This window comes from Leptodactylus fuscus, chromosome 7 (genome assembly GCF_031893055.1).
Source record: "Leptodactylus fuscus isolate aLepFus1 chromosome 7, aLepFus1.hap2, whole genome shotgun sequence".
NCBI lineage: Eukaryota > Metazoa > Chordata > Amphibia > Anura > Leptodactylidae > Leptodactylus > Leptodactylus fuscus.
In genome coordinates this window covers 126,241,780-126,385,958 of record NC_134271.1, presented here as the reverse complement: position 1 = coordinate 126,385,958, position 144,179 = coordinate 126,241,780, and the positions used below count along the sequence as shown (strand labels likewise).

The following is a 144,179-nucleotide window of genomic DNA, read 5'->3' as shown; positions in this document are numbered from 1 at the left end:
GATACCGTCTTAATGTCCTTTGAAAATCAGCAGAAGAAAATGTCCTATAAGACTGACTTTTTCGTCCAGCAGTTTCAGTTAATAAAACGCGCCCCATTATAGTCAATAGTGTCTTCGGGCTACATTCACGGCCCTGATTTCACTGAATCAATTGGGTCCATTTTTCCATTCTTTTATTCCTCCAACCGACCAGAAGAACAGAAACCACAATGCAGGTGTGAACCCGGATACTACAGTAAAGGAAATCACTTGTATTATGTATGGTTGCATTTTTCAGATCTACCACTAGATGTCAGCAGGACAAATGTAATCCAGGAAGTCCTCACCTGTTATGTAGCTATACTAAGACTGTGGGGGGCCTCAAAGAGTTCTGACAGTGAAGCCCTTAATTAACATACAGGGCGCCAGAATTAACGGGGCTCAGAGCTCCAAAACGAGGGGGGCTACAGAGATAATTCAAAGTGCACCAGAGTCTGTGCAGCTGCATCTATAACATGGGGCAGAAAACTGCACAGGCTTGGAGTGGTGAAAGGTTCTCTTTAAAATGGATCTGTTATCTTAAAGGCTCCAACCACTCGGACCCTTACTGATCATAAGAATCTGCATCCTGATGTAAAATGGAGCAATGGTTGGGATGACACACTGCCACTCCATTCATTTCTGTGGGGCTGCAGGAGAAAGCTGAGGTTGAGCACTTGACTACCTCTGGCCCATGGGAATGAGTTGAGTGGCAGAATGCCTGCCCAACCGCAGCTCCTTATGGACTGGAATGCAAGGAATCATAGGAGTGCCAATGGGCAGGCCCTCACCAATCTGTAACATACCCCCTATTCAGAGAATAGGGAATAAGCTGCACTGAACAGAGACACCAAACACATGGAGTCTGGGGTATTTATAAGCAGAACATTTCCTCCACCATCTCCGACCCCTCCGGGTGGTGGCAGACTGAAGTTACTGCAGAATATACACCATATTGTTATGTTATATATCTTTAAAATGTTTTATAGGTATAAGATACATGTGCATATGACCTAAAATTACATACCTCCCAACCGTCCCGATTTCACCCAAATCGTGACTGTCCCGCGGTCCCGGTTGGAGGGAGGTATGTCCCGATTTCAACTCAGATCTGCGTCCAGAGGACGCAGATCTGAGTTGAACACACATGTGGCTGAAGCAAGGAGCTGACACAGGTCAGCTCCTCGCTTCGCCGCTGCCCGCCTCTCTCCCTGACACATGCGGCTGAAGGAAGGCGTTGACACAGGTCAGCTCCTCGCTTCGCCGCTGCGTGTCTCTCTCGCTGACACATATGCGGCTGAAGCGAGGAGCTGACATGTGTCCTCGCTTCAGCCGCATATTGCAAGCCAGGAGCCGGCGGCAGCGGCGAAGCGAGGAGCTGACATGTCAGCTCCTCGCTTCAGCTGCATATATGTCAGCGAGAGAGACACGCAGCGGCGAAGCGAGGAGCTGACCTGTGTCATCTCCTTCCTTCAGCCGCATGTGTCAGCGAGAGAGGCGCGCAGAGAGCGGCGAGGGAGCGGAGGAGAAGGTAAGTTTAACGTGGAGGTGGAACGTGAATCTGGGGGCAGATGAAGGAGAGGACGGCATGACACTGGAGGAAGAGATGGAGAGGACGGCATGACACTGGGGGCAGAGATGGAGAGGACGGCATGACACTGGGGGCAGAGATGGGGGGACATGAATCTGGGGGCAGAGATGTGGGGACATGAATCTGGGGGCAGAGATGGGGGACATGAATCTGGGGGCAGAGATGGGGGAACATGAATGTGGGGGCAGAGATGGGGGACATGAATCTGGGGGCAGAGATGGGGGAACATGAATGTGGGGGCAGAGATGGGGGACATGAATCTGGGGGCAGAGATGGGGGACATGAATCTGGGGGCACAGATAGAGGGGGGACATGAATCTGGGGGCACAGATGGAGGGGGGACATGAATCTGGGGGCAGAGATGGGGGACATGAATCTAGGGGCAGAGATGGAGGGGGAACATGAATCTGGGGGGACATGAATCTGGGGGCAGAGATGTGGGGACATGAATCTGGGGGCAGAGATGGAGGGGACATGAAACTGGGGGCAGAGATGGAAGGGGGACATGAAACTGGGGGCAGATGAAGGGTGTATATGAAACTGGGGGAGAGATAGAGGGGGGACATATAATTTACGGGTGACTGTAGGAGGATTATACTGTGTGCAGGTGCATGAAAAATTAACGCGTGGGCGGAGTCAACACAAAAGTGGGCGGGGCTAAATGCTCGCGTCGCACGTTTTGTCCCTCTTTCAATTCTTCAAAAGTTGGGAGGTATGAAATTATAAGGTGTCTTTAAAAGGATTCTACCATTAAAACCTCTTTTTTTTTGTGGATAAGATGTCGGAATGGCGTCCCCACTGCAGCTTGAGAACACGATCCTGCGACGCCTCTATCTTCGGCTGGATCCTCCCCTTCTCTGTCGTCTTCCTCCTGCGTCACCTCCGACGCCTGCGCAGTTGGCTCCGCCAGTGAGACACTAGTAGAGCCGACTGCGCATGCCGGCCAGTGGCCATTTTTGGGAGTCCGGTCTTGCTCTTGTAGTTCAATGCAATGCACTCTGAAGACCCCTACTCCAGATATAATATATTGCATTGGGAGTCTTTGTTAGGTAGTGTTCATATATTAGGTGGGACCACAGCTGTCCAGATCTTGAATTCACTGACCCTTCCTTCTCGAACAGACCTTATCTCTCTCAAAAAAAATCAGGCTTCCACATAGGGATATGAGAACTGAAATAGGCTATCCTATATGTCTGGTCTACTGAATATACTGTATATGGCCACTGTATGTGCCAGGTCGCCTGTTCCATTGTAAGATCCAATATCTCTATGTGGACTACTAAGGGTCCGGTCACACGATGTAATGCAAAACAGAATCCCATTGATTTCAATGGGTTCCGTTTAACATGCGTGACACATTGAAATCAATGGGTTAAAAAGCCTCCAATTGGTTTCAATATGTTACGCGCACTAAACGGAACCCATTGCAATCAATGGGATTCTGTTTTGCAGCGCTGACTCTGACACAAGTTATCGTGTCAGAATCAACGCCGCGTTACATCATGTGAACGGACCCTAATGGGGTAAATGCAGTGGTCTACAGGCAGAGTCTAATTGCTATCCATTTGTCCCTACATACTCATTTTTCAGTAATGCCATCCAGATAGCCCATTTTGCTCTTAGATCACTTGCCCCCAGTTTGCCCAAACACATATCTCAAGCACCTAATGTGTTTCCTCTCCGGGGAATTATCAGAGGTGTTAATTTGACCCTCAATGGGTGAACTGGGTTAATGGAAAGGGTCCTGACGATCCATAGAATATTCCCTATTTTTCCACAGATCTCAAGTGTTACATGGCACTTTTTCTTTTTTTTTTTCTTCTTCCCCTATTAAATATATTGATTCCACAGCTAACACACATCACATATGTGATCCATATAGGGATCACAATGTACATATTTTCCCTATCAGTATGTCTTTGTAGAAAGGGAGGAAATCCACACAAACACGGGGAGAACATACAAACTCCTTGCAGATATTGTTCCTGGCGGGAATCGAACCCAGGATTTCAGTGCTGCAGTGCTAACTATAAATGAGCGAGTAGTATTCTATCGAATACAGTATTCGAAATATTCGTACTCGATAGAATTTTACTAGCTATTCGCAGTAAATATTCGATTCAGAACCAGCGTTGATTGGCCGAATGCTATACAGTGTATAGCATTCGGCAAATCAACGCTGGTTCTGCAGCAGGTTCATCCTTGCTAGTCAGGAGAGCTGGCAGCTTACAGCTATGAGTGAGCTTACTTTTTCTCATAGGAATGAATTGACCAGCGTTGATTGGCCAGTGTACAGCATTTGGCCAATCAACGCTGGTTCTGCTCGTCTTTGAGGAGGCGGAGTCTAAGATCGGATCACAGCAGTCTCCATTGTGGTCCAATCTTAGACTCCGCCTCCTCACAGACAAGCTTCCGGCAGAACCAGCGTTGATTGGCTGAATGCTGTACACTGGCCAATCAACGCTGGTCAATTCATTCCTATGAGAAAAAGTCAGCTCCCTCGTAACAGCAAGCTGCCTGCTCCTAACAAGGACGAGCCTGCTGCAGAACCAGCGTTGATTTTCCGCAGGCTCGTCCTTGCTAGTCGGGCGAGCTTTCAGCTTGCGGTTACGAGGGAGCTTACTTTGTGGACTTTCTGTGAATAGCACTGCGGGAAGAACCGCGACGTGTTCTTTCATGCAGTACTTTCTTGCTGAGGCCCACTATATGGGTCCATAGCCTAAAAAACAGTATTCCGGCTTTAGAATTTTCTTTCTGCATGACTCATGCGGACAGTGCGCGGAGAACACACGGACACCATTATAGTCTATGAGGTCTGTGTGCTTTCATAAGCTCACCGCTTGTCAATGCGATCAATATTCTGTTTGGGGGGTCCCCAAACAGAATACCGAACACAGATGTAAACCAGGCCTGAGACTTAAAAATGATTTCTGGCCAAGGTGTTCAGCCTTTAGTAACATTGTTTGGGTGACTGTCGATGAGTGTGCACCAACTCTGTCCAGTACAGCAGACGACTATCGTGAGTACAGATATTAGTTCATAATGTCCTAGACATGGACGCCAATTTGATGACACAACTTTACACCTGTTCTGGATCTGTGCCCAGCAAGAAATGTGTTTAGACTTCTCTGATGTTACGTGATTGAAAGCTTTTAATAATAAAGACAATTATGATCAAACAAAACAGCGAGTAGATGTATATAGAGTGTTCAGCTTTGGGACCTGATTATCTGAATTAGGCCGGGACCCCACTTGGCCTAAATGCCGCACCTTCGAATAAAACACTTTGTTTTATAGTCACTCTGTAATGGATGGGATTCTAGCAAATCCCATCGCCACAGTGTGACAAAATACCGGACACAGCGGACATGCTGTGATTTCCAAAATCGTTGTCGTTTTGGAAATGGCAGCATGTCAATTATACCTATGGAAACGCTGGCGGTTTCCCTATAAAAGTAATTGAAGCAGAAAGTCCGCAGAGGAAACCTCTATGAACTTTCTGTGAAAAGCACTACAGGAAAAAACGTGATGTGCCGCCACCGTGGTTTTTCCGGCAGTGCTTTTTTGCCGTGGGATGCTACGTGGGGCCTTAGCCTAAAGGAGATAAAAATGAGACCTTGTAATTTAATGTGGATATTTTGCTACAGTTAGTATTTTGTCATGTCACCCTTAAATATTCTCACCATCTGCAGTTGTTTGGGCATGGATTAAAGGGATTCTACCATTAAAAAACTTTTTTTTCTAGGTAACACGTCGGAATAGCCTTTAGAAAGGCTATTCGTCTCCTACCTTTGGAAGTGATCTCCGCCGCGCCGTTCGTTCAAAATACCGGTTTGTACCGGTATGCTAATTAGTCCTCTCGCAGCGATGGGGGCGTCCCCCAGCGCAGGAGATGCGATGGGGGCGTCCCCATTGCTGCTCAAAAACCGACTCCAGCACCGCCTCTGTCTTCTTCTGCATCTGCCCCTTCCTTCTTCGGCTTGACGTCAGACGCCTGCGCAGTACGCTCTGTTCGGCGAACTTCGCCGAGCATACTGCGCATGCCCACGGACATAGTGCCGACACCGCAATTTCGTGCATGCGCATTCGCGAACTACGCCGAACAGAGCGTACTGCGCAGGCGTCCGACGTCAAGCCGAAGATGGAAGGGGCGGATGCAGAAGAAGACAGAGGCGGCGCTGGAGTTGGTTTTCGAGCAGCAATGGGGACGCCCCCATCGCATCTCCTGCGCTGGGGGACGCCCCCATCGCTGCAAGAGAATTAATTAGCATACCGGTACAAACCGGTATTTTGAATGAACGGCGCAGCGGAGATCACTTCCAAAGGTAGGAGACGAATAGCCTTTCTAAAGGCTATTCCGACGTGTTACCTAGAAAAAAAAGTTTTTTAATGGTAGAATCCCTTTAAGAAAGGCTGGCGAAGTACATGGAGTCCATGGTTACCCACAATGTCTTAAGTGCCTCCTTTAGATCTTTGATGTTGATGGGTCATCTTTTGAACCTTGTTATACATTAAATTCCAGGCATTTCTATAGGGTTAAGGTCAGGGGAATTAGCTGGCTACTCTAAAATGTTAATGTTATGGTCATTGAGAATCTTTGACATGGCCTTGGCTTTGTGGGCAGGGGCTCCGTCATGCATAAAGTAATCTCATGAATAACCCAACAAGTAATTAAAAGTTCTTCCAAAAAATTAATATACAAATGTCCAAACCCTGCCCATGCTTCCACTGAATGCACCCCACACCATCACACTGCCAGGGTGTTTAACAGTCTTAACATATATTTTGGGTCATTCCATGACGTGGTACTTGGACGACGCACAGTCTTTGACATCACTTTCTTCCTCTTTTAAGATGTCCAATTTTGAAGTTTCTTACAAAAGGCAAGAAACTTCTTCTTCATTGGTGCTGTGAGCATGGGCTTCTTTGCAGCATGGCGACTACATAGGCCCAGGTCCTAGCTGGAGGAGCATAGGGTACTTGTTTTTGAGTTCATTGGTGGTTATAGAAGGATTTGACATCACTTCACACTTCAGAAGCTTATCAGTCCTTGGTGAAGCCTTCTTAGGTGCGCCAGAGCCTGACTTGGCAATGGCGCCACCGACCACTTAAGTTGATAAATTGCCTCTTTTGGCCAACCCAGATCTCAAGCTTCGACAATCACCGAATCCCCCTTCTCTAGCAGAGTCAAGGCACTGGATTTCTCTTCAATTTTAAGCTTCTTCCAACCCATTGGGGACGATAATCAAAAACTGGCTTATTTGCCGACACTGTAATGGGTGTTCCTCCTGAAAGTCTGGAAGGGAGAGGGTACCATCAAGTGCCTCTTCCCTCCGCACAACCCTGACCTCTGCAGATAGTCTGAGGGTAAGTTCAGAGTTTTTTGGTCAGGATTTTGAGGCCGTATCCATCTCAAAACCCTGACCAAAAAGATGGCTCCCATTTAAATCAATGGGAGCCGCTCAGGAGAAAGAAGCAAGATGTTCATTCTTCAGGCCATTCCGCCTCGCGATTTGGCCTGAAGACACACCCTCCTCCGGACTAGGCCCATTCATTAGGCCTAATCCGGAGCGGAGTGCGCGGCTGGATGCCGGTGCAGTGCACCGGCTTTCAGTCTTGGCTACCCGTTTTTTGGATCAGAATCAGTCCAATTGGTTTCGGTCCAAAAAAACCCATCTGAACTTACCCTGATAATGGTTTTGCATTCAAGGGGTTGTCCAGGATAACCGAGGAAGGTGGAAAAAAAGAAAAAAAATGATACTCACCTGCACTGGTGTCTCACAACGCGGTCCGGTCCTGCTGCTATAAGGTCTTGTTTTGGCGGAAGTCCCTGCCACACGTGACTGCTGAGGTCAATCAGTGACCGAAGGAAAAGACATGGGATGTCACAGGTGACCTATGTAACCGATTCTTTTACTTAGGCCACTGAGGTCATGTGCAGCAGAGACTTCCACTGAAACTAGCTACCGGAGCAGGAGGACTGGTGGGAGACTGGTGAGTATGGGGTTTTTTTTGTTTGTTTTTTTCTCCTCAGCCTCCTTACCAAAAACAGGTTACCCTGCACAACCCCTTTAAGGAAAGAATATCTGTTCAGTGACTAGGATCTGCTATATATCTTTCCACCATGAATGAATGAGGTTTGTTACTGGAAACGCCAAAGGCCTGGTTCACATGGGGACCCCGCGAACGCATTAAAAAGTGGTTAGCTAAGAACCCACAGGGACCCCATAGACTATAATGGGGTCTGTGTGTTTTCCACACAAATCATACGGAGAGAAAAGTGCTGCTTGCATGATTCGTGCGGACACTGCGCGGAGAACACACAGGCCACATTATAGTCTATGGCAGGGGTAGGGAACCTTTGGCTCTCCAGCTGCTGTGAAACTACAACTCCCAGCATGCTCCATTCACTTCCATGGGAGTTCCCAGAACAGCAGAGCCAGTATGCATGCTGGGAGTTGTAGTTTTGCAACAGCCGTACGTTCCCTACCCCTGGTCTATGGGGTCCGTGTGGTTTCTTAGCTAACCGCTTTTTAATGCATTCAGTATTCCTTTTGGGGTTGTCCTTAAGCGGACTCCCCGAACGGAATATGGTACGCAGATGAGAACCGGGCTTTAGTCCCATATGTTGCACTATTTCAGGGATTTCTATGTTTTAATGTAATTGGAGATGAGAACTGGAAGTCGAAGAAAGTATACCTCGCTCCTGGACTATATAAAAGAATATCCGTGACAGCAAAACGTACTGAACAGAAGTCCCAGTTTTGGGGACCAAAACCTCAGCAGCATGGCAAAGACGTACTTGGTAACAGGTTCACTTCAGAAACCATTTACTTACACTGTACAATAATATGTAGCATTAGAATCTATCCAGGGCTCACACCTACCATGTGCCATGTGTTATATTGGAATCTTCTTATGTAGAAGAGGACACCTATCTACAAATAAGTCACTATGCACACAAAGTGAAAAATACACAAACCAAATTGATAACACATAATACAAGAGTATTAAAAAGGAGTCCCACAATGTAACAATCAGGGGTGGTGTTACCCATCACGCAACTATAGCAATTGCATGGGGCACCAGAGCTTAATCTATTTTTATGGCCATTGCCTATTGGATTATTTTAATAATATTGGCCCATATTATAACTGGCCTCTCCTTGTTCCTCCTCTCTAGCCCAATGTGCGCACTCACATAACATCCTATAGTTGCCAGGGACGTAATGTGCAACAGCTCCTGCCCATAGTGACATTGCCAGGGCCTTACCGGCATCAAAGGGGCAGTATAATGTGTATGGTGGTGCTATATTATATTATACTATGTGAGGGCAGTAAGCGTCATTATTCTGAATGTGGGGACACTAAGGGGGCAGTATGCTGTGTCGTGGTGGTATTAAGAGGACCCCAAGACATCACCATTTTACTTGGAGCTCAGTCCATAAATTCAATAGTAGAGGCTTCATTACAAGTAAACATATGTTCAAGTATATTTCACCAAGACAACACCAGCCCCAAAGTGTGTTTTAATGGTGTCTTGAGGAGGTGACATTATCCTAGTAGGGGTCTCTATTGCAATGCACCCTAACAAAACAGAAGACAGGCATCATAGTGTGTTATGACATCATCAAACTTCACTGATTTTAGATGATGGAATTGGCGCAGGTAGGGGTTACTAAATGTCAGGTTAATATACACCTTTCATATTTTATCAGGTTTTTCTACACATTTTTGCATTTTGGCTTCTCTACAGCCATTTATACTGTTTCTACAAGCAATCTAGAAGGAAAAAAATATGGACATTTATTAGGAAACTACTTAAGATAATGAGTAGAGATGAGCGAACAGTGTTCTATCGAACTCATGTTCGATCGGATATTAGGCTGTTCGGCATGTTCGAATCGAATCGAACACCGCGTGGTAAAGTGCGCCATTACTCGATTCCCCTCCCACCTTCCCTGGCGCCTTTTTTGCTCCAATAACAGCGCAGGGTAGGTGGGACAGGAACTACGACACCGGTGACGTTGAAAAAAGTAGGCAAAACCCATTGGCTGCCGAAAACATGTGACCTCTAATTTAAAAGAACAGCGACGCCCAGCTTCGCGTCATTCTGAGCTTGCAATTCACCGAGGACGGAGGTTTCCGTCCAGCTAGCTAGGGCTTAGATTCTGGGTAGGCAGGGACAGGCTAGGATAGGAAGGAGAAGACAACCACAACAGCTCTTGTAAGAGCTAAATTCCAGGGAGAAGCTTGTCAGTGTAACGTGGCACTGACGGGCTCAATCGCCGCAACCCAGCTTTCCCAGGATCCTGAATGGAATACACTGTCAGTGTATTCCCGTATACCCGATATATACCCCGATACCCGTTCCAACGGTGTGCCCCCCCACCTTCACCCCAGAAATACCCTGCAAGTCCCCTAGCAATAGAATTGGGGCTATATACACCCACAATTTTTACTACTGGTATACAGTGCCATTGTCTGACTGGGAATTCAAAGAATATATTGGGAATACAAATACCCTCATTTCTTGCTACTGCCATATAGTGCCAGTGTCTGACTGGGAATTCAAAGAATATATTGGGGTTACGTGCACCCACAATTTTTACTACTGGTATACAGTGCCATTGTCTGACTGGGAATTCAAAGAATATATTGGGAATACAAATACCCTCATTTCTTGCTACTGCCATATAGTGCCAGTGTCTGACTGGGAATTCAAAGAATATATTGGGGTTACGTGCACCCACAATTTTTACTACTGGTATACAGTGCCATTGTCTGACTGGGAATTCAAAGAGTATATTGGGAATACAAATACCCTCATTTCTTGCTACTGCCATATAGTGCCAGTTTCTGACTGGTAATTCAAAGAATATATTGGGGTTACGTGCACCCACAATTTTTACTACTGGTATACAGTGCCATTGTCTGACTGGGAATTCAAAGAATATATTGGGGTTATAAATACCCTCATTTCTTGCTACTGCCATATAGTGCCAGTTTCTGACTGGTAATTCAAAGAATATATTGGGGTTACGTGCACCCACAATTTTTACTACTGGTATACAGTGCCATTGTCTGACTGGGAATTCAAAGAGTATATTGGGAATACAAATACCCTCATTTCTTGCTACTGCCATATAGTGCCAGTTTCTGACTGGGAATTCAAAGAATATATTGGGGTTACGTGCACCCACAATTTTTACTACTGGTATACAGTGCCATTGTCTGACTGGGAATTCAAAGAATATATTGGGGTTATAAATACCCTCATTTCTTGCTACTGCCATATAGTGCCAGTTTCTGACTGGTAATTCAAAGAATATATTGGGGTTACGTGCACCCACAATTTTTACTACTGGTATACAGTGCCATTGTCTAACTAGGAATTCAAAATGCGCAAGGCTCCCGGAAAGGGACGTGGACGAGGCCGTGGGCGAGGTCGGGGGAATGGTTCTGGGGAGCAAGGTAGCAGTGAAGCCACAGGGCGTCCCGTGCCTACTCCTGTGGGGCAGCAAGCATTGCGCCACTCCACAGTGCCAGGGTTGCTTGCCACATTAACTAAACTGCAGGGTACAAACCTTAGTAGGCCCGAGAACCAGGAACAGGTCTTGCAATGGCTGTCAGAGAACGCTTACAGCACATTGTCCAGCAGCCAGTCAGACTCTGCCTCCTCTCCTCCTATTACCCAACAGTCTTGTCTTCCTTCCTCCCAAAATTCCGAAGCTTTACAGAACGATAACCCAAACTGTCCCTGCTCCCCAGAGCTGTTCTCCGCTCCTTTCATTGTCCCTCAACCTGCCTCTCCACGTCACGATTCCACGAACCTAACAGAGGAGCATCTGTGTCCAGATGCTCAAACACTAGAGTCTCCTCCATCTCCGTTCGATTTGGTGGTGGATGACCAGCAACCCACCCTCATCGACGATGATGTGACGCAGTTGCCGTCAGGGCATCCAGTTGACCGGCGCATTGTGCGGGAGGAGGAGATGAGACAGGAGTTGGAAGAGGAAGTGGTGGATGATGAGGACACTGACCCGACCTGGACAGGGGGGATGTCAAGCGGGGAAAGTAGTGTGGATGTTGAGGCAGGTGCAGCACCAAAAAGGGTAGCTAGAGGCAGAGGCAGAGGTCAGCAGCTTAGGCGAAGCCAGGCCACACCCGGAATCTCCCAAGATGTTCCAGTTCGTACCCAGCCCCGAAAAACTCCCACCTCGAGGGCACGTTTCTCGAAGGTGTGGAGTTTTTTCAAGGAATGCGCCGAGGACAGATATAGTGTTGTCTGCACAATTTGCCTCTCGAAATTGATTAGGGGCTCTGAGAAGAGCAACCTGTCCACCACTTCAATGCGCCGTCATTTGGAATCCAAGCACTGGAATCAGTGGCAGGCAGCAACGGCAGGACAAAGGCCGCCTGCCGTTCACGCCACTGCCACTGCCTCTGCCACTGCCTCTGCCTCTGCCACTGCCACTGCTGACTGTGCTGGCGATGCACTCCAGAGGACGAGCCAGGACACCACTTCATCTGCCTCCGCCACTTTGTTGACTTCTACCTCATCCTCCCCTGGTCCTGTCTTATCTCCTTCTCCTGCACCATCAAAGGCACCATCAGGCGTTTCTTTACAACAACCCACCATCTCTCAGACATTGGAGCGGCGGCAGAAATACACTGCTAACCACCCACACGCGCAAGCCTTGAACGCCAACATCGCTAAACTGCTGGCCCAGGAGATGTTGGCGTTCCGGCTTGTTGAAACTCCCGCCTTCCTGGACCTGATGGCAACTGCGGCACCTCGCTATGCCGTCCCTAGCCGTCACTACTTCTCCCGGTGTGCCGTCCCCGCCTTGCACCAGCATGTGTCACTCAACATCAGGCGGGCCCTTAGTTCCGCGCTTTGCACAAAGGTCCACTTGACCACCGACGCGTGGACAAGTGCATGCGGACAGGGACGCTACATTTCACTGATGGCACACTGGGTGAATGTAGTTGAGGCTGGGACTGCTTCCCAAACTGGCCCGGTGTACCTCGTCTCCCCGCCTAACATTCCTGGCAGGGACACGAGAAGAACACCCCCCTCCTCCTCCTCCTCTACCGCCTCCTCCTCCGCCACCGCCTCCTCCTCCGCCACCGCCTCCTCCTCCGCTGTTAGATTGACCCCAGCTACGAGGTGGAAACGTTGCAGCACTGGCGTTGGTAGACGTCAGCAGGCTGTGCTGAAGCTGATCAGCTTGGGGGACAGACAGCACACTGCCTCCGAGGTGAGGGATGCCCTCCTCGATGAGACGGCAATATGGTTTGAGCCGCTGCACCTGGGCCCAGGCATGGTCGTTTGTGATAACGGCCGGAACCTGGTAGCAGCTCTGGAGCTTGCCGGACTCCAACATGTTCCATGCCTGGCCCACGTCTTCAACCTAGTGGTGCAACGTTTCCTAAAGAGCTACCCCAATGTTCCAGAGCTACTGGTGAAAGTGCGGCGCATGTGCGCCCACTTTCGCAAGTCGACAGTAGCCGCTGCTAGCTTAAAATCTCTCCAGCAACGCCTGCATGTGCCACAACACCGGCTTTTGTGCGACGTCCCCACACGCTGGAACTCAACGTTTCAGATGTTGAATAGAGTGGTTGAGCAGCAGAGACCTTTGATGGAATACCAGCTACAAAACCCTAGGGTGCCACAAAGTCAGCTGCCTCAGTTTCACATCCATGAGTGGCCATGGATGAGAGACCTTTGTGACATCCTACGGGTCTTTGAGGAGTCCACAAGGAGGGTGAGCTCTGAGGATGCGATGGTGAGCCTTACAATCCCGCTCTTGTGTGTTCTGAGAGAATCCCTGATTGACATCAGGGATAACTCAGATCACACAGAGGAGTTAGGGATAGCATCCGATCCGTCACAGCTGGAGAGTAGGTCCACACATCTGTCCGCTTCACTGCGTTTAATGGAGGAGGAGGAGGAGGAGGAGGAGGAAGAAGAGTTGTCCGATGATGTGATGGTGATACAGGAGGCTTCCGGGCAACTTCGAATCGTCCCATTGTTGCAGCGCGGATGGGTAGACATGGAGGATGAGGAGGAAATGGAGATTGAACTTTCCGGTGGGGCCAGAGGAGTCATGCCAACTAACACTGTGGCAGACATGGCTGAGTTCATGTTGGGGTGCTTTACAACCGACAAGCGTATTGTCAAAATCATGGAGGACAACCAGTACTGGATCTTTGCTATCCTTGACCCCCGGTATAAAAACAACATCTCGTCTTTTATTCCGGTAGAGGGGAGGGCCAATCGCATCAATGCTTGCCACAGGCAATTGGTGCAGAATATGATGGAGATGTTTCCAGCATGTGACGTTGGCGGCAGGGAGGGCAGTTCCTCCAGTAGGCAACCAAGTTCTCACCGGTCCACACAAACGAGGGGCACACTGTCTAAGGTCTGGGACACCTTGATGGCACCCCCTCGCCAAAGTGCCGCCACGGAGGGTCCTAGTGTCACCAGGCGTGAGAAGTATAGGCGCATGTTGCGGGAATACCTTTCCGACCACAGCCCTGTCCTCTCCGACCCCTCTGCGCCCTACACGTATTGGGTGTCGAAGTTGGACCTGTGGCTTGAACTTGCCCTATATGCCTTGGAGGTGCTGTCCTGTCCTGCCGCCAGCGTCCTATCTGAGAGGGTGTTCAGTGCAGCCGGTGGCATCATCACTGACAAGCGCACCCGTCTGTCAGCTGAGAGTGCCGACCGGCTCACTTTGATAAAAATGAACCACCACTGGATAGAGCCTTCATTTTTGTGCCCACCTGTGTAAAGCACCCCAACATGAAACTCCATGTCTGTACTCAACCTCTCCAATTCCTCCGCATCCTCATACTCATCCACCATAAGCGTTGCACAATTCTGCTAATACTAGGCTCCCTCCAACATGATTTCCCCCAACTCTGCTGGTTAGAGGCTCCCTCCACCCTGATTTCCACCAACTCTGCTGGTTAGAGGCTCCCTCCACCCTGCTTTCCCACAACTCTGCTGGTTAGAGGCTCCTTCCACCATGAATTTGCCCAAACTGGGCTGTTTAGAGGCTCCCTCCACCATGAATTGGTCCAAACTGGGCTGGTTAGAGGCTCCCTCCACCATTAATTGGTCCAAACTGGGCTGGTTAGAGGCTCCCTCCACCATGAATTTGCCCAAACTGGGCTGTTTAGAGGCTCCCTCCACCATGAATTTGCCCAAACTGGGCTGTTTAGAGGCTCCCTCCACCATGAATTGGTCCAAACTGGGTTTTTTAGAGGCTCCCTCCACCATGAATTGGTCCAAACTGGGCTGGTTAGAGGCTCCCTCCACCATGAATTTGCCCAAACTGGGCTGTTTAGAGGCTCCCTCCACCATGAATTTGCCCAAACTGGGCTGGTTAGAGGCTCCCTCCACCATGAATTGGTCCAAACGGGTTTTTAGAGGCTCCCTTCACCATGAATTGGTCCAAACTTGGCTGTTTAGAGGCTCCCTCCACCATGAATTGGTCCAAACTGGGGTGGTTAGAGGCTCCCTCCACCATTAATTGGTCCAAACTGGGCTGGTTAGAGGCTCCCTCCACCATTAATTGGTCCAAACTGGGCTGGTTAGAGGCTCCCTCCACCATTAATTGGTCCAAACTGGGCTGGTTAGAGGCTCCCTCCACCATGAATTTGCCCAAACTGGGCTGTTTAGAGGCTCCCTCCACCATGAATTTGCCCAAACTGGGCTGGTTAGAGGCTCCCTCCACCATGAATTGGTCCAAACTGGGGTTTTTAGAGGCTCCCTCCACCATGAATTGGTCCAAACTGGGGTGGTTAGAGGCTCCCTCCACCATTAATTGGTCCAAACTGGGCTGGTTAGAGGCTCCCTCCACCATTAATTGGTCCAAACTGGGCTGGTTAGAGGCTCCCTCCACCATGAATTTCCCAAAACTTGGCTGTTTAGAGGCTCCCTCCACCATTAATTGGTCCAAACTGGGCTGGTTAGAGGCTCCCTCCACCATTAATTGGTCCAAACTGGGCTGGTTAGAGGCTCCCTCCACCATGAATTTGCCCAAACTGGGCTGTTTAGAGGCTCCCTCCACCATGAATTTGCCCAAACTGGGCTGGTTAGAGGCTCCCTCCACCATGAATTGGTCCAAACTGGGGTTTTTAGAGGCTCCCTCCACCATGAATTGGTCCAAACTTGGCTGTTTAGAGGCTCCCTCCACCATGAATTGGTCCAAACTGGGGTGGTTAGAGGCTCCCTCCACCATTAATTGGTCCAAACTGGGCTGGTTAGAGGCTCCCTCCACCATTAATTGGTCCAAACTGGGCTGGTTAGAGGCTCCCTCCACCATTAATTGGTCCAAACTGGGCTGGTTAGAGGCTCCCTCCACCATTAATTGGTCCAAACTGGGCTGGTTAGAGGCTCCCTCCACCATTAATTGGTCCAAACTGGGCTGGTTAGAGGCTCCCTCCACCATGAATTTGCCCAAACTGGGCTGTTTAGAGGCTCCCTCCACCATGAATTTGCCCAAACTGGGCTGGTTAGAGGCTCCCTCCACCATGAATTGGTCCAAACTGGGGTTTTTAGAGGCTCCCTCCACCATGAATTGGTCCAAACTTGGCTGTTTAGAGGCTCCCTCCACCATTAATTGGTCCAAACTGGGCTGGTTAGAGGCTCCCTCCACCATGAATTGGTCCAAACTGGGTTTTTTAGAGGCTCCCTCCACCATGAATTTGCCCAAACTGGGCTGTTTAGAGGCTCCCTCCACCATGAATTTGCCCAAACTGGGCTGGTTAGAGGCTCCCTCCACCATGAATTGGTCCAAACTGGGGTTTTTAGAGGCTCCCTCCACCATGAATTGGTCCAAACTTGGCTGTTTAGAGGCTCCCTCCACCATGAATTGGTCCAAACTGGGGTGGTTAGAGGCTCCCTCCACCATTAATTGGTCCAAACTGGGCTGGTTAGAGGCTCCCTCCACCATTAATTGGTCCAAACTGGGCTGGTTAGAGGCTCCCTCCACCATGAATTGGTCCAAACTGGGGTTTTTAGAGGCTCCCTCCACCATGAATTGGTCCAAACTTGGCTGTTTAGAGGCTCCCTCCACCATTAATTGGTCCAAACTGGGCTGGTTAGAGGCTCCCTCCACCATGAATTGGTCCAAACTGGGTTTTTTAGAGGCTCCCTCCACCATGAATTTGCCCAAACTGGGCTGTTTAGAGGCTCCCTCCACCATGAATTGGTCCAAACTGGGTTTTTTAGAGGCTCCCTCCACCATGAATTGGTCCAAACTGGGCTGGTTAGAGGCTCCCTCCACCATGAATTGGTCCAAACTGGGGTGGTTAGAGGCTCCCTCCACCATTAATTGGTCCAAACTGGGCTGGTTAGAGGCTCCCTCCACCATTAATTGGTCCAAACTGGGCTGGTTAGAGGCTCCCTCCACCATTAATTGGTCCAAACTGGGCTGGTTAGAGGCTCCCTCCACCATGAATTTGCCCAAACTGGGCTGTTTAGAGGCTCCCTCCACCATGAATTTGCCCAAACTGGGCTGGTTAGAGGCTCCCTCCACCATGAATTGGTCCAAACTGGGGTTTTTAGAGGCTCCCTCCACCATGAATTGGTCCAAACTTGGCTGTTTAGAGGCTCCCTCCACCATTAATTGGTCCAAACTGGGCTGGTTAGAGGCTCCCTCCACCATGAATTGGTCCAAACTGGGTTTTTTAGAGGCTCCCTCCACCATGAATTTGCCCAAACTGGGCTGTTTAGAGGCTCCCTCCACCATGAATTGGTCCAAACTGGGGTGGTTAGAGGCTCCCTCCACCATTAATTGGTCCAAACTGGGCTGGTTAGAGGCTCCCTCCACCATTAATTGGTCCAAACTGGGCTGGTTAGAGGCTCCCTCCACCATGAATTTGCCCAAACTGGGCTGGTTAGAGGCTCCCTCCACCATGAATTGGTCCAAACTGGGTTTTTTAGAGGCTCCCTCCACCATGAATTTGCCCAAACTGGGCTGGTTAGAGGCTCCCTCCACCATGAATTGGTCCAAACTGGGGTTTTTAGAGGCTCCCTCCACCATGAATTTGCCCAAACTCTGCTGGTTAGAGGCTCAATCCACCCTGATTTTCAAAACAAATGTTGGTGCCAACCTCAACTTACTACAAGGGCCAAATTCACTGCTGGTGACAAGCTCTCCTCACTGCAAGTGCCAAATACACGTTTCAAGGTGTTTTCCTACTGTCAGAGAGGTGGTATTGAGTGTGTAAAGTGTGTAGTTGTTAGGCTGTGATGTTGGGGTAATAGAGGGTCTTTGGTGTGTTAGATGCCCCCAGACATGCTTCCCCTGCTGTCCCAGTGTCATTCCAGAGGTGTTGGCATCATTTCCTGGGGTGTCATAGTGGACTTGGTGACCCTCCAGACACGGATTTGGGTTTCCCCCTTAACGAGTATCTGTTCCCCATAGACTATAATGGGGTTCGAAACCCGTTCGAACACACGAACATTGAGCGGCTGTTCGAATCGAATTTCGAACCTCGAACATTTTAGTGTTCGCTCATCTCTAATAATGAGCCAAGATTATTTTTAGCACATATCTAGAAATAATATTAACTAATAGTAATATGCTGCCAGAACGGGGAAGGTGGGGAAGCCTGTTTGACTACTTTAATGCAATAACAAGAGGAGGCAGGGAGTTGAAAAACACTGCTCCTGGTCATAGGTAGTACTTTACGTGTCAGTGATGACTTACTTGGAAGAACCCTATGCAGGGTGATACCCAGTCTCACCTATGTGTAATGGGGTGGAATGATGAGTCTGATCTTATATACAGTATTACAGGGTGTGGCAGAAATCTGCAGTGCAATAATACTGCATACCGTAACTTTATGCCAAGAAATCAACACACAACTGAAAATCCAGAACTTGGGAAGGGTCGAACCTGATCTTAAATACATGTAGCTTACTAAAAAACATTAAATAATAAGCTCCATGATATATACTGAAGCAAATAAGGTGAAGAGCTACGGTACTGGCACGATAGCTCTTCACCGGGGGCACAGAAGGGGAAAGCCGATGAATTCAGCGCACTGTCCGCTTTCTTGCAGTGTATAACACCGCATGTGCCCCAAATGGTGAAAGGTCCTCTTTAAAAAGGATCTTTCATGTCCTCGGAGATGGGGGGGTTCACTGCAGTCAACTTTTACGATACACGCCCATGTGCCAGAGATATCAGTGCCCTTAGTTTCAGCATCAATATACGTCTACTGTCAGAACGGCAGGTTTATATTCTAGCATCATCGCTGGGCTGTGAGGAACGTCCCCCGAAAATATTATTGGTTATGGAAAAGTACTGTCAGGGAGGTGTTCCTTCAAACCCAGCGATGACACTACACAGTAAGGCCCACCCTTCTGACAGTAGAAGGATATCAGTGCCAAAACTAACAGCACTAATATCTCCAGCACCCGGGTGCATATCAGCAAAAATGACAGTGCCCTGTATTCAGCTTTTAATGGTATATTATCCCGACAATCTCTGGGGACATAAAAGGTCCCCTTTAACCACTTCCGGACTGCCCATAGACTATATACATGCGGCAAGTGGTTGCCTTGTTCTGACAGGACGTGCTGGTAACTTCAACCGGAGCTCCCAGAGAGAAGGTAGGGAAGGTTTATTACCTTCCCTGCCTTCTCGATTGCTGTGTATACAGCGCTCAATGAGTGCTGTATACACAGCTATGGGCACTGCTATGATGGGGCCGCCCTCTGACCGGGAGGTCACGTGATTCGTCGGTGTCAACATCTTACAAGAGCTGCTGGGCCCTACAGGACCCAGATCAGCTCTGTTAGGTTGCATTCACACGCAGTAACGCTCCGCTCATTCTGACACGTAAACACGTGTCAGAGTGAGCGCTGTAAAACAGAATCCCATTGACTTCAATGGGTGTTGTCTTATGCGCGCTACGCATTGAGGTCAATGGGATTCTGTTTTACAGAGCTCACTCTGACACGTGTTTACGTGTCAGAATGAGCGGAGCGTTACTCCGTGTGAAAGCAGCTTAAGTCTAGAGAACAGCGTGCAGGAGGCTAAATGTACCAGCCCCAGTTAAAGGGGAAATCAGTCTCCCCAACAAAGAAAAAAGTGATCAGATATCCCCAAAGGTCACTTATGAACTTATGGGGACGCAATCTGGAAAAAAAAAAAAATTAATAAAAAAAAGTTAAAAAAAATAATGGAAATAAAATAATAATAAAAAAAAATAATACATCAATAAAATGCCATTATTAAAGGTTATAGCCTCACCCCCAACAACACCATACAAAATAAAAATTACCATAACGGAGTGGAAAAACTATCTGGTAAAGTTTTTCAGTAGCACTTTGTGTTATTGAATTTTTTATTTTTTTTAAAAAAGTGAAAACCAGACACAATTTCCCTCCAATTTTGTTTTTATTTTCCCAGATACAAAAAAAATAAATGAAAACACATTCTAAAATAAAAACAACCTAAAAACAAAGCCCTATCTGTCCCCTAAAAAAATATGCAAAAATTAGTTTAATGAGATGTACGAGAAAAATGTTACAGCCCTCAAAACCGTACATACAAAAAAAAAACTAAAGCGTGTCTGGTCCTGGACCACAATTTGGCATGGTACTGAAGTGGTTAAAAAAAAAAAAAACACAGCAAAAAAAAACATGGATGTCTGGAAGATGGGTGAGAACTACTACTGAGCAGCTGACTAGAAGAGGGGGCCCTAAAAAAAAAACAAAAAAAAAAAAAACAGGTGGTGTCGGTAAAACAAGGTGAATTGACATGTCTGTATTTGTCAGGCTGAAAAATGCAGAGACTGTAACATTCCTAGAAAGACTGTAGAAGGAAGGCTCATCCAAGAACCTACATGATTCTCATCACTGCACCCTTAAAGATGGGTTCACTTCTGTTCATTGAACACTTAAGGGCACAACTATTTTTTTTAGTTTTTTCATTACCGGATTTCAAAAGCCATAAGCTTTTCTATTCATTTTCCTGAAAAGAAGTGTATGGGGGATTAATTTTGAGGAACATTTGAAAGCAATAGGTAAAAAAGCCTCCCATTGATTTCAATGGGGAGCGCGCATATGCCGGCACCCATAAAAATCAATGGGATCTGTTTTAACGCCGCTCATTCTGAACGAGTTTATGTTCAGAATGAGCGAGCGTAAACTCTGTGTGAAGGCTCCCTAGGTTTGCAGGACCACCATACATGGACATGAGTATCTTTTTCCTTCCCGCTGTTATGGAATTGCAACATATGAAATTCCCAGTACCAGAAATTACCTTAAAATTCCATAAGAACAGATTCTGCAAGTAAGCTTCTATATCTGACACTATCCTGGAATGCAGAGTCTAATGTTTTCACCAGAGCCCGCTGCAAAGCAAGATGGACTTGATCACTTGGGATCCAGGTTGCACAGCCAGGACAAGAATATGGGTGCATTTACACGGAGGAAAATGGCACTGAATTTGGTGCAGAATTTCAGCACTGAAAAAAAAGCCTCCCATTAACTTCAATGGGTTCCCTTTTCTGCTAGCAAAAGTCAATAGGAGGCTTTTTTTCATCGCTGCATCGGATGCGGATTCCACACCAAATTCAGCGCCATTTTCCTCCGTATGAAAGCACCCGAAGACAACTTGCAGATACAGAGAACGAAATTGGTTACCTTAGGAGGACTAAGAGAGTAGTCAACAAACTGAGGTCATACCAGGAGATGCCAAAACGAGAATCAGTGTAGAGTCAGTCCATGAAGTCACAAGCAAATCCAATGCATGACTGAGCTTCAGCAAGGCTTAAATACCCCACCTTAACCCTTCATAGAAAGATGAGGCAGATTTGGGTCTTTGTCTTAAAGTTCAGGTTGTGGCTTTACGATATACTTACATTTTTTTCAAACCTTTTTTATACTTCTACCTAATTTAGCATTTTTTCTTGAAATTTTTTTCTCATAAAATGTATTTAACATATGTATTATCTGTTTATTTGCCATGGCTAGACGTAGATCTCAATGTCAACATTGCAAATTCTAGGTGCAGTATTCATGGCGCAGCGACCATGAGAAGTTGATAAGCAGCACGCAATGTTTTACTTCATGGGTGTGTGTGTGCAATAGAAAAGTGGAGGAGTGAGTGACATCAGGAAGAACGATCACAGCCTGTTATTGTCGTCATTCCCCCGTGTAGTTTCCACAGAAGCCAGGGGAGAATACAGGGGCTTTTCTTCACGTCATCATGGTTAAAAAAGACCATGAACTTTTGCTTTAGGGTTGGTTCACACTTGCGCTTGTATTCCGTCTGTTAGGAGTCTGCATGGAGACCCGCCCGGACGGAATGCAATCGCAAGCGATGTGCTTGCAAAGCACATGGAGCCCATAGACTATAATGGGCTCTGTGTGCTTGCTGTGCACTGCCCGCACAAATGAATTGTGCGGGCAATGCGCGGCAAGCACACGGAGCCCATTATAGTCTATGGGCTCCGTTTGCTTAACTGCACAGCGTTTGCATAAGCGTTGGTATTCCGTTCGGGGGGGTCTCCATGCGGACAGAATACAAGCGCTAGTGTGAACTAGAGATGAGCGAGTACTGTTCGGATCAGCTGATCCGAACAGCACGCTTGCATAGAAATGAATGGACATAGCCGGCACGCGGGGGGGGGGGGGGGGGGGGTTAAGCGGTCGGCTGCCGTCAAAGCGGAAGTACCAGGTGCATCCATTCATTTCTATGGAGTGTGCTGTTCGGATCAGCTGATCCGAACAGTACTCGCTCATCTCTAGTGTGAGCCAACCCTTATACTTACAAGTCCAGGTTGATCCACTTTGTTAATACTAAAGACACAATTCAGCTCAGGTGGACAAGATTCCTCCTTGACTCTCGCTGGCAATCGAACAGGTCCCTGTAGTCCTGTATATTGGGGTAACTTTTTTCTTTAGCGCTTGCTACATTTTTTTGCCATCACCAAACCTGTTCCATAATTTTACAGTGATGATATAGCACTCACTCTCTGGTCATTGGGAGAGTAAATAATTTATTGCATTGAGTTTTATAAGGCCCATTTACCGGTAGCTATTTTTATATCTTATGGCCCCTCAGACTTCTGTTTTACAGTCTAAATACTATTGACCTATCTTCATATGGGAATTATTCAATATTGCAAATTAATTCAGTTGCCCTTTCTGACCTCTCTACATCTTAGGGCTCGTTCACATCTGCGTCCTGGTCTCCGTTTTGCAGGTTTCTGTTTCCTACCCAAAACTGGGCAGGAGACAGAAACCTGCAGGCATTTGTCAAACCCATTCAAATGAATGGGTTTGGAAAGTGTGCGGCTGTGAGCACTGGTGAGCGTTTTATGCTCTCTGCGGCGAAACCGTTTTTTTTTTAACTGGACACAAAGTCGGAGATGAAGGACTTTGCGTCTGGTTAAAAAAAAAAAAAACGTTTAGCTGCGGAGAGCACAAAACGTTCACTGGCGCTCACATCCGGACACGGTCTGCAGAAGACGGAAGCCTGAAAACAGAATTTGGGCGCTGGTTTGAACCCAGCGTTACTGATGTAACTGGTGCCGAAAATTGGACACATGTCTCGCACCAGTGCTTTATAAAGGGCTAAAATAAGATTCTCTCCTCTAGAAGCCATGTATTTCTATACACAGGGCAATATCCTGCTGGCTTTAGATGCAGCAGACTGGCATCGAATACTATCATTCAGTTTATCACCAACAAATGTTCCAAAATATTTCTCCATTGTTGACACCAACAGTGATCAGACAAAAAGTAAGCATCCATTCACACCCGCAATGGTGAAAATGGCCTTGAAAAAAAAGAAAATTTTTCACGTGTGTTTTACACTTGAGGGGCGCCCATATTCACGGATCCCTCATACATTGCAGTTTATGGAGGAATCATTGAAAACGCACAAAAATGGAGCAAGACCTATAGCCCTCATTGACAGACAATAGCATTAACGTGGCCGTCACATGGACGATTTTCATTTTCATGTGGATGAGCAATAACCACATGTGGGTGGTGGAAATTGCGCTGCGATTTTTTTCCACAAAGTGAGGATGGGATTCGCATGAATCCCATCCACTTTGCAAGTACTGTAAAACACCACAAGTACTGCAGATCGCGGCGTTTCTGGCCCATGGGGCCCCAGCCTAAAATAGTTTCATGTGAAACTAGCCATGCTGGTTACTGGGGCAACCTCTTAAGGCTAAGGCCCCACGCAGCTTTTTATGTTGCAGATTATGTTGCGGTTTTTTGACTCAAAGCCAAGAATGGCTACAAAAGGAATGGGAAATATATAGGAAGTTCTTATATTTCTCCCTTCTGCTCAATCCACTCCTGGCTTTTGGCTCAAAAAAGCTGCGTTTCCGCAACGTGGGGCCTCAGCCTAAATGACTTTCCAGTAATTTTGCCACTATAGAAATGAATCTCTCTCTTTATATCTGTTACCAGTATGAGTATAACATTAATCGTATATGATTCAGTATAAAATAAACAGTATATAATGCACCATCATGCCGCGGGGGTCCATGACCTGTGACCTTGGTATGGATGTTAACATACAACCGTACTTATTATTTCTGTGTAATAGGAATGCCATGCGAATGTACCATATGTATCCATATTGTCATCCTGTTTATTTTTTGACACATGATGGATTATAGTTTGTACTGACTTGTGCACACAAATATACACTTGAACACACATGTACTGTTTGCATTGCCCTAAAGACATTGGCTCCATATAATCTGTGCAGGTAAATACAACGCTCGTGGTTACATGTGATGTCTCGGCGGTTCTAAACCCACAAAACTGCTGACAATGCTAGTTTACTAAGTTACTAGTTTACTAAGTATCTCTCCTTCCTCCTCTGTGCCGTTTCATTATAGTTAATGGACACCCCACCTTCATATTCTGTGGACAGCACTCCCACCTATACAATGGTGGGAACTGGATGACCATGTCACCATTTCGTGACTCATCTCCATAGTACCACACCATTCTCCAGTAAGCAGGCTGAGTGACCTATCTTATACACCTCAGGTGCCAAGCACAAGGTCTGGGGCCAAATTTGTGTTTTGTGGCCCACGGCCTAGGGCCACAACGAAACTTTGTTTGTTCCTTCTATGGCCAGAATGTCCCCTTCACTCCCCAGCTATAGAGTGCTGGGACCTACCGGCCAAAGACGGACCAAAATTCTATAGGGCCACAATGGTCGGCATTGTGACCAGGCCCCTAAGCTAGGGGAGTCTCCATAAGCACCCTCGCAACACTAATCTCTCCAGATGTCCGGATTTCATACATTCCTCTTCTTTCTGCAAATTGTTTATGCGGTGCCCGAATGTGCACCTCTTTTATAGTGTCCTCCTAACCATGCTGTCACCTGCTCCATGCACCAATGTGGTACCATAGTGCACCAATGCACCAATTGTGGTACCATAGTGCAGGTGACAGGACAGCCGGGAGGATAATAGAAGAAGTGCACAGCGGGGAGGTAAATATGAATATAAATATGTAATTTGATGTGGGGTGGGGGAACTATTACCTGTGGGGTCACCAATATATAAGTGAGGGAAGTACTATTACATATGGGAGGAACTGTTAACAGTGGGGGGGGGGAGATAATTATGACTCTATTTCATATGTGGGGGGCACTATTACCTGTAGAAGGGAGATAATTAGGACATTATTACCTATAAAGGAGGACTATTATCTGAGGGGTCACCAATATATATATGTGAGGGGGGGGGGCATTTTTACCTATAGAGGACTGTTACCTGTAGGGGGGAGATAACTAGCTACATTTATGCAGTCGCAGAATTGCTAATGGCCCTAAGAAGACAACCATAGTTCTGTTAAGGGGCAACACGGTGGCTCAGTGGTTAGCTTTGCAGCGCTGGAGTCCTGGGTTCGAACCTGCCAGGAACAACATCTGCAAGGAGTTTGTATGTTCTCCCCATGTTTGCGTGGATTTCCTCCCATCCTCCAAAGACATACTGATAGGGGCAAACAAAAATTGTACATTATGAGCCCTATATGGGGCTATCAATCTACAAAAAAAAAACAAACATAATTCTGTGAAAATGAGTTTGACGCCCCTGTAAATATAGACGGTTATCAACATGGATCTTAGTGCAATATTCTCACAAAAATTGGGTGTAGTCTTCATTCCATTGCTTCATATGCCACAGGATTCTGCACCACACAGAAATAAAAAGGCCCTGTATAGTGGCTGAGCAGCTCCCACTGAAGTCAATGGTTGGCCCCCTACGATCAGATATTTAAGGCCTGTCCTAAGGATAGTCCTTAAATAAAAATGAATGACCAACCCCATTACAGCCCTATTAGACCATGAGAATATTCAGGGCTATTATCAGCAGTAAGCACTGCTAGAAATGCTCCTTCCCAAAATAGCCCTGCCTAATAGTGCTGCCGATCAATACTGTCATTATTTGCCAGCAGCACCGTCCTTATTACACAGAGTGATGCGCTACCGGCAAACAACAATTGTTTGTTCTACAGAAAGCGAATGCTAACCATTGTTTGCCAGCAGCATATCACCGGGTAATAAGGACGCCGCTGCCGGCAATGACAGTGCTTACCGGGGAAGGATCGCTTTGGCAATCATTTCTCCTGCAAGTGATCTGCATCAGCTTGTGTAATAGGCCAAAGCAGAACAAAAGCTGATCGGCGCAGTTTGTCACTGATAAGTTAAAAAAAAAATTTATTTATACGACCCTTAATTTCGGATTTCCGCTATAGATTTTTGTGTGAACATGCCCCAGCATCTTGGCTACCAATGATCTTCCCTGGCCTTTAGGTAAGAAGGGATAGTTCTGACCTGTGTATATAACTTATTGATCGGTATGTAGATGGGTTGTTGGGTTTTCAAAATAGGCCACGCCCCTTGTCACCCTTTAGCGGGCATCTCCAATTCTATTACTGCTTTATTTAAGCAAGTGATTTTGTGTATGTTGCCAAGTGCTGTGTTTTTTTTCCCGTACTCTTAAAAAAGGGGTATGAACCCCCGAAACGCGTAATGTTGTGGTCAATAAAGGTCTTTGTGAACCCCCGAAACGCGTAGTGTTGGTCAATAAAGGTCTTTTTTGGATATTGATCTTTGGTGAAGTGCGGTTTCTTGCTATTGGACCCAGGTTCTGGGTCTCCATCTGGTTCCTCCAGTGCATCTCCTGACACCCTAGGGACGTGATGGCAAACCTATGGCATAGGTGCCAGAGGTGGCACTCAGAGCCCCCTCTTTGAACACCTATCCGTGGAACAGATTGCACTGTGTGGAGGCCACCGTGGAGCAAATTATACTGTGTGGGGACCACTGTGCAGCAGATTATACTGTGTGAGGGCCACTGTGGAGGAGATTGTACTGTGTGGGGATCACTGTGGAGCAGATTGGACTGTGTGTGTGTGTGTGGGGGGTCACTGTGGAGCTGATTGTACTATGTGGGGGTCACTGTGAAGAAGATTATACTGTGTGGGGATCACTGTGGAGCTGATTGTACTATGTGGGGGTCACTGTGGAGCTGATTGGACTGTGTGGGGACCACTGTGGAGCTGATTGTACTATGTGGGGGTCACTGTGAAGCAGATTGGACTGTGTGGGGGTCACCGTGGAGCAGATTGGACTGTGTGTGGGTCACCGTGGATCAGAAAGCTCTATAAAGCCCCATTCGTATGACCATATTTTGCAGGTCTGTAATTGTGTGCAATTTTGGATCCCCACATTACTAAGGTTAAATTGCTATGTTGGCACTTTGTGATAACTTAGTGGGTTTTGGGTTGAAGTTTGGGCACTCGGTCTCTAAAAGGTTTGCCATCACTGCCCTAGGGGGTTCCCTTGATCTTGTTACTGTTTCCACCAAGAGAGGAACCCTCTGGAAAATTGGTTCCATTGTGATACTGTATATGGTGGTTGTGACTCGCCTACCTACTTCTGTTTTTTACGGCATTATACTATGTACCTCTCGGTGCTGTTTTATTTGAGCTAGAGAATGAGATTTTATTTACTCTGATCCCCACATTGCAGAAAAAAATGCTACTGAAAAAAACACTTAGATGAGGGTAGGCAAAAATTGCAAAATACAGCAAAAAGAGCTGCGAATAACGCATTTTTCTTTCTTTACTTGTAATTTGCTATGTGTAGCCTTAGCCTAAAGGTGCATTCACACTGTGTGCAGCTAAAATTGCATTCAGAAAACCTATATCAAGATATAAACTGTTTTTGGCAGTTTTTTATTTGTGTTCATGTGTTTCGCCTGCAAACTTAACAAATTGCACCATAAACAGCATGCATTTTTTTCCAGTGCACTTTTAACTGGACCATGTGAATGCACCCCAAGGGTAAGGCCACAAGTTGCAGAAAAAAAGCTGTGTTTTACAGCACCAGCAAAGTGAATGAGAGTTTGGTCAATGTCATCAACACATTGCAGAAAACAAACGCTGCAGGAAAGTTACACGTGCGGTTTTGTAAAACGCAGAATGTCAATTTTAGCATTTAATAAGGGAAGAAAACGGAAGTAAAAGCGCAATGGGAAATGCTGCGGAAAAAAATGCAATGTGTTTTCACTACATAGGGATTTAGCCTGCAAGAGAATGTCTGTTGTCCACAGCAACCAATCACAGCACAGTTTTCATTACATATGCTGCTGCCAGAGAATGAAAGCTGCGTTGTGATTGGTCGCCATAGGCACAGATATCAGTACCAGGCCTGTGCACACTTCTACTTTCCCGGCATTGAGGGGTTAAGCATGTAACATGGTACAGTACACAGTATGCCGCCTGGTCTGATGTAACCTCCATCCCTGTCCGTCACCCAGGCCGCGCCTCCTCCCGCCTGATGCAATCCTCCGCCCGCTTGCTCTATACACAGGCCGGCTCTGAAACAGTCCCAGATAGTTGCATCATTCTTACAGCAGCGAGAACGGGGCGGGGCTCACGAATGAGAAACACAAATCTGAACCAATCCCCTGACGGCAGAACAGATTTATAGGCGTGGTTTCTGCAACAAAGCCTTACCATTGGCTGTCAATATAGACGAGCCCGCTGGGTGGGTGTGGCTTATCCGGGTCAGCCGTGTATATAGAGCGGTCGGCTTGCATCAGCACCACTTGTCTACCGGCTTTACTTAGGTTCTAGGACCCCGACCCAATGCCCAATAACCCCAGCAGCGCCATGGAGGAGCCCCCACTCCATCAGAAATCCCTCTGGATATTTGGATATGGCTCCCTGGTCTGGAGACCTGATTTTGAGTTCACCTCCAGCAAAGTTGGTTTTATCCCTGGTTATAGCCGCAAGTTCTGGCAGGGGGATACCTTCCATAGAGGCAGCCCTGAAATGGTGAGCATCGCTGGCTATGGTTGATAGATTGTATACATTTATATATATATATATATATATATAGGTGTGTGTATATAGTACTAGATATTCTATGTGGGCGTGCATATACCTATATGTATATATAGTTCCATGTTGTAGTAATATATATATGTGTGTGTGTATATTATTAGATATAGTGTGTGTGTGTGTGTATATATATATATATATATATATATATATATATATATATATATATATATTTAGATAGATGCTATTATTATATACAATACTATATCTGAGGTCTCATCATCTTCCTCCTTTCTTCTTTCAGCCTGGGCGAGTGGTGACCCTACAAGAAGACTATGAGGTGAGCCGGTTTCTGTTATTGCATTTCCATAGAATATATAGTATTTGGGTTTATTGCTGTATTAGCCATAGCTGGTCCCTTACCTGGCATCCATGGTGCAGTAAATATTTGAGCACCCACGACCCAGATATGACTGCTACCCCTGCACCCCTACCCACAGTAACATGCAACATTCATTGCATTCTACTGTATATGCATAATATATTTGGTAGTGCTAACCCCAGTTAAGTATAGGTCAGCTACATTGAGTGGTAAAGCCTATGGATATTATTGCTCAGAAACCTAAATCACTCTACTTCTGCCCCCCAGGGTTCAGCTATAGGGATTACACAGGTAGCAGTTGCCTCACTATAACATAAGACACCAATATTATAGATAGTACATGATAAATAGGAATCATACATGTTGGGGGTATAGTCGAGTATATTCCATGTGTAGTGGCGTCAACAGAATTATAATCTTATATATCTTCTTCTTAAAGGAATGCACGTGGGGTGTCGCCTATGAAGTACGCGGTGATCAGGTTGAATCATCACTTCAGTATCTGAACATACGAGAGTCTGTTCTTGGCGGCTACATCACAAAGCTGGTCAAGTTTTACCCTCAAGATGAAGGAGAAGAGGGGGCGCTGCTAGCCCTAGTCTATATCGCCACGCCTCAGAATCCCGGCTATCTTGGACCAGCTTCTGAAGAAGACATCGCTGCTCAGATTGTAGTCTCCAGCGGGCGGGCTGGCCACAATATTGAGTATCTGCTACGCCTTGCGAACTTTATGCACAGTTATTGTCCGGATGCCGAGGACAAGCACTTGTTCTCCATAGAGGAGGCGTTGATTGCTATCCTCCCATGCCTTTACAGTACTGATGACCCCGTGACTGTGTTCTGCTAGAACTGACTGTGATATATGAAGACGCATTTTATCAAATTCATTTTTATTCGGTTAGCATTGCTTCAGACTGACAAGATTGATGGACTCCTCTGCCGATCAGATGATGGTGGTCACCTTCCTGACCAGCTCTGGACATTCTACATTAGGTCAACGATTTTGCAGTAGGCCACATTACCGATTGACCACTACAAAATACGTATACGTGTATACGTCTGGGACTAAAACCAAGTGCAATAATGGAACAATAGCTGTGTACGTTCAAAGTCTATAGGATTGACGAAGATATCCAAGTAGAACACTTGGCTACCTTCTTCATTCCTATAGGTTCTGACTAGAGAAGCAGCAAGCGTGTTCGACAACTACTTCATTTAAATGGGGGACATGGGACCCCCCATTTTTCATGATTGGTGGGCCTCCTGGTGTTGAGACACTTACGACATATCCTATGGTTGGATGATAAGTGTTTACTCCTTTAACCTACCTCTATATTGATTTAAGCCGCCCTAATAAAGAAGGAATACGGTTAAGCCAGTTACGGTTGAGTGTTATCCACCAGTACGAGATGTGACTAACCGTCCTCTGTATTACACGTTGTGCTGTTCACCACGAGGACGCTCGTAACTGTATATTTTGTTACCAGTATGTAATTTACATTCCTTTTTGCTTGCCCGATGACAATTGTATTATGTTTCATACTCTATAGTCTCGAAACTCCTCCTCCTCAATTTGTCAACCTGTAGTACTGTATATACAAGGTGTGATGGTACTGTACGTGTTACATGGTACTGTATGTGTCAGTGAGATTTCATCAGTGGACAGAACAAGTGTATAGTGCTGCCATTAATAGTCTCTACCGCTATTTGCCCCTGGACGGGATACTACTCGCTGCACTGATCCCCTAAGATGGTAACGTCCAGGATGAAACTGACAGAAGTTTTTGCTGCTAAGAGTCCATCAGTAGATGGACCTCATTGTTTGTAACGGCCTGAATGGTTACTTTGTATTATGTATGTTACCTGCCAAAATATTTATGCCCGAAAAGCCAACACTTTTTATTACATTTATTTTTTGATATAACTTTTGCTGTTGTGTCATTATTGTTGCACGCCTTTACTCCGCATTGCCATATACAAGACCCGGGCTTCTCTGTGACTTGTTAGGAAGGTTTTATTTGGTTTTAAGCATGTCCGATAGACAGCAAATGTATATGTTCATTAAAGGGGTTGTATGTCAGCAGCGTTCAAATAACAGGGCACAAGTTCTAGTACACCGTATATACATATACTAAGATTAGCAGTGTCCTATACAATATATACACTGGTAATCTGAATACACGTCTTTGCAATTCCAGGATCAAGTTTTGGAGACTGAATAGTAAGCAATGTGCATTGTATTACGTGAACCAAGATCATACAACTCCTTTATTGTATTCCCAATATATGTTCTGGATACTACGTTAATGGTTGTCCTTTTATACAATACAGTAATAAAATGTATACACTATGTATACAGTCCTGTGTCTGTGTTACATTTAAAGGCAGTGTCTCGCCAGGACAACCCCTCTCCTTTATTTAGGATATCTGGACATCAAAGTTGGGTTCTCCTAGTGGTGAAGGCCTGCTAACAAGCTCAGGTCAACTCCCCTCATCCATATGTAACACAGTCAGGGTAAGTTCACACAGGGTTTTTTTGGACCAGAACCTAAAGCGGGGGCCAGTTCAGGTTCTGTGCAAAAGATGGGTAGCCGCAACTGAAAGTCGGTGCCTTGCACTGGCATCCAGCTGCGCACTCCGCTCCGGATTAGGCCCAATGAATGGGCCTAGTCCGAAGGAAGGTGTGTCTGCAGGCTGAATCGCGAGGCGAAACAGCCTGAAGAATGAGCACCTCGCTGCTTTTTCCGGTAGCCAGAACAAACTAGAAAAAACACCTGACCGGCTCCCACTGATTTCAATGGGAGCCATCTTTTGGGTCAGGATTTTGAGGCGGATACGGCCTCAAAATCCTGACCAAAAAACTCTGTGTGAACTTACCCTCAGCCACTTATTTGGATTGTTGGCACGTCATGACATTTTAGCAAGGGGGACTGCCATAAAAGGGATTTCTGGGACTTTTTAATTGAAGACCTATCCCTAGGATTGATCATCAGTTGAAGATCTATGGGGTCCACCACCTCTGATGCCAGGGGTTCAGTTGTTTTGAGGCAGCAGCACCACTCCCTGACCACCGTTTGTTTTACAGGACAAGTAACGTCACATCGATTGCAGCTCAGACCCATTCAAGGGAATGCATGGCACTGTGTTTGGCAAGTAATGAAGAGGCTGCAGCCAAATGCCGTAGAGTCTTCAAACAGCTGACCGGCAGGATCAGCTGACTGTGATGTGTATATAACACTTATATATATACAGTATATATAATATAGACCTGACAGTCAGCTATATATATCACACGCAGGGCTTCTGAACTTTCCAGACAGATTGTGTTTCACCGCCGGAGGTGTCTGCAGCAGTTGTTCCCCACTCTTGACCATGCTGAGCATGCATATGTATAGAAGGTCAGGAGGAATAACTGTACAAGTGTCGGGCTAGCCTAATAATTATTAAAGGGCTTGTCCGAGATGTGGTTTTTTTTGGTTGTTTTTTTTTGTTTTTTTGAATGTGGATAGGTGCTGCAAATGGGGCCAATAAAATTAGAAACAAATGCTTCCCTTTCCCCGATCCTGCATTGCCAATAGAGCCTGTCATTTATAGGTCACGTGGCTGACATCAGAGCCTGTGATTGGCTGAGTGAACATTCTTAAGCATTTCCTGCCGTTTCGGATGAGAGCAGAAAGTGGAGCCCAATGTCTAACTGGGGAAGGTGAATATAGGTCCTTTTATTATTTTCTGACCTTTTCGGCCACCTGCCTGCTATTATATACTACTAGAAAACAGCTTTAAGGCATGCAGCTTTAGAAGAAAAAAACGCCACTCCCCTTGTAATTTCTTCTTAGAAATAAACACACAAACATTTCCTAGAAGTTTTTTAAGGTAATCATGTGCTCCTATCATTGTATATACAGCTGGAATCACATGGTTTGGCCCTGCTCCAGCATCCACACACCATGACTGACAGGGCCTAGCGTCTACCCCTTTAGCGTCTACGCGCCCCTCACATTGGGTTGCATATATCACTCTGACAAGTTCCTTTGGAGGCCTACTTCTAGGATTTCTTAGAATACTACAGGCAAACCTTGTATTCTTGTGGAATGTCTAAGGCAGGGGCTGAAGGGGCTGATTCATGTCTAAGTCCCATCTATTCATCTGTGCTAAATCCTGCCATCCCATCACCGTAGCCTTAGCCACATACCAGGGTTACCATTGGGGTTTGTTTTTTTATGTAGATTGTGAGCCCCATATAGGGATCACATGTACTTTTTTTTCCCTATCTGTATGTTTTTGTAGAATGGGAGGAAATCCGTGCAAACGGGGAGAACATACAAACTCCTTGCAGATTTTGTTCCTGGCGGGATTCAAACCCAGGACTCTAGCACTGCAAGGCTACAGTGCAAACCACTGAGCCACCATGTTGCCCCTTACCATTGGGTGTTTTGTGCACCATATGGCCAAGAGACAGAATCCCTTTGCAAAGCAATGAGCGAAATCTATGACAAATATATTACAAACTTGTACAAACTATCAGTTCCAGGTTTACAGAATGGCGCTTTACGGTATATTTCCCATGGAAGCTGTGAGAAACTAATCATGGCCCGCTCTATTGTGATGGTAATATACCCAAAAAGTAAGGGATATTCCACAATCATTTTTAAGGCTAAGTTCCACGAGCCGGAAACGCAGCGCTACGGGAAAAAACGTGGCATGAACGCATTGCGGTTCTTCCTGCAGCGCTTTGAAGAGAAAGTTCATGGAGTTTTCCTCCACGGACTTTCTCTTATCATTATATCTACGGGAAAGACGCCGGGCTTTTCCCTAGATATAATTGACATGCTGCGATTTTCAAAAACACAACAGTTTTGGAAATCGCAGCGTGTCCATGCTGCGATTTTTTTCCGCAAAGTGGGGATGGAATTCACATGAAACCCATCTACTTTACAAGTACTGTATAACGCTGTTTCCAGCCCGTGGTGCCCCGGCCTAAATGTTTAGATAATTAAAAGTTAATCATTTTTGCAAGTATAAGTAATGAAACACTTTGCAGAGTTTTAAAGATTTTCTCTAAATATCTTGTGGTCACAGTCTTGTTGTCTTGATCGGTTTGCCAGTGGATACGACCATGAATGCAGGACCTTTCTAAGGTTAGAAAATCAGCCATGATGTCCTTATTGTGGCCGGGATATCTTCGGATACATGTAGTGTCCCTGTCTGATAACCCAGGTACAATAAGAAAATCATGGCTGGGTTCTTGACAAGTCCTAGGCCATAGGAAGTGTCTACATTTGTGGTCGTATTCCTTGACAACAGTCTGTCACCAAAGAGGTAAGTGACAACACCTTTGTTGCTGGCCGGACCTCCCACAGCCTTCTTCTTGTTATATCTCTGGGACTCTAGGTAACATAGCGAATAGGTAGTGTCCTCCTCCATCCTTGCACTGAATGTTTGCAGTACACAGTTGGGCCTTAAAGGGATTGTCCAGACTTATATATTTTATGGCCTTTCCTCCAGTGTTGTCCACCTATCCAGCAAGTACAATATTCATAGGCCATAAAAAATATTATTTTAATTATTGTTATAATTTTAATTATTTTACATGGGTGAACCATCATCCTAGATAAGATTTTCATTTAAAAAAAATTAAGCCCAGACAACCCCTTTAGGTGACCATATACTTCAGCCATTAGCTAATTTACGCTAGGTTCACACCTGCGTTCGGGTCTCCGTTCTGTGGTTTCCGTCTTCTGCATGCAGAAGACAGAAACCTGTCAGAGCGGTCCAGCCGTGAGCGGTGGTGAGCGTTTTATGCTCTCCGCCGCAAAACTGTTTTTTTTAAATTGGACACAGAGTACTGAATGTCCGACTCTGTGTCCGATTTAAAAAAAACGGTTTTGCGGCGGAGAGCATAAAACGCTCACCGCCGCTCACGGCTGGACATCTTTCAAACCCATTCAAATGAATGGGTGAGAGAGTCCTGCAGGTTTCCGTCTCCTGCCTCTGTTTTGTGCAGGAAACGGAAACCTGCAGATCGGAGACCAGGCGCAGATGTGAACGAGCTCTTACCAATTTTGGCCAATAACTTTTGTTTGTCAGAAAAATATCCACCGTCTTGGATGTGAGTCAGCTATCAATAGGCTGAAAATAAAAGCATGTGCATGACTCGCTGATTTTGGCTGATCATTTGTCAATTTTTGCAGACTAAGGGGGCATTCACACGGAGTAACGCCGGGCGTTACAGCAGACTGCTGAACACTTCCCATTCACTTCAATGGGAGCACTCGTAACAGCGGCGTTTACGAGCGCTCCCATTGAAGTGAATGGGAAGTGTTCGGCAGTCTGCCGTAACGCTGGCGTGTACGGCTGTGATACACGCCCAGCGTTACTCCGTGTGAATGCCCCCTAAGGCTGAGTTCACATGGAGTTTTTTGGCGAGGAAAAAATCAGCTTCAGGAATTAGGAAATGTTTTTTCCTCCAGCACAGTGTATGGACCTTGAAAAAAACGCTAGCGTTTTTTCCACGTGGTTTTTGCCAATTCCACATGGATTTTTCGCCTCCCATGGACTGAGTTGGTTTTTGCAGGCAGAATCCGCCCAAAGGAAGCTTTTTTCCGCTAGCGGGGAAAAAAAAATCTAGCAGACCCCATAGAACTCTATAGGGAGGTGTTTTTTCCACGTGGAGCACCAAAATCTTCGCTATAAAACTCTGTGTGAATGGACCCTTAGGGAGCATTCACATACAGTATTTTGGTGCAGATTCTGATGCGGGAAAAAAAAGCCTCCCAATTACTTCAATGGAATCCGTTTTCCGCATGGAACCCATTGAAGTCAATGGGAGACTTTATTTCCGCGTGGATGCTGACTCGAATTCCGCATCGGAAACTCTGTGTGAATGACCCCTTAGAACAATTTTTTTTCTAACTGCCCACCCTCCACTGGACAGGGCAGTTTAGTTGTTAATATAATATATTTGACCCCACTGTCAAGTCTAGGATGCAAATCGGATAAAAGTAATGTATACAACAATTTACTTCTCCCTACTACTACTATACTCTATGAGAAAACAATGGTCATGTGACTTGAGTATAATGGGTCCATGTGATGTCCATTTTTACGTAGGCAGCGATGGACTTGAAAACTGTGTACGAGTTCTAAACTAATTTTGTTATAAACAACATTTCTGTTCTAAGAATATCCCGGAGTTGGTTGGGCAATGGCTTTGGGTTGTGCACTTCTGTGTATTCATCATTTTACAGACAATAATATTATGCATCATTGCAGTTTCGGTGATGTGAGCAAATACAGACATGTGTGGTATGTAGAAATGCCGAGCTCCTTGCACAGATTGTATAACCTCTTTCTAAGGACGCCGTCTATTTTAGGCTTCAGGACAAGTTGATAGGCATAAGGGTGAGTTCACACGGGGTTTTTTGGTCTGGATTTTGAGGTCGTATCTGCCTCAAAATTCTGACCAAAAAGATGGCTCCTATTGAAATCAATGGGAGCCGGTCAGTTCTCAGTTTGTTCCGGCTCCTGGAAAAAGAAGCAATATTCTCATTCTTTCAGGCGGATTCGCCTCGTGACATCCGCCTGAAGACACTTCCTCCCGACCAGGCCCATTCATTTGGCTCTAATCCGGAGTGGAGTGCCTTGACTGGATGCGGGTGCACTGTATTGGCAACCAGTCGCAGCTACCTGTATTTTGGACCGGAACCTACCCTTATAGTTTTTTAGTGCTATTATGGGACTGGTGAATAAAGAGGACTTGTTACCAGATCCGAACAATCTAATGACATACAATACTAACCACAGAAGACATTTTTAAGGCTGAGACCACATGTTGAGTTTTGGGGGACATTTTTGTTGGACAGACTTTGCTACTTTTTTTTTAATTGTGAGTGATTTTTTTTCTTTTCCATTTGCTTGTATTTTGACATGTATGGTCATATGGCAGATTTGCAAAATTTTGTGTGTCCGCGTAGAGATCCAAGGTTAATATTTGGATTCCTGCCACAATGTGCACTGAGTCTACTCAAGGCGTAGCTCCATTCTCATTCAAAAATCCTGAAGTCTCCATGGGAATTTACATGTGCATGTGAATAGAATTGCAAAAATTTGCATGCTTGTGATGCCGATTGCATGCAAAATTTGGCACATCATATGAACGTAACGATTGACGTTTGGTTTTTAGCAGGGGCGAAACTACTTCGGTAGCAGCAGTAGTGTCTGTCACAGGGCCTTGGAAATTAGGGGGCCTGGCGACAGCCACTACTGCTGCGGATTTTTAATTTTTTAAATTTTTTTAATAGGCCGTTACCTGCTGGAGTAACTCCCTCCCTATTTACTTACCAATCTTGGCTCCTGCTCACGGCAGCCGGTGGTTCCCCTTCTGTGATCAGGAGCCGGGATCAGTAAGTGAAGCCGCAGTCCACTATGGGGCATCATACTGTGTGCAGGGGCCACCATGGGGCATAATACTGTGTGTAGAGGTCACTATGGGGCATCATACTGTGTGTAGAGGTCACTATGGGGCATCATACTGTGTGCAGGGGCCACTAAGGGGAATAATACTGTGCAGGGGCCACTATGGGGGATAATACTGTGTGCAGGGGCCACTAAGGGGAATAATACTGTGTGCAGGGGCCACTAAGGGGAATAATACTGTGTGCAGGGGCCACTATGGGACATAGTAATGCGTGAAGGAATGTGGGGGGCTCGGTTAGTTGGGGTCTTTGAGGGGGAGAGCGGTTTTCGTGTGGGGGGACCATGTCAAAATTTTGCCACCATTCCTAGTTGCGCCACTGGTTTTTAGCACTACTGCCACCACCACTTTCATCAACTGCAAAGAGACACAAAGGATAACTTTCCAATTTACTATACTTTTATAATTAGATATTTCATAAATTTTTTCTGAAATTTTCTGTATGTAACAAAGTTGCACAAAGGTGACCTTAGTAAACAACATAGTAAAACTTTTAGTGTAGAGGATTATATAGCTATTAGGCCCCATGCACTTGACCGTTTCAGTTTTGGATTCAATCCAAGTTTTCTGCATTTGTTTCTGGCCAACGTGTCAGCTTGTAATGTTGCAATAGTTTTGTATCCGTGTTTCACTGACCCACTTTTTACTAATCACATTTTTTGTAAATATGTCTCTTGCCATCGCATCAATGAAAAATGTAGGGCACTCAGATGACATCCGAGTGGCGTCTGTTTTTTTCAGTGATTCACAGACTTCAATGGGTAGCTCATGTACTGTATTTTTCACATTATAAGATACACCTAATGATAAAATATGGCCTATGTTTTAGAAGCAATTCCTGGATAACCTATTTGTAAGGATAATATCCCACAATATAATGTCCCATAGTGGCCCTTTAACACAGTTTAATGTTGAAAAGTGGCCCCTCCACACCGTATAATGTCCCACAGTGGCCCCTCCACACAATATAATGTCCCATAGTGGCCCCTCCATACAGTGTAATGTGTCATAATGGCCCCTCTATACAGTATTATGTCCCATAGTGGCCTCTCCACACAATATAATGTCCCATAGAGGCACCTCCATATAGTATAATGTCCCATAGTGGTCCCTCCATGCAGTATAATGTCCCATAGTGGCCCCTCCACACAGTATAATGTCCCATAGTGGCCCCTCCACGCAATATAATGTCCCATAGTGGCTCCTGCACACAGTATAATGTCTCATAGTGGCCCCTCTATACAGTCTATTGTCCCATACTGGCCTCTCCACACAGTATAATGTCTCATAGTGGCCCCTCTATACAGTATATTGTCCCATACTGGCCTCTCCACACAGTATAATGTCCCATAGTGGCCCCTGCACACAGTATAATGTCCCATAATGGCCCCTCCATACAGTATAATGTCCCATAGTGGCCTCTCCACACAATATAATGTCCCATAATGGCCCCTCTACACAATATAGTGCCTATAGTGTCCTATATGGTTGTCTTATTAAGGGAATAGAGGACTGGAATTCACCCACACAGCGCCGCACCTCCCATGAGGCGACCTGAAGCGACCGCTTCAGGTGGCGCTATGTCAGGGCCCAGGGAGGGTGGCAATTTTGCTTACCTAAGCCAGTCCAGGACAAGCTGTCCTGGACTGGCTTAGCACGGAGCGGTGGTTTGGGAAGGCCACTGGAGCAGCGCTGCTCCAGCAGCCTCACCTCACGCTCAGGCAGAGAACAGGTCATCCATACCTCCCAACTTTCGAAGAACTGAAAGAGGGACAAAATGTGCTACACGCGCCGCGGCAAATTTAGCCCCACCCACTTTTGTGTTGACTCCGCCCACTCGTTAATTTTTCATGTGCCCGCACACAGTATAATCCTCCTACAGTCACCCGTAAATTATATGTCCCCCCTCTATCTCTCCCCCAGTTTCATATACACCCTTCATCTGCCCCCAGTTTCATGTCCCTCTTCCATCTCTGCCCCCAGATTCATGTCCCCTCCATCTCTGCCCCCAGATTCATGTCCCACATCTCTGCCCCCAGATTCATGTCCCTCCATCTCTGCCCCCAGATTCATGTCCCTCCATCTCTGCCCCCAGATTCATGTCCTCTCCAACTCTGCCCCCAGATTCATGTCCCCACATCTCTGCCCCCAGAATCATGTCCCACATCTCTGCCCCCAGATTCCTGTCCCTCCATCTCTGCCCCCAGATTCATGTCCCACATCTCTGCCCCCAGATTCCTGTCCCTCCATCTCTGCCCCCAGATTCATGTCCCCACATCTCTGCCCCCAGATTCATGTCCCACATCTCTGCCCCCAGATTCCTGTCCCTCCATCTCTGCCCCCAGATTCATGTCCCCCATCTCTGCCCCCAGATTCATGTCCCCACATCTCTTCCCCCAGATTCATGTCCCCCCCATCTCTGCCCCCAGATTCATGTCCTCTCCATCTCTGCCCCCAGATTCATGTCCCCACATCTCTGCCCCCAGATTCATGTCCCACATCTCTGCCCCCAGATTCATGTCCCACATCTCTGCCCCCAGATTCATGTCCCTCCATCTCTGCCCCCAGATTCATGTCCTCTCCATCTCTGCCCCCAGATTCATGTCCCCACATCTCTGCCCCCAGATTCATGTCCCACATCTCTGCCCCCAGATTCCTGTCCCTCCATCTCTGCCCCCAGATTCATGTCCCCACATCTCTGCCCCCAGATTCATGTCCCACATCTCTGCCCCCAGATTCCTGTCCCTCCATCTCTGCCCCCAGATTCATGTCCCACATCTCTGCCCCCAGATTCCTGTCCCTCCATCTCTGCCCCCAGATTCATGTCCCCCATCTCTGCCCCCAGATTCATGTCCCCACATCTCTTCCCCCAGATTCATGTCCCCCCCATCTCTGCCCCCAGATTCATGTCCTCTCCATCTCTGCCCCCAGACTCTGCCCCCTCTCCATCTCTGCCCCCAGATTCGCGTCTACAAGCCAGGAGCCGGCGGCAGCAGCGAAGCGAGGAGCTGACACAGGTCAGCTCCTCGCTTCAGCCGCATGTGTCAGCGAGAGAGAGAGACACAGCGGCGAAGCGAGCACGCGAGCAGCTTCAGCCGCATGTGTCAGGGAGAGAGGCGGGCAGCGGCGAAGCGAGGAGCTGACCTGTGTCAGCTCCTTCCTTCAGCCGCATGTGTGTTCAACTCAGATCTGCGTCCTCTGGACGCAGATCTGAGTTGAAATCGGGACATACCTCCCTCCAACCGGGACCGCGGGACATGTCACCCAAATCGGGACTGTCCCGCGGAAATCGGGACGGTTGGGAGGTATGGGTCATCTCCCTGCCTGCTCTCTGCCTGCGAACGCCGCTAAACCCACCCCCTTTACGTCACCCCACCCACTTCGCTCCGCCCCCTCCTCCGGGGAGGGGGGCGGCCCTCTGTCTTTCGCCTCGGGCGGCGAAAGGGGTAGGTTCACCCCTGCACCCACATTATGCTCTAATTAAAACCATTCTTGATCAGGTTCAGTAGTGTGATCAGGAATTTTGTGATAGTGAGCAAAATATCATCCGCTAAGAGGTTAGTTTTATAGTCGTGGTTCCCAATCCGTACACGACATGTATTGATATAATAATACAGCCATGTGACAGCCATTAAAAAACGTCCATCACATGGCCTTTAAAATCAGCTGTGTGAATAGGGCCTTAGTGTTTAGTACTTGTTTTATTCATGTTGTTCACAATTGGCAGTAAAATAATTTTAAAAAGTCAAGAAATTTTTGAAAGAAAAAGAGATGATCATAATATAAGGCATAGAGTTGTAAAGGTTGTAAGTAAGTGTAGTGTCTTAGTATTTAAAGAGGGCCGAATTATAGGAAGTACAAAAGGGAAAAATGTTCGGGGCCCTCCACCAGAAATGCAGCTGTAGAAACATTTCCTAGTATAGTTTCTTCACAAACGTAACGCACAGCAATATCATCTTACACAGCACTTGGGTTCCACTTCTTTGTTTTATTTATGAAAGATCTTTTTTTCTAACTTTTTTTTTACCTTTTATCATCAGTCATGTGTCCATGCTCATCATAGCGCTCTCATTCTAATTTTTAGGGGGTGCAGAGGGTTCAGATACACCAAGCCCAGGAGCCTAAAAGCGTCCATAAGAACTGGCATCACTATAGAGGTCACAGTGGTGGCAGGTACCACCTGGCCTGTATGCCAAGGGGATCCACAAGTTACCCTCGCCACACTAAGGCCGATTAAACTACTTTGATGTCTTTTCTGATTTCCAGGGGTATAGCTATAGACAGTGGCGTAACTACCGCCATAGCAGCAGAGGCAGCTGCCACAGAGCCCGGGACATTAGGGGCCCGGTGACAGCCGCTACCGCTGCTGTCATTATACTCGGGGGTCCTTTCGGACCCCCGAGTATAATGATCGGCGGCCCGGGAGAGGTAAGAAACATAAAAAACACTGTTACTTACCTCTCCACGATCCTGGCCAGGCCTCCTTCTCAGTTGTCTGACGTCTCTGACGTCACATGAACCCGGCCTGCGTCCCGGGTCATGTGACGTCCGACGTCATTGAAGAAGGATGGCAGCAGAGGCTGACAGCATAGGAGCTGGGGGACAGGTAAGGACAGGTAAGAAACAGTAGTTTTTTATGTTTTTATTCCCCCGGGTCTCCGATTATTATACTCTGGGGTCTGAAAAGACCCCAGAGTATAATAATTGTTTATGGGTGTCCACAATGGGGCATAATACTGTGTGCAGGGGCCACTATGGGGGATAGTACTGTGTGCAGGGGCCAGTAAGGGACAAAATACTGTGTGCAGGGGCCACTATGGGGGATAATACTGTGTGCAGGGGCCACTATGGGGGATAATACTGTGTGCAGGGGCCACTATGGGGGATAATACTGTGTACAGGGGCCACTATGGGGGATAATACTGTGTGCAGGGGCCACTGAGGGACATAATACTGTGTGCAGGGGCCACTATGGGGGATAATACTGTGTGCAGTGGCCACTATGGGGGATAATACTGTTTGCAGGGGCCACTATGGGAGATAATACTGTGTGCAGGGGCCACTGAGGGACATAATACTGTGTGCAGGGTTCCACTATGGGGGATAATACTGTGTGCAGGGGCCACTATGGGGGATAATACTGTTTGCAGGGGCCACTATGGGGGATAATACTGTGTGCAGGGGCCACTATGGGGGATAATACTGTGTACAGGGGCCACTATGGGGGATAGTACTGTGTGCAGGGGCCAGTAAGGGACAAAATACTGTGTGCAGGGGCCACTATGGGGGATAATACTGTGTGCAGGGGCCACTATGGGGGATAATACTGTGTGCAGGGGCCACTATGGGGGATAATACTGTGTACAGGGGCCACTATGGGGGATAATACTGTGTGCAGGGGCCACTGAGGGACATAATACTGTGTGCAGGGGCCACTATGGGGGATAATACTGTTTGCAGGGGCCACTATGGGAGATAATACTGTGTGCAGGGGCCACTGAGGGACATAATACTGTGTGCAGGGTTCCACTATGGGGGATAATACTGTGTGCAGGGGCCACTATGGGGGATAATACTGTTTGCAGGGGCCACTATGGGGGATAATACTGTGTGCAGGGGCCACTATGGGGGATAATACTATGTGCAGGGGCCACTATGGGGGATAATACTGTGTGCAGGAGCCACTATGGGGGATAATACTGTTTGCAGGGGCCACTATGGGGGATAATACTGTGTGCAGGGGTCACTATGGGGTATAATACTGTGTGCAGGGGCCACTATGGGGGATAATACTGTGTGCAGTGGCCACTATGGGGGATAATACTGTTTGCAGGGGCCACTATGGGGGATAATACTGTGTGCAGGGGCCACTATTGGGGATAATACTGTGTGCAGGGGCCACTATTGGGGATAATACTGTGTGCAGGGGCCACTATGGGGGATAATACTGTGTGCAGGGGCCACTATGGGGGATAATACTGTGTGCAGGGACCACTATGGGGCATAATACTGTGTGCAGGGACCACTATGGGGCATAATACTGTGTGCAGGGGCCACTATGGGGGATAATACTGTGTGCAGGGACCACTATGGGGCATAATACTGTGTGCAGGGGCCACTATGGGGGATAATACTGTGTGCAGGGGCCACTATGGGGGATAATACTGTGTGCAGGGGCCACTAAGGGACATAATACTGTGTGAAGGGGCCACTATTGGGGATAATACTATGTGCAGGGGCCACTATGGGGGATAATACTGTGTGCAGGGGCCACTATAGGGCATAATACTGTATGCAGGAGCCACTATGGGGTATAATACTGTGTGAAGGGGCCACTATGGGGCATAATAGAACGGGCAGGAATGTGTAGGAGGGGGTCGGTCGAGGTCTTCGATGTCGGTCGGGGGGGGGGGGGGGAGAGGGGCCCCATGTCAAAAGTTCGCCATGGGGCCCCGCCATTCCTAGTTATGCCACTGGCTATAGAGGATGCAGTGATAGCAGTTGCTACCAGTCCTGAACCCCTAAAAGGTCTTTCTACTGCATAAAGTATACTATTCTAATTGGCACAAGGTAGGGAATGGGACCCCAATGGAGAATTGACCTTGGGACTCAGAAGCTTCAAGTTACAAATCTGATCATCACTGGCTATGTTGATCTGTGCCTAACCACCGCACCTGTATCTGGGTCACCCTCGGTCAGTATTTTAGGTTTGACAGCTCTCCTTCTGTTGGAATCTGTTACATTTACATAGAAGCCTATAGCAATTTGGGGCATTTACCCTCCTGCAGAACAGAGATATTGGTTTAGATAGTGACATTATTGGTTCAGCATGTTCTGATCTGGGCATATTAGGTTACTATAGAACAGGAGTGGATGGATTATTCTGATATTTAAGTTACTTTTTATTGAGTCTAAGCCAAGTTAGCTAGCAAAGACTGAATTTGTCCCCCATAATAGCATGGAGCACTCACTCATGGCCCCATATCTGTGTATGCCAGCCACAGATGCCAATAGCCACCATGTAAATTGCCCCATATTCCGTAAATCCTTAACCAACTAAACTAGGACTGCCATCACGTCTCACTCTCAAAGTCTAGTGCCTACTCTATCTTAACTTAGCCGGGTTTAAGTATTTATTAAGGAATTCTATGTCATCTTATGCTGACCATACTGCCAGATTCAGCAGGATTCTGGGCCCTGTCCTGGTTAGTGGGAGGTATGTCCTGACTTCATCTCAGGACCACTATAGGTGCATTAAATTGTCAAGAGGCACAAAGAGACATTAATGGGAATGAGCGGAGCCAAAGTGGAAGTGGTTGGGATTGGGGGGTGGGTCTTACTATGCGGAAATCGCACAATTTGACCCTCTTTCAGTCTGGGAGAGGTATGATATCTACTAGTCAATACCCAGCAGTTGACCACTATATTGAGATTGACTATTTGACAGTCAACTTTTATGGCATTTGCAGTAGATATACTATATTGTGTGTGTCTCTCTATATATAGGTCCTCCAATTCTCTTATGGTTTTGTTTAATAAATGTTTACTGTGGAAAGGGTAACATAAGTAAGACCCAGTTCACATCTGCGTTCGGGTTTCCGTTTGGGGAGTCCACTTGGAGACCCCCCAAATGGAAATCTATCCACATAAAAAAGCGGTTTCCTAAGTAAACCCATGGACCCCATAGATTACAATGGGGTCCGTTTGGTTTCCACATGAAAAATGCGGAGAGGAAAGTGCTGCTTGCAGGACTTTTCTCTCTGACTATTTCATGCGGATAGGTGAACGGAATCCCTGAATGCAGATGTGAATTGGGTACAAAAGTCAACAAACAATAAAAGGCAGGCCGACGCCTGCTCAACACCTGAGATAAGCATACAGTATATCACAACCCCATCGTGTAAGGTCACCACATACATATTATGAGAGGAGGCAAAAAATGAAAAGAAAAGGAAGGAGAAAGCAAATATACAAAACAAGAGGGAGGGGGGGAGACAAGAAACAAGTGGAAAGAGGGAGAAGACTGCAGGTAAGAGTAGGATAAACAATATGGGTGTGATAGTCAAGAGAACATATTAGCAAACGCCATGGATTCCTAAAACGCCACCCACGGCCATGGCCGCTATAGGTTGTCAGATTTGGAGGAGTCAATGGAGCCATTCCATCAGTGTGGGAAGTCTCTTAAGTTTAATGTCCATATGAGACCCTACACCTGTACCGTTTATCAAGGGGACAGACTACAAGGCTGTTTTGTTAATCTGAGTTGAGGAGGGGGTCCCTTGATCCCAGTGGGCCCCGGTATCTTCCCAAGTTTGCTTGGGGTTGATACCAGCCCTGACTAAGAGCCACCTGTGCGGTCTTAGGAAGCGAACATATTAGGGTTGAGTCTATAAAAAGGCTGTCACATTGGGCAGTTGCTTTATTCATACTATAGAAGTCATAAGAAGATCTCATATAAGGAATATAGTGTATTGTACGGGGTACGTAGGGGTATACATGCCAGCAGCTGACAGGCCTATTTTAACAGCACTGCACACATCTCTCCCGGACTATGACCTTAGGAACTTTTTGTGCCCTCGCCGTCTATCATCGGCCCGATGTTTTTGTAAACAGGCCCGGTACCATCTGTTTCTTCACGTCATACCTACTCTCCAGGAAGTGCATTCTTGGCAGGGGACAGTATTTATCATCTGCACTTCAGACTCCCTGAACTTGTTCTTCTGCTATACTTGGAAGCCTACAGTAGAACTAGATTAAAGGTGAAAAGGATCATGATCAGAGCCGTAATTCAGCCCAATACACATTGATTCACGGCTATGGTGTTATTCATTTCTGTTACACAACTATTATTACTACAGTTGTTGCTTCTTAGTAAAGGCGTTGCTGAATCATCACTTCTAAAATGTTAGTTTTGGAAACAGGAACTAGATTAGAACCTATTACGTCCTAAGCAGATTTAGCAATGTAAAAGGTTCCATTACATCTTCCTTATATTACTCCATTATTATAGGACGGTCGTCTGTACTACATGTCTGACATGATAAAGTTCAATACCACATAGGATGACGGTTAAGGGGGCTTATCTGCAGGTACCGCACTCTCTCCCATTTTACAACATATTGAGGAAGATACATTAATACTAACTTTTAGACTTAAAGGGATCCTATCATTGGATAACCTTTTTTCTCGATAATGCGTAGTCATAGCCTTAAGAAAGGCTATTCTAGTCCTACCTTTAGATGTCTTCTCCGCACCGCGTTCGGTAGAAATCCAGGTTTTCTTTGGTATGCTAATGAGTTCTTTCGCAGCACTGGGGGTAGTCCTCAGTGCTCAAACAGCACTGGGGGCGTCCCCAATGCTGTGAGAGAAAAGTCCAGCGACGCCTCCATCTTCTTCTGGAACAGCCTCTCCCTATGTCTTCTAACGTCCTGGGTTTCAATAATAATAATAATCTTCAATAATTTCAATCTTCTAGGCAGAGCTGACTGCGCATGCCTGGGCCACAAGAAATTGGCCGTTTACACCACTTTAAAGTATAAGCAGCCATAAGAAAATGGCCGTTTACACCAGCTTACTGGGTAACCGGCCATTTTCTTGTGGCCCGGGCATGCACAGTTGGCTCTGCCCAAGGCCCAACGCCTAGAAGATTGAAACCCAGGACAGAAGAAGACACAGGGAGAGGGCATTCCAGAAGAAGATGGAGGCGTCGCTGGAGAGTTCCCTCGCAGCATTGGGGATGCCCCCAGTGCTGCGAGAGAACTCATTTGCATACCGAAGAAAATCTAGATTTCTACCTTTCTTAAGGCTATTCCTACGTGTTATCAAGAAAAAAAAGGTATCCAATGATAGGATCCCTTTAAGTCTCCAATGCTGTTTGTAAATCTGGGGGTGGAAAAAACAATATGTGCCTGAATTCTGGTGTAATATATGACAAAAAGTTGGTGTATATGCTTTACACCTTATTTTCTATGTGTTTTAGATGCTTTCTAACAGTTTTTGCGCCTCATCGGACAAGTGGATGGGGCTTGATAAAATGGAGTTGGAGCCTAATATGTAAAACTGTACACTAGAGATTGGTGAAACTCTCAAGATTTGTTTCGTGTTCCGATTCGGCAGTTTGGGTCCCCAGTTCGATTTGGGTTGAACAAGTTCAGTATGATCTACATATTAAACTGGCTTAAAGCATGGAGTAGTATTCCCAGCGTGGTCTGGTCCCCCTGCATATTCTCAAAGTGAATCTGTGACATCCCGGATCCGTTCCGCTGAAGTTGTTGATTGGCCTCAGCGGTTATGTGACCACTGAGGTCCATTAGCAGCCGTAGCGGCCTCAGGAAGGGATCCCGGGATGTCACAGGTAGTGGCATCATCACATGCACTTCGCTGAGGCAGCTGATTGATCACAGCAGTCACGTGCGGCAGGGACTTCCACTGGAAGACAACAATGGACCAGGAGTACTGGACCGCGCTGGGAGGCCCCGGGGCACCAAGGAAAGGTGAGTATGATTTTGTTTCATTTTTTTCACCGCCCTCAGCTGATTTAAAAAATGATTAGTGTGTCCATTTCTACCAGGACAATCCCTTTAAGCCCCACCCCTTTTCAACAAGATCCATCACCTGTGATAAGAGGCGCAGAAACTATTAGCAAATAAATTTAAATGGTCACTAGTAGAGTTGAGCGAGTACTGTTCGGATCAGCCGATCCGAACAGCACGCTCGCATAGAAATGAATGGACGTAGCCGGCACGCGGGGGGTTAAGCGGCCGACCGCCGTCAAAGTGGAAGTACCAGGTGCATCCATTCATTTTTATGAAGCGTGCTGTTCAGATTGGCTGATCCGAACAGTACTTGCTCATCTCTAGTCACTAGCTCAGACAACTTTGTCTTATTTCACAGACCATGTGATTGTGGACCAAAATATAATGCATTTTAATTAAAAATGTAACTGCTTTATGCCTGAAAAACCTCTCTAAAGTTCCTGCTATTAGATATCTCCCTTCTAGCTAGTTTGCAGGTAACTCTTTAGTTATCAAGAATATCCATCCATAGATACCAGATAAATGCAAGATGGAAGTGAGTGGAGGGCGGTGCTTTTCTCTCTTCATACAGTGTATGAAGAGGGAAGGGGTTGATTTTCCTCATAGCCTGCACATGCATGTCTGCAAACTGTCGCTGTGGTCTGAGGAATCTGCAAACTTCACAGCTTACAATATAAGAATAGGTTTCTATGTTCTCATATCTACATCTGGCTGCTTGTGTATGATGGAATATTATTCATATTATTCGCAGACAGCAGCAGCTTTACTGACTGTGCTCATAGATTGTTGTTTTTCTGGTGCATTTTATCTGCTTGGCTGCATGTATTAGCTCTGTATATACAGTCCACTATTATCGGATCTCCTATTTCATGGTCACTTGGGATCTTCTCAGCTATTTCTTTGCTGTTATATAGTTACTCCTGGCAGAATGGCAGAACATTATCAGCAATGGATAGTGGAGGGTCAGAATGCTGGTTTAGGCCGGGGCCCCACCGGCCAGAATTGCCAAGATTGCCCGTGGCGGAAACGCCGTGGGAAAAATTGTAGCGTTTTACAGTACTTGCAAAGTGGATGGGATTCATGCAAATCCCATGTCCACTTTGCGGAAAAAATCACAGCGTGGACACGTTGCTATTTTCAAAACCATTGGGGTTTTGAAAATCGCAGCATGTCAAATATATCTACGGAAATGCTGGCGGCTTTCCCATAGATATAACTGTAACAGAAAGTCCACGGAGGAAAACTCTGTGAACTTTCTGTTTAAAGCGCTGAGGGAAGAACCGCGATGTGTTCACACTGCGGTTGGTCGAACAGCGCTATAGCGCTGCGTTTCCAGCCTTAGCCTCAAGGTGGAATTTGGAGCTGATTTTTGAAGCAGAATTCAACTCAAATTCAGTGTCAAATTCCTCCATATTCCACAATTCCTCCCTTAGGCTCTGTTTACACTAGTGTCATGATTTGACTAGTGTCCGATTTCTAACGGATTGACTGCTTCGCACAGTTGTGTACACATTAGCAGTCAGTATTTGTGTTCCACTTCTTGTATTAAACATACAATACTTATAAGACAGGTTTTACCAGAGGAACATGATGTAAAGCTTACTAAGACTGGTTATAAACATACCGAAAGGACAGAAGTCTGGAACATTGTATGTGTTTGTAGTCACTGACTCCCTGTCTATCATTATTGTATAGTAATTAGCAGACATTCCTAGGTCTCCGTAGGTTGCGCTATAACATGAGCCACAGCATAAAAATGTTTACATAATGTAATACAACAAAGTAGAAAACTAGACTGGAAACATGTAACGTAACGTATTAGTCAGCTCTATTCTTATTGTACAAATCTAAGAATATATCAACATGGAGTACAATCATTATATAGATAGCAGTGGTTAGAAAGGGTATTATATAAGTATTTACTAGGAATATACAACGAGAGGCCTTAAAAGTCACATCAGATGGATTCATGATGACCTACATGTCTGTGTTATGGGAGACGCTTTATGTATTGCATTTACTAATATTCTTTTGCTTAACAGAGTTATGTCTGAGTATGAACTCCTTCGAGGACCTTTTTTAAGGATGAATTTGACTTTTTTACTCTCCTGCTATATATATATATATATATATATATATATATATATATATATATATATAATGTTTTTTTTAAAAATTTTTTATATTAATTAATTTATTTGCTCATTATCATTTTCATGTATTTATTGATTTTTCCCTCTTGTTGTGCTCTTGGTTAATATGTTTAAAGGGATTCTATCAGTAGAATCTATTTTTCAGGTAACACCACACCGGAGTAGCCTTAAGAAAAGCTATTCATCCCCCACCTTTATAATGCTCCTCCGCGCCGCTGTTCCGTTGTTGTACTGGTTATTCCCAGAATGCAAATGAGACTCCATACAGCACAGAGGGTGTGCCCTGTACTGCCTGAAGACTCTCCAGCGACGCCTCCATCTTCTACAACTGCGCCTCTCCGCCGCGTCCTTCATGTAGTCTTCTTCCAGAGAGCCTGCGTTCGGAATTTAAATTCCACACATGTGCAGTCAGGTCTGCCATCGGACTTTGGGTAGAGCCAACTGCGCATGTCTGTTCGGCCATTTTACTGTGGCTGCTTACACAAGCGTACTGTGCCTGTATACAGTAATAAAGTTATCCTGTCTCTTACAGCAGGTTTGTTTTTTCATGCATACTGCCATAATGAGAAAAAAAAGCTTATAAATTTTAAATTAAATAATAATAATAATAATAGTAATAATAATAGTAATAAAAAAAAAACAAATACAGGGCCTGGCTTTGGTAACAGGCTGTTACTAACACAGGCTTTGGGCCTATATGGTAACAGGCTGTTACTGCTAGCACAGGCTTCGGACCTCTGAATGGTAATATCCCAGACCATGTGACGTCTGGGACATTACCATACAGGCCTGAAGCCTGCTAGGATTAATATCGGATCCCGGAGAGGTGAGTAACACTGTTTATTATGTTCCCTCACCTCCCCTGAAAAGACCCCCGAGTATAATAGTTCATGAGTGTGCAATTGTGCGGCATAATAGTTGAGTGGGCAACTGTGGGGCATAATAGAGCTTGCAGGGTCCACTGTGGCCCCTGCAACCTCTATTATGCCCAACAGTGGCCCCCTTGCAACCTCTATTATGCCCCACAGTCTATTGTGCCACTGTGGAGCATAATATAGGCTACAGGGGCCACTGTGAGGAGTCAAAGATGTCTGTGTTGCAAACTTTACAGAGTCAAGTCACAGCTGGAAGAAGTGGTCATTGATGGGAAATGTGAGAAGACGTCTCCTGTAAGTATTACTGCACAATATATTACAGCATTGTATTCACTGTAATGTAACCCAAAACCCCCCTGCTAGAGGCGGACGATCAAAATACAAACTTTCCTCCCTGGTATTCAGTCGGGACGAGGGGGGGGTTTGTCTTTTGATCGTCCGCCTCCAGCAGCAGAGAGGCGAGGTTCACCACTGTCCCTGACCACTGTTTTCACATAGGTGGGGGTCCTGTTGACAGTTTCTCCTTAAATGGGGACATCTAATAAAGGATAACCTGGTAAATGCTAAGAGCTTATGACATGTGTAATATGACTGACATTCAGCAAGAACATTCAATGAGCACATAGTGACCGGCTGTCAGCTGCCTGAACCACACTAAATAGCTGAGAACACTGTCGGCGATGCCAAATGTCGTGTTCCCACGCACATGCCAGGTACAGTATTCTGCCCTCTGTCCAAACTGATTCCAGGAGCTGCACAGACAGGACAGGACAACATTAGCTTGACCCGTTTTAACCCTTCTCCAGTCTCATAACAAAATCTTCTTCCCTGAGTGTCACTAGAATCTAATCTGGTTACAACCTGTGACTAATATAATAAAAAGGAATAAGAGGAACAAAGGGGGAAATCTAAAAAATAACAATAATGGATCTGTGGATAACCAGTATACGCTGTAGTGGACTTTATTGGTAGGATCCATTATTTTATACAGTGGATATGATTCATTATATTCTTTGTCTGGGATTATATGAAGAGACTGGAGCAATCTGGATTGGAGCAAACCTACATCAACATAAAATCTATGCTTAAAGGGATCCTATCATTGGATACCCTTTTTTCTCCCTAACAAGTAGGAATAGCCTTAAGAAAGGCTATTCTTCTCCTATCTTTAGATGTCTTCTCTGCGTCGCCGTTTGGTAGAAATTCTGGTTTTCTTCAGTATGCAAATGAGTTCTCTCGCAGCATTGGGGGCGGTCCCCAGCACTCAAACAGCACTGGGGGCGTCCCCAATGCTGCGAGAGAAAGAAGAACGCCCAGAGAGGCTATTCCAGAAGAAGATGGAGGCGTCGCTGGAGAGTTCTCTCGCAGCATTGGGAACAAGGATTCATAGGAACACTCACTCCCGATACCCAGCCCTATTAAATGGCTCCCCATCAGCTAACTAAAATTTGTCAATGTATTGCAGGATTATGAGCAGCACAATGTCCAATATACACAGGGATGAAGGATCCAAGTAGTGGTACCCTCATCCACTTTTCATCGGCCTTTCCATTGTTCTCTTTTCTTTGAGCCGCCATGTTCTGACACCCATAACTTTTTACTTTACACCAGTAAATATCCATGTTTTTGGGTCAATAAGATGTATTGTTTTGTGGGGCCAGATGTACTTTTTATTTATATAATATTTGGGAATGTCTATTGCTTTGATTGCTTTTTATTTCAATTTTTATGAGAATCAGCGAAAAAATGGCGATTTTTTTTTTTTTTTTTGAGGCACAGGGATACCTAATGTGTATGTGTTTCATGGTATTATTTTTTATTTTAAATGTATTCTAGGGAAAAGGGGCCGATATGACTTTTTAATTTACTGTCATTTTTTTTTTTTTTTTTACTGTATTTGAACCCCAGGGGGTCTGATTGCTATTGCCTTGTAATGCATTGCAAAATACAGGGTTAGGGGGATATCATCACTCCTTGGGGAGAGACCACCATATAGGTGTGTGGAGACTTTGCAAGGGACCATGGGAAGAATATGCAAATCTGTTTTCCATGATGGTAATAATCCCAGCATCATTGCAAAACAAAGGCCTCTTGGAAGGTCGAGCATGATGCTAAAGGGAGCAGCCTTTATTGGGCTATTTCACTGAGATTCTGTCTTCCTAATTACATCAGGGATGACAGGCTTGCACATTCCAGTGAGCGCCCTCTATTGGTTTGCAACACTGAGGCACCTGACTTCCTAATTACATCATGGAAGACAGATTTGCAAAATACAGGCACTTGTATTACAGGCTGCATAGAACAGCCAGTTTTGAATGTGCATGGTGGCTCCTCCGATGCATGCTGTTTTGTAGCAGCCTCATACAACTGTAGCGGAGAAGTCAATAAGTCATGTCAAGTGTCAATACTCCCCAACCACTGTGACAATACACACAATGACATCACTCATGGTTCATTAGTTATGTCACAGCGCATGCCTAAGCCACACCATGGTATAGCACAGAGAAAATAAACATAGTGCTGACACGTACAGGAATATCAGACACCACAGTAAAGAAATAAACATAGTGATGACACTTGCAGGAATTTCAGTGATGTCACGGTACAAGGAAATACATACATATTTGTTTTTGTATGTTGTATTGTATTGTTTAGCAGATTCCCTTATGTTATATTATATTATGTTCCTCTCTTTTTGGGACCCTTCCATTGTGGCTTGGTTACTCTCTCATTTAGAGGACTTGGTATATCCCCGGCCAATCACTTGCCATTGAGTAAGGGGTGTAGACTGGAAGCCTCTAGCATCCCTTATACCAGGTTCACACCTGTGCTGGGGTTTCCATTCTTCAGGACCACTTGGAGCCACCTAAAATCGCAGGAATTTTCTCTCCGCATATTTCACGCGGAATCAGGGATGGAGTCCTGGAGTGGTCACCCAACACAGGTGTGACCGAAGCCTTAGCTATGTATTATAGGGTAATAAGGTATAGGATACCAATTCTGAAACACTTTATAGAGCACTGTACATTGACTTAGGTGCCTATAGACTATAAAGGGGTCTGCAGGGTTTCCACCTAAAAAATTTGGAGAGAAAAGGCCTGCTTCCACTTTTTTCAAGTGGAATGAGGGAAAGAATCCCCGAACAGTGATTGAATGCAAATGTGAACCTAGTCTTAGTTGAGCCTGAGCAGAGGTCCAGTCTAGACCACATGCTGAGTGCTTGTTGCAGCCCCTAAGGAAAGGGAAGCCATATTGAGCCCAGCATCCGGCTACAGCCCCGAGACAGGACAGAGGAGCTGTCTGTCCGCATAGAGAGAGAAAGTGTGCTAACCTTTGGAGCCAGGACCTGCTCATTTCCAGGTATTTAGGTCCCTGGGACGTCAGTTAATACATAGCCATAGACAAAGACTTGGACATGGAGAAAAGGCACCAAATTCCAAACATATAATGGGCATCGCTCATCCCAGGGATCATCCAACAGTGGAATTCCTAACAACTACTACTCCCTTTAGGAAGCTGCATGTATTACCAGATACCTCAGTAAAGTTTGGTTGGGTTGGTTCAGCTGCGTCGTTCCTGTGCTTGCCATCAGGGCCCTTCTGAATAGCACCACATGGCTCAGGGTAAAGAGGACCCCTCTCCAACCAGGAGTGCCCTGGGGGAAAACTATCACCACCATCAGGTACCTCGCAGCGACCAGCCTGGTAGGTGGGCTGAAGGGTAGGTTGAATGTCTTTGACCTAACCGTGATATCATTGCCACAACTTCATCTCCCATGCTCCGGTTCCCTCCATTGGGTTACTGCACAATGATCAAAGTGAAATAAAAGCATAGATATTAATAATAGTTATATTGACGTCATAGTATACAGCTGATGCACACAGTATGAACAGTCACAGCGTATAACCAGACAGGGGTAGTGCCATAATACATGGAAATGCTGTGACGTCATAGGTTTCTTGGTTAGAGACATGCCATATTATTGGAATGATGTGCAGGGTTCTGTCTCAGAAGTGGGATAAGAATAGAGATAATAATCACAGTGATGTCATTGATAATAGGTAATGACTACAGTGATGTCACTGATACTAGGTAATGACTAGAGTTGAGCCGATCCAGAGATTTCAGGATCGATTTTAAAATCCGATTTCCGATCATTTTCCATCCGATCCCGAAATTTGCTCGATCGCCGATCGGGATCCGATCTTTCCGGATTGCTCAACCCTAGTAATGACTACAGTGATTTCCGATAAACCATATCAGGATAGGACCATCAGATACCCCATCAGGCATGTGCATGGAGCCTAAATATTGGTCATTTCTTATATGGCAGACTGGTTGTGGAGTCCGCTAAAGCCTCAGAACTATGTAGACTCTATAACTTTGCCCCATCCAATACAAAGCTTGTCCACACACTGCTCTCTGGTTTTGCGATCCTCCCTAATCTTTCTTTGTCCCACCAGAATTACATTTTATGTGTTCAGCCAACTATGGGTGCCATCTTGTCAAACTAGATCCACCATAAATGTGCTACTACTGGGACCCCCAGCCTCAGAAACCCCCACATGGCTTGTGAAGGAACTGGACAGAGAGTGTAGAAAATACGTCACAATCCAGGAAACTATTGAAGGTATCAGACGGCTCCGTATATTGTATAGTGGCCGAGCTTATGGCTTAGCCCACATTCACTTTGATGGGAGCAGAGCTGTTATACAGTGTACAGAGCTCCATATACTGTATAGCACCAGGCCTGTACAGCTGATTTATATGGGGGTACGGTGTTGGCCCCCACCAATTAGGTATTGATGGCCTATGAATATCAGATATTGAGGCTCTTTTAGAAATGGAAGGCCATGTTCTTTTTGTACGGAAGCAATGCCAGCACTTTGTAATGCAACCAAGGAACTGCATCAGGTTTTCATGCTGATGTAACTCTACAAGGATATTATTTTCTTCATCTATTCTCTGGTTATTCCTTATCTTATCATCCTGCCCTAGAACAATTGCTGCACAGAGGGAACATATTCTGTAGCATCATGGATTCTGCAATCTTCAAGGCGTTTGGATTTGACTCATTCATTTTGACGTTATTATCCCCCTATAGAGACATGAGAGGATTCTCTGTGGTAGTGTAAGGTCTACATGTCATAACCTTGTATATATACGGTACTACTATAGTAATAATAGAGGTGAAAGGAACACTGTTAGCAAATGGATAATACTGAGTAATGGCTAGTGCTAGGCCTGAGGGGACAGAGCATGACAGCCACGTACTCTCTGGGGTGTTCTTCGAATCCACGGTGACCAATGCCCCGACATACCCCACACTAGGTCGAAAGACAAAGGGGCAAATTTATGAAAACTGTCTTGGGGCGGATTCACATGTGCGTCCGGTCTCCGGTTTAACCAATCCGGAAGGTTTATTTCTTCTGCCCCGCGAAACTGGACATGAGACGGAAACCCGGTGTTCAGCCTTCAACCCCTTCACTTGAATGGGTTTGCAGAGGTGACCGCCCGTGTGCGTCTTCTGCCTGTTCGCGGAGAAACCACTTTTTTTTTTAGCTGGACACCAAGCAGGACTTGGTGTCCGGTTAAAAAAAAATGGTTTCCCCACGGAGAGGCAGACGTCGCACACGGGCGGTCACCTCTGCAAACCCATTCAAGTGAATGGGTTGAAAGCTGACTGCCAAGTTTCCATCTCCTGTCCAGTTTTGAGGGGCAGAAGATGGAAACCCGCCGGATTGGCTAAACCGGAGACCAGGCGCAAATATGAACCCGCCTTTAGTTGCCCAGGGCATCCAATTGCAGCACGGCTTTTATCTTACAGTGCTTTAGGAAAATGAAAGCTGTGCTATGATTGGTTAATTTGGGCAAATAAGAGTATTTCTTTAAGGCTAAGGCCCCACATAGTGGGCCACAACAAAAAAGCGTTGTGGGAAAAACCACAGCAGCAACGAATTGCGTTTTTTTCCACAGTGCTTTGTACAGAAAGCCTACCATGGTTTTTGCCGCAGTGTCTTTTCCACGTGAGGCCCCACCCTAAAACAGTTTTCAGAAACTTACGTCAGAGTAGCAGTTCTTCACAGGTTATTCCTTTAAAGGCAGCCATTCCCATTAGACTTTAGTAGGATGAAATAGCTGATCATTTAAAGGGATTCTGTCCAGTTTTAAGCTAAACCCACAGTGGAATAGCCTTAAGAAAGCCTATTCTTCCCCTACCTTTAGAAGTCTGCTCCGCACCGCCGTTCCTTAGATATCCTGGTTTTCGTCCATATGCTAGTTTGTTTTCTCACAGCACTGGGGGCGGTCCCTAGCACTCAAACAGGCCAAGGGCGCAGTCAGACATTTTCCTGTGGCTGAACATCAAAGAAGAGGCGGAGGAGGCGAACAAAAAGAAGGCGGTGCTAGTTTCCTCGCAGCACAGGGGACGCCGTAAAAATGTGCAAATGCTTTTGAGGGTGTTTTTTTTTTTTGTATTTTTGAAAAATCACAAGTACAAAAAGTACCTAAAATTATCTTTGATTTATTCAGATTTTTTTTTTAATCTTCAGTTAGTAAAACAATTTTTTTACATATTTACAAATTTGGATATAAAAATAGACAACACGTTGTAAAGTAGAGAAGAAAAATAACTTTGCATCAGTTTCCTGCTATTCTATGTCTTATGTACACGCTAATGATTATGCTGCAAAACTGACCAAAATGTAAGAGTGCAAATCATCGCAGGGTTCATCTTATACCCCTCTGCAAGCCCTTCCTGCGGCAAGGTGACGATCGGCCTTCATTTACAGATTCATTTCCGCTTCCATAACACTTCTGACTAGGAGTGTATAGGTTACAAGGAGGTAGTAGGCATCACCAATGGCTCCACGCAGATTCCACGTTCCTTTATGTCCTCACCTTACTGTGAGATGACCGGCGTTCTTAGGAATCCTTCCAGAAGTTACTGGCACATAGATTTCATCCATTAGGTAGGTTAGTTCATCGAAAAGGAGCAAATAATACGAAGATGCAAAGCGTTTCCTTTATAGCCTTTGTTTCTTACAAAGTAGTAAAAAACTGGGATCGTGGACCAAAATAAGTTGCTAATATTTCCCATGGTGGGTTATTGCATTTCGATATAAATACGCAAACTTTCAGACAAAATGATTCCGGGGTATTCTGTATTATATTGGTAAGGATTAAGGGAGTATTCCCGTCACATGTATTTATGGCGTATCTACAGGATATCCCATAAATGTGCGATAGATGCAGGTAAGACCTCTGGGACCTGCACCGATCTCCAACCCTACAGCCTGACTGATGCTGCGGCCGCGTTGGCGGCACATGCTTGGCGGTCCTCGCAACGTAACATGTGCAATGTAATGAGGAATCTCTGTAAACTGTTTTACCATACGATTAACATAAGGAGTTTACATCACAGCAAGCTCGGAGACGCGGGAGAATCTTGCAGATGTGCCACGCGTTTCTATGGTGTGTTCATGATGTTCTTCTGTAAATCTTTGGCTGTATATGACCTTGCTAAGTAGAAGCTTCAGATTACAACCCCCCGGGGTTCCCAGTAGTTTTACTGTGTCTTCGCGATGAAGTATCGGGTGTCATGCTGACGGGGTTACTGAGTTTGGAAGTGCCGGGTACGTTGCTTCCTTTACTTAAGGGAGAGTTAATGGGGGAGGAAGAGTTTAAGTGGCTAAATTCTGAGACTCCGTAAGTTCTTAATAAAGGTGCTTGAAGGGTGCTGTTTGTCGGGAGCCCTAAAGAAAGTAAAAGATACCAATTAAAAAAACATAGATGTAAATAGAACGTTAAAAGTGAGTTATAAAGGTCATTGTAATAAATTCTCTATACACTGGATAGGGAATAACTGTTGGTCATGACAATATGAGAGTTCAATTTTATGTACTCCATTCACACAGTGCACACATGAACCCAATTTTGCAGGTACTGTTTTTTCACACAGCCAAAATGCTGTGGCGCCTTAGCCTCACAAGAGATGCCAGCAACGGAGAAGGAGTGGGCAATCTTAAAGGGGTATTCCCACGTCCCTTGCTCACAAGTCTTCGCTGCTGCAAAGACTTCTTTCTTCCTGGTTTTCGATGTCAATTGGTGGGCGGGGTTTCATATGCAAAGCCACACTGTCCTACTACCTCAAGTTTAGCTCCGCCCCCAAATTAGCATGTAGCTCCGCCCAACACATAGCGTCATCCTACGGGACGACTGAAGGGCCTGTGATGTCATCAAAGGTCCTATAACACTTGGATTTAGCTTGTTCTATATAGAGTCGGCTAAATCCTAGTGGGCTAAGGGACCAGGTCCTTCTGCCCACTAGCTTTTAGCCTGCTCTTTATAAGAAAGCTAAATCCTAGTGAGCAGAGGGACCAGGTCCTTTAGCCCACTAGGATTTAGACTGTTTTATATAAGAAAGCAGCACTCATTTCCCCCCTCCTTTATCTGAGAGCAGGAAGCTAGGTCACATGTGTGGTGCAGACACAGGGACAGCTACAGACACAGGCTCGCTCCCGTGTACTTAGCCCCTCCTCCCTCCCCCCTGAGAGCAGGCAGCTACGTCACTTGACATTTGAGCAGATAATCCCAAGGGCCATAGAAACCATTAAACTGCTCCCTTGTGTACGTCCCTGCCTTGCATAACAAGTTCTGAACACCCTTCCCATGATTTGAGTGTTGGCTGTCACTCCACATTACCACAGGATTCCCAGTCCCATGTGGTCACATGACTGCCAGTGCTCCGACACAATAGGCAAAGCAATGGGCTGGATTTAAGGAAGGGGTTGGCTTAGTTGCAGCAAGAAGTAATGGTGCCACTCCTGTTATCAAGGAATGAGGAGGATGCTGGACACCTATCATAACAGACAGTAACTGATGGCAGTCCGTTACCTGTCCGTTGCCCATAGACCTCAATGTTAAAAAAAAACAAAAAACAGACACTTGCTGTCCGGACAGAAAAGTCCTGCATGTAGGATTTTTTTGTCCGCTTGAAAAAACGGAACTGGTTGTAAACGGACACTAAAGGACACAAGATAAAATCCCATTGAAATAAATGAAATTGCAAACAGACCAGCGAGTGTCCGTTGCTAAAACCTTGTACGGACAATAGCCACGGACACTGCTGAACGGACACTGCTGAGCGGACACCAACGGTAGTGTGAGCGCCCCCTTACTATAATAGTTGAAGATTTTATTGGACATTTACCTTTTGATACATTGTATCCATATGCCGCAAATGCTGCAGCAGCTCCAGCCATTGCCCCCGCCATTGCCGCTGCACTGCCAGCTGTGGACTTCCGACTTCGCGATTTCCCCCCCTTAGTTCCATTTCCACCAGTTTTTGTTCGTGCTCGGTTGCGATTTGTGTTCGCTCGTCCACTGGTAGAGGATTCCTGACTGAATATTCCTGTAGAAGAAGAATACAAAATGGTTACCACCATAAAACCCAATTCGTACAAGTGACTCAGATCACATCGGCGACCACATGACTTACTTTTACAGCAATTTTTTAAAAAATTTTATTCAATATTTTAAAGAAACTGTACAGAGAAAACAACTATTTTCCATCTGTGCACCCCTTTCGCACTTTTATGTATATGGCACTCAGATTCAAGTAACTGGCTTCCCAACTCTCCCATATACATGCCTTCTGGGCTTGACTGAGCATGCATGTGTTTTTAATGGGGAGAGGGGAATAACTTTCTGCCAGATACCTCTGGAAGTGATTTAACCCCTTAAAAACTACAGGATCTGGCACTGAGATTAAACACGCCTTGTCCTCCTTCCTACTAAGCCATCATCATAGCCCCATACACATAAGGCACCAAGCTTTTTATGGTCAAATCTCTTATCGAGAGTGTCCAGCAAACTACTGCCAACCCCTATCATCAGCAGATATCAGGAGGGGAAGGGGGGCAACAAACCAAATGGAAGACTAAAGAGAAAATATGGCCTACACAAAGGGCTTGAAGAGGACAGAAAGCCAAATTACTCAATAAATCTATAAAAAAAAGTTACTGTGTCAACTACTGAATAACAATAATGGCTTCCTCAGTATCACTTGAGGATAACAGGCAGAACTAAAACAATTTATTCCAACTTCATAAGCTGAGTATTAGCCAGAATGCCAGTCACTTTGCAGTTACTATAAAACAGTGTTTTTAAGCAAAGTTTCCACAGAAGCAAAACGCTGTGTATTTTACAATGTGGGACTTCAGCCTTAGAATGAAGTCATTTTAGCTGCGGCCTCCTTCCAAGTCCCAGGGTGAGCAGTACCGTGGAGGCCAATGTCGCCCTACACCTGGAGACTACGGACGCCAGTCTCCTCTTTCGGGTCCAGGATGACACCACCGCAGTATGGTGCACCATAACAAACCACAGTACAGCTCGCCCTGAGACTCCGAGGGAGGCCAGAGCTGAGTGAGTCTCACTGGGCAGGGGGATGCAGAGTAGTCACGGAGCCATTTGTGATGCTCAGTAAGACTCTGCCATGTACCCATGCACTTTGGGCTCATTTGCAAAAATGTGTTTTTCTTGAAAATGAGCAGACCATTGTGAAAACAGGACAGTGATTATGATGCAGGACACTAGTTAGGTAATGGGGCTTGCTGCATGACCTTTTCTTTTGCTGACCTCCAGTTTCAAAAAACATTTGACTTATCAATATGGTGGGTGGTCCTGGTGCTCAGACCCCCACTGGTCACTGTGTGCGCTTGATACTGATCAGAGACACAAGCAGAGCCTTGAGCTGTGTATCCTCTTGATCAGCCTGTATAACGCTAAACCTGTGTCCAAGGGGCATAGCCTTCAGCTGATTCTGATGCTTTGCTTCACCACCTGGTCAGGATCCCAGTACCCAGAGTCCACCAATCAAAACCTCTGATGTGTCCAAAGTTTTCTGAGACATATGGGAGATATGAGTTATGTCTAGCATCAGCAACAATGTACGCTACAACACACTACCCGACTGGACATTGTCACTGAATGATACTATTGCTTTGTTTCTCTATATTATTACATTAGGTTTCATTTAGTCTTAACGTCATGTCTCATTACTCTGGAAGCTACACAGACGGCATATCTCTTATAACATGAACCTTTAGCCACTACTTATGTAAAAGTTGTGTCTCAATCCTATGGATGTGGTAATAGTCACGGACCAGAATAACACAGCGCCCTGTCCCAGTGATAGGAAGTCTCCATTTGGGAAGTCCGCTTGGGGATCCCCCAAACGGAAACCTATACGCATTAAAAAGTGGTTACCTGGGAAGCCCACGGACTCCATAGACTATATTGGGGTCTGTGTGGTTTCTGCTCAGTTTCCACTTGAAACATGCGGAGAGAAAAGTCCTGCAAGTGAATGGAGGCATGGCCACATAGATGGACTACAGTTCCATTTAAGAAGGGAACTCAAGGACCCCTGACCTTGTGGGGGTGTTAAATGAATTTCTCCAGGGTGAGACTATTAAAGGATTATTTTATCTTATCAGACCCCCAGCAATCAAGTTTATTCACTGAAATCAGATCAATTAACAGATCTGTATGGTATGTGTAAGTGTATACAGACCATTCAGCGTGTCTGATGCAGAGCCGGTGATAGATGCCGGGGAGTTTGTTCCTCTGGACTGCTGAGCTGAAGAGGAGGGATCATCCACTATCACCAACATATCATTGCTGCTCTCATCGAGTGCGATTGACCCAGTATGGAGTTCACTGCTGATGGAGATCTAGTGAAAGACAACAATATAATGACATGTTTACATTGCTTCTAGAAATGATCTTGCTGTACAATACAATTTACCATTTATAGAGTAACATGTAGGATTATTCTAGAATCACTTTAGTATTTGCGAATAATAATCACTGGACATTGCTTAACTGTGGATATATAGCTGAAGACTCTATTGGTACACCAAATCAGGGAGAACATGAAAGGGGTTTTTATCACATGGTCCATGGGCATAGCTATAAGGGGTGCAGAGGTAGGAGTCACTACCAGGCCCCGGAGGCTTAGGGAGCCCTATGTCCTCTATAGAGCATAATAGGATAACAGTATTCTAAATATCACATGGTAAGTGGGGGCCATGTTATAGAAGCCTACTTTTCATTGAGCGCCCTGATCAGTTGTTTGAAGGGCTGCAGCACTTGGTCCAGCATTGCAGTCTTTTGCCTGTCTAAATTTAAGTGGAGGGATGGTAAAAAGACCACATATGTCATGACTAGGGTTGAGCGATTGTGTTCGGAAAAGATCGGATTCCGATCAGCAATTGAGAAAATTTCTCTATCGTGATCGGAATTCCGAACACAATCTTTTTAGGTGGGATCGAGATCGGTGATTTTTTTTTTTTTTTTTTTAAATGTAGATTGTGAGCCCCACATAGAGCTCACAATGTACATTTTTTCCTATCAGTATGTCTTTTTTTTTTTGGAATATGGGATGGAAATCCATGCAAACACGGGGAGAACATACAAACTCCTTGCAGATGGTTTTATGCCCTTGGCGGGATTTGAACACCAGGACTCCAGCGCTGCAAGGCTGCAGTGCTAACCACTGAGCCACCGTGTGGCCCCTTGAGATCGGTGATCTTTTCCCACAATGCTTTGCTTAGCCTTCACACTGAGTATACGCTGTATACTCAGTGTGAAGGCTCCGCTGCAGGTCCATAGGAATGAATGGAAGCAGTCGACACACAGCCTTAACCCCCTGCGCGCCGGCTGCCTCCATTCATTCTAATGGGAGACTAAACTAAATATCTGTAGTAGCTACTTACCTCCAGAGATGGCTGGTCCGGTGCCCGGTGTGTTCTCCTTCTGCCTCTTGCTGCCGCTCCACGCTGGTCTTCTCGCTGCCCCGCCTCCTTAGTGTTTAAAGAGCTAGGAAGGCGGGGCTTGTGGCTTAGGAGAGTGTAGGCGGGTACGGGGCGGGGAGACGTGACGTCTCCCCTCCCAGTACCCGCCCACACTCTCCTAACCCGCCCACACTCTCCTAACCTGGCAGGGAGGGGGCAGCGAAGCGAGAACAGTGTGGAGCGGCAGCGAGAGGAAGAAGGAGAACACACCGGGCACCGGACCAGCCATCTCTGGAGGTAAGTGGACACCATGGGGGACTAAGTAGCCAGAGGATTAAAAAAAAATCCTCTGGCTACTTTAGTGATTCACTACACAGCGTGGATTCTAACAATTGTTAGATTCCATGCTGTATAGTGAATAGGATTGCTTTTAAAATCCGATCTCCGATTAATAAAAAAAATCCCACTGACTTGCATTGGGATCGGAATTGGGATCGAGATCGGGTTCGAATGAAAAATGATCAGAAATCGGATTTTAAAATCGATCCTGAAAAGTCAAGATCGGCTCAACCCTAGTCATGACTGTAAGAGGTAATGAGGGTACCCGGACTTACCTAGTGGTTAGAATAATAGACCACAGAGGACTGAGTAATACTTACAATGCTCAGTACAAGACACTCCATAAAAATACCTGGCTCCGCACAATCTAATGGAGCTACATGTTTCGGTCAATGAGTTACTGACAAAACATGGAGGCGACACTCACTTCACTGAAAGGACTGGGCATTGCAGAGTCCACACTGATAAAGGAGTCATCTCCATCCGCAGACAGGTTGGAGTTATCAGCTGACGGCACAAATGGGATGACCAGGTTAATGCCATCTTTTTTCTTTCTCCCATCAATCTCATCTTCTTTCTTCTTCTGCGATGGAAATAAATGAGTAAAGCTGGTCAGTAACGTACAAAAAGACAAATCATAACATCGATCGGTAGACGGATGTAGAATGAGATGTAATTCACACTCATGATATTTTCTAGACCAGGAGGACACAACACCTCTGGGTAAGGAAAAATGGTGTGTGAGGCACAAATGCACTAAAAGACGCAAATGGAGGCCAAAAAAAACGCCATGCGCCAAAATTTGCAATTTCTACCGAACATTTTATGGCATATTTTTCTTTTAAAATATATGTAAAAGGTTTCTATAACAACAATACTTCAGGCATTTTATTGGGTTAGTAAGACAAAGTAGAGCAAGTTGTGCATAAAACAAAAGTTAGGGAGGAAATAACCTTTTCTGCATATTTCTCCCTTTTCCTCTTCCGTTCTTTGACTTTGTTGGTCTCTTCTTGCTGTCTCTTCTCCTCTTGTCTCTGGCGTACTACAGAAATATAACATAACATGAAACATTACAATGTTATAGATAGGTGGGATTTTGGAGAGTGTTATTCTTAGGACCTGTGCTCTCTTACATTTGGGGGCAGATTGCATGTCACAAGTACGGAGGAGAGCAGTGGCATAACTAGGAATGGCGGGGCCCCGTGGCGAACTTTTGACATGGGCCCCCCTCCCTGACCGACACCGATGCTGCAGACCTCGACCGAACCCCCTCCTACGCATTCCTGCGCATTCTATTATGCCCCATAGTGGCCCCTTCACACAGTATTATGTCCCATAGTGGCCCCTTCACACAGTATTATGCCCCATAGTGGCCCCTTCACACAGTATTATGTCCCATAGTGGCCCCTTCACACACTATTATGCCCCATAGTGGCCCCTGCACACGATATTATACCCCATAGTGGCCCCTGCACGCAGTATTATCCCCCATAGTGGCCCCTGCACATAGTATTATGCTCCATAGTGGCCCCTGCACACAGTATTATCCCCCATAGTGACCCCTGCACACAGTATTATGTCGCATAGTGGCCCCTGCACACAGTATTATGTCCCATAGTGTCCCCTGCACACAGTATTATCCCCCATAGTGGCCCCTGCACACAGTATTATGTCCCATAGTGACCCCTGCACACAGTATTATCCCCCATAGTGGCCCCTGCACACAGTATTATGTCGCATAGTGGCCCCTTCACACACTATTATGCCCCATAGTGGCCCCTGCACACGGTATTATACCCCATAGTGGCCCCTGCACACGGTATTATCCCCCATAGTGGCGCCTGCACACAGTATTATGTCCCATAGTGACCCCTGCACACAGTATTATCCCCCATAGCGGCCCCTGCACACAGTATTATGTCCCATAGTGACCCCTGCACACAGTATTATCCCCCATAGTGGCCCCTGCACACAGTATTATCCCCAATAGTCGCCCCTGCACACAGTATTATCCCCAATAGTGGCCCCTGCACACAGTATTATCCCCCCATAGTGGCCCCTGTAAAAAGTATTATCCCCAACAGTGGCCCCTGCACACAGTATTATGTCCCTCTGTGGACACCCATAAACAATTATTATACTCTGGGGTCTTTTCAGACCCCAGAGTATAATAATCGGAGACCCGGGGGAATAAAAACATAAAAAAACTACTGTTGCTTACTAGAGATGAGCGAACACCCAAACGTTCGAAGTTCGAAATCCGATTCGAACAGCCGCTCACTGTTCGAACGGGTTTCGAACCCCATTATAGTCTATGGGGAACATATATTCGTTAAGGGGGAAACCCAAATCCGTGTCTGGAGGGTCACCAAGTCCACTATGACACCCCAGGAAATGATACCAACACCCTGGAATGACACTGGGACAGTAGGGGGAGCATGTCTGGGGGCATATAAGTCACTTTATTACATGGAAATCCCTGTCAGCTTGCGATTTTCGCAAGCTAACTTTTTCCCATAGGAATGCATTGGCCAGCGTTGATTGGCCAGTCTTCAGAATTCGGCCAATCATCGCTGGCTCTGCCGGAGGAGGCGGAGTCTAAGATCACTCCACACCAGTCTCCATTCAGGTCCGACCTTAGACTCCGCCTCCTCTGGCAGAGCCAGCGCTGATTGGCCGAATTCTGAAGACTGGCCAATCAACGCTGGCCAATGCATTCCTATGGGTATGCGGTGATGCAGCTGAAATGAGCGAGTGCACACACTCACCTCTGCTGTGCAGAGACTCAGCAGTGTCGAGCCAGTTCTGCTCAACTACACCGTGTGCCGGTCGGCTCTGCTGTGCGAGCTCGGCACACACTCAGCTCTGCTGATTCTGTATACTGATTCTGTATACTGGCCAATCAACGCTGGCCAATGCCAGCGGTGATGCAGAGCTGAGTGTGTGCCGAGCTCGCACAGCAGAGCCGACCGGCACACGGTGTAGTTGAGCAGAACTGGCTCGACACTGCTGAGTCTCTGCACATCTTTTGTATCTCATTCGGCCAATCAACGCTGCTCAATGCATTCGTATGGGAAAAAAGTTTATCTCACAAAAAACACAATTACACACCCGATAGATCCCCAAAAAGTTATTTTTAATAACATTCCCCCATAAATAAAGGTTATCCCTAGCTATCCCTGCCTGTACAGCTATCCCTGTCTCATAGTCACAAAGTTCACAGTCTCCTATGACCCGGATTTGAAATCCACTATTCGTTTAAAATGGAGGTCACCTGATTTCGGCAGCCAATGACTTTTTCCGATTTTTTTCAATGCCCCCGTTGTCGTAGTTCCTGTCCCACCTCCCCTGCGCCGTTATTGGTGCAAAAAAAGCGCCAGGGAAGGTGGGAGGGGAATCGAATTTTTTTGGAGTTTGCCACGTGGTGTCCGTATGGAATCGAACATCTCGAACAGCCTGATATCCGATCGAACATGTGTTCGATAGAACACTGTTCGCTCATCTCTATTGCTTACCTGTCCCCGGCTCCTATGCTGTCTTCTCCGCTGCCGTCCCTCTTCAATGACGCCGGACGTCACATGACCCGGGACGCAGGCCGGGTTCATGTGACGTCAAAAACGTCAGTCAACTAGGAAGGAAGCCTGGCAGGATCGTGGAGAGGTAAGTAACAGTGTTTTTTATGTTTGTTACCTCTCCCGGGCCTCTATTCATTATACTCGGGGGTCCGAAAAGACCTCCAAGTATAATGATAGCAGCAGTAGCGGCTGTCACCGGGCCCCTAATGTCCCGGGCCTTGTGGCAGCTTCCTCCGCTGCTATGATGGTAGTTACGCCACTGGACGAGAGTCAAATGCACCAAACTACTGTGCTTCATTTAATGCAGGAATTTACTTTATGCACTGCCACTTATATACACTGCCTCCAGGGGGCGTGGTGTAGTCTGAGACACAACCCTGCCTCATTATTAAATCAGGCTGTTGTTCTCTCCCTCTTCCTGAAGCTCTGCCTTCTCAGACTGGCTGCCGTGTCTATCACAAGCTCATGTTAAAGTCGGGGCACAGAGAGCTCATTCTTTTTACAGCAGGGTCAGAATGATCACTAAACCGCCAATGAGAAAAAGATGAATGTGATATTGCCGCATAATGGGGAGAGGTCTTCAGTAAGGGGAGTCTGGAGGGTCACAACCCCCTTTGACAATAGCTTTCCAAATGATTCAGTAACTTACATTTCTTCTCCAGTTCCTCATCATCCAAAAGCAGACTGACCACTTCTTTTGGCTTGAGAGTATCTGGTTTGAAGTTTCCTCCAGAGATCACTACTCGCTGGATCTGTAAGAAAAGACCAGACGTGAATATGAAAAATGCAACAAACCAAAACCGGTAACAAAAGATGTGGAAAAATATTGTATGATATACTGTACATTGACTTGAATGCCATATGACTAGGAACGGTATCTCCAAATAGACTCTCCAACTTTATGCAGAACCTCTAATCTACCATGGAAAGAACCGCCAAAATATCAACTATAAGAATCAGGAAAGGGAACAGACAGTGGTGTATAAAATCCTTTCCCCTTCCCTGATTCTTATACCTATTACTAGATACTATACTAAAATAGTATAATAAAAGGTTTGTGCCTTGTCAATGGATTCTCCAGCGTAAGTACATGATAAGAAACAGTGACGGATTGCGCCTCACCTCGCTCTTCTCTTTTGCCCTCTGAAGTATCCGTTCTTCTATGGTGCCCTTACAAATCAATCTGTAAACGGTGACTTGTTTGGTCTGACCCAGGCGGTGAGCTCGGTCCATGGCCTGTTGATCCACTGTAGGATTCCAGTCGCTATCATAGAAAATCACCTAAATAAAAAAGAGAAAAAAAATGTCCAGGTTTAGTCTGTCAGGGTTAGGTATAAATGGCAGCTTTAACATGGTCTCCTGATACTCCCAGCACACTCAACAAGAAATTTTGGTCAACCTATTGCTGGATATACAGTATCTGAACAATCCAATAAATTACATTAAATGTATTAATTCAGAGTTTTTCTGTGTCTTAACATTATGATCTATCAGTAGATCTCAAATGCCTTACCGTATCAGCAGCCGTGAGATTAATACCCAGGCCGCCAGCTCTGGTACTCAACAGGAACACAAATATGTCAGTCCTAAGGAAAAAATAGATATACACTTAGTGGAAAGTTTATCATCTCATCACATAATGTAAAGGGTAGCAATAAAGGGAAATATACTTCCAAGTTACATGTATGCTAAATATTCCCCATATAACCCATGTGCGTTATCCAATCACTTTACCTGCTCTGAAAGTCAGCCACCATGTCTCGTCTCTCAGAAATCTTGGAAGAGCCATCTAATCGCATGTAAGTGTGCTTTCTGTATACCATATATTCCTATCGAGAAAAATAGCAATGACACAAATTAAACCAATGCCAATGTAATCTCCTACTTGTACCCACTAGTGTGAAGTGGAGCTCTGTGATATATAGGGTTATATGATAGAGGAGAGAAGCTGAGCTCTGTGATATATAGGGTTATATGATAGAGAAGAGAAGCTGAGCTCTGTGATATATAGGATTATATGATAGAGGAGAGAAGCTGAGCTATGTGATATATAGGGCTATATGATAGATGGAGAGAAGCTGAGCTCTGTGATATATAGGGCTATATGATAGATGGAGAGAAGCTGAGCTCTGTGATATATAGGGTTATATGATAGAGGAGGGAAGCTGAGCTCTGTGATATATAGGGTTATATGATAGAGGAGAGCAGCTGAGCTCTGTGATATATAGGATTATATGATAGAGGAGAGAAGCTGAGCTCGGTGATATATAGGGTTATATGATAGAGGAGAGAAGCTGAGCTCTGTGATATATAGGGCTATATGATAGATGGAGAGAAGCTGAGCTCTGTGATATATAGGATTATATGATAGAGAGAGAAGCTGAGCTCTGTGATATATAGGGTTATATGATAGAGGAGAGAAGCTGAGCTCTGTGATATATAGGGCTATATGATAGATGGAGAGAAGCTGAGCTCTGTGATATATAGGATTATATGATAGAGGAGAGAAGCTGAGCTCGGTGATATATAGGGTTATAGTATAGAAGGAGAGAAGCTGAGCTCTGTGATATATAGGGTTATATGATAGAGGAGAGAAGCTGAGCTCTGTGATATATAGGGTTATATGATAGAGGAGAGAAGCTGAGCTCTGTGATATATAGGGCTATATGATAGATGGAGAGAAGCTGAGCTCTGTGATATATAGGATTATATGATAGAGGAGAGAAGCTGAGCTCGGTGATATATAGGGTTATAGTATAGAAGGAGAGAAGCTGAGCTCTGTGATATATAGGGTTATATGATAGAGGAGGGAAGCTGAGCTCTGTGATATATAGGGTTATATGATAGAGGAGAGCAGCTGAGCTCTGTGATATATAGGATTATATGATAGAGGAGAGAAGCTGAGCTCGGTGATATATAGGGTTATATGATAGAGGAGAGAAGCTGAGCTCTGTGATATATAGGGCTATATGATAGATGGAGAGAAGCTGAGCTCTGTGATATATAGGGTTATATGATAGAGGAGAGAAGCTGAGCTCTGTGATATATAGGGCTATATGATAGATGGAGAGAAGCTGAGCTCTGTGATATATAGGATTATATGATAGAGGAGAGAAGCTGAGCTCGGTGATATATAGGATTATATGATAGAGGAGAGAAGCTGAGCTATGTGATATATAGGGCTATATGATAGATGGAGAGAAGCTGAGCTCTGTGATATATAGGGTTATATGATAGAGGAGAGAAGCTGAGCTCTGTGATATATAGTGTTATATGATAGAGAAGAGAAGCTGAGCTCTGTGATATATAGGATTATATGATAGAGGAGAGAAGCTGAGCTATGTGATATATAGGGCTATATGTAGATGGAGAGAAGCTGAGCTCTGTGATATATAGGGATATATGATAGGGAGAGAAGCTGAGCTCTGTGATATATATGGTTATATGATAGAGGAGAGAAGCTGAGCTCTGTGATATATAGGGTTATATGATAGAGGAGAGAAGCTGAGCTATGTGATATATAGGGCTATATGTAGATGGAGAGAAGCTGAGCTCTGTGATATATAGGGTTATATGATAGAGGAGAGAAGCTGGGAGAGAAGCTGAGCCCTGTGATATACAGGGTTATATGACAGAGGAGAGATGGCACCATTTTTGGTTCAAATATATATATATATATATATATATATATATATATATATATATATAAATGCATATCTACTATAATGTTTATTAAAATATTATGATAAAGCAGATCTCGCCACATTTAGCCATATGAAATAAATTATAGATCTGCATAGCACACTAGATGTAAAGAGATCTGCCATCTAATAGGCTCCGCCATAACATTTGACCTCTGATGAAGAGGACTAATGGATAGAGGTCACTACGATGTATGCAAGAGATCATATAGGATTTCTCCAGACAGTCCATTACCTCCAGCAAGTCTATCATGCGAGTCATCTGAGAGTAAATAAGAACTCGATGTCCTTGTGACTTGAGACGTGTGAGCAGCAGGTCCAGTGCATACAGCTTCCCACTGTCAGTGATGAGACTCTCCTTGTCTGTAGAATCAGATAGTAGAATATTAGAGAAAGCAATGAAGGCTTTACCCATCAGCAGCATCAAAATGTCACAGGAATACAGAACTTATAGAAGTATATGACAAAATCTCAAGGCAAAAACATGAGGCGGGGAAAAAAAAAGTTTCTAACTAAGTATCTGGTCTGTCTAATATCCCTGGTCATGTTTCACGGAGACACAGGGGAGGATACAAACATAAAAAACAGTGTTAATTACCTCTCCTGGGCTCCAGCGCACTCCCTGCTGATGTTGGCCATCCTCAACGACGTAAGGGACGTCACGTGAGCCAGGGCTTGTGTCGCGACACATAAGGACACAAGCCCGGCCCACGTGATGTCAGGGACATCGTATAAGTAGGCCTGAAGCCTGCCAGAGCCTAGGAGAGGTAAGTAACAGTGGGTTTTTTTTTTTTGTTAACCTCACCTCCCCTGGTTCTCTGATCATTATACTCAGGGGCATGAAAAGAACCCCCTCCCTGAGTATAATGAAAGTGTTTGTGGGGTTCGGGGGCCCGCGGCCTCACTTACTGATCCAGTCTCCTGCTCATAGAGGCCACCGCAGAAGGGGAAGCACCGGCAGCCGTTAGCAGGAGCCAGGATCGGTAAGGAAATAGGGCCTGTTACCTACTGGAGTTACTCTAGCAAGTAACAGGCTTTTTAAAACCAAAATCTGCAGTGGAAGCAGCTGCCGCTGGGCCCCCGGATATCCCAGGCCCTGGTAGTTACTCCCCTGCCTCCACTACAACAGGGCTTCAGTGTTCAGCAAATGAGAACCCTGCTGCTGACCTAAGGACCAGGTATTTGAGGGCAGCAGAAGAAGCGGACCATGTAAACCCTCAATTCTGCTACCCTCACATATTTACAAAGAAACCTCAGATGCATATATAATACAATCCACTTTTGCGTGTATCAAAAAAGTTTATTAATTAAATAATCACCCTATAGATAGAGCGGCAGACACCGTTCTGGTAGACGTGGTAAGAATACTACAAAGGTAGAAAGTAGAAGCGATAATAGTATATCAACTAACAAAATGAAGTAAATGAAGAAAAGAGAAATCTAAATCCATCCATATTTGTTGTTACCCCCCTCCCCACCCCTTTGCCTTCCATCAATTGTTCTAGGCACACAGACAGACAGTTTTTGAAGGAACTCGGCAGGGAGGTTGTTCCCGCCATCTTGGAGAACTAAGCCCAGATGTGGATGTAGGCTTGCTCCAATCCATCTGTCACTTCATGTAATCCCAGACAGACTGGATGATGATGAGATCAGGGCTCTGTGGGGGCTGGATCATCACTTCCAGGACTCCTCCTCCAAAGGGCAAAGGTCACACCAAATATTGATGAGATTTGGATTTCTCTTTTCTTCATTCACTCCATTTTATGAATAGACAAAAATAAACTATTAACACTTCTATTTCCAAAAGCTTTTTTACTTTGCGGCATTTTATTTTCACACCTGCTTTAAACTTTTGCACAGTAATATATGTAAAATATTACATATATATATATATATATATATATATATATATATATATATATATATATATATATTCCACTTTTATCACACAGAGCCATGTTAAGGTGCAAACAACAACACTGACAGCGAGATGAATGGTTTCCTGATGTACGGTATGCATGCTGGTTGCAGTGAATCTTACTGAGAAGAACCCAGTGTGATAAAGGTGACATCACCGATACCTATAGCAGTGATGTCACTGGGCTGGCTCAGCATCTTCTCTGGACAGAAGACAAGTGGCCAGCGTGCTGAGTAGAGTAGCGATCCCTCTAGATCACCAAAGAGACCAGACTATAGATCATTATGGGGGGGCATCACCCTCCTTAGCATTCAGAGATACGCTTTACATCAGCCACATGGATGGAGTGTAGAAATCTGGAAACTTAGAGATTTAGCCTATGAATCTGTCGAAAAGAAAAGCTGTGTTTGTTGCCTATATCAACCAATCACCACACCTCTTTCATTTCTTATAGTGTTCTTAAAAAATGAAAGCTGCCCTTTATAGAGAGAAACGTGGGCATGCTCTGTGACCTGTGCAGAGAGAAACGTGGGCATGCTTTGTGACCTGCGCAGAGGTTACTGTGCAGGGAGGGGGCGGTAATGAGCGGTGACTAATGTGTATGTCATATATAGATGTAACCCTGCCTGCACAGATAATGAGGTGACTGCTCAGAAGTGATCTCTACAGAACAGGAAATGTCAGCCCATTATGAGGCTCACTGATGGATTTCTAAATATTTTATAGAAAAACTGGCCTAGAATAATAGAAGAAAGAAAAAAAAAAAAGAAACCCCAGACACTCTTAAACTGTATGTTTAACATAGACTTGATATAAACAATAGGCCATTTCCTGATTAGGGTGATTTGAGAGATTTACTAAACTAAAATGGGCCATATATATATATATATATATATATATATATATATATATATATATATATATATATATATATATATTATCTTGTACGTTATTGATTGAAATCTCTGCCTTCTTGGGGCATGTGTCTGTGGCACGTCATTTCATACGATATCATGGAGGTGATGTCACAAAACTCAGATTCAAAGCAATTGAGGTAGTCCGGCCACCCAGAAGAGGTGGGGACTGGGACAACTTCATTTTGCAAAAGGAAACAGAATGGATATACAGGCTGGATACTTTGTATCCTAATGGTCTAAATGAACAGATGGACTTTACTTGTTTTATTTCGCAAAAATGATTGGATCATAGATTATAGTGTGAACATGCACGATGCACACCTATATTGTACAATTATATCGTGTATCTTCTGGATTCAATACCTCTCTTAATTTTCTACACGGGTTATCTGTTACCTTGATCTGAGATATGTTTATGCCGAAGTGAATGCTGGTGCTTTGAAGTGACATCCAAATGATGTCTCACATACAGTAGTTGGTATGTCTCTAGGAGGGGACACACTAGCCTAGATACTTACCTGGGTGAATAGTTTTTGATAAAGCGATGACGTCTGTATTTTGTTATATTCCCTGATGATATCGGGACTATGGGCTCCAGCTGAATATTTCTTTGCTGCAATAGGACACCTTGTTACTAAATTTAGTTCTATTGAACAATATCCTCCTCCAAACAATTATTATCCGGTTCTGGCACAGGGAAAGTGGGTATGCCAGAGATTCTGGAAGGGATATAGCTCGGTTAAGTACTTACCACATGCTCCGTAGTATTTAATGGTACGGGGTTAAAATAACCCGTAACAGGACTGCTTAGCATCAGAGGTTAACTGCAGCCTGTCAGCATGATTGTATGCGGTGGTAGCTATAGAGTGGCAAGAAGTACTATAGCAGTGAGGCTATGAGCTTCGGATGTAGTGGAGGTAGCGGAGCTTTTAGTATGCGCATGCGCGATTGTTTCCATGTTCCACAATGTTGGTATACGCAATCTATTGTGTATTGAGCGTATCACGCATGCGTGGAGGAGTGTCCACAGCAGTGCCTTGATTGGAGGCTTGAGAAGAATTGGGAGGAGCCTGGTCCTTAAATAGTGGAGGTCTTTCAGTGCGCGGCACCGCCGGTATCAGAGCGGTCATACTGCGGCCACGCTGCATGTTTGTTTGAAAATGAGAATAGCCCCTGATGATTCTCTAACGGAGTTGAAACGCGTAGGGCAGAAACAATTGAAAGACAGGGCTATTTAGCTTCATGTCTGTGTTAGCACCACCATAAGGAGTATTTTATATAGTATGTATATATATATATATATATATATATATATATATATATACTATATCTTGTACGTTATTGATTGAAATCTCTGCCTTCTTGAGCTTAGGAGTCCAGTGGGCGGGTTCTAACCAATGATTGACAGTCTTTTCTCCGCCCACTGGACTCCAGGGCCCAGACTGAGCAGAGATATACATGAATAACATATACGTGATACTGAATAACATGCCGCCTGCATTTTCAGTGTGACACGTTCCCTTTAAAACTGTGCACAAGACGCCGCCATTTTGGTACTAAGTGTACGTTACCACAGCAGCAGTTTACAGGCAGTTGCTAGGGAGCGGGTTAAACTGCTTTAAATGTCAGTGAAAGGAAAGTTTTCCTTTAAGTAATTCTGCTTTGCTGAAGCGGCCAACAGACGGGGCGCTGATCACAGCCTTGTAACGTTATTTCAGGAAAGCCGAACATCCTGTTTGTAGTTTTTGTAATAAACACACTTTGAAAACAATACGCTCGGCTTCGGACATTTCTTTAACCCTTTTGATAACAAGCTTCAAAGTACAATGGCGACATGTGAACTATATCTGAGGCAAGGCACTGTGTGTTTAATTATATATATATATAATTATATATATATATATATATATATATATATATATATATATATATATATATATATATATATTCTGAAATTTCCCCACTGTGGGACTATTAAAGGATTATCTTATCTTATATATACACACACAACGCACCCAAGATAGAGATTTGGGATTGCCGCAATACTCAGCATGTAGTTATGTCTTACACAGATATGTAAATGATTGTGGGTGTGGTCTAATTAGACATTGGGTCTTGCCACAAGAGGGTGGAAAAGTGTTAAACTACAGGCTCACAGAAGCCACTTTTGGGTAGTGTATCTGTAGGCAAGAGATCATTGACTACTAGACAGTCCTCTGCCCTCAAAGGAATATAGTATACCTGATACGGACTTAGAGAGGGGTGTATAACTGGTCTGAGAGAAGCAGAATGGTCAGTTTGACAAAATGTCCGCCATCTAGGCCGCACTAACCTAGCCGCTAGGTTCTAGTAGCAGTGACTAGGAGTGGGCACTCACACACAGAGAACAGCCCAGACAGATACCCATCTTGTAGACTACTAGTTGTGAAGGGTACAGGTGCATAGTGGTTTGGCTTCATCCAATCTGTACCTGATGAAGGCATCGAAGTCTGACCATTAATGAAGTGTCACATAAGGCAGACTCTTCTTACTTCGTCTTTGATTGATTTCCTACACCAATCTAAATAAATTCCCCCATCAGGGAAATGAGGCTTCTTAAAGGGGATGTCTAGGATAGGAAGATTTTCAATACAGATGACCTATCTACAATAACAGATCTGTCAGGGTCCGACAACCGAACCAATCAGTTGACGGAAACCATATACTATGTATATGGCCGGAAACAGCCATGTTCCTATTGAAGTGAATGGGAGCGGGGCTGTAGCGATCAGATGCCCCGCTCCCATTTACATTCATATACCTAGCATATGGCTTTTTGTGGCGGGGTCAGTTGATCCGATTTGATACCACGTGCCATGGCTTCCATCTACGTCAGTTTTCTGGTGTAACTGGATTAGTAAATCCCCAAAATGTCTGTAAAAGTGATTCAAAATAAATTATAATAATAAAATTCTTTGGCAACCACCAGTGAAGTAATTTGGTCATACTGGGAACATATCGGTGACATCATCGCACATTGAGGCGAGGAAATATGGTCGTGGTCTGTAGATAACTACAGAAGTGATCATGGGAGTGGGCTGGGAAGCGAATCTTTATAACCATAGAATATTGTAATATGGAATATTGTAATAAACATAGTATATAGGATATACATACAATGTAATGTTAGGGAGCGGGCTCTGCCACCTGTTATCTCAAGCATAACACCATTTCATGGATAAGAGCGCCACCTAGTGTCTGAAGATCGCCGTGCGCCGTAACCGCGTCTTAGGAATTTATGGTGGGAATGTACGACACATGCTCTCACAACAGGAAATCAGACCACCTTGTTTAAAAACATTTTGCCGGAAACATTTCCTCTGGGTCTTCCTACTTGAGGGTTTGTTTTTCCCTGAACAAATTTCAGAGAGGATTCAGGGCAGCCCCCCCCCCCCCCTCCCCCTTTCAGTGCACATCCTCAAAAAAACGTGTCATGGAGATAAAAAAAGGGATTAGCTGACCTTATCTGAGGATTACGGCTGGCGCTGGAACATAATAAGCCTTCTATGATACGTCCAGAGGGCGCTTTACGGTTATTAATACAGTGACAAATGAAGCGGCCATTTAACTTCTCTTAAAGGGATTTTCTGAGACACTAGAAAATCTGGAAAAAAAATTAAAAAATGCACCACTCACCTGATCTTCCCAACATTATTCCAGCACCATGGCTCCGGTTTTCTCGCTGGTCTTTGTTTCCAGCCCTAATTTAGGGGAGGGGGGGGGGGGGGGGGGAGTGTTGTTCAATGCCAGAAACAAAGACTTGTGTGGCACGCAACGGTGAGTGGAAAAGAACAGCAAGTTGTATCTCTCTTCTTATTTTCAGACATCCCTTTAAATGCTGTTCATACACTACTTAAAGGGAATGCATCACCAGAAAATAGTCTATTATCTAAAGCAAGTTTTAGGTTAAACATATTTTTCAGACTTTATTATTATTATGCTGTTCTCTATATTTAAAAAAAAAATCCTAAATATTCTGCAGTTTTAACTCTAGCCACTAAGCCAAACAATATACTGCCACTTCCTGTTTTTTTGTAGATTTTTTTTTCTACAGCAGCCAGCTCACTTAACGCAATCTGATGGCAGCCACCGTATATATATATATATATATATATATATATATATATATATATATATATATATATACACACACACACATATACACACAGATATAAATGTAGTAGTATAAATGCTGCTTAAAGTAAAGGAGTTAAAAGTAAAATTCATAAGTTTTTTTTTGTTGTTGTTTTTTTTTGTATGAACAGCGCCTTATAGTTACATGCATCAAGCTCAAATTTTTACTAATAACCATAATAAATTTTAGCTTATATATTACAATTATTTCCTAAGAAGGGGTTGACTGTCTGCTAAAAAGGTTTTAAAAACTCCCTCAGAAGGGTGTAAAATGAAAAAATAAACATCACCGACCTTAGGCTAAGTTCACATCTGCACCAGAGTCTACACTGGAGACTCCGTTACAGAGACCAGCAGGGATAAAAGTCCTGTATGGAGAACTTTTCTCTCCCCTGTTTTCATACTGACACCTGGCAGATCCCTTTATAGTCAATGGGGTCCGCCGGTCACCGCTGAGGACCCAAACGATGGGAAGCCTGGTGCAAATATGAACCTATAGTCTTACCGAGGATGTTGCCCAGGTTCCCAGCTGGTCTCTACTTCACGGTCACTCTCAACACTCAGCCAATCGCAGGGTGAGGCAGGTCAGGACTGTGGGCTGTGATTGGCTGAGTGGTTTCTCCTGTGATCTGAGGTGACTTGGGGACTCAAGAAGCATCAGACTTGCTTCAGTGGGGAATCAGTAAGGTATGGCTGTATTTTATTATTTGAGATTTTTTTCTTTTTCTTAAATGGCTCCTAATGGGTCGGACAACCCCTTTAAGGCTACGTCATGTTTTTTTTTTCTTTTCTTGAGCGACTGGTTTTACATCACCTAAGAACCTAGTGAAAGCCGCCCTAGTGCCCTTTAGTTTCTATTAGGAACACAAGTTAAGAAAGATAAGTAGCATCACGTCCTGTAAATAGGGAGAAAGCAGCGAACATCTGAGCGGCGGCGCAGTGCGGGACAGATAACCTTGACTCTCCAGAGAGTATCCCATCATTCTCCATTAGAAGAAGAAAAACAATAGGGTCATAAGAAGTGCCTTGTCTCGCTTTCACAAACAGAATGAACCTTTGAGACTGCTTACAACGCTGCCACTTCCTTCCATTTAACTCGGAGCCATTTTTTATCAATAGAACAGGAAGGTATTGGAGATTCCCACAGTCCGGGTAGGAACTAGAGCTCTCCATCAGACACTAGGAGAGCGGATTACTCGTGGTAGCATGAGAAGTTACTGACATTACCATAAATTATAGTCATCTTGTACGAGAAGGAGGAAGTGCTCCGGCATGGAAACACTCCATGAAAGTCATGTCGCGGCTTTAGTGACCGTGTGGGAGATGGCGGCTCTTATAATACGCTGAATATACCAAATAAGTATTTAAAGAATATACTTACTTTTACACAGTATGGACCTTTTTTTATTCCTGTACAACCCTTTTCTCAGATTACATAAACACTAATAATGTGTCAGCATTTTGTCGATGCTGCTAATGTGTGATCAGAATCAGTCTCCTTCCCCCTCTGGGAGCTGACAATATAGTCCCTTCTTACCATCCCTGCCATCTTCTCACTATACTGACAAATTCTGCAGAGCTGTGCTCCTATACTTTTATATTTTATATTATACTATAGACTTTAAAGTAACATCAGGCTGCTGGTAAAAGGATTATACAAAAATGATAAACTTTCCATTACATTGTCTACACTGTTTAAAGGGATTCTACCATTAAAATCAAATTTTTTGTTGGTCACACGTAGAATAGCCTTAAAAAAGGCTATTCTTCTCCTACCTTTAGATGTCTTCTCCGCACCGCCGTTCGGTAGAAATCCTGGTTTTCATCAGTATGCAAATGAGTTCTCTCACAGCACTGGGGGCGGTCCCCAGCGCTCAAACAGCACTGGCGGCGTTCCCAATGATGCGAGAGAACTCTACAGCGTCGCCTCCATTCTTCAGGAACGGCCTCTTCAAGCGTCTTTTTCCGGCGCTGGGGGTCAAACTTCTAGGCCTCGGGCAGAGCCGACTGTGCATGCTCACAGGCCACAAGAAAATGGCCGCTTACTTTCTGTGGCCGTGGGCATGCGCAGTTGGCTCTGCCCGAGGCCTAGAAGTTTGACCCCCAGCGCCTGAAGAAGACATGTGAAGAGGTCATTCCTGAAGAAGATTGAGCGGCACTGGAGAGTTCTCTCACAGCTTTGAGGACGCCCCCAGTGATGTTTGAGTGTTGGGGACGCCCCCAGTGCTACGAGAAAGCTCATTTGCATGCCAACGAAAAACAGGATTTCTATGGAATGGCGGCGCGGAGAAGACAACTAAAGGTAGGAGAAGAATAACCTTTCTAAAGGCTATTCCTACGTGTGACCGACAAAAAATTTGATTTTAATGGTAGAATCCCTTTTAAAGGGATTTTCCAGGATAGGTTATCAGAATCAGATCATTCAAGGTTTGACAACTGGACCCCATATGATCACCTGATGTGACTGCTAGAAGCCGTATATATGGTATACAACTGAAAGCATACACCAGTACAGTGTACGAAGCTCCATATACTGTATACAGCTCCTTGTGCTTAGACCGTATCGGTGGTGCAGCCCCACATCCATTCACCTGAATAGGAAATGGGTTGCTACTGGTTGTATACCTCAATATACAGCGTCCGCGTCAGCTGATTAGTGTGGCGTTTGGGTGTCAATTATCTTCAGATCCTGGACAACCCCTTTAAGCTTTATTACTAGTATATGGTACACTCGGAAGCAACATGGGGAGGGCAGAAATCTCATTCTTCCGCCTCCTGTACTGACATTCTGTCACATGACCAATTCCATAGGACTTAATGGAGCTGTGACCTGAACAGAATGGAGTCGGTGTGGCAGAAGCGGAGACAGAGGACCGAGACCTAAAGCCTCCCTCCGGAAAGGTAAAAAATAGAGCTCCGGGGTGTCTATTAGTAATAAAACTTATGCAATGCAGGGAATGATCTGGTAAGATTTATTACTCCTTAGACCACCCCTTTAAAATGTCAAGGAAAACAAGAAAAAAAAAAAAAATGCTGCAAATATTATGTGGGTCCAGTCTGGAGGTAACAGCACACATGTCGCTTATGTACCGGTATAGGTTTTCTTAATCAAAGGCTTTGCTCGCTAGTATTACTAGAAGATTCACCTCGGGCCTATACAGAGTTGTATAGCTCCCTCTATAGGCTGGACTAAGCCGAATTAAACCGCTCACAGACCTCTATGCGCTCCAGGCTATACACTTAATAATGTATATACATTTGGAAAATAAGGCAAACCTATACGGAACTAAATTCCCCTAAATAAGACATAAAGGAACACTAAAGATAAGACTGACTATAAGGAAATATATTACGAGTGAACGCATACCGCAAAAACCAATGACAGCAATGGAATGGAAGTTAAGAAGAAGAGAGATTATTTTACCGGGATCTTATATCACTCTGTAATACCAATATTTCTCAATAACAAATGCGGTCACACTTCTCCTCTTTGCTCTGGACTAGCAGCTTCTAGACCAGACAAGGTTATCCCTGTCGCCTTAATAAAGTCTGGGGTTGTATTTGCAAACAGCTTAGGCTCTGTTCACATGCGCCCTGTTATTTCTGCTTTATCATAATGATGTGCTTCACATATCACATATACTGTATATATATCAGTGTAGTTTATTCACCTACCTGGGATCCTAATAAACGACCAACCATGACATGGACGAATTGCTAAAAGACCACACGGACTCTCAGGGAAAAACTGGGAATCCCTCAGGAGCCAGTCAGCATGCCGTTCAGGTGCTCCAAACACAAGCCACTTCGACACCTCGGGGTTTCCATTTCTCAACATCTGCCTTTCATATTCTGCGCTGCGGTCACTGCAGTAAGTGTCTATAGGTGGCGCTGTTACCTGAGGGGGCAAATACAACATTATTGGACACAATATCACACACATAACTGAAAGACTTGGATTCATTTTGAGACTTCCAAAGTACATGACAGTATAGTGATATTATACCAGTCTCTTTAATCATTTCGGACACTTGGTGTTTAAAGGTCTAAGAATATATATATATATATATATATATATATATATATATATATACACACACACACATACTGGTATATATATATATATACACATCTATCTATCTATCTATCTATCTATCTATCTATCTATCTATCTATCTATCATTACCCTATCTATCTTTCCATCTATGTATCCTATGCTATCCTCCTACTTACTTAATATTATAAATGTGAAAGTTTGTGTGTTTGTTCCTCAATCTTGCAAAAACGGCTTCACAACTGTTATGAATTTATGTTCATATACTATATTACACTGCTCTTGCAGCAGCTTATCTCAGTGAGGTCTGTTAGGGAGCCTTCACACGGAGTAACGTCGGGCTCAATGTGTGCTTCTTTTTACTGCCATAGAAATGCGAGGGTAGCATTTACGCGGCATTTTTTACTATGAGCGTATACGCGGCGTTTGCGGCCGCGTTTTTTGCTTGCGTATACGCTCATAGTAAAAAACGCCACGTAAATGCGACATAAACGCTACCCTCGCATTTCTATGGCAGTAAAAAGAAGCACACATTGAGCCCGGCGTTACTCCGTGTGAAGGCTCCCTTATATCTCCATGTAAACACTCAGCTAACCCTCAGTGGAATGTGTACATGCCTTTGCGTATTAACTGATCTGCTCCAGGCAGTGTTGACACACTGGATGGGAAAACACCTTTAATCCAAATTGGCAGTTTGCTACTTTTAAACATGCCTGGAAAAGAAAATCTAATTTGTTGCAAAATTCTAAAACAACAAGAGCTATGAAGGAAGCCAGAAGTCACAGAGTTCTCCTCAAGCGGAGCTGAGGGGGATCATCGACGCCAACAACACACTCATTATATGGCGTCCCAGTGAGCTGCTGAGATGCAAGAGCAATCACGGGCACAGCGCAAGGAATAAGTACAGTGGCAGGACAGCTTAAGAGCTGCTGAAACGCTGGAGCAGGTGGATCATCGATGCCAACAACACGCTCATTATATGGCGTCCCAGTGAACTGCTGACATACCAGAACAATCACAGGCACAGCGCAAGGAACTATAGCCACTACAGCTTAAGAGCTGCCGAAACGCCGGAGCAGGCAAACCACAGATGGCAGCAATTTGCTGAATATAGGCAGATCATAGACACCAACAACCCGCAGACGAAGTCGCGGGCAGAGGTTAGTCTATCTATATATCCATCTATGTATAAATGTATGCATGTATCTCTCTCTTTTATTACCCGTTTTTTAGTTTTATGGGTAATGTGTACAAAATGTTACTCATAGGAAATTCACACATCCTGTTCACTGACTTCGTTTACAGCAAAAAAAAAAAAAAAACACGCCACAATTTCAGACATTATGTCGCAACTTAAGCTGCACCTACTTCCAGTGAAGTGACTATAAAGTGTCTAAACACTTGATAAATGTGGCACACGGCATGCTAGGCAGGTTTTTTTTGCCAATTCAGACTTCTGGCTCATTTCATGCAGTAAGTCTTCCTTAATATGACCACTCGGATGTCACCTCTTGGGGGACATTCAGATCATCTGTTTTTTTGTCAATTTGTGGTTTTCAATTGCAACTCTGGTTTTATTGGCAGTTTTTGAAACTGCTTAATATTAAGGCCATTTGGAACAGATACACTGCGGGATTTTGATGACGGACATCCGACATTTAACCTGCCCCTGGAAGAAATCAGCCAAAACTGGATGCTTTACACTGCAGCTGTTATATGGGCTTTTCCATGTGACTGGCCAACTTTACATTGCAATAATTGAAATGTTGTGGATTTTTTTCAAATATACTGACCAAATGATAAAAAAAAAAGCAAATAAAATGTGCTTACCAATGGGGAGGCGATGCACAGGAATGACGGAAGATTGGTAACTTGGCAATGCCGCACAAGTTCCTGCCCAGCATTTGGTTGAATTATCACATGGTCTGCAAACCCATAGACTGGCTGACAATGGCGAGTGAAAACCATGTTCTAAGAAAACAAGATTCACATGTATTATTACCTTACACAAACATGTATTAGAGTTAGATTTAGAATGATATCTTTTAATCTTAGTTATATTCATTGTAGCCCTGCACACCTTATAAAAGTACTGACTGAACAGGACGCCTACAATGTCACCCAAGGGCTGCTCGAAACCTGGAGCTTGTTTGATTCGGCTGAAAATGGGTGCACATGCAGGGTGTTTGTCCTGTGTGGGCAGAGTAGCCGGTTTTGGTCTGTACGTGTGTTTGTCCCGATGATCCAGAGTATGAACTCAGGACTGGTGCATGCAGATCAGAATTTATTTTTCTACCTACATAAGTGCTACATCTCTACTAAGGATCCATTGGTTGTAAAGTGATTGGAGGCAGGCTTGGTCAAGACACTTACTCTGGATACACCCAGCTGACACTTGATCATTGCATATGGCACAGAAGTTTTATTAAAATCCTTTTTATAAGGTATACAGTGCAACATATGACTATTGAATATTGTGTCAAGTCATAAATAGAGATGAGCGAATAGTATTCGAAACTCTAGTTTCGAATGCCTCGCTCCATAGGAATGAATGGACGCGGCCGACAATGATGGAGCAGTTCATGGGGTATATCCTGGTGATAAGTTCTTCTTAAAGGGAACCTTTCATGTTCTCACAGGTCAGTGGTATTACAGTATATACCACTAGAATGCTAACAGTGTGCTGAATTCCAGTATGCGTCTGGGTGCAGAAGATATCAGTGCCGTTAGTTTCAGCACTGATATCCTGCCATTGCCATAAAGGCTACAGCCTAGCATCATCGCAGGGATATAAGGAACCTTTTTCACCACCCATGACAGTACAAGGCTATGGAAGAGTAGTCAGGGGGTGTTCTTCACAGCGTTGACGCCAGGCTGTAAGGCCCGCCCTTCTGACAGTGAAGGGATATCGGTGCTGAAGCGAATGGCACCAAGGAGCGTACCAGTTAATCGGACAATGCGCTGAATTCAGCTTTCTGGCAGTATATAATATCATTGATCTGCGAGGAAATGAAAGGTCCTCTTTAATCTACCTCCTGTATAGTTACAAAGACTCTTTAGAACATACAGCAACCTGCAGGTTTAAGGAGGTTTTCAAGAGTTGAATATTGATGATCTTCCTATAGGACAGGTCATAAACGTTGGATAGGTGGTGGGCAAACACTGGGGACCCCCACAGACCAGCTGATTGAAGAGACTGAATTATCTGAGAGAGCACTGAGGCCTGTTCACTGAATATCAAGCATAGTGCTCTACATTGCGAATAGACTATGCGTGGTATTACAGCTCAGCCCCACTGACTTGAATGGGACTTAGCTGCAAACAGGTCATGTAACATCACTGGTGTTTGGGTAGGAAGCACCACTGACCAGTGCCCCACCGCTCAGGTATTTGTGGCCTATCTGAAGAATATCCAACTCCAAAAGAATTATTTAACAATATATTGTCTAGAAGTTACTGACAAATAGCCCAAAATTTATTCACTAGTAGAGATGAGTGAGTACTATTCGAAACAGCAGTAGGAATGAATTAGAGCGGCCGGCGTGCAGGGGGTTAAGCGGCTGGACGCCGGCCCTGGCTGCGTCCATTCATTCCTATGGGAGCGTGCAATTCGAAACTGCCGTTTCAAATAGTACTCACTCATCTCTATTCACTAGTAATCTGCATTATTGTCACGTTACCTGCAGTAGAGGAGAAGTATGGATCCTGGGAAAGGCAAGTGGGAAATCTACCCAGAGGATAAAGCTCTTGTTTGTCAGGGTTGCAGGTGTTGTCACAGACATCTTCTTCTGTAGCCAAAAACGGGAATGGTGGAGCCTGTAGGCTTCTTTCAGACACATGAAAAGTGCTAACCACCTGCAACACATCATTGTCAATTTTAAACATGCCTGGAAAAAGAAAATCTAATTTGTCACAAACAACGAGAGCTATGAAGGAGCCAGAAGTCTACAGAGTTCTCCTCAAGTGGAGCTGAGGGGGATCATCAATGCCAACAGCATGCTCAATATATAGCATCCCAGTGAGCTGCTGAGATGCAGGAACAATTACAGGCACGGTGCAAGGAACAAGTTCAGCAGCAGGACAGCTTGAGAGCTGCTGAAATGCCGTATCAGGCAAACCATCGATGGCAGCAATTTGCTGAATATAGGCGGATCATCGACGCCAACAACCCACAGACGAAGTCGCGGGCAGAGGCTAGTAGATCATAAAACAGAATTCCCGATTAATCTTTCGAGCTTACCTGGCTTGGTGTCCATGATGCATCAGATTGCCCATCTCTGCAGGAGAGATATTAATGAAACGCAGAAAAGAAAAGCAACTTTCTTCATCTGATCCTGTGTGTAAGAGCAAAAAAGAGGAAGAGTCAATATTAAAACAGTAATAATAAAGTCTATATACAATATACCATTGTTTATGGTAGAAATGGAGGAGGATTTATGGGTTTTTATGACTGGTGACCTATCCTTGGAATAAATCATCAATGATCCAACACCTGGACCCCCAATGCTCCTTGAGCCCCGCTTCCACTTCACAGACCATGTGACATCATACTCATTCATCACATGGACTGTGAGCAGCTCATTGTTATTCAAGTGAATGGGGCTGAGCAGCAAAACTAAGTCCAGCTGCTATACAATGTACAGTGTTGTGCTTGGTTTTCGGTGAAGAGGCCGCAGCGCTGACCCAAACCCGTAGGTTTCTTTGAACAGCTGATGGTTGTTGGAAGATTGGCTGGGGTCCTATGTGTCAGACCAGCACAATCTTTGATTGAATATGCGAAGGGGATAATTATGCAAAAAAAAAAGATGAGGCAATAGAAAACTAAAAACTGGTTACTTACTTTTTCGATGGAATAGTGATTGCTGAATGTGATCTGGTGCAAATGGAGAAAGGACAGTGCGTAACCACCTAGACAAAGAGAAAATCAGGATAAGTGCTAAGGAGGTTTTTTTTTGTCTTTTTTTAAATTTATTTCCTTAAATCAATAAAATAATAAATACAAAAACAATTCTTGCGGTAACTCAAGTATAATATATATATATATATATATATATATATATATATAACATATATATATATATATAACATATATATATATATATATATATATATATGTGTGTATACATATATATGTATATACACACACACACACTATATATATATATATATATATATATATATATATATATATATATATATATAAAAAAAAAAATGTGCAATCCCAAATGAATGGAATATATGTGCAAATATATTCTCCCCTTCCTCCAAAAACACAGAAGGGAGGGGGATAAGTTGGAATGGACCATCACATATTATATTCTCCCATATTAACCATTTATCAATATATTTTTTTAATGTTTTATGAATAATTCCATACACAATAACAGCAAAAATGGAACCACTATAAAGATTAAAACAGGACATTTATTACATAACAATTCTATAAAGGGGTTGCTCAGACTGTAGCTGTAGTACATATTTCATGACTCTAGCAACCAGCGACAGGCAGCCATAGACATGGAACTATGTCGAGGGAAAAAAGGGTTCACCATGATCACAGATGTGGATTCAGTGAGATGATGGAACGCATTGATGTGCTGTTTGATTGTAAGAGCTAAAAAGGATGAGGGGTGCAACTATATAAGGTGCAGCGGTGGCAGTCGATACTAGGCCCTGGGCCTTCAGGGACCCAGAGTTAATTAATTAAGTCTTGTCACGTTACCTACAACCTGATAGAGGCGCTGTGAATCTATTTGTACATCTATCAGCAGGTTTTAATATAGAGTCTCTTGACGGACGTCAGGTTGGCCTAAATGAATGTCTGCAGCGTAAAAATAGAATTGTCTGGACAACCCTTTTAACTGTTTCTATCAGGTTTGCCAACATTGATGACCATTGCAGTGTAATTGACCAGAAGAAGGAAAGGGCTTGGTCATGTCTTTGCTGAGGTTACTATTTTATGGAAAAGAAAACCTACAGAAGGCACTGGAACCACATCCTGCAGTGTGTGAATGATATTGTCTAAAGTCCCATTCACTCCAGAGACCTGTATTACTTCAGTGGTAAACGTGACGGAAAACTATCCAACCCTGAAATAGCGAGCAGGTGTCTGTCAGTAAAGCCATGAATAATATACGTCCCAGAGAAGAGAGGTCTCTATCAGGTATCTCTGCTCCATGCTATTGACTTGATGCTGAGGAGAAAATGAAATCCCAGTGTGGATTTATGATATCAGGATGTAACCTTTAAGGAATCTTCCATGTTTTTTGTTTTTTTTTCTAAAAAAAATTTTTTGACCCTTATCTGTGCTGGACCACTACACCAATGAGAGATGAGCAGCACCCATGAGCCCACACTAAACATATGTTTATAGCCTATCCTACAGAGAGTCCATGAATAAAAATTCCTGAACAAACCCTTTAAGCCTAAAGATCCTATTACACAGACTGATGCTTGGACAAGACGAGCAGTGAACGGCAATCGTTCCTTGCCCAGTTTTATTGAGCTGGCAGCAAGTCCCTGTCTATACATTACATGTGGTTTGGCTGAGCAGTCATTTCCTGCATGTCACAATGGACCAAGAAAGAAAGTGTGACCCGGGAAGAATTGGACCAGGAGAGGCAGAAGACCCTAAAGTTGAGGTTTTTTTTTTCAATGCCTACCATGTTTCCCCAAAAATAAGACAGTGTCTTATATTAAATTGCTGTCCTAAATATAGGACCTGTCTTATTTTCAGGGGATGTCTTATGACAACCGGCAGTCATGCTGGCACTTCCTTAGTGGAGCGGCGGCATGACTGCCGGTTGTAGGTAGTGTGCGGGAGGGGGGGGGGGGGGGAGGTATCCTACTTACCTTTCCCATCTTCGTAGCAGCGCTGGTGCTGCTGTTCGTCCCGGCAGTGGTGGGCGGGGCTTAGCAAGGCTTCCGGTGGTTGCGCTGGAGAACGTCGCTTCATGGGCATTGCAGCCGGCTGAACGCTGTGCACAGTGCTCCGTGTGCACAGGTAAGCCGGTTGCTGCCTCTGCCTCTTGGATGAGCTAGGAGAGTGAACTCCCCGCAGCATATGCACAGCAGCATCTCCCAGCTCCTCCTACAGCAGCAGGGACAGTGGATACAACAGCAGAGGCAGCAGCCGGCTTACCTGTGCACACCAAGCACATCGCACAGTGCTCAGCCAGCTGTAAAGATTTTTGGGAATGCCTTATTTTTGGGGGGTGCCTTATATTAGGCAATTCAACAAAAAACAAAACATGTCTTACTTTCGGGGGGTGACCTACTTTTGGGGAAACACAGTATGACTGATCAGACAACCCTTTTGAATTCTTAAGGGTGTATATTGAGGAAAAGTTTCCCTACAAAGCCCAATAGGATCCTCTCTAAACGTGGGTCACTCATTGCACACAAGGCTGTAATACATTCATAGCTATAACTTCTAAAATGAAGATGCTTCGATGAGGAGATCAAAACAGCAATGTGAAGGTTAAACGCAGCGGAAGACCTGGGACAAATCCTACAGATGTGTCACCACAAAAAATCCCGATTCTAATGAGTTTTCAGAGAGAAATGCTGCTGAATTTCCATGGTAGAAATTCAGTAACATGCTGACCTCATGTGAACCCAGCCCAAGCCCTTCCTTTATATTTCTCATTCATTTTGAATCCACTTCTAACTTTGGCTTAAAATCTGCAAGAAAATGTGTTGCCTGTAGATATAACCTAGTACCAAACAGAACGGTTAGCTGAGATTTTCTTCAACTCATTTTCCAGTTACATGCCATTTACATTTCAGACTTACCTGTTTCGGGAGTAATTGAAAAATTCTATGTTTCCCTGCCGATAAAGAAACTTTGATATCTGGTACGGCCGCAGTGCTAAGTAGAAGGGAGACCAAGTTTCTTGACGTTCAAAGAGTTCTGAGTGATTGCAGACCTGGAGGGAGGTGGGAGGGGTAAGGTCACAAAGAGTTAATGATGCTGATATAATAAGTATGGGTCACAACAATGTTAAAGATTACCTATTTAAAATAAGATTTTATTGACAACCTGCCCTCAATAAGAGATCAATGGGGTCCAACACCAAGGACCTTTGCTGATCAGCTGTTTGCAGTGACTGCGGTGCTCATGCCAGGACTGTGACCTTTTCGCTGTTTACATTGCGCAGTGATTCTTAGTGGCTGTGTGACGTAATGACTAGAGATCAGCAAACACTATTCGAAACAGCCGAATCAAATAGCATGCTCCCATAGAAATGAATGGCTACGTCCATTCATTTCTATGGGAGCGTGCTATTCGTAACGGCTGTTTCGAATAGTGTTCGCTCATCTCTAGTAATGACAGCTTTGTACCATAGATGGAAAGTGGTATGGCTGTAATTACATTGTACGGCCACTATGAAATAGACATTGTGCTATGTAAATAGTGGTTATGTCACTGCTGATCTAAAGGGGGTCTGGGGTTTGGGACCGCCACTGATCTTTTATTGATGATCTATCTTGAGGACAGGTCATTAATAAAAAATAAGCAGACAACCCATTTAAATAGAAGACAGGAAGCCTTTACAGAATTTGTGGAGCCTCATGGGATGGGGTCCCGAGACGTGTTCTTTCATTACCTTCAATTGCGACAGGTCTTTATGGCTCAAATTGGCTGTCTCGCTCCCGAGTTGGGATTTTCTAAGACAGAGGACCTCTTTGGGTCCCCTGATATCCCCAAGCTCTTAACTTACGTCTTACAACTTATTACAGTCCGCTGGTCCTTGTGCCTATGATAGGGCCGGGTGGCAATGAGACATTCTTGAGCTGACAGATGAAGATGGGAGGGAAGCTGAACTATCATTTTCTGACAGTGTGGTGAAGACTAAGGATTTCCTAATTCAATCCCACTTTCCTTATCGTATTTGTTACAAACCAGCGTAATGCTGAGTGTCTGTCAGGCTGTTTTATATGCTGCAGTGGCTGACTCTGGTCTTTCTATGCCATATCCCTATGTATGAATATAGCACTCATACTCTTATGCTCACCTAATTTGCTCGACATACGACATAGTAGAAATACAATATATGTGACCAAATGCATGGTGTTGGTAGGTCAATTGGACACAGGCGATGCTAAATTTGGTGAAGATTTTTGTAGGTTCAGGTTGGAGGAAACTGGAGTAACCAGAGGACACAGTGGGAACTTATAAGATGTTGTCCTTGGCTGGACTTAAACCTAGGACTCCAACGCTGCAAGGCTACCCTGCTAACCACTGAGCCACTTGTATTGAATGAAACATCGCCATTTTATATTCTCACCTTCCTGAATTGCATAACAAGGTTCATGAGACTACTGGTGGTGTTCTGTGCTTGCTGGGTTGTGCCCATGGAGGACTGAAGGAGGTCATCAATGGATATTTTATTCTTCAAGGCTTGATACAGCAACTTCTGCCGACTAGTCAGATTGCAGTACATAAGGATTTCAATCTGCATTCCAAAAAAAAATAAATATATATATTATTGCTTAATAATACTTCCATTCGTAGCATTTTACCATTATCCCTAAATGTTAAAATGTTCACCTTATCAGACAACTCATTTTCCACATCCTTCTTGATTCTCCTGAGCATAAAAGGTTTGAGGATCATGTGCAGCCGAGACAGTTGATCTGAAATTGTCAAAATGTATTGGTCAGGGAACTAAAGGCATCATCTATATATTCAATGTTATGTGCAATTCACATATCTTTCAGCACCAATCTTGTTAATATACCTCATTGTCGTACTCCGTTGCTGATCAAAGGGGTGCTTGGTGATGGACCTCAACTAATGTGATAATGAACGCCTATCCTAAGGATAGGTCAGTAATAGAGATGAGCGAACACTATTCGAAACTCCCATTTCGAATAGCTCGCACCCATAGGAATAAATGGACAAAGTCTGCATGCCGGCCGCTTCCATTCATTCCTATGGGTGCGTGCTACTCGAAACGGCCGTTTCGAATAGTGTTCACTCATCTCTAGTTATTAATATTTTCAACATGTTGAAATCCAATAGCCTGATCCTGATCTACCCTCTGACACCTGTCATCGAGCAAAGCAGGGACAATCACATTAAAAATGCCATATTTTCACACACCTTGCAGATTTGCCTGATCGGGTTGACCAAGATCATACCTTGATGGCTTGCCCTTAGACTAGGCCATCAACTCACTGTATGATCCTGAACAATGAAGGGATCACAGTGATACAACAGCTCCTTTGTGCTTATCAGCAGGGTCCCTTTGGTCAGACCTCCACCGATCATAAGCTAAAGGTTGGCAATTCACTGAAAGAACTTCAGAAAAAATTTGTAATTTAGTTTTGCATCTTTGGCATTCATAGAAACCATGTGAAAAGCAAAAAGATGTGCACATAATAGTATAGTGACTTACTCTCATCAATGGCAGACTTGTTCTCTGCATGGCTTTCTATGTCTTTTGAAAACCATTCATTGAATTCATCGTGAGAATCGAACAAAGTAGGCATAATGAAATGCAGAAGGGCCCACAGCTACAAAGAAAAAACATACATCAGTTACTATGTTGTTCCCAAGAGAAAGAAGAAGTTAAAGGGTCCTTCTGGGCCTTTAATATTGATGACATATCCTACTATCAAAGCTGGAGGGGTCTCACTTTGGACACCCTCACAGATCAGCTGTAATACATGCTGCAGCCTCTTCATTACTTACCAGGAACTGCTCTGTACATTAGATAACAGTTGCCCCTTGTACCACAGCTTGCTGCAGCACAACACCTTTTAAGTCCTACTGCACACGAGGGAATCCAGACCAGAAAATCCAAACCCATTTATGAAATCCAGACTCTTTGCATCATCGTAATCTATCATGCTAGGAGTTCCTGCCTCCATGGGGCATTGTCCCATGCTCTATACAGTAGAAGACAGTAAACACACAGTGAGGCAAGGACTCCTAGTATCTTAGATCAGTATGACTTGAGGAGTCGGACTCTCAAACTGAGCTCATACAGACCAGATATTGCCTTATGCATGGAGACTAAGTGAATGGGACTGGAGTATCAAGCAGAACCACTCTAAATGTGCACATCTGTACCTGTTAAAAGGACGACTTGGGACACCAAACCACCCACAGATCCTCATACATGGGAGGTTTAGCGTCCGTAATCGCCTTGTTGTAAATTCATCTGTGTCTGCAATAAAACAAAAACAAACAAAAAAAACCCAGACCTTTTTACTTACCTAGAAAAAAGTCGAAGGAGCGTCATCGGACTCATCTCTGGCGCTCCCGGCACCTGCACAGTTCTTCATGGAAGCTGGAGATGTACACCCCCGCTTTTACTGTTCATACACCTGAGGTCCGGCACATGAGCATTAAAGCTGAAGCGTACTCCTTTGGCTTCACTGAAGAACTGCATTGGCTCGGGAATACAACCATGGGGAGAGTATAAAAGTATTTCGTTCTAAGTGACGGCAGGGACGGCTTGTGATTTTGGATACTAAATTCCTGGTCCATAAATCCATTTAGTGTTCCCAAGGGTCCTGACAGGTTTCCTTTAAACAAAAAAGAATCCAAAATGCTTGCCAAAGCACCACGGTCCTTTCAATAAGCTGACTGCTATGCCTGGTGTTGGATAGGTCAATAATACTGATGTGACAGAAAAATGTATAAGAAAATAATACCCCATACATATAAACTACAGGATGAAATATTTACCTCAGCCATTGTATTCTGGATGGGGGTTCCGGTTAACAACAGCCTATTGCGACACTGAAACTGCAGCAGGATTTTCCACCGAACACTAAAGATCAGAAGGAAATATTGAATATTATCTTCATAACCAACAATAATTTTACAGCAGCAAGAAGAAAACTATACTTCTAAGGGCTCATTCACATGGGGCAAGAGGGGCGGATTTTGACAACAAATCCTTCTCAGAATCCACTCCCACAATAGAGGTCTATGTAGACCGCTAGCTTCCTTTTTTCCGTGAGCGGTATGTTTTGGCTCACGGAAAAAAGAAGCGAGCTGGCCTTTCTTTAGGCGGATTCCATGGCCATTTCAGTCCGCCTCGCGACAGCAACCTCCAGACTAGGCCCATTCATTTGGGCCTACTCCGGAACAGAAGCCGCGACTGTCGGAAGTCGCGACAGGCGCATTTTGGTCCTATTCTGACGCGGCTTCCCATATCAAAATCAGGACCAAAATACACAGTCCGGTGCCCCATGTGAACGAGGCCTAAGGCTAGGTTCACATTATAGTTATGACGTGTGTTTACCTGTACACCAGATAAGTCCTCAACATAACTTTATTAATGCACTCATTAGCACACTAGAAGCCAAATAATGGCCTTTCTTCTCTGGCTGGCTGCTCTATGTCAGTATAAAACTTTAAAAAAGATGGAATATGATAGCAAATGACATTATGTCTATTAAAGAAGCATATAGGTTTTGGTAATGGGACTCGATGGATGACAGATACCAATGCATGGATTTCTTCACAGCCCCCATATACAGCTGGACATCCAAGGGGACAGAAACTGGATAGCCATGGGAAAAATAACTGAAAAGGAAACATGTGAAGTATTTCAAGTACCTAGAACTGCTCTTCAAGGCTTGGGCCTCATCTAGAACCATATACTGCCATTTCACCCTCTGGAAGTATTTCACATCTTGCACTACAAGCTGGTAGCTAGTGATCACGACATGGAACGGAGCTTCTTGTGTGTACAGCGTTTTCTGAAAATGCAAAAGAGAAGTAGAGTCAGATGGAAACTGTATATAAAAGAAAAGACTTAGAAACACAACTAAGGCCAGGCCCCACGGAGTGGAAACAGCGTTGTACATTCTGGCTAATCCCATCCACACATTGCGGAAAAATATCTGCAGCGGACATGCTGCGATTTCAAAAACCGCTGCATTTTTGTAAATCGCAACGTGTAATTTATACCTATGGAAACTCTGGCGTTTTCTGTATAGGTATAATAGGGACAAAAAGTCTGTAGTGTTCTCCTTTCTGATAAAACTGCAGTAGGAAAAATCGTGACACATTTCCACAACTTTTTTTTACTGCAGTGTGCTATGTGGGGCCTTTGTCCAAGTCCCTATACAGATCACGTTTTCTACATCTGGTTTTTACATCTGTTTAACCAATGTCAAGAACAGATGCAAAGAAATTATGCAAACAGATTGTGATCCATTTACATAGATATCCATATTAATAAAGAAGAAAAAACGGATCAGTGGATATTTTTTTTCTTTTTTCTTAATGTAAAATTGATGTCTCTGTAAACATGACCATCCATCTGCGTCGTATAGAACAGACTAAACAATAAAGTTAGATCTGTGCAATGAATGACAACAGATTCCCAGGAGCCCGGCTGACTAGTAAGACATTCTAAGAATAAGGGTGTCCATATATGTAGGGGGAACCATTGCACTTGCTTTTAACTTTCACTTTTGTAGTACACTTAACAAAATGTATGTATTGGCGTTTCTCATTGATTCTCACCTGACCCCAAAATTTTCTTATTACTTTCCTTTCATGGGGATTGCCCCAGTAAGGCAGTACCTGAAAAACAAAATCAATTAACACAAGTTATGAAGAGATGGCTGTCAGAAGGTTAAAGTGATTTTTATCTATCTACTACTTTTCGACCTGACACAGAATGTGCACGTTATGCAAGAGTTCCCAAAAGCCGGAGAGGGGCACTTCCACTTTATAAAGTGATGGCATATGTCTAGGACAGGACCTGTGGGACCCCATAAAGGATGCCCACTAGCACTACGTTCCATTAACTTATTCTCTCTGCAGGCCTTGGCCAACATCACAGAGAGAATGTCAACACAGCTACATTCAAGGGAATAGGGCCAGTTGCAGTTCCTTGCATATTCAGGAAGTCAGGATGTTCCAATGCATGAAAACTTTGCTAAGCCAACACTATAGACCCTTTATTATCAGGACCAGTGATGGTTCCAGAGGTCAATTTCCCACTGATTATAAAGAGATAAATCCTGGTGATATTACTTTATTAGATGGAAACACACCATCAACAGGGATGGAAAATTGCACCAAAACTTTGGCACAAACTGTTGGCATGGAAGAAGCCAACTAATAGGCTATTCTTCTCCTACCTTTCGATGTCTTCTCCGGGCCACCGTTCAGTATATAATCGGGTTTTCGTCAGTATGCAAATGAGTTCTCTTGCAGCACTGGGGGCGACCCCAATGCTGCGAGAGAACTTTCCAGTACCCGCCTCCACCTTCTTCAGGAACGGGTCTTCTTCGCGTCTTCTTCCAGGCATTGGCTTCAAACTAGGGCAAAGCCGACTGCGCATGCCCGCCAGCCACAAGAAAATGGCCGCTTACACAGTATTGTAAGCGGCCGTTTTCTTGTGGCTGGCAGGAATGCGCAGTCGGCTGCCCGAGGACTAGAAGTTTAAAGCCACTGCCGGAAGAAGACCCGTTCCTGAAGAAGATGGAGGCATCGCTGGAGAGTTCTCTTGCAGCATTGGGGTCGCCCCCAGTGCTGCGAAATAACTCATTTGCATACCGACAAAAACCGGATTATATACCGAACGGCGGCGCGGAGAAGACATCTAAAAGGTAGGAGAAGAATAGCCTTTCTTAAGACTATTCCTACGTGGTACCCACAAAAAAAATAGTTTTAATGATAGGATCCCTTTAAATTATCAAGAGCACCCATGACTGCAGAAGAGGAAAGTTCTAAAGTCAGAGGGCACAGAAATTTCTACCATAGTCCTAGTTGCATGCAACATTTCACTGTCTGGCAGTGGACAGGGGCGACTGATTTCAATAATGCCACATGATCTGAGACTACTGTTCCTATCTAACCCAACCCTTTCTCTCCTAGGAGGAATTCATACGTAAAAAAGCAAATAAAGTCTTATAAGGACAAATTTATTGCTACCGCACATCTCGGTTCATGGCTTGTAGTAAAAGTTTATAAAAGTAGTAAAAGTTTATCTTCTTTACCTTGAACCTTGGCACAAATCTTGAAAACTCCTGATGCCAGTTATTCAGTGTTGAGGCAGGTGAAATAATCAGAAATGGACCCCAGATATTCTCTCGCTGGAAAAAGAAAGACAAGAAGCAACAAGAATGGTCAAAATGTCATTTTACATTGAGTTCAGTTCATATATCGTTTGATATATTCTTTTTTACAAGGTTTCCAGGTTATCTCACAACACTACAACATTACTATGGAGTAAATGATAAATTCCTATTTAGTTTTTTTTTTTTTTTTTTTATAAAGGTCTGGGGGTACTGCATCTCCTTGTGGAGACCACTAGATGGTGTAAGAAGTCTTATAGGCCAGGAGTAAGCTCCCTCTCTAGTGCCACCTATTGAATAGCATCAATGTTCAACTCTTTAACAGGCCTTGCAACACAATTTAGTATTATCATTCCCCATAAGCAAACGGAATCTATAAAAAAAAATCCACAACATGGGGCCTTTACCTAAAGGGGTTTTCCTCAGAATAGATCATCAATATTAGATTTGATGCCGATTAGCTGTACAAAGAGACTGCAAGCCACATCTACGGGATTACATGGCCTTTGTGCAGTTCAGTCCCATTCAAATGAATGGACTGGATTGAGATGCAATACCACAAACAGCTGATATACAATATCCAGCACTATGCCTTGCACGTAACGAAGAAGCTGCACAATACACAGCCTCATCAAACATGGGACTGCTGGGGGTGTTGGACTGTGTTTGATCAATCTGATATTGATGACCTATCCTAAAGACAGGTCCTCAATACTGGAGTCCAAGAAAACCTCTGTAAGCACCATGTAAGAAAAATAGGCACTTACCTCTGCAAGATGTGCGAGTAGAGCGATGCTCTGCACAGTTTTTCCCAAGCCCATTTCATCAGCCAAGATGCCATTAATACCCTGAAATGGAATAATAAAAACTAGTTACTGTGGACACGTCTGACAATGCACTGCAGTGTAAACTATGCTCTATCAGCAAGCTACCTGAATGTGTCTCTCCACATAGACAACGACTAGTCTTGAGGATACACAATGGAGGGGGGTGGGATTTACGAATATTGTCCATGCACAGTTTAAGACTAAATTAGCAGCTGGCAGATTCTTTCACAGAATTCCTAGATTATTCATGGAGACATCCCCTACACAGGTAAAATGCTTGGAGACAGGATGAGATACAATTATTGGAAGCTAGCCCTAGCCAGAACATGTGAGGACGGGTTCACACCTGCGCCCGGCCTCGCTTTGCATGTTTCCATCTTTTGCCCGAGAAACTGGATGGGAGACGGAAACCGGCAGTCAGTTTTCAAACCCATTCATTTGCAAAGTGTCTGCCTGTGTGCATCTTCTGCCTCTTTGCGGCAAAATCGTTTTTTTTTTGTTTTTTTTTTAACTGGACACAAAGTCGGACATGCAGGACTTTGTGTTCGGTTAAAAAAAAAAAAAAAACTGTTTCGCCGTAGGGACCAGAAGACGCTCACGGGCGGACACGGACTGCCGGCAGAAGATGGAAACCCACAAAGCGGAAACCGGGCGCAGGTGTGAACCCGCCCTGAGAGGTATGCTAAGTGCAAGCCATAACTCTGAACTGGCACATATTGCTAAACCTTATGCCAACTCTTACTTTAAGACAATATTCTGCATGTAAATTATGGCACATACCAGTAATATAACCTCATCAGAATATGCTAACAAAATACATTTATTCTATAAGCCAAATTTCTTAGCCTAAAATGAGCATTACCTGTTCATAAAGGTTGGCCAGCCAGTTCATGCCCTTAAGCTGGTAGCCTTTGAGTTTTCCACTGAATATGGTGGGCTGTGGTATATCTTCTCCCGCTCTTATAGAGGGATTAGCCAGGCTGTAACTCTCTCCAAAGCCAGTTTCAGATTTGTTGGCCGCCCGTAACGCGGCTAACCTGCTTTCTCTGGCATCTTCATCAAAGGACCTTTTCTGGAGGAGACAGAAATAGAAATAGAAGACGGTTAATAGCTTAAAAGTAAAAGAAAAGGTCTCTGCATTCCAAATCTGCACTTGGGACTGCATTGGACAACATCATATGGACCCCTCAATGTAATATGACATATTGTGCATCAACTACAAGGTGCTGAGCAGCCACCATTGACCCTGGCACCTTGTGAAGGATACCAGGCCTACTATGGTAAGACTTCTATTAAGCTCTCCCTAAAAATACAAAGGAAATGCCAAGATGAAGTTGAAGCTATAAGTGGCCCAGGCTATATGAATTTGATTATCCCTTTTTGTATATGAATTTGAGTCAAAAACATAAAATCCCCCCATAGGAGGCAATGCCTGTATACTTCTGGAAAGCTTAGATAAGGCTACATTCACATCTGTGTCAGAGTCTGTATGAAGTCAGATGGAGAAGTCCACAACACAGATATTATCCATCTGGCGATGTTGGGGTTAAAATAATGGATACCCATTTGCCCGCATTGCAGTCAATGGGATCCCTTGGGATCTGCTCTTATGTCATAAAAAAGATCCATTTTATTGATTAATCCATTCTTCTGGTCCTAGGACAAACCAGAAGACTGGGTTAAACAATGCAGATGTGAATGCACTAACATGAGATCTGAGGGACCAAATTCTCTGCAATGGAAAATCTGCCCCTCGACATTGCAAAGCAATGAAAATCTGCAGCATATATTGATAAAATGTAAAATCTGTGCAATGTCTGCTGTAGATTCTTTTCTGCAGCTTGAGAATCCACATTTTTTGTACTGCATACGCTGCATGCAATTCCACATCAGAAAAACCACAGTGCATCTGTCACGTGTGAACTCGCCTTAAGACTAAAAGCCAGCTATATACTTCAGAGATGGCTAGTTTAGCCGACAGCTATTTCTTCTGATTCTCCCATACACATGCACACTCAGCATGGAGTGTAAGTGACAGTCAGGAACCTCTTATACAAAAGGACCGCGCATTTCACAATAGCTTGTCATCAATCTTACCTGTGCCTGGTGAATCCTAAAAGCCTCTTCTGCATTTTTTAGAGCCTGGGACTTGAAATAGTCACTGTCTGAAATTACAGTTATACACACACATATGTATTAGTATTGAGATATGATTATGTTTAGGCCTGAAGATGGCTACACTACCAGTACTGGACTGCACATGGTGGATTTTATGCAAGTAAGATCATCAACAAGGTGCAAGACAGAAAGACAGGTCATGTCTGCCTCCTACGGACACGACTAGATCACGGTCTGTGAGAGGGCAAAGCCCAGAGGCGGAGGACAGCTTTTGATACTCCTAGTGTCCGCTTCCTAGTGGCCAGGTCTATTCCCATAATGCTGTGTCCCCAGTGAAATAAGCAAGAAAAGATCTTACTGTTTTCCAAAGTGGGCTCTTACCATATTCTTCTTGAGGCAAACTTGAGGAAGAACCTCCTGTTTGTTGCTGCGTGGAACTGTCTTCAAGCTTGCGCAAAATTTCCTCTTGCACACTATCTGGTCCAGATTCCCGTTTGCGACTAACAAAGTGTGCATAAAGCTCGGTTTGTGTGATCAAAAAGTTTAACTTTCGCTGTTGTCTCTTGGCCTGTGTGTAAATAAAAAAATTGTTAGTATACTCTAGTAATTAGAGTAATGGTATTGGGCTGGAATACTATCTTTCATTCTTTATGTAAATGAGGTGCCAAAACAATGGGGGCATTTTCTTGTGGCCTGTGGGCATGCACAGACAACTCTGCCCGAGGCCTAGAAGTTTGAACCCAGCTCCGGAAGAAGACGCGCAGAGAGGCCGTTCCTGAAGAAGATGGAGGCGGTGCAGGAGATTTCTCTCGCTGCATTGGGGGCGCACCCACTGCTGTTTGAGCACTGGGGCCCGCCCCCAGTGCTGCGATAGAACTCATTTGCATACAGACGAAAACGGGGATTTCTACCGAACGGCGGCACGGAAAAGACATCTAAAGGTAGGAGAAGAATACACTTTCTTAAGGCTATTCCTACGTGTGATTGAGAAAAAAATGTGATTTTAATGATAGAATTCTTTTAATGCTAGGGGCAACATGGTGGCTCAGTGGTTAGCACTGTAGTCTTGCAGCGCTGGAGTCCTAATCTCGAATCCCGCCAGAAACAACATCTGCAAGGAGTGTGTATGTTCTTCCCGTGTTTGTGTGGATTTCCTTCCATTCTACAAAGACATACTGATAGGAAAAAAAATGTACATTGTGATCCCTATATGGGGCCCACAATCTACATTAAAAAAAATCCCTTTAATGCTCTGTTTTACCTCTCTCATTTCTTCATCCAGTTTCCGCTGTTCTAGAGCCTCTTTTTCCGCCCGTTTCCGATGTTCTTTCTCCACTTTATCATATTTCTTCCAATACAAGGACATTTCCTTGGTTAGCTTGCGTGCTCGTGGAAGGGTTTCCTTGCAATTTTTCTGTGCTTGGATAGCAGCTCTGCGCACCTCCCGCATACACTGGTGAGCCAGCTTATTGGAATAATAGAAGTACAGGTAAAATTAGGAAAAACAGAACTTTGTAATGTAAAATTATTGTACAGGAATGTTTATGCATTTGTTATTTCTGAGAAGACGCTATTGGAAAGTAAGTTACCTTTTTGCTGTTTGTTAATAGCAAGTTGCGGGCTGAAACTTTTTGCTTGTAGGCCTGGAATATACGAAGAATAGGTTATCTCTTCAACTAGTGGTTATCACACAGCTTTCTAAGATTCTTAAAGGGGATGTCACATGAACAAGACAGGAGAGGGAATAAATGTCTGATTACTGATATCCCCACCAATGAAGAAAGTGGTGAATCTTGTGCAATGCCATTCCAATCACCTCCATGGGACTGCTGAAGACAGACAAGTACAGCATCCTGCATTGCCACAGAGCTGTATGAAGTGCCAGCAGAAACGCATGACCATGCCTTCATTCAAATATGGATGTATAACCCTCTTTGTCGTGACCAGTGGGGCACCCAGTAATCTGACCCTTATCCTCTGTGTAGTGAGTAGCTCAGATGAGCAGGTTTTCTGTTACTGTTTTCCCTGAAGTTAAGGCTTATTATGTTTTACCTACAGCAGAGATGGCGAATCTTTTTGAGACTGAGTGCCCAAACTGTAACCCAAAACCCAATAAATTATCGCGGAGTGTCAACACAGAAATTTAACCTTAAAACTCTGTGAATCCACAATTGCAGACAATTATAGACCCACAAATTACAGTCGTGTGACTGGGGCTTTACACAGCTTGTACTGAAGGTAGGGGTCTCTGCTTTTGGTACTTTTGAACAATTAATGTTCACTATTTACATTGCACAGGATCTGTTTTATAGAGACCGGCAATGTAATTACAGCCTGGACTAATATCACGTCTGCTATAAAACTGATACTGTGTGATATAAATAGTGAAGGGGACCCCACACAGTACAATCTGGCCCGCAGTGGCCCCCACAAACAATACAATCTGGCCCACAGTGGCCCCCACTCACAGTACAATTTGGCCCGCAGTGGCCCCCACACACAATACAATCTACCCTGCAGTGGCCCCCACACACAATACAATCTACCCTGCAGTGGCCCCCACACAGTACAATCTGGCCTGCAGTGGCCCCCACACACACAATACAATCTGGCCCACAATGGCCCCCACTCACAGTACAATTTGGCCCGCAGTGGCCCCCACACAGTACAATCTGGCCCACAGTGGCCCCCACACAGTACAATCTGGCCCGCAGTGGCCCCCAAACACAGTACAATCTGCCCCGCAGTGGCCCCCACACACAGTACAATCTGCCCTGCAGTGGCCCCCACACACAGTACAATCTGCCCCGCAGTGGCCCCCACAAAAGATTATACCTGTATATTCCACAGTAGCCCCCTCCCACACAGCATGAAATGGTCCACAGTAGCCTCCTCCCCACACAGCATGAAATGGTCCACAGTAGCCCCCTCCCCAGACAGTACACACACATACACAAATATACTTACCTGAAGAGTTGCCGTGCATCCTCTCTTCTGGTCATCAGCGCCGCGCAGGTGCAGAGGTCAAACTCTGTAGTCAGTGTAGGCTGCGCAGTACGAGTGGCCTACACTGAGCTACACTGACAGCTTTCAGCTGGATGTGCATTTGCACAACCAGCTGAAGGCAGCAATTGCTCACTAACGGGGAACCCTGTACCCTCTCTGGCACACATGCCATAGGTTCGCCATTGCTGACCTACAGGATAAAACCTGTTTGTACCCGATTTTTTGTATCAGTCCCTAACTGTCTGGTTCTGCTGCTGCTACCACCGAGCCTGTCCTCCCACATACCTTTGGCAATTCTTTTTTTACAATGGTTAGCCACACTTTCCTGCGGCGTGCGTTTAGCTGCTCGATTGTCATATGCTTCTTTTTTGCAATTGGAGTTGGAGCATCTTGGGAGAATTTTGCAAACACTTTAGCATGGTGATGCCGATGTGGCAACTCATCGTCCGACAAATCCTCTTCATGTCTCCTTTTCTTCTTGACTTTTTTTAATTTGGCTATAGAAAGGAAATATTGTTTAAGTATTGCTCTTTTGCAATAGTACAGTCATATCTATACATGGCGTGTCAAGAGGATGTCTCCTAACCTAGTCAAGAATTGTGTCATTGCGATAAATAACTGCGACAATCTCTGATCAATATTACCGGATTTTAGTGCTCGCAATCGTCACACTTACTTTTGAGAAATACGGTGCATGCTACACTTTCGTTTCATACTACTTATATAACTACTGTCTTCCAACACTGGACCATATCTCACCTTTCAATGGTTACATGGTTGTGGTGACAACTCATGAGCAGACATCACATAGAATGTAACTGAGGATGTGTTATTTATTAGGGGAATGGGTTATGGTTACTTAGTGGGGTCTCAAGCTGTTTTCAGGCTCCTTACTGGAGCAAGTTTGGATTCCAAAAACATATAGGATCTTCCAATCTATTGGTGTTGAAGAACGAAAGTGATGTCTCCTTTGAGAGTTGTGATTGGCCACTGTGGCCAGATGATGTGCCATCACATACAGTAGGAAATGGTAGGTGAAAATACATATCCACTGACAGGCAGTGTTGGAAACAAGTAGCAGTAATAGTTGCATAATAAATACTCATTAACTATTCACAGGAAGGATGATTAGTGGGGATTCAATCACTAGGATTAACACCAATCTCAAGAAGGGACCCAAGTTCTCGGTTTGAATGGAGTGGTGGTCACACGTGCAAACTACTACTGAGGGCGGGTTCACATCCGGTCTCCGCTTTCAGGTTTCCATCTTCTGCAGTGTCCGCACGTGAGTACCTGTGAGCGTTTTGTGCTCTCCGCAGTGAAACTGTTTGTTTGTTTTTTTAACCGGAGACAAAGTCCTGCATGCCCAACTTTGTGTCTGGTTAAAAAAAAAAAAAAAAAAAAGGTTTCACCGTGGAGACCACAAGACATTCACGGGCGCTCATGGGCGGATACTGAAAAGCGACTGCCGGTTTCCGTCTCCTGTCCGGTTTCTCGGAACTAAAACCTAAAAGCAAAGACCGGGCGCAGATGTGAACCCGCCCCCTATGGAATTGTACTCATCTGTCTATGACAGCTCCATAGGCATAGAATGGAGTGGTAGTATACATGTGTGACCACAGATACAATTAAACAAGAAACATAAGGACCCCTGTTTCTGTGATTAATGGGGATCCTAGTGGCTGGACCTCCAGCAATTAAATATTCATCATACATCCTGTGGACAGGTGATCAATGTTTGCATGGGCCACAACTTGCACGATACAAGGACTTTAGACAGCTCAGGACCTCAGTGGCTGAGGCAGGCTTGTGGTTAAGCAGAAGTCATCTCCATGTGTCCTGTTTTATTTAGGGGCATTCACACGGAGTAACACGGCGCTTATTCTGGCACGATAACTTGCGTACGAATCAGCGCTGCAAAACAGAATCCCCTTGACTTCAATGGGTTGCGTTTAATGCTCGTAACACATTGAAATCAATGGGAGGCTTTTTAACCCATTGATTTGAAGGTGTCACGCGCGAACGGAACCCATTGAAGTCAAGGGGATTCTGTTTTGCAGCGCTGATTCTTACGCGAGTTATCGTGCCAGAATAAGCGCCGTGTTACTCCGTGTGAATGCCCCCTTAGCGGCTCAACAGAGAGCAAGTGACCCTGGGCAACTGCAATGCATATTGCTACTGCTTGCCTCTCATTGTCTGGTTACAGCATGAATGGCTAGTATATATGTACTAGCTTCAATGCTGCCAATCTCAAGAACACATACCCCACATTTGTTTGTTACAAGTTTTAATTACCTCTAAATTTCTTTTCATCTTTAATTTTTCTCTTTTTTGGTCCATTAAGATGACGCTGCTCGTGAAACTGATCATGAGTGGAGAGAAGGCCTGCACTGTAAAACTGATACTGCTGCAACTGCAATAAAAAAAAGTGAAGAATCAGCCATGAATATCAATTTATGTGGGGTTTTTTTTTTTTTTTTTTAATCTTGCCATGTTCAAAATTCTATCCTTATTAAATTCTTAGTGTATCTGTAGTGGCTGGAGCTTGAGTTTTGTCATACAGCATTGTAAATGCCCCACCCAGGCATAGATTTAAAATATAGCATGTTGTTTGCCACTAGGGGGCGCATGGAAGTTTACTATATACAGCGAGGTTATCTTCACCCGGAAGAGCGTTTCACACAATCCACAGCAGAAATCTGAGGCTGACCCCGAATTTCTGCTGTAGATTACCCGTTGTGGATCCGCATTTATACCAGCCAATGGGGCCATTCTTAATTTAGTAACCCATTGTGGTTTCACCAGGATACAGACACGGGCAGGGCATCGGGGAAGTAGCGGCACAGGAGCAGATGGGGAATCAGAAGCTGAATATGGAACTAGTTTGTTATTTTACACCGCTATAAATTTTTGGCAAAAAATATCAAGGAGGCTGGACAACCCTATAAAGCTCTTGGAATAAAGTAGAGACAGATCAGGTGTCCATCGGTCAGTGACAGACAGGGAACCTGAAGAGAAGACAGAAGTGGTCTGTCACCATTTTTCTCTTCTCTTTTGGAGTCTACAAAGTGGTCAAGTGAGCATCGGGCGCAAAGGGGCTGAGATCAAGATCAACTCTGCCAGTGACCAATGCACTGATATTATATATATACAAATTGCAGTTCCATACAGGCAGAATGTATTGTTCTCCACTTTCCCTTAAAGGGTTCTCCGGGACTTAAATATTGATGATATGTCCATTAGAATAGGTCATTAATATATCATCTTCGGGGGGTCCGATACCCAGGAAACCCACAGATCAATTGCTCAAAGTGGCAATGCACCTGGGTGAGTGCATATGGCTTGTGTGCAGCTCAGCCGTATTCAAGTGAATGGGACTGAGCAGCAACAGCAAGTATCAAAGTGCAGCACTGTGCTTAGAATTCATTGAAGAGGCCACAGCACTCACCCCAATGCTGTAGTCTATTCAAGCAGCTGATCCGTGAGGGTGACGGGATTTGGACCCTTCGGTCAAACACTGATGATACAAAGTCTCTGCTGTAAATCCTCGGAGAAAAAAAAAATAAAAATCTTTGCACGGTCTTGCTTTCAAAATGACGGACATTCGGTGGACCCCATTACAGACAATGGGTTCCGCTGAGCTCCGTGTGTAACCGCTGTTTTAGCGATCCAGTTTTCCATCATTCAAGTTCCTCGAAATACCTGAACGATGGAGAGCCGGCACCAGTCTGAACCTAGCACACGTCATCAAAATCTGACTCCTAGAAAACCCCTTTAATTCAGAGAATAATGTAGCCATTAGTAATGTAAAGGAAAGCAGATGATTTTGTTATAATATTGGTAGCACGCTACAGAATATCTATATCTAACAGTGCAGTACTGAAAGGTTATTTAGGTTGCATGTGACAGGACATAAAATACCTCTTTATCCTTGTGATATTTGTTCTGGTGAAGCTTTTTGTACTTGTGCATCCTGAGCATGTCATAAAGCTCGTCTTTAGACAGAGAACACTCATCATCCTCATCGCTTAGAGAATCGGAGTCACTGGTGTCCTCGTTCAGGAGTATGTTCTATAAGCAGAAACACCAGCAAGTTAGTGACTATCAAACATGCCATTCCAAAGTGGTTATATATATCATTGAAGGTTAGATATCATTTTATTTTACATATGATGACAAGGCCTTTCACATAGTCAAGTAGGTTCTGAGTACCGTATATACTCGAGTATAAGCCGACTTTTTCAGCACAGTTTTAATGCAGCAAAATCCCCCCGGCTTATACTCGAGTCACAGAGAACAGCAAGGAGCGGCATGAATTAAACAAAGGGGGAGGTCCTTTAGTGCTACTGCTCTGTGATTGGCTTGTTATGTAGGTCACGTAAGGGCTCGTTCACACGTGTGGCGGGTTTTGACACCGAGAGAGACGCGGCGAGCCGCGTCACTCTCAGGTCAAAACCCGCCTGCCACAACCATCGCGGTCGCGGCTTTCCCCTCCGCAGCCGGCTCAAATGAATGAACCGACACCGGAGGGTGCCGCCGCTAGGCGGAAGCCGCGGCTCAGCGCGCCGCGGCTTCCACCAGAAGAAAGGGCAGCTCGCTTTTTTTTTTCCGCTATTGGCAGCTGCCGATAGCAGGAAAAAAAAGCTAGTGGTCTCCATAGACCACCATTGAAAGGGGCGGATTATGACGTGGATTCTGCTGTCAAAATCCGCCCCTTTAGCCCCGTGTGAACTAGCCCTAACTGTGATGTCATCAAAGGTCCTGTAGCCACTGATATGTAACATCTGCAGATAAGTCAGTGGCCATTATGTGCAGGATTCATTGTGTATTATAGAAGATGTCTGCTGTATAGAGGAGAGGAAGCTACAGTAAAGTGAAAGTAAAACACACAGGTACCTGCTGGAATACTATTCCTAGTAATGTCAGGCATTTGGAGTTATTAATTTAGTTTCAGTAACTCCATGTGCCTCACATTAATAGCAGCTAACCCCATCATGTCCCTCATATTAACCCCTGTGTGCCCCATATAAGGGTAACTAATATGTGAGACACATGAGGGTACTAATGAAGGACCTTAATTATGATGATACCTAATTATTACCTCCATATGTCCCACATATCAGTAACTCTTATGTGAGGCACACAGGGGGTTAATGTGAGGGACATGATGGGGTTAACTGCTATTGCTATGAGGCACATGGAGTTACTAAGCTGCAGTGCACATGACCAGACTTTATCTGCAATGGTGGATTTCCCCCCCTTGGCTTATACTTTTGTGGTAAAATTAGGGGCCTCGGCTTATTTTCGGGTCGGCTTATACTCGAGTATATACGGTAATAATAAAATCTGAGCTATCAGACACTTCTTTCAACCTACTTTCAGCCATTTTCGGTTTTTCTTCAGTTTGGAGAAATTGTACAGACTCCCTCGCTCCGATTTGAGCTCTGAAGATACAAAAAAAGAAAGAATAAAAAAGTTGAAATTATGACTTTAGTACAGAACAAAGATGACTTTTTAGGTGCTGGTAAAGCACAAACCTGGCTGCAGGACTCCATTGTGAGAGCTAACAGGAAACCCCGCAGATATTCCTTCTCTTGATATATCTCCAAGCAGGGGTGACACAGGTTCTTCTTTCACCTGCAGGGAAGGATCCTCAGATTCTGTAAGATGTGGGGTGTCATCCAAGCCATCTTCACTGTCGTCGCTGCAAAATTTTTCAACGGTTCAATGACATACATAGTATTATAAAAAAGCCTGTAAAAGTAATACATAATAGAATTCCATGTGATGTTGCTTTGTTGGAAGTGAAGGTCTTCCTAAAATTGTTACATAGTGACATACCCCGGTGATCAACGCCATCGTGAACATGTTATAAAATTTCTTCATAAGCTATAGTTAGTCACCATGTAACCGTACCTGGAAACGTTCCTGTTGAATATGGCCGATGTCTGTCGAAGAAACTGGTCCAGCCGCAGAGCTCGTTCCAAATACTGAAGGTAAAGAGGCTTTGCAAGGTCGGTCGAATAGCCATCTTCTGTGGCTTCTAGGTCTGAGGCCATAGACTCAACCTTTCTTCATACAGAGAGAATACCTCACAGAGCTCAAAGCTGAAAAAAACACCAAAATTTAATATAGAAATTTTAAAAACCTCTCTCTAACCATCTTAGTCTTTTGTTTTTGTTTATATCAATAGATACGACCGTGAATATGGTCTGGCACTTGTCAGAAACCCAGCCATGATTTCTTTACTGTGGACAGGTTAGGCTGGTCTGACACGGTCTGCAATTGAGGGTTTTCAGTTGCGGACACATCATATTCAATGCGGCCTCTTACACCACCGGATATTCTATCCGTGATGTGGCCGGGCCGCAACCGTGGTCCGCAATTTATAGAACATGTCTGTAATGGCCGTGATTTGCGGCACTGCACGGACTCGCCCATAGAACTCTATGGGCGAGTGCAGCAGTTTAAGGGCATCTGCGGTGTCTATGTTGCTGATCAGCAACTTGCGGACCGTAAAATCATTATGGCCGTGTAAGACCAGCCTTATCAGGCAGGGACACTACATGTATGAGAAGATAACCGGACACAAGGAGGAGATCATGGCTGGATTTCGGACAACTGTCAGACCAACAGTTCCTGCACTCATGATCATATCCATTGGCAACTGATCAAGACAAAAGCAAAAATTTTATCATATGTGCAAAAATGTTTACATTTTTTTTATGTAGATTGTGAGCCCCATATAGGGATCACAATGTACATTTTTTTCCCTATCAGTATATCTTTGTAGAAAGGGAGGAAATCCACGCAAACACAGGGAGAACATACAAACTCCTTGCAGATGTTGTTCCTGGTGGGATTCGAACCCAGGACTCCAGCGCTGCAATGCTAACCACTGAGCTACCGTGTTGCCCCAAAAATGTTTAACTTTTAGATGTCTATAAATTTATATAAATTTATGTTCATGAGAAACCCCTTTAAAGTAAGTCAAGAAAAAATAAAGAAAATTTTCAATAATTTTTGCTTTATTATGTCCGTCGTGAAAACAACCTTGTGTGCGCAAGGCAACGCATGCACGTGATCAGTTTGGGTTTCCTATTACGGGCGACATCCTGCTGGAGCACGTGAATGTCCTGTTTCTATTCCTCATTGACAGATGGCGTTCATAGGCGGGTTTAAGTACCCCCAATTAGGGATCATGGCAGTTATTGGGTATTTTTCTGATGGATTAATTGGATAGTTGTGTTTGATAGGCCCTGTTCACATCTGCGTTTGGGGATTCCGTTCCAGAGAAGAGTCCTACAAGCAGCACTTTTCTTTATGTATTTTTCATGTGGAAACCAAGCGGAAATAATCTGGACGCCATTATAGTCTATGGGGTCCACGGGTTTCCTAAGGTAACTGCTTTTTTTTTTACTGCCAATGGTTGATGCCACAATGGATCTGGCTAGGTGGCCCAGCAATGATATCCTCTAAATAGCAATTGATTTTGCCTTCGCTGGTTGATAAGATCCTATGAGACCGGCTGATATGGAGGGATATTATCGGCAATGTTCGCCCTTTGCTGCTGATCAGCCGACCCACAAGCCAACATCTGCTTTGTCGGTTGGGCCCCTGGTGATCAGGAGAATAGAAGACCAAACGTTCCCCTAAAGCCTCCTTGTGAATGTCTGATCAGCGCTCCATTCACTTCTATGGGGCTGCTGGAAACGTAATCTCTGGCAACGCCCCCAGCCCCATAGAAGTGAATGGGACTTCATTAACCTCATCTACACATTGTGGGAAAAAAGATCTACAGAAAAGCTGTGATTTGTACAAGGCAGCATGGTGAATTGTAAACCAACTCCCTGTAACGGAGGAAAAACACAGCAACGACTTAATGAAAAACAACGCAATGCGATTCCAAGCTGCATTTCGCTACGCAGGATAGCTCTTCAATTGTTATCTCCATTTGGGAGAAAAATATTCTACCCCCTTTAGTTTTCTCCCTATTCAGTTCTAGCTGGGAACACTTATTAACATATATACCTGTAGTATCATCAGTGTGCTGGTGACAACCACCCATATATATCCTCCAATGACACTTCTCCCCCTCCACAGACCCAATCACATCCTTGAAGGGCTTTTACTTCAAGGGACACTTATTCTGTCCAATTGCCGGGGGTCTGGGAAATCACCCCTGTAGACTAAGACCCCACGCTGTGAAAAGGCAGCGAAAAACGTTATGGAAAATAGAAAAAAAAAAACACTTGTACGTGTGGATTTCCACTCTGTTTTGCTATTTTTTTTTCCAACATTTTCACAAAGAAATGAAACTGTGTTTTTGATGCAATTTATCCTCACTCAATTTAACATGCTGTTTACTTTTCTGCAAAGTGTGAATAAGATTGAATAAAATCCCATTGATTTTGATGACACTATAAAACACAATATTTTTTCTGTTGTGTTCCCACAAAGTGTGGCCTTAGCCTTTAAGGGGTTACCCAGGATATCGGATTATATGGCCTATCCTTAGGATAAACCATAAATATCTGATTGGTGGGGCCTTACCTGTCAGCCGTACAAGGCAACTGTGCCTGTAATGTGGGTGGGAAGCAGAAAGCTGACCCCTTGTTGTGTATAGTATGGGTGCTGTCCCTATACAGACGTCCCATATGGGGGCCACCTATCAGCCCTCCCCCCCAGAGATCACATTCCTTATATTCTTAGGATCACAGCCATACCAAATTTATATAGTTTTTATCTTTTCATACCTTTACAAAAATCCAAAATTTTAATAATGAAAAAATTATTTTAGTCGTCATATTCTGCCTCCTGTAACTTTTCTATGTTTCTGTGTACAGAGCTGTGTAAGGCCACGTTCACACGTGGCCTCAGGTCTGGAACCTGAGGCGGAGGCCCAAAATACGGGTAGCTGCGACTGAATGCTGATACAGTGCTCCGGCATCCAGTCGCACACTCTGCTCCATATTAGGCCCAAATGAGTAGGCCTAGTCGGGAGGAGGGAGTGTCTTCAGGTGGATGTCGTGAGGTGAATCTCCCTGAAGAATGAGCATCTCGCTTCTTTTACTGGGAGCCGGAACAAACCGCGCCCGGGAAAAAGAACTGACCGGCTCCCATTAATTTCAATGGGAGACGTCTTTTTGGTCAGGATTTTGAGGGGAATACGGCCTCAAAGTCCTGACCAAAAAAACCCCTGTGTGAACTTAGCCTGAGGCGTCTTTATTTACGCCATAAGTCGTTTTTACTTATACCATTCTGGGAAAAAGGTCCAACATTTTGATCACTGTTTATTGAGAGAAAAAATAGCCTTTTGGCCATTTTGATCTTTTTTTAATATATATATATATATATATATATATATATATATATATATATATATATATATTTTTATAGTTCAGGCATTTTCAGACACAGGTGCCTAATTTGTTTGTTTCTTTATTTTTATTTGTGATCTAGAGAATGTAAGAGATTTCAATTTTTAGATTTTCCGTCCAGACGGTCTCATAGACTGCAGTCCATGGTAGACTGATTGTATAACTATTGAGGCCAGACACAGACAAGCCTCAGCAGTTATTTTCCTATGACAGGCCTGGGAGCCTTCAGAAGACTCCGAGCAGTCTCCACCCCTCAGATACTTAGGCTAAGTTCACACAGAGTTTTGGTCAGGGTTTTGGCAGAAATCCTGCCTCCAATCCCTAAACCAAAAAAACGCCTCACCATTCAAAGTATACAAAACGCTTCTGAGTCTTTTCCGCTAGCGGCAAAAAAGTAGCCAGATGTTCATTCTTTTTTTTTTTAAGCCTGAGCGTTTCCGGCTAACGGCTTCAATGCAAGTCAATGTGAGCCGGTTTTTCCTGCTCACGTTTTTGGGAACCTGAAGCGTTTTTGGCAAAAATCTGATCAGGAAACGCTTCAAATGGCAAAAAACGCCTCAGGAAACTCCTCACGCGTTTTCCGACAATGCCAAAACCCTGACCAAAAAACTCTGTGTGAACTCAGCCTTAGGGATAGGCCATAAAATCTGATATCCCAATGGGACAATCCATTTAAAGGGAAACGGAAATGTATGGTGCCATATGAGGATCACTTCTGGTTCTTGTTTGTTGTGTAACACCACAAAGGATAAGGTTGTAATAGAAACTATAACACAGTGCCATACTAGTCACAGGGTTGGACACTGGCAGCAACCAACAAACCCCACTGACTTATAATGTGACTCGGCTACAGTGTTCGCCATTTAGACGAGATAAACCGAGTACTATTGTAAATACAGTGCTATTACTTCCATTACGTAGCCTAAGACTACAGTTCCTACCACCATTTGTCTCCTGCACTCCAGTGGTCTCACATTTGGAGCAATATTACACCACACAAATCACATATACGTCACATACACTGCTACAGGTGAAGTCTGAAGCCAGTTCACATCAAGAAACTCATGCAATACGGATTCTGTGCCAGATGTGGCCATAGGTAATAATCGTGGTACGTGTATATCCTCCCTAGGGCTGGAGTCACTTACGCAACAGCAAAATAGCCGATGGCACCGGGTCATGGTCTACAGTGGCTTATATCTCATGAGTACAAATGATTGGGGGTGGTAACATTCTGAATTCCCAGTTATTTTTACCCATCATCTTTAAGACACAGCTTTGTACAGGATTTTGTGAGAGGTATAAACGTGTCCTATTTTCTCAGACCACAGCCTGTTCTTACATGTCCTGGGATTACCTTAGCACCACACAGGAAACTTTAGACCGGGGCGCCATGGGCCGGAAACGCCACAGGGAAATGGCGGTTTTTTACAGTACTTGCAAAGTGGATGGGATTCATGCGTGGACACGCTGCGATTTCCAAAACCGTTGCGCAGCATATCAATTATATCTATGGAAACACTGGTGGCTTCCCCATAAATTTAATTTGTTTTTTTTTAATATAGATTGTGAGCCCCATATAGGGATCACAATGTACATATTTTCCTATCAGTATGTCTTTTTAGAATGGGAGGAAATCCACACAAACACGGGAAAAACATACAAACTCCTTGCAGATGTTGTTACTGGTGGGGGATTCGAACCCAGGACTCCAGAGCTGCAAGGCTGCAGTGCTAACCACTGAGTCACCGTGTTGCCCCTCCCCGTAGATATAATTGTAACAGAAAGTCCGTGGAGGAAAACTCTGTGAACTTTCTGTTCAAAGTGCTGCGGGAAGAACTGCAATGCGTTCCCGTTGCGATTGTTCCCGCAGCACTTTAGCGCTGTTTCCAGCCCGTGGGGCCTTAGCCTTAAAGGCAGTCTGTCACCAGAACCCAGCCACGCAGTCAGAATCAAACAATGGTTTCCCCTTGTGAATTGCTGCTTTTGTTTTTGTCAATATGCAAAATATGCTCTATGGAGCAAAGAGGGTGTCGCCGCTTACCTCTATGGAGCAATGGCCACACCCTTATTCCTCCAAAAAAGTTCATTTGCATATTGACAAAAACCCAGTAATACCTCAGTAACAGAGGCTGTGATCCACAAGGGGAAAACACTATTTGCAGTCAAACGTAAAAATTAAGTTTCATTTTCTGAAGCTGAATTTTTAAGATTGTTCAAATTTCACTATGTGAAAATACCTGTAAAGTTTCTCATGTGTGGTGCTGAGATGTGAGCCGTTATTATGTAAAGGGGAAGGGGCCTGGCTCAGGTGATGGTCTTATGTGTATGGGCAGTGACATGAGGTATTAGTGGATGTGGTCGCCAAAGGTTTCACGTCTGTGTAATGCTCTGTTCACATCTGCGTTGGTATTCTGTTCAGTGAGTCGCATGGGGACCCCCCGAAGGGAATACCAAATGCAATTGCAAGCACTGTGCTGTAAAAGCACATGGACCCCATAGACTATAATGGAGTTAGTGTGCTTGCCGCCCGCACAAATCACGCGGACAGGAAAGTAGATTGTGAACTACTTTCCTGTCCGCAAGATCCCTGCAGAGATCTGGCGGCAAGCACACGGACCCCATTATAGTCTACAGTAAGGGTGAGTTCACACATCGAAAACATTTTACGCCATGTGGTTTTTTTGCACAGCTAGCCGCAATGAAAGGATGGGCCTAAGCAGGAGGGTTTCTCAAGCCCCAGCTGCGGAATCCACGTGAAGAAAGGGCAGCTTGCTTCTTTTTCCCACTAGCTGAAAAAATTACTAGCAGTAAAAAAAACTGAAATGAATGCGGGGCTGTTTTACAGGCAGATTTTGAGGCGGTTTCCACCTCAAAATTTGCCTGCAAAAAACTCGGTGTAAACATACCCTTAGGCCGAGTTCATACTGAGTTTTTTGGTCAGGAATTTGGTCACAAATACGCCTCAAAATTAGCCTCCCAATAGAGTTTTATTGGGAGGGTTTTTTTTGGAGGCTGATTCCTGACCAAAAAACTCTGTGTCAACTCAGCCTAAGGGCCCCGTCACACGGCGTAAGCACGCCGCTCATTTAGACACATATACACGTGTCCAAACACAGTGCTTCAAAACAGAGCCCATTGATTTCTGATATACGCGCGCGCTTCCCATTAAAATCAATGGGCTCTGTTTTGAAGCGCCGCGCTCGGACACGTGTATACGTGTCTAAATGAGCGGCGCGTTTACGCCGTGTCAAGAGGCCCTTAGGCTGAGCTCACACAGAGTTTTTTGGTCAGGAATCAGCCTCCAAAAAAAGGCTTTTTTTGTTGGTGGATTTGTGACCAAATTCCTAAGGGAGCTTTCACACGGGACAAAATGGCTCGGAATCTGGCGCGACTCCACGTTAATTCTGCGCCAGATTACGAGCCATTTTCCCCCACGTGAAAGCTCCCTAATAGCACAACCTGTAATGATATCCAGCTGAAATTCATCTGTCCCGCTTACACAGAAATGAAACCACTGGCGGTCACATCCAGGTACACTGTGACACTTCCCCTATTCTAGATCCACAGAACAGTGAATATCAGCCATATGACGGTCGAATTCATTACACTATATGCGAATGGGGCCTATTCACACTACTGATATTGTCTGTAGTAATGAACTGTCGAAATATAGATCCCGTTCTAGTTTTACCCTGCCATGTATGAGGGATCCATGAAAATGGGCGTCTTCTCAGGAGCAAAACAGTCATGAAAAATGTCAATATTTCACACCCATTTTGGCCGGGTCCTTTCCTGTGGCCACCTTAGTCATGCACAGGGAGGACTTCCGCCCAGGAGCCAACACGCCCTGGAACAGACAACGGAGTGTGACGCTGGGTTCACACTAGCGTCCGGACTCCGTTCTGGGCTTTCCGTCTTCTGCATGCAGAAGACGGAAAACTGTCAGACCGGGTTCGGCCGTGAGCATTTTATGCTCTCCGCCACGAAACCGTTTTTTTTAAACCAGACACAGAGTACTGCATGTCCGACTCTGTGTCCGATTTTAAAAAAACGGTTTCGCAGCAGAGAGCATAAAACGCTCACGGCCGACATCTTTCATACCCATTCAAATGAATGGGTGAGAAAGTGTCCTGCAGGTTTCCGTCTCCTGCTCTGTTTTGTGCAGGAAACGGAAACCTGCAAAACGGAGACCGGGCGCAGATGTGAACGAGCCCTTATAGGGACAAATGAGTATCAGTTTTTATATTATGAGGTTTCCCTTTCCACGGCCTGCTTCATCATTCCCGAAATTCGGGGACAACCCCTTTAAGCTATATTCACACGACAGTGAATAACAGCCATGTGCCGTCATTTTTTTTTAACAGACGTTACACGGCAGCATTACATTCAATGTCAGTCAATGGGGGCTATTCACATGACTTATTTTGACATGAACCATCATAATATAGGTCCTGTTTTATTTTTTAGAGATGAGCGAACACTATTCGGAACAGCCATTCCGAATAGCACGCTCCCTTTGAAATAAATAGAAGCGGCCGGCATGCAGACTTTGCCGGCAGCCGGTCACTTAACCTCCTGCGTGCCGGCTATGTTCATTAATTTCTATGGGAGCGTGCTGTTCGAAACGCCTGTTTCGAATAGTGTTCGTTCATCTGTACTACTTTTGTCCATTTTCACGGACCCTTTCATACACGGATCCATGAAAACAGGTGCCACTTAAGTGCAAGCCGTTCACATATTGAGGATTTGAGGCTAAGGCCCCATTCACAAGGGCTAGGGACTGCATATTTTGGTCCGGATTTTGATGCAGGAGCCGTGTCAGAATAGGACCAAAATGTGCCTGCTGCAGCTTCCCGCTCCGGAGTAGGCCTAGTCTAGAGGGTACTGTTGCGAGGCGGACGCCGGGGCTGACTCAGCTGCGGAATCCGCCTGAAAAAAGGGCAGCTCACTTCTTTTTTGGCTTGTCCCCACTAGCGGAAAAAAGAACGCATAGACCTCTATTGTGAGGGGGGCGGATTCTGAGGAGGATTCGGCGCCCAAATCCACCCCCTCTTGCCCCGTGTGAACAAGCCCTAAATCTACACTCTCGTGGAAATAAGATTCTCCTGATCCCTTTCACACTTCCTGTCGACAACCACAAAAACGAGGACGTTCATTATTTTGGCATTTTCAATGTGAAAAAGCAGCAAAATTAACGCAACTGAATCCCGATCCTCGCACAGATCCGCCGCAGAAATCCTCGTTTCCCCACCTCTCGCAAAACGACACGGATCCGCTCTACGCAAATCTTTGACGTGTGAACTGGACCTAAACAACACGTCACATAAATGAACCTGCGGGACTATGTTTAATCTATTGAATGCACCAAGGTGACCGTGTCCTTAGACTGTAGCGTAGGCCCGGGCGCTGGATTCAGGCGAATATTCCGATCTATCCTAAAAACTTTCACTTTTCAGGGCCTCAGTATAGAACTCGAGTGATATTCATTATTTTTTAATCTCTGTGAATACATTTTGGTTTGTATAAGTGATTTATATTGTAAATCTGGCCGAGTCCGATATTAGTCACCACAAGTGAGTGGGGTGATCGGGCCAGGCACCATTACAATACTAAGAACTTCATACTGCCACCAGGTCTCAGAATTTGCCCTGCTCCTGCCCTCAGCTTAGTCCCCGGCCTCCACCGCGCAGTGTGAGGCCATAGATTACATCAGACCGGGGTAGACTCCGCTCCTCACCTGTGCTCTTCGTCTCCGGAGCCGGTTCGGGCAACTGGGTAGCAGAATCTGCTGCGAACGGCCCTGAACACGTTAGCTCCTGCAGGTAGCAACAACTCTCCCAGTCTAAGAGAGAAGGGAGACAAGGAGCCATGGTGGGGGGAGCGGCGCCATTACTCAGGCCAAAACAATCGAGCAAAATCTCTCCTTCTAAGCCAAGAACACGATTGGAGGGCTCTAAAGAGACGAAGTGAGCGCAGCCGGGTGCAACAGTAACGGAACCGCGCCCGGCTGTGTGGAGGAGACCGCGCAAACTGTTCATTTCACCGCACTTTATTGAAGGTCCACATCGACCTGATAGTCGCCTCGATTGATCAAGTCTGTCCTGTTCAACTGGCGACATGGCTGAGGTGACGTCACTTCAGTGAACAAGCAAATTTACGGAAAGCTCGTGAGATTTCAGAAGGATGTGACGTCGCGCTTTCACCTTGGCAACCGGTACCATAGAGTGAAGGGCGCGCGGTGCTGATTGGTCAGGTCTTCTCTATATAAAAGTCGTCCGTGCTCTACTGCTCCCGGCGGTGGGCGTTAACCTCTTCTGCGCCAGCCATGTAGTTTTGGGAGTTTTAGGTGTTCTGTTCTCTTATCATTTTCATTGTTCTTGGTGGCAAAATGAGAATTTACCACCATTATGTGCCATGTAATAAACTTATTCTGTATGGTGGTATTTCACTTTGCTCCTTTATGGTCAGTGGCGTAACTAGGAATGGCGGGGCCCCGTGGCGAACTTTTGACATTGGGCCAACCCCCCGACCGACACTGAAGACCTCGACCGACCCCCTCCTACGCATTCCTGCGCGCTGTACTATGCCCCATAGTGGCCCCTGCACACAGTATTATGTCCCACTGTGGACACCCATAAACAATTATCGAACCCCAGAGTATAATAATCAGAGACCCATTGGGAGAAAAACATTAAAAAAAAAATGTTACTCACTAGAGATGAGCAAACACTGTTCCGAACAGCACGCTCCCATAGAAATGAATGCATACCTCCCAACTTTTGAAGAACTGAAAGAGGGACAAAATGTGCGTGCGCCGCGGCAAATTTAGCCCCACCCACTTTTGTGTTGACTCCGCCCACTCGTTAATTTTTCATGTGCCCGCACACAGTATAATCCTCCTACAGTCACCTGTAAATTATATGTCCCCACTCTATCTCTCCCCCAGTTTCATATACACCCTTCATCTGCCCCCAGTTTCATGTCCCCCTTCCATCTCTGCCCCCAGATTCATGTCCCCTCCATCTCTGCCCCCAGTTTCATGTCCCCTCCATCTCTGCCCCCAGTTTCATGTCCCCTCCATCTCTGCCCCCAGTTTCATGTCCCCTCCATCTCTGCCCCCAGTTTCATGTTCCCCTTCCATCTCTGCCCCCAGTTTCATGTTCCCCTTCCATCTCTGCCCCAGATTCATGTCCCCTCCATCTCTTCCCCCAGATTCATGTCCCTCCATCTTTGCCCCCAGATTCATGTCCCTCCATCTCTGCCCCCAGATTCATGTCCTCTCCATCTCTGCCCCCAGATTCATGTCCCCCCATCTCTGCCCCCAGATTCATGTCCCCTCCATCTCTGCCCCCAGTTTCATGTTCCCCTTCCATCTCTGCCCCCAGTTTCATGTTCCCCTTCCATCTCTGCCCCAGATTCATGTCCCCTCCATCTCTTCCCCCAGATTCATGTCCCTCCATCTCTGCCCCCAGATTCATGTCCCTCCATCTCTGCCCCCAGATTCATGTCCCCTCCATCTCTGCCCCCAGTGTCATGCCGTCCTCTCCATCTCTGCCCCCAGTGTCATGCCGTCCTCTCCATCTCTGCCCCCAGTGTCATGCCATCCTCTCCTTCATCTGCCCCCAGTTTCACGTTCCACCTCCACATTAAATTTACCTTCTCCTCCGCTCTCTGCGCGCCTCTCTTGCTGACACATATGCGGTTGAAGCAAGGAGCTGACACAGGTCAGCTCCTCGCTTCGCCGCTGCGCACCTCTCTCGCTGGCACATATGCGGCTGAAGTCGCCGCCGGTCTCGCTAACACATATGTGGCTGAAGCGAGGAGCTGACCTGTGTCAGCTCCTCGCTTCGCCGCCGGCTACTGGATACGCCCCTACATTATAATGCCACTCTGAATACACCCCTACATTATAATGCCCCTCTGAATACACCCCTACATTATAATGTCCCTCTGAATACGCCCTTTCATTATAATGTCCCTCTCCAGTTGCTGTCACAGTTTAAAGTTCCCCCGATAGTATAATGATCCACCCTCTAGTTACCTTTACAGTATAATGTGCTCATCCAGTTGTCCTCACAGTGTAATATACCCATCCCGCAGCCACCACATGTCTCTATTGCCTGGTGCCCCAACAGTATTATTTATTATGCTTACTTGTATAGCGCCATCATATTCCGCAGTGCAGTCTGTATAATGTCCTTCTCCTGGTGCCCCCACAGTATAATTGATCAAAAGAAGAAGAAAAAAAACAGTAATACTCACCTTGTTCCTTTCCCTCTTGTTCTCTACAGTCCCTGCTCCTAGAGGGTTCGGGGAGTAGCAGGCGTGACATAACTGATGTCACTACATCGTACCAACCTCTCCAAAGACAACAGATGCAAAGACAGGGGCTGTATGGTAAAGCAAAGAGTGGGAAGCTCCCTGCTCCCAAAGTATTCAACTCCTAGCAGATGAGTTGAAGCTGCGACATACCTCACACCAATTGGGACAACACCAGGAATCTGTGACTGTCCCACTGAATCTGTGACATTTGGAAGGCATGGCTATATCGCAATCAAAGTGCTGTAATGTGTCACCATGTTACATATTTGCTAATGCTTGCTCATACTTGGAAAATCTCTTTAAATTAACGCCTGGAAGGCTCCCAGAAAGAGGAGTGACCTCACAGTGTCCCAGAAAAGTGGTCAAATCTCCGAGGCCTAGTGGAATGGCTCCCACATCCGCCAGGCTCTCAATCGTACTATACAATCATGGTCGTAAGTGTTGGCACCCCTGAAATGTATCCAGAAAATGTATTACAATTGCACATGTTTTGTTCCTTTGTGTATTGGAACAACACGAAAAGCTGAGGAAAAAACCCCCAAAACTGATATAATTTCACACAGAACTCCAAAATGGCCAGTGCAAAATTATTGGCATCTCAACTTGATATTGGGTTGCACAGCCTTTGAAAAGTGCATTGACACGGTGCAGATTTGAAGTGGTTTTTGGTGAGATTTTCTAAATTTACAAGTGAAACAAAGTTGATCTTCCAGCTGTAAATTCAAAAACTGAGCTAAAAACATAAAATCTGTTGTTTTTTTTGTCTTTTGATTAAAATTTTTTTATTTTTTTTTTGTAGATTGTGAGCCCCACATAAGGCTCACAATGTACATCTTTTTCCTATCAGTATGTTTGGTTTTTTTTGGCGAATGGGATGGAAATCCATGCAAACACGGGGAGAATATACAAACTCCTTGCAGATGGTTTTTTGCCCTTGGTGGGATTTGAACCAAGGACTCCAGCGCTGTAATGCTAACCACTGAGCCACCGTGTGGCCCGGTTAAAATGATTTGATAGGGGTGCCTCGAGAATTTTTTTTTCCCAGGGGTCCAACAAACATGAAAAGATTGGTAAACACTGTCCTATAGAGACATACAAATGTGCTGTGAGGGTCCATAGATTCCCGTATGTTACCTACCTGATATTACCCCACTCTTTTGGTACATGTAATGTAGAAATAATAATTAGAAAATAAAAATAATTATGACATTACAGCAGACTATACAATTGTCCTTGCAAATAAAACCAAAAAACTGTATTTTTCATTTATTCCAACCAATAACTCAAGCAGTACAAGCAACGGACACTGGTACCAGAACAGTGAAAACTGCTATATAAATGTAGTCCAACTGCAGCCATTACTTCTCCGCCCTTTTGAGGAAACCCGCACCATTCACTTGATATTCTTTCAAGGCCTTTTCTCTTCTCTTTTGCTGTAATAAACAAATCTGCTGAAGCTCCTTTGGTAGCTCAGAGGAGGTGGCCTGCAAGAACATGGAAAGAAACATCTCTGTAAACTGAACGATAAAGCCTTATGTTTCAAGCAATGCTCCATGGGAAGAAAAGTAATCAAATTCACATATACCAGAGACAGCATGCAATATAGTATTTTTTCCTCTATTATTGGAATGGTCACTAACTTTTGGGATTCCCGTTCGGCCACAGGAAAACGGCCAAGGGGATGTGCGCAGTCAGTACTTTGTAAGAAGGAGTGCGCGAGAAGGCGGCGGAGAAGACAGAGGCCGACGCTGGAGAGTTTTCAAGCAGCACTGGGGAACGCCCCCATTGCTGCGAGAAACTCACTTACATAAGGAAGAAAAAGTTATTTCTAAGGAACGGCAGTGCGGATCAGAATAGTAAAGGTAAGATAAGAATACCCTTTCTTAAGGCTATTCCTACGTGTATTTCATTTTAAAAGGGATCCTAGTGATGGAATCCCTTTAAATGGCAAAAGAGCAGACATATGACCTGCTCTTTCCAGGTAAAAAAAATTATGCCCAGAGCAGGAGTTTTGGCTTCTCGGATTCTGACTACAACCCATACCTTTACTCCTGGTTCAATACAGTAAGCAGCCCCTACCTGTAACAACTACAAAATATTACTACCCCAACAGATTAATGAAATTCCTCCTATTCGGTGGGTAAATGGCAGCTAGACAATCCGGCACTTACCCAGTGTTCCATCCTACAAGCGAGCATTGGCACATGGCCATATGGCTTTACAGATAACTCTATTTCAAGAAATGTAAATACTCTGTATTCTTTGCTTTGTTTCTCTTACTGGCTTCTCACTCGATTACAGATGTACAGGCTCTAATATAGCAGGAAAACTGAGTGGGGATGGGGAGGGGGTCAAGCTTTAAAAACATTGTTAATACCTCAGAGCTGAGAATCACATCTGATGCCCCATGGCGATATGCACTAAGATAACCATCGACCAACCAAGTGTAGTCACCTAGCATACCATCGAGCATGGCTAAACGCAGTGAAAAAAGATGTACCACTTCCAAAGATAGTAGTTTCAGCGCTGCAGTTGGCAATGGACGGTCACACCAGATGTTCGGATTGTCCTGTATAGAGATACAATCAATAATAAGCAAGGGCTACACTGTGATTTTAGCAGAGACTCCCATTGTACGACCAAAGATCGCTGGGTTATCCTATGATTCCTTCATTAATGCGAGGGTGCTGTGACCATTGCAAAAAAAGTCGAACAATGTTTAACTTTTTTGCCACTAGAAGTCGAGGGCACAATGTAACAATGTAACTCAATATAGAGGGCAGCATAACAGAGGCACTGTCTCCCCATTTACATCTTGGGAGACAGATTTACATTTTGCTCCCATGATTCACTAATAGTCAAGGAGTTTTACTGCGATCTCAGTGATCTTTGGTTGTGCCAAAACTGCCTTGTAGCTGTAGCCTTAAAGAGTTAAAAAGATACTTAAAGAGGACCTTTCACCATTTTTCCCAAAGGCAGTGTTATATACTGCCGGAAAGCTGACAGTGCGCTGAGTTCAGCGCACTGTCGGCTTTCCCGATCTGTGCCCGGTGTGAAGAGCTTACGGTCCGGTACCGTAGCTCTTCTATGGTCAGAAGGGCGTTTCTGACCATTAGCCAGGAACGTCCTTCTGCCTCACGGCGCCAATCGCGCTGTACTGTGGAGCCGGGAGGAACACCCCCTCCCTCTGCTCACGCAGCTCGTCTATAGACGAGTATTATCAGGAGAGGGAGGGGGCGTTCCTCCCGGCTCCACAGTACAGCGCGATTGGCGCCGCGAGGCAGAAGGACGTTCCTGGCTAATGGTCAGAAATGCCCTTCTGACCATAGAAGAGCTACGGTACCGGACCGTAAGCTCTTCACACCGGGCACAGATCGGGAAAGCCGACAGTGCGCTGAACTCAGCGCACTGTCAGCTTTCCGGCAGTATATAAAACTGCCTATGGGCAAAATGGTGAAAGGCCCTCTTTAAATGCATTACAATTTTGTATTCAATGCCATCATTTAAGAACCTTTCATGTCCTCATCACTGTGTAGTATTATATACTGCTAGAAAGCCCAGCGATGATGCAGAGCTGTAAGGAACGGGCTGCCATAGTGCCAAGGCTATGTTAAAAGTACAGTCGGGGAAGGGGCCGTGTTCCTCACAGCCCAGTGATAATGCTAGAATGTAAGGGTCACTCTTCTGACAGTGGGGAGAAATCGGTGCTGAAGTTAATGGCAGCAATATCTCCAGCACTGAGGCACATACCGGCAAAGGTGACAGTGCACTGAATCAGCTTTTCAGTGGTAAATAATACCGCACATTGACAGCAGATGTCAGATTTTTCGGTTACAGGTGTATCAAGATGGGACCCATTTTTTGGGGGATCATCATTCACCTATTTCAAATTATAAGTGAAGTAGACTGTTATTTGTTGCAGCTCTTTAGTGCACTCTTGTGATACTCCTGGACTGGAGGCTCCTTGTTCTTTATACTTCCGATTAAAGTTTAGTGTGCTCATCTGCTAAACTTCCTTTAGCCACTCCCTGTCTGTCTGTATATAAGTCTGCTTCTCTAACTACACTCTGGCTCTGTCATGTTGCAGATGCCCATTTTAAGATATGTTTGGATGCTGTAACGCTACTGCCTGTGGCCACTGGGCTTCCGGTATGCATGCTCACTACTGCAAAGAAGCTTTACGAAGGTGTGGGAAAAATAATGCTGCAAAATAAGAATGCTTTCAGGAAATAGTTTATTTTTGTCATGCCTGGTTCATATCTGCGTTAGGTATTCCATTTGGGAAGTCCACTTGGGGACCCCCCCCCCCCCCGAACGGAAACCTATATGCATTAAAAAGAAGTTACCTAAGAAGCCACGCGGTCCCCATAGACTATAATGGGGTCCATGTGGTTTCCGCTCGGTTTCTGCACAAAACATGCGGAGAGAAAAGTGCTGCTTGCAGATGTGAACCAGAGGTCAGTTAGCAAAGAGAAATCTAAATCCTATCATTATTTGGTGTGACCTTTGCCTTCCATCATTTCTTCTCGGTACACATGTAGACAGCTTTTCAAGGAACTTGGCAGGGAGGTTGTTCCAGACATCTTGGAGAACTAAGCCCAGATCTTCTGTAGATATAGGCTTGCTCCAACCCTTCTGTCTCTTTATGTAATCCCAGACAGACTGGATGATGCTGAGAACAGGGCCCTTCCAGAGTCACTTCCAGGATTCATCCTCCAAAGGGCGCTCACAACAAATATTGATGGGATTTAGGTTTTTCTTTTCTCCATTCACTTCACTTTGTTTATTGACAAAAAATCAAAAAAGCAATTAACCCTTCTATTTTTGAAAGCATTCTTACTTCAACAATTTTTTTCAACATATAGCTAAAACCTTTGCACAATACTGTACGTAGGACAAACTTTTGCTTCATTTTAAGCACTAACCTTCATTAACGTTTCCTTATACTGTAGGAAAGAAACTTGTGAGGGTGACAGATTGAGATATCGCACCAAACAATCCTTAATTGTACTTGTGTGACTGGGAAGAAAGCCACCAGTTTCCATTGAGAATAAGTAGACATCAGCGACCTAAAAACATAAGATACAAATTAGAAATGATATGCAATTACTTAGTGCCATCATATAGAGGGCTAATATATATATATTCCCTATTACATAACAATTGTGAAGCGTACTCACTTAATGTTCTCACTAGAACATACCTGCGTATCAAATACATTGTTTAGTATCACACCGTATTGATGAGACAAAAAATTCCCAAGCCAGCGACAGTCGTGAACAACCTGAAAATAAGGAAGTGTTTATTTTATCTATAGAAATGTTTTACACAAACTTTACCAGATATAATGTAACTATTAATCGCACACTGGGTGGCATAAACAATAAAAGGCTGCAGCATACACATCTGAAATGTGGGCAACTTTCTTTAGGAACATTTTACAATATGTATATATAAAAAGAAACAAAACCTCTGGGAGGGTGTGTATAAATCACTACCCATCAAATAACAAAAAACCTAAATTATAACAATCTACCAATAGACAAGAAAAAAATAAAAGGGGGAGGTGGGACTGGTGGGTCATGGAAGATGGTATCACATGATAGGACATCAGGTCCTTATTGGGCAAGCATGGATTTGTACTCAGACCTAAAAGACAATCTGTTGCACTGACTCACTTGGCAGGTAATCGCCAGTACATTTACATGGGACCAATTATTGGGAACAATAATTCAGTAGCTATTAGAGATGAGCGAACAGTGAAATATTCGAGATTCGTTTCAAATAGAGCCTCAATATTCGACTACTCGATCGAATCCAATTATAGTCTATGGGAAAAAATGCTCGTTTCAGGGGAAACCACTATTTGACTAAAGGAGAGTCACCAAGTCCACGAATAGCGGGAGGAGAGTGTTTAGGAGGAGCGTTGTGCAGTTAAAGCGCACGGACCCCATTATAGTCTATGGGGTCCGTGCGCTTTAACTGCACAGCAGTTGCGCTGATAAAAAGTAAGCTCCCTCGTAACAGCAAGCTGCCAGATCTCCTGACTAGCAAGGACGAGCCTGCTGCAGAACCAGCGTTGATTTGCCGCAGGCTCGTCCTTACCAGTCAGGAGAGCTGGCAGCTTGCTGTTCCGATGGAGCTTACCTTTTCTCATAGGAATGAATTGACCAGCGTTGATTGGCCAGTGTACAGCATTCGGCCAATCAACGCTGGTCCTGCCGGAGGCTCGTCTGTGACGAGGTGGAGTCTAAAATCGGACCACAATGGAGACTGCTGTAGTCCGATCTTAGACTCCGCCTCCTCAGAGACGAGCCTCTGGCAGAACCAGCGTTGATTGGCCGAATGCTGTACACTGGCCAATCAACGCTGGTCAATTCATTCCTATGAGAAAAAGTAAGCTCTATCGTAAGAGCAAGCTGCCTGCTCCTAGCAAGGACGAGCCTGCTGTAGAACCAGCGTTGATTTGCCGAATGCTATACAGTGTATAGCATTCGGCCAATCAACGCTGGCTCTGAATCAAATATTTACTGCGAATAGCTAGTAGAATTCGATCGAGTACGAATATTTTGAATACCGTAGTATTCCATCGCATACCTACTCGATCGAATACTACTCGCTCATCTCTAGTAGCTATGTCATACATGTGTCAGGTGGTCAAGCAACTTTAGTGTTTTTGTCGGTGATAATATCAGTGATAACCTTTAGGATGCTTTTATCTTCAAGCACCATTTGCAGTCCATTCTTGAAAACTCCCGGGCCCAGGAGGAGCATGTCAAAAATGTAAACACAGCTTTTGGCTGCTACCTGTCAAAAAGCAAAGACAGCAAGTTGAAAAATAGACAATATATAGTAAAAAGCAATATATAGTAAATTGCAAAAATTCAGGGTTAATTTAAAAAAAAAATACAAAAATCCCATGTAAACCAGTTTAAACCAAGTTAAAAAGAATTCACAACTCTTCAAGGGTTTGTCTGGGGTGTTTAGATTAATTTACCTAATCCAGTAGAATATATGCATGCCCCCATAGTACAGGTAATTAACTTTGAGATCAGGCGAGGAAGGAGAAGTTGGAGAGACCCGGGGTCAGAACCCCTGAGTCCATCATCAACACTCCACCGGATTAAGTAAGGTAATCTAAACCTTTAGGCCGGGTTCACATGAGGTTTATTGGTCCGGAAACTGAAGCGGAGGCTTGCACTGGCATCCAGTCGCGCACTCCGCTCCGGATTAGGCCCAATGAATGGGCCTAGTCGGGAGGAGGGAGTGTCTTCAGGCGCATTCGCCTCGTGAATGCGCCTGAAGAATGAGCATACTCGTTCTTTATTCCAGGAACTGGAACCAGACGACTCCCGGAAAAAAGAACTGACCGGCTCCCATTAATTTCAGTGGGAGCTGTCTTTTTGGTCAGGATTTTGAGGCGGATACGGCCTCAAAATCCTGATCAAAATACCCTGTGTGAACTCAGCCTTAGGCTCCATGCATGCGAATGTGTTCTTAGTCAGTGTGCTAGGCATGTTTTTCATTTCTAGCACACTGACCCAGTATTCGCTATGGCCCCATATACATGCCCGTCTATTATAACAAGTCCGTGTATGAGGCCGTAAGCCCCATGCAAAACTTAGTATTGTCCCTCTACCTTTCGATTTTGCGGCCCAGGCTCACTTAAGTCAGTTAATTAGACAATGGAGGCACAGGCAACACAAGGATATTATTCATGTGCCGTCCATGATGTTTTACCATGGACCCAGCACATGCAAATGATTATGCATAATAATGAGTGTTTAAGAGCAATTAGAACATCCCAGGTAACAGTCACAGGCAGCTTCTTAGCCAGATCTTTGAGAATGGGGAATACTGCAGCTTGCACTATATGAAAGCAAGCAAAGAAAGCAACATTTTTAATAAAACCCTATGTGAATAATCTTTTTTAGCCAATAATAGATGTAAAGCAATAATAATAATAATAATAATAATAACAATAACATATGAAGGTGAACATAGGCTTTCATTTCAATACCTCCAAGGCTCTTACCTACACTCATTCTCACCCACCCATATACCTAAGTTGAGTACGCAAAATAGTTCTGAGAATTGCACCAATTCTCACCTGTAGCCAGCATAGTTTTCCATGGCGAGACACATTTAGCGCAACAGCTGATAAGCTCAGGACTTTTTGATTCTGGAGATGTCTGATCTGATAATAAAAAAAAGATTTTATAAGTTTGAATAAACTTTATTTCATTACAGTGCGTTCTGTTATAACCAGCCATAGTTTGAGCTAATTAAAAAAAAACAATGCAATTTGTTTGCTTTTAGGGTTTATATTAACTTTAGGTTATTCTATGTAAAAAATATTGCCATCCTACAGTAGTTGGGGATCTAAGGTTATGTTTACACCACCACTGTTTAGTATAGGACCATTTTTTTTTTCAGTGGGTCCTAAGAGGGTGACAGACACCAGTATATAGCAACCATCATAAGCATAAGATACTGTATATGAACTTATATATATGTATGGATTTTCGGTAATCAAAAAGATTGCAATTTTCTGTATGTTGTAGCAACATATTTAGATTTTTTCTCTCACAGTATTACACATGGATGTGCCCTGTGTCATCTGTGGCTTCTCTGCTGCTACTGCATATTCCCAACTCCATGATATCATTACATGGATTGTTCTGAAATCAAATTAGAATTTAACAAGTTATGAAATCACTTTTACTTACTGCTGGTCCAAACATTGGCTGGAACTTGTCTACCAGAACATAATTTATGTCCTCCTCATCACCTGAAATAAGAAAGTCAATTTTAACCATTTGCCCCATTTATAAAGCATTTCAGATAAATAGCTGTGTAGTTAAAGTCAATGGGAGCTGAGCTGCAGTAACAGCGTCTGACCACTACATGGGGCATGGAGCCGACTGCTTCTGGCTTTGTACTGCATAGAAGTACAGAGACTGGATGTAACCCTGAACAGCTGATCCATGTGGGGGCCCAGCGGTCAGTCCCCCATTTATCAGATATTTATGGATTATCCAAATAGAAAAAAAAAATCCTAGCCAACCCCTTTAATTTTACTGGTAGAGGGTGTAATGCTGATCTCTAAGCTCTCTTCCGATCTCCTGTAGTGACCTGCACTTTAGACCCTCTAAATCCCACAGCGCAAACATATGAGATGGTCAATGTGAGTCACATGGGACATGCATAAAGAGACTTGACTTCTGGTCCTCAAAGCAGAAGCTGAAGGATTCAAAGAGTCCCAGTGCAGGTCCAATGTGATACAATAGGTGACTTCTCCAAGCTGCAGCCATCATGTGGGGACTTGAGAAACCCCATTCTCATAATCGTTGGGGATCCCAATTATCAGTCTCCCCAAGGATCATACATTTAGCACCTATCCTGTGGATATGTGGAAAATATTGTTTATGGGCCAACCCCTTTAATATCTTCCGGTGTTAGGCCGGGGCCCCACGACCCGGAAACGCCGGGATTTGCCAGCGGGAAAAATCTGTTTTACAGTAAATGAAAAGTGGATGGGATTCATGCGACTCCCATGCCCACTTTGCGTTATAAAACCACAGCGCGGACACGCTGCATTTTCCAAACCAGGCATGGCTTTGGAAATCGCAGCATGTCAATTATATCTATGGAAATGCTGGCGGCTTTCCTGTAGATATAATGGTAACAGAACTCCATAAATTTTCTGTTCAAAGCGCTGCAGGAAGAACCGGGATGCGTTCCTGCCGCAGTTTTTCCCTACTACGTTCCCTGACTACAGCACTCTGCTATCTCAGCAGTTGCAAAGAGAACGAATGGAGAAGTAGAGGCCATACTCAACCTGCTGCTCCATTTGGATGGGGTAAGAGGATCCCCGTTCTAGTTAGGGCAGCAGTTTGAGTCCCATTGCTGAAGAACTTAACCCCTGTCCTGTAGCTCCAAATAACCGGAATACCCCTGCTATAATATAAGAACCTCTAATCTAACATACCTGAAAACTTAATGATCTGTACATTACTTTTCTTCACACTTTCAAGAGGAGCTGGATCAACTTCTTCAAGTTCTGGTGGTTGCTTCACATCATCTTCTGACTGCGTGTTACCAATGCTAACAAATAAGTAAAAAGGTTACTATATCTTAAGTAGTTCACAAATACAGACAAGAAGGCTTTGTATAAAGTACGTTTCACAGGAACTACCAGTTCTTCAGACTCCCCCCACCAATCACAACAATATAGGTCCAGTTCCCCCTGTACGGATGGAGCAGAGTTTGAGCCTATGCACCGCTGATGTGCTCATATCTATGGGATTGCCAAAGAAGGCCAGAGAAGTGAACAGACCCTTTATTTCTTACAATCAGACGGGTCCCAGAGCCGCCATCTTCCCACAATTTAAAAGGTACACCTCAGAAATATCAGAGGATGTCTATATACTACACAACAGTACAGTGGTCCCGGTGGTCTACCTTTCATCAGCCGGCTCATCTCGTTCCACACTAATGGGATCTAAGGGTTCTTCTTCTGTCTCCACTATAAAGAAAATAAAAAATTTTAAAATTACAAAAGCTTTGTGTTTTATAGCACTAAATCCATGGATTTAAACAGGACTCTTTCAGCAGTTTTGTCCCCCTCAAACCTACTAACAGGACTAGATAGAAGAGGGGTTAAGCAGATTAAACATATTTAGGTAGATGGTCATATAACTTACATGACCAAAAACAAACAAAAAAAACATGTTCCCAGGAACTATTTTTATTTACTGCCTACGCAGGTTCTTCATTTAGTTAAATACTGAGATCTTGGGAAGTTTCTGACCCCAGATCACGTAATTGTAACCAGCACCCATCACCGCTCTCCTGTTCAATGGTGCAGCACAGTCGTTCAGTGGTTAGCTGGGGTCCGAATTCATAGATTTGTATGTTCTCCCTAAGGGTGCATGCACACTACGTAACGCCGGGCGTGTATGAGAGCCGTACACGCCGGCGTTACAGCAGGGCTGCCGAACACTTCCCATTCACTTCAATGGGAGCGCTCGTAAACGCCGCTGTTACGAGCGCTCCCATTGAAGTGAATGGGAAGTGTTCGGCAGTCTGCCGTAATGCCGGCGTGTACGGCTCTCATACACGCCCGGCGTTACTCAGTGTGCATGCACCCTAAGTTTGCGCGGGTTTCCTCTGCATCTCTAGTTTACTCCCTCATACCAAAAATATATCATGGGAAGAATATGCAAATCTGTCTTCCATGATGTAAATAGGAAGACAGTGCCTCAGCCATGCAGCCCAATAGAGGGCGCTCCCTTTAACATCATGCCCGACCTTCCCAGAGGCCTTTGCTGCAAATGATGTGGGATTTTACCAAGCCAGTCTTCTCAGCCGAGGACAGCTGTTTCGATCTGATTGGATCTCTTCAGCCCGGCCAAAAATATACTGAAAGATAAATTGGCTTCCCATAAAACAAGTGACCCCTGTGGGAGTTGGGGATGAGAGCCTGTATGTCAGTCACTAACTCCCCCGCTCCACAACACTTTCTGCGTTTTGGGTCCTTTGTGTGAGAAACCTCATGATCACTGGGGAACTGGGTGATCGGACCCCATCTATCAGACACTGATCCCCTGTTCTGTGGATAGGGGATAAATGTCCATAACAGGACAGCCCCTTTAAGTAATTGCCAATTTGAAATAGAATCTTCAGTATGGGGTACACATTACCTTTCAGAATGACGTTTCCAAAAAATAGTTTGGCTCCAGGTATAGTCTTACCAGTGCTTAGATCCTTCACTGAAATATAAAAATCACAACAAATTAGACTAAAAGAAATAGAAAGACGGCTACTAAAATACATGGAGTTCAAGGAACTCCAACAGCTTACCATAGAGCACCTCCCTCATGTCTCTATAGCAAATCCCCTTATGATCAGCAATGTCCTACCTCTGGGACTTTTACTGATCAGCTGTTTGACGTGCCTTCGTATCTGTGCACCAGCTGATCGGTGGGTGGGAACCCCCAATAATCACATACTGATGACCTTTCCTGAGTATAGGTCAACAATATACAAGTCTCAGAAAATCCCTCTAATCTGTGCACTACAATAAATGCCACAACTAATTACCCTTACATACACACTATACAGATTGTTGGCCAAATCCGTTAAGTTCATCAGGACCAGCCAAACATGTAATGTGTATGGGGGCCTCTCCACTCTTCCCAAAGGCTAATGTTAGAGATCGGCCAGTTGGAATTCAACTACCCAATCCTTCGCTAGCACACTTTACACCTTCCATTCATTACACATCCACTGATTGGTCAAGCGGAGTATTTATGTGTATGGGGAGATGGTCATTGACAAAATACATTACTAATAGGGGTTGTCACATAATCACTTTTCATCAATCCATTGAGGGTCCTGACGGAGTATTTTGGTCCTTAATTTGAGGCAGAGGCCACCTCAGGTTCCAGACCAAAAAAACGGTAGCTGCGACTGGATGCCATTGCAGTGCACCACTATCCAGTCACGGGGCTCCACTCCGGATTAGGCCCAAATGAATGGGCCTAGTCAGGTGGGAGTGTCTTCAGGCGGACGTCCGTGGCTGAACCGGCCGTGGCATCTACCTGAAGAAGGAGCATGTCACTTAATTTTTCCGAGAGTCGGGACAGACAAAAGAAATGACCGACTCCCATTGCCGTTTTTTTTGGTAAGGATTTTGAAGCGGATGCCGCCTCAAAATCCTGACCAAAAAAACCCCCGTGTGAAGTCAGGGGACTCAAGCAACAATTTAGTTATTCAAATGAATTTAGTTTTTTGTTCTTATATGACAATACACTTAGATAAACGGACAAGTATTCATTGTGACTGACCTTTGACTAAAATGATAGCACGAGCAGAATCGATATGAAACAGCTCCCCCTGAAAGCGTCCATGAATGGTGGTAATTGTTAGATTTGTGCCAATGAACCTGTTCAGAAACTCCTTATCGCTGACTACGTCCATATTACTGCTGGACCTGAATTACCTGCAGAGAAGAAGTGATGTTGTCAAAAAACATTAGAAACATAAACTTCAGTCTAAGAGATCCATAGAAACACATCCACCAAAGTAGACATGGGGGGGGACAGTCACTGCCCTGGTCAGCAGCACGAATACAAGGAATGACCACAGCACTCCAGAGTCTCTAGAAGGAGTGTGCGGTATTATATCGTGGCTAATGGACATAAATATGGTTTCAACTCACAATTGACGTCAATGGGAGAAGAGCTGCAGTACCAACCCTGGCCACTATAAGGCATGGTGCTAACTGCTTTTGACTCAATGTAAAGTACAGGCTTCGGAAATTGTCCAGTATAGCTGATCCATGCATGAGCCGATTATCGACTCCCCCACCCCAAGCACTCTAAGGCTGATGCTACACGTCACATTGATCTCTATTAGAGATGAGCGAGTACTGTTAGGATCAGCTGATCCGAACAGCACGCTCCATAGAAATGAATGGATGCGCCTGGTACTTCCGCTTTGACGGCAGCCGGCCGCTTAACCCCCCGCGTGCCGGCTACGTCCATTCCTTTCTATGCGAGCGTGCTGTTCGGATCGGCTGATCTGAACAGTACTCGCTCATCTCTAATCTCTATGTAAATAAATGGTCATCTGTTTGTGTCCGTTTTTTTGTATCCATTAAACTGATCTGCTAAACGGATATAAAATACGGAATGTGAATGGACCCTTAGGGTAAGTTCACAAGGCGTTTTTTGGACTGGAACCTGAGGCGTAGGCCGCCTCAGGTTCCAGCCCGAAATACGGGTAGCTGTGTCTGAATGCAGGTGCACTGCACTGGCGTCCAGTCGCGCACTCCGCTCCGGATTAGGCCCAAATGAATGGGCCTAGTCCGGAGGAGGGTGTGTGTTCAGGTGCATGTTGCGAGGCGACTCGGCCTGAAGAATGAGCATCTTGCTTCTTTTTCCGGGAGCCAGAACAAACGGCTCCCAGAAAAAAGAACTGACTGGCGTATCACATTGAAAGCAATAGGTAAAAAAAAGCCTCCCATTGAGTTCAATGAGTAGTACACGTAAGACCGAACCCATTGAAGTCAATGGGATTCTGTTTTACTGTGCTCACTCTGACACGTGTTTATGTGTCAGAATGAGCGGAGCGTTACTCCGTGTGAAAGCAACCTGTGAATTTTGTACCCCCCTCGGCTATAAGTACTCTTCATAAATAATAAGAGGAGTCATTTTACTCTGCCGGAGTATACTACAACATGTGGCCTCGGCCTAATGGACATTTTTATTTTTCGTGGCCAGTTTTGCACCAGAGGTGCGCTCTTTTTCACAGATTCCTTATAGTTGAGTAAATTGAGGGATCCGTGAAAATGGGTAAAAAATAGGACAGGACACAATGTTATACCTGTGCGGGTCCATGAGAAAACAGCAATGGAAAATATCCGTGTACCATCCATGGCCTCCACAGACTCATGGGATTTCATTAATAAGCCCACGCCGTACAATGGAAAGGAATAGATCCTGTCTCGAGCTTTACTCTGGGCTCATGGCCCCTATACGGACATGATAATACACGGGTGTGTATGGCGCTATATAAAATTAAAAAAAAGGGTCAGTGTACTAGCCGTTAAAAACATGGCCAGCACACACAGACAAATGTTGCGACTAGAGATGAGTGAGTAGTATTCGATCGAATACCTCGCCGCCATAGAAATGCGTGTAAGCAGCCGAATACCAAAGGGTTAAATGCATCGAATATTCGATGCACCTAACCCCTTGGTGTTGGGCCGCTTACACGCATTCCTATGGCAGCGAGCTATTCGATCGAATACTACTCACTCATCTCTAGTTGCGACCTCTTTGCCATGCACAGCGCTGTAAACTGTAATAGGAACGGCAGCTCAGAAAATAAATAAAATCGACATACTGCGGATTGTAAAATCTACACCATATGTCAATTTCTGAGTGACAAGAAAATGTGCAATGTGTAAAAAAGGATTAGGAAATCTGCCTGAATGACATCCTATTGTATTATACTGCAGATGTTCTGAATGAAAATCTGTACATAATCCACAAAGTGTGCATGTAGACAAAACTACAATACAACAAGAACATTACATATCTGTCAGGTTGACACAAGTATGGATGTAACTGCACACTGTGATCCAGAAAAAACAAGGAACAGATAAGCAGCAATATCTGCAGCCCTGGATCAGAATCTGGTTTTTAAGGCCTCGGTCCACATTGGACACATTTGCTTATTTCCTGTTTCTGGAATCCAGCTCTAAATTTTTCTATAAAAACAGCTCAAAATAAAATGGCGTTGTTTCCGTGTTGGAACTCATAGGTTAATAGCAGTGGGTTACCACAGATTTCACCATTTGCATTGCAAAGGGTGGACGCCGCAGAGATGAACCACAGCATAAGAGGTCAGTCTGCACTGCAGGGTTTTTGGTTTAGTATGTGTAACGCTGGGTTCACACCAGCGTTCGATCTCCGTTTTCAGGTTTCCGTCTTCTGCATGCAGAAGACAGAAACCTGTCATGCCGAATCCAGCCGTGAGCGCCGGTGAGCGTTTTATGTGCTCCGCAGCAAAACAGTTTTTTTTAAAAAAAAACGGACACAGAGTACTGCAGGTCCAACTCTGTGTCCAGTTTAAAAAAAACGGTTTCGCCGCGGAGCGCAGAAAACACTCACTGGCGCACACGGACAGAGACTTATCAAGCCCATTCAAATGAACGTGGAACTTACCCTTAGGGTGCATTCACACAGAGGAAAACGGTACTGAATTTGGTGTGGAATCCACATCAGATTCAGTGCTAAAAAAAAAAAAAAAAAAAAAAAGCCTCCAATTGACTTCAATGGGTTCCTTTTTCTGCTAGCATTACAGTCAATTTGGCACCATTGGTGTCTGCTGTTTTAGTGGACCGCCCATATGACTCATCACAGGCACCACTCAATATTTTATAACTTCCCTTTGGACACTACACAAAGGAATCAGGACAGGAAGATTTCCTGGCCCTGATTTGGGTCATACACGACCATGTGTAAACCGCTGGCCGTGAATGAACGACATGGCCGCCCCTGCACCAGACCCATTCGTTCAAAGGATAGGAACTGTGGAAACACAGCCGCAAAATCAGACAGGAATAGGACCTGCTCCATATTCTTCAGGCTGGGCTGCCGGCCCATACACAGGCCCGGGAAAACCCAGATAGCGCACGATTGTCTGCAAGGGGCTTTAATCAGAGGAGGGACCCCCCCCACACCCCCACACTCCCTACATCATAGTCATGTCTGGTGTTACCATGGCTCTATCATCCTGTACTGTATATAGTATAGGACAATCTGGACATTGTACAGACTGAATATTCCCATCTCAATTCCGCCATAGGCATCTTGTGTATGACCCTATAGGCAGTGGCGTAACTAGGAATGGCGGGGCCCCGTGGCGAACTTTTGACATGCCCCCCCCAACCGACACTGACGACCTCGACCGACCCCCTCCTCCGCACTCTATTATGTCCCTTACTGGCCCCTGCACACAGTATTATGTCCCTTACTGGCCCCTGCACACAGTATTATCCCCCATAGTGGCCCCTGCACACAGTATTATCCCCCATAGTGGCCCCTGCACACAGCATTATGTCCATTAGTGGCCCCTGCACACAGTATTATCCCCCATAGTGGCCCCTGCACACAGTATTATCCCCCATAGTGGCCCCTGCACACAGTATTATGTCCATTAGTGGCCCCTGCACACAGTATTATCCTACATAGTGGCCCCTGCACACAGTATTATCCTACATAGTGGCCCCTGCACACAGTATTATCCCCCATAGTGGCCCCTGCACACAGTATTATGTCCATTAGTGGCCCCTGCACACACTATTATCCTACATAGTGGCCCCTGCACACACTATTATCCTACATAGTGGCCCCTGCACATAGTATTATGTCCATTAGTGGCCCCTGCATACAGTATTATGTCCCCATAGTGGCCCCTGCATACAGTATTATGTCCCCAGAGTGGCTCCTGCATACAGTATTATGTCCCCAGAGTGGCTCCTGCACACAGTATTATGCCCCAGAGTGGCCCCTGCACACAGTATTATGTCCAGGATCGGCATGTAAATAGGGCCCGTAACAGCCAATTTAAAAAAAAAACAAACTAAAAAACGCAGCGGTAGCGGCTGTCACCGGGCCTCCTAATGGCCCGGGCCCTGTGGCAGTCGCCTCTGCTGCCTCTATGGCAGTTACGCCCCTGCCTATAGGGGTAACTTAGGGATTCCCTTGAAGGTTGGGGGGGTCACATGTGTCATACATGCAGTGGGTTTGCTGCCAGCAGGGGTCACTGTTCCTTTTTATTACAAAATCTTATCTACATGGTGCGCCTAACCCCGCAGTACAACCAGACCTGCAGCGTGTCAGCCTATGCTACAGGTTTACCCTTCAGCTTTTCAATGCAAAGGTTGGAAACAGGAAACTTGCAATTCGTGCAGAAAAAAAAAATCATATTTTGAGCACTCTCTGGTGCAAATACCTGACATGGCCACTATACAATGTGTGGCGCTGTAACTGGCAGCCACACCAGGTACACAAAGCTAAATGGCGATGGTGTCAGGAGCTAGACCCCAACATTTAGCTGGTCATAACTATCTGATCCTGGGATAGCCCTTTCCTGCATAGCCCTACCCCGGCTCCGGCCCTGAGCAATGGTCTTTGAGCTCTCTGCTGCCGCCCTGCAGGCCCCGTTTGCACCACCACTCCTCATTACATTTCTATTACCTCCCCCTGTCTAATGCACTCAATATGAGAAGGTTTCCCCCAGCCGGTGCCGGTACCGTCTCAGCAGCAGCAGCAGCATACAGCCTTCCCACACGGAGACACTTCCAACGCCAAGAAGATGCCGGTGACGTCACACGCACTGCGCCGCCCTCTACAGCTTGCAGTACCTATTATCACCAGCGGGGAGGATATAGGGGGCGCTGTCCGCTCACTACACGTTCAATTGCGTGGTGTTTTTAATACCGCGGTACCGCTAGTACAAATGAGAACCGCACGTGTTTCTTGAAAGTGAATCCTTCTATGGCTTATTTATTCTATATAACATATCACTCTTTATCAGTCTTTGCCACAGCACCTCACACAGTATTTAGTGGTATTATTTTATTAGGCCTCGTTCACACTACCCTAGTGGTTTTTACATATACTTGTATGATGCCCTACACTTGTATGGGCAAAAATGGGACAGGCTTCATAATTTGTAGTCCTTGTATAGGAGACGCAAAAAATACAATAGTGACTTTGTGTAGGTCCATAGAAGTGCATGTACTTTGTTTCGTGACATATATCACATTGCGCCTCGAAAATATGGCCGTGTAAAGAAGGCCTCTGATGGTGCAGCCCAGGCGACACCAGTACAAGAACACTTGTATAAGTTTTTGGATGTTTTTTGTTTTTTTACATTTCACAATAAAAATATGGCAGGAATATAATTGAAGGCCAATGTTTTCTCAGTATTATATAATTTATTAAAATTCAACTCAACTATTTAATTTGCTGTGTCTGTAGTCTGCCATATACCACACACCATACCGTATCTTATGCCAATTGCTAGTATACGGTGGACTCCGCGTCAAAATCCTGATTAAAAAACCGCCTCCCATTGAAATCAATGGGTGGCGGTCATTTCCTTTTCCGCAAGTGGGAACAAGGGCGACATGCCCTTTCTTCAGGGGGATTCCGTGGCCAATTCAGCCTGAAGACGCTTCCTCCTGACTAGGCCCATTCATTTGGGCCTAATCTAGAGCGGAGTGCCGCGATTACTTCCCGTTTTTTTGTCCAGAATCTGAGGCGGCCTCTGCATCAAATTCCAGACCTTAGGGCTAGTTCACACGGGGCAAAATGGTCAGGATTTTAAGGCGGAATCTGCGTCAAAATCCTACCGCCTCCCATTGAAATCAATGAGAACCAGTCATTTCCTTTTTCCGTGAGCGGGTTGTTCCGGCTCACGGAAAAAAGAAGCGAGCTGTCCTTTCTTCAGGCGGATTCCGCGGCTGATTCAGCTGCGGCTTCTGCCTTGTGACACCACCCTCCGGACTAGGCCCATTTATTTGGGCCTTATCCAGAGTGGAAAGCCGCAGCCTCAACGGAAAGTGCTCACATGGAACCCTGTGTGAACTAGCCCTTGGGTTCATTCACACAGAGTATTTTGGTGAGGAAAAATCCGCTTCAGGAATTAGGAAATGTTTTTTGTTTTTTTTTTATCTCCAGCACAGTGTATGGACCTTGAAAAAAACACTAGCGGTTTTTCCACATGGTTTTTGCCGATTTCACGTGGATTTTCCACCTCCCATTGACTGCGGTGATTTTTGCAGGCAGAATCCACCTGAAGGAAGTTTTTTTTTCCGCTAGCGGAAACAAAAAAAGCTAACAGAACCCATAGAACTCTATGGGAGGCTTTTTCCACCTGGATTCTGACAGGGATTCAGCAACAAAATCCTCGGCAAAAACTAAGGGCCTAAGAGTGCATTCACACGGAGGAAAATGGCACTGAATTTGGTGTGAAATCCATGTGAAGCCGATTCCACACCAAATTCAGCGCAGATAAAGGAACCCACTGAAAACAATCAGCGCTGAATCTGACGCAGATTCCACACCAAATTCAGCGCCATTTTCCTCCATATGAATGCACCCATAGAGGGAAAAAGCTGTTAATAAAGTTGTGAGTTGTTACGTCACCTTTGTGGTACACATCTCTTCATAACATTCCCTCCATGTTTATTTGTCACTGCATTGTGTAGCAACACGGTGTCTTGTTTTTTGCAGGATGGTTTGCAGTTTTTATTGGTGTCATTTTGGAGTACATATACATTATTGACTACTTTATATACATTTGTAAGGCATGGGGGGTGGATAAAAAGATAAAATCCACCATCATTTATATTCATTGGGGGAAATTGTCAACCCCTCTATACCAGTTTCTGGCATTCATGGGTGTTAGGGCCAATATGCCAAAGATGTGCCACACTTTCTTTCACCAAAGATGTGGCACATCCCTTGTTCTGCACCTCATTCGTCTCACTTTCTGAGGATGTAGGTGGAGTGAGCTCAGTCCGTGGCAAAGGGCATGGGCAGGTGAATTGGTCATTTCCATTTCCCCTGAAAAACAAAAATGATGAAAAAAAAAAAAAAAAAAAATGAACTGGCGCCGATTTACTTCCTAGATGGTGGAATAGCGCCCATTAGAGATGAGCGAGTACTGTTCGGATCAGCCGATCCGAACAGCACGCTCCATAGAAATGAATGGATGCACCTGGTACTTTCGCTTTGACGGCGGCCGGCCGCTTAACCCCCCGCGTGCCGGCTACGTCCATTCATTTCTATGCGAGCGTACTGTTCGGATCGGCTGATCCGAACAGTACTCGCTCATCTCTAGCGCCCATTACTAGCCATTCGTCCACCTCTGTAAAAGGACCCTGAGTTTACTGCTATTCATCCAGGCGAAGGCAGAAAAAAAATTCATAAGATCAGGTACAGACAAGGTTTTTTATTGTTTGCATTATAAAAAACACATGTAAAACACCTCCAGGATGAAGAGTTTTTATGGCAGTCTTGGGAGTCCTTGCCTCATAATACACGACAGTATCCTGCCAACTTATGAAGCGGCTGATATCACATGGTGTAACCCAGTTCTTTCCCAGTTTTGCCTGGCCTAGTACATACAAGTTATTGGTACACACATGTATAACTTTAGATTGACCCACGTTATAGGTAAATTCACACGGCAGAATTTTTGTGGCAGAATTGGACGCTAAAAAACCCCCCAAAAAAACAACAGATTTTGCGTGGCAGGTCCCAATGTAATATCCACCATGTGAACTTACAGTAAGGCCTCATGCACACGACCATGCGCAGTCTGCAGAGCAGTAAAAATGGACAACACATGGATTGGTATCAGTGCATCACCCCATACATTAAAAAAAAGAATTGACAGATCTGCAAGAACAAACAGGTACGGGACCTGCTCAATATTTTTTGCAACTCTTCAATTCAGCCCGGACGCACAACCGCAAAAAATACAACTGTGTGTACAGGTTCATTGAAATGTATGCAGATAAAAAGTACGGTCGTGTGCATGAGGCCTTAATTTTAATGGCCAAATGGTTACCCATACACCCTGTGACCTGGCCCTGCACCAGAAACAAAACCTGTGCCAGCCAGGGTCTGGCGTAGATTTCAGCTATAACTCCCACCACTACTCTGGTGCAGGGTATAATAAATCTGTTGGCCCGTGGTGCCCCCTTCTTCAGCCGGTCTTGGCAACTATCCACTGAACCCAATTTAAAAAAAAAAAGTGGCAAGTGAGGAGTAAAAGGTAATAGTCCCAATTTTTGTGCAAAAACCTCAACCTGCAAAAAAAAAATAAAAAATTGTGACTCTTTTCATGCTTTGTACACCAGAAACTGGTGAGGGCGGGTTCATACCTGCGCCCGGTCTCCACTTTTGGGTTTCTGTCTTCTGCCCGAGAAACTGGACAAGAGACGGAAACCGGCAGTCAGTTTGCAAAGTGTCCGCCCGTGAGCGTCTTCTACCTCCGCGGCGAAACTGGTTTTTTTTTTTTAACTGGACACAAAGTTGGACATGCAGGAGATCAGAAGACGCTCACGGGCGGACACTGACTGCCGGCTTTCCGTCTCCTGTCCAGTTTCTCGGGCAGAAGATGGAAACCCACAAAGCGGAGACCGGGCGCAGGTGTGAACCCGCCCCAAGCAAGGCATGATAAATTCGCTCCAGTGTATATAAAAGATATTTATAAATTACTATATGATATATAACAAAATCCCTTTTACTGCATCAAAGCAGAACTCCTAGTACCTATACCTAAATGAAAGGGGGACAGGGAGATTTGCTTAGGTCACCAGCCATGTTTTATTGTGCATGCAAGGCAGTTCATCTATGTGTTTCTGCATGGCACCATGTCTATGACCTATGTATTGTGGACAAATGTAGTACTGGCTGAGCGGAATCTGTCTTCTTGCAAATCTACCCAGGGCCCAGCTTGATATAACAGGGCAACAGACAATGTGTAGACCAGGCTAGCCAACTGTGCCGCTATACGCTGTAGGTCAGGAATGGTTTGTTTCGGACTCCTTCTATACAGCCTTCTACTGGCCCTGTACAGTGACCCGAAATACTGCTGGAACAAGGAGCAGGACTATTGTAATACTAGAGCCCCCAATTTTATTTTTTTTTAGGGAAAGGGGTTATAAGTACGGTTACAGGCTTGGTCTTATAAGAAATCACCAGCCTGAAATACTGACAGGTTTCCTCGTAACAACCAACCAAGTTTTAAAACAACAGACATCCAATGGATGCCATCATAGTCAATGTGGTCCGCAGGTCTCCATGTGTAACTGCCCTTTGCGGTCTGCCTGTCTGTTGTTCTGGTCCTCCAGCGGACAGACTATGCCAATGTGAACTTAGCGTAGCACAGAGCCAAACCAAGCATGGTGAACACTGTCCCTTCGGCGGATTGGATTGAGTCACACATCAATCTAAATTAACTGGGGGTGGGAGAAAGAAGCCAAAGGGAGAACCACCAAGCAGC

General features: G+C 44.8%; 3 protein-coding genes across 3 annotated transcripts; 1 reads left to right on the top strand and 2 right to left on the bottom strand.

The window, feature by feature from the left end:
• The first annotated feature begins 28,754 nt into the window (after positions 1-28,754).
• On the top strand, positions 28,755-31,284 carry CHAC1 (ChaC glutathione specific gamma-glutamylcyclotransferase 1). Its single transcript, XM_075283020.1, has 3 exons — positions 28,755-28,972; positions 29,283-29,318; positions 29,800-31,284. Exons 1-3 carry the CDS (start codon positions 28,784-28,786, stop codon positions 30,205-30,207), a joined length of 633 nt encoding a protein of 210 aa, XP_075139121.1. The 5' UTR covers positions 28,755-28,783; the 3' UTR covers positions 30,208-31,284.
• Positions 31,285-57,952: 26,668 nt separating this feature from the next.
• Positions 57,953-119,091, bottom strand: INO80 (INO80 complex ATPase subunit). Its single transcript, XM_075283035.1, has 36 exons — positions 118,996-119,091; positions 109,792-109,982; positions 109,413-109,579; positions 109,252-109,319; positions 107,797-107,946; positions 106,171-106,288; positions 104,161-104,372; positions 102,459-102,512; positions 102,131-102,334; positions 101,251-101,437; positions 100,849-100,916; positions 99,614-99,823; positions 98,692-98,772; positions 97,847-97,942; positions 96,363-96,422; positions 95,448-95,590; positions 94,569-94,653; positions 93,271-93,388; positions 92,421-92,506; positions 92,158-92,325; positions 90,662-90,795; positions 87,708-87,775; positions 87,108-87,201; positions 86,548-86,722; positions 84,698-84,838; positions 82,489-82,711; positions 72,041-72,168; positions 69,839-69,933; positions 69,618-69,690; positions 69,227-69,385; positions 68,754-68,856; positions 65,483-65,571; positions 64,957-65,112; positions 62,969-63,128; positions 60,608-60,808; positions 57,953-59,150 (listed from the first exon to the last, which is right to left on the bottom strand). Exons 2-36 carry the CDS (start codon positions 109,932-109,934, stop codon positions 58,936-58,938), a joined length of 4,632 nt encoding a protein of 1,543 aa, XP_075139136.1. The 5' UTR covers positions 109,935-109,982; positions 118,996-119,091; the 3' UTR covers positions 57,953-58,935.
• Positions 119,092-122,938: 3,847 nt separating this feature from the next.
• On the bottom strand, positions 122,939-134,564 carry EXD1 (exonuclease 3'-5' domain containing 1). Its single transcript, XM_075283081.1, has 11 exons — positions 134,432-134,564; positions 133,286-133,354; positions 132,045-132,108; positions 131,572-131,687; positions 130,310-130,371; positions 129,691-129,777; positions 128,283-128,387; positions 126,784-126,864; positions 126,506-126,649; positions 123,958-124,149; positions 122,939-123,064 (listed from the first exon to the last, which is right to left on the bottom strand). Exons 1-11 carry the CDS (start codon positions 134,562-134,564, stop codon positions 122,939-122,941), a joined length of 1,179 nt encoding a protein of 392 aa, XP_075139182.1.
• Between the last annotated feature and the right edge of the window lie 9,615 nt (positions 134,565-144,179).

Bases quoted from the DNA above. Each gene is read 5' to 3' on its own strand.
- INO80 (XM_075283035.1), bottom strand. From the start codon at position 109,934: ATGGCCTCAGACCTAGAAGCCACAGAAGATGGCTATTCGACCGACCTT. The intron at 104,373-106,170 runs GTAATTAAAACT...TCCTTTCTATAG, and splicing joins AGATGAAAAGAAATTTAGAG to CCAAATTAAAAAAAGTCAAG. The intron at 92,507-93,270 runs GTAAGTCACTAT...TGACAATTTCAG, and splicing joins CAAGTCTGCCATTGATGAGA to ATCAACTGTCTCGGCTGCAC.
- EXD1 (XM_075283081.1), bottom strand. From the start codon at position 134,564: ATGGACGTAGTCAGCGATAAGGAGTTTCTGAACAGGTTCATTGGCACA. The intron at 133,355-134,431 runs GTCAGTCACAAT...TTTATATTTCAG, and splicing joins TGCTATCATTTTAGTCAAAG to TGAAGGATCTAAGCACTGGT. The intron at 123,065-123,957 runs GTATTAACAATG...ATGTTCTTGCAG, and splicing joins ATGTGATTCTCAGCTCTGAG to GCCACCTCCTCTGAGCTACC.
- CHAC1 (XM_075283020.1), top strand. From the start codon at position 28,784: ATGCCCAATAACCCCAGCAGCGCCATGGAGGAGCCCCCACTCCATCAG. The intron at 28,973-29,282 runs GTGAGCATCGCT...TTCTTCTTTCAG, and splicing joins ATAGAGGCAGCCCTGAAATG to CCTGGGCGAGTGGTGACCCT. The intron at 29,319-29,799 runs GTGAGCCGGTTT...TTCTTCTTAAAG, and splicing joins CCCTACAAGAAGACTATGAG to GAATGCACGTGGGGTGTCGC.